Raw genomic sequence first — 144,179 nt, forward strand, 5'->3', positions numbered from 1 at the left:
TTATCATGGCATTCCCCTGAGTGCTCTAAGCTGATAAATGCTGGTTGCTATGGGCTACATCACTGCTCTTTGGTTGCTGTAGGTTACAGCATCACTGCCCTTTTGGGTTCTATGCAGGGGCGTAGCAATAGGAGTTGCAACTGCATTGGGGCCCTGAAGGGCCCTTCCTCAACTACAGTATTAGCTCTATTGGTCCTGTGCTCATAATAATCACTTCTATAGATACTTTGAATGGTGGTAATTATTAACAAACTGTTTCCCATCCCTTTCCTGCGCCTCTGACACTAGTTGCCATTGGCAAGTTTTGGTGCACCGTATCAATTGTTATGTATAGAGTGCTTGGGGGGGCCCCATTGTAAAACTTGCATCGGGGCCCACAGCTCCTTAGCTATGCCACTGCGCCCAATCTACCTCCTTCCTTTTGCCTCAAAGCTTCTTGAACACCTAGTCCACAGACGCATCACGCACAACACCAACTCCCTACTCTACACCCTACAATCTGGATTCTGCCTTCTCACTCCACAGAAACAGCTCTTGTGACGGTAGTAAATGACCTTAGCCTTACTAAAGTTGAAGGCAACTACTCCATCCTGCTACCCCTTGACCTTTCCTCAGCGTTTGATATAATTGACCATCCACTCTTCCTTCAATCCCTACAGTCCTTAGGAATCTGCGACAGTGCCCTGCCCTGGCCTGGATCTCCTCATACCTCTCTGATCGCCTCTTCATAACCTTTTTCAATGGTTCCTTTTCAACTCTCACCCCCTCTTGTTTATAGTCCCCCAGGGCTCTGTTCTGGACCCCATACTGTTCACACTTAAAAACCAAAAACTGACAGCAGTGAAGCACTGCACACATTTTCTCTATCAATTACATTAACTTCTGTGATAAAACATGCATGTTTTCACACATACAGACACACAGTGTGCAGAAAAAGCATACAGAAAACCGACAGACAAGTGTTTTCATAGCGTCAGCTTATTACACTCACTCTGTCCATCACTGATGGAGCAGAACTGGCTCTGCAGACCTCTCCAGCATGACTACAGTACAGAGAACTTACGGAGGGGCTAGAGAGGTTGGGGGCTTGGCGCTATACACAAAAACCTGCTGCACGCTGAATAGGGACTGTCTACAAATCTTTGTCTGCAAAACTTTGTATGATTCCTTATCAGTGGCTGGGCAGATGCAGTCATTAGAACACTTGTGCAGAGAGCAGGACATTTTTTTCTCTGTGTGTCCTTAGTTGCCAGTCTCTAAGGACAGGGACAGGGCCCCATGTGGCTTCTGGGCCCCCCTGCGGCTGCATCCCTTGCAGGGTCTATTGTTATGCCCCTGGTCCCTGCCCTTGCAAGATTACAATCTAGAAGTCAGAGGGGTGGAGACACTGGGGGACTAGACAAAGGGGTAAGCAGATGAGAAGGTGGGCTTGATTCATAAAGCTGCACTTTTAAACGCTCGCTGCTATGTAAGGAGTGTGCTTTCCTTGGGAGCGTGCCTACCTTAGATAGGCTCGTGCCTTCCTTAACCACTTCGCATTCAGTCGTTTTCACTTTATGCATCCGAGCAATGTTCACCTCCCATTCATTAGTCTATAACTTTATCACTACTTATCACAATGAACTGATCTATATCTTGTTTTTTCCACCACCAATTAGGCTTTCTTTTGGGGGTACATTTTGCTAAGAGCCACTTTACTGTAAATGCATTTTAACAGGAAGAATAAGAAAATAACGGAAAAAAAATATTATTTCTCAGTTTTCGGCCATTTTAGTTTTAAAATAATACATGCCTCCATAATTAAAACTGATGTATTGTATTTTCCAATTATGTCCCTATCACAATGTATGGCGACAATATTTTATTTGGAAATAAAAGTGCATTTTTTCCATTTTGCATCCATCACTATTTACAAGCTTATAATTAAAAAAAATAGAAATATTTCATCTTTACATTGATATTGAAAAAGTTTAGACCCTTAGGTAAATATTTACGTGTTTTTTTTTATTGTAACATTTTTTTGGTTTTTTTTATTAAACATTTTATGTGGGTATTTTTGGGAGGGTGGGATGTAAATTGTAATTTTTAAATGTAAATTTATGTGTATTTTTATATTTTTTTACATTTAGGTGTAGTTTTACTTTTTGGCCACAAGATGAGTTTGTTTACGTGACGTCACTCTAAGCGTAACATGTACGCTTAGAGGGACGTAGGAAGCAGAAAAAGCAAAGCATCCGAGAGAAGCTGTCGCTTTCTCTGCGGGGGAGAGGAATCAGTGATCGGGCACCATGGCCCGATTCACTGATTCCCTGGCTAACGAACCGCGGGCCGGGAGTGCACGTGCTCGCGCGCGATAGGCCGCGGGAGCGCGTGAGAGCTCACATGGCCTCCTGGATGTCCAGGAAGGTTAATTGGTTAAGAGTGTGCCTTCCTTAGATAGGAATAGCGTATAGGAAGGGACACTCCTATCTAAGGAAGGCATGCTCCTAAGACACTCTTCTAAGGAAGGCATGCTTCTGTTTATCTAAGGAAGGCACGCTCGCTCCTAAGGAAAGCACGCTCCTATTTAAGGTAGGCACGCTCCTAAGAAAGGCACGCTCCTATCTAAGGAAGGCACACTCCTTACATAGCAGCGAGCTTTGCTATGTAAGGCATGCATTAGCGGCCGCTCCTTTACATTAAGGTACGCTGCTTTAGCAGTGCAGCTTAATGAATCAAGCCCAGTGAGCTTTAAGTTATAGTTATAACAAATTATAAGCTTGTTAGAACAGTCTTGTACATTTAAACATTTCCAGACTTGGAGCAAGATGGACAGGCTGTGGGAGAGAGTCCCAAAGGAGAGGTGACACATTAGTGAGAAGTCCTGGATGCGAGAGTGAGAGGAGATGATAAGCAGTTTCATCCAGGTAGATCCAATCCGTGCTTTTCTCTCTTCAGCTTGGTAGAATGGGTCTGAAAGCTCGCTAGATAGAATATTTGAGGAACGCCTTTGTTGCTTATCCACAGTTTCATACCTGACCTAACCTTATGAGAACTTCCTGCCCTGGAACAGTTACTTCAATAACCCCATTTTGCCTACTGCTGATTTAGACTGTAGCTTAGACCAGCAGAATAATCCTTCACATGAATAATGCTGCGGAAAGAGGCTTCTCATTTAGAAAGCATCGTCCCGCTAACACAAGCTGCATCTGCCAGGTGTTTCCAGGGAGCGTCCCTAAACTGAAATAATAAACTTCACATGACAAGTCATAGCTTGTTAACTATATTTTTATGGGTTATGTTCCAGCTAAGTAGCAATATTCATTATTTACTTATGTGCTTTATATAGGTTAAACTAAGAATAGCACAAATCCTTGTCACCGTGCTGTAGCTATGGGGCTTTGGTGACATTTTGTTTCGCTTTTCTGCTAAGGCAATATCCATCTTGCAACTATTCCGATCATAAACGGCAGTAGCAGGCGAGCGCTCATCTCATATGGCATTCCATACTGTGACCTCACAACATGGGGTGAGGAACGAACTGCTGGCAGTGTTCATTACATTAGCGGTTTATTAGAACAAGGCTTGTGGAGTGCCACTAATTAGGAGTTCACTTATTGAGGGACCAGTATGTCCTCTACTCATTAGTGTGTCCTTGTAACATGCTTGGGAGACTCGGAGGTATAGCAAGTCTGCTATATATATGCCCTCAGTGACTTATGATATGGGTTATGGAGTGTAAGTGTATAACCTGTAAATTACAAACTGGTGGGAGTTCACAGTTCTGTATCCGATCTGATGCGGTTTCATTTCACCTCTTGATATCACAATAATTAATGGTATTTGTGGAATAGACTGCATTGTGAATTAGAGCCATTATTATCTAGTATCTATAAAATACTGTATTCAAAGACAGCAAAGGGGAACCATGGGAATGGTGTGAGAGTTATATTAATGCTTTAGAGCGTTTAAGAGTAACTACTTGTTTTTTATTCTATTTAATGTTGCCTTGTTTTTGTCTCAGTGTTGAAAATGTACATCCTGACAATTACTTCTGTTTTTATATTTATGTACTAAATTACAGTTCACACTATGGGCCTAGATGCAATAAACTGCATAAAGATGCTGTGGGCAGGGAGTGCATGGCAATTTTACCATTACTACTGTCAGTGGAGCAGCGCCCGTTAACATGTTAGCACTGCATACATTAGATAAGGGCACAAGGAAGCCAAAAATGTTAAATATTGTCTATATTATCATCTTTATCTGAGTTAGAATAATAAATATGTTAAAATAACTGTATCAAAAAGGGTGCAGGGTGAAGACAAAATTGCAAAACATTATCTGTAACAATGAAAACTAAGAACTATTTACAGTCATAATGAGGATAGTAAAATTTTGCTAAATATTACCGATATTTTGCTACAACTAAACTTAACCCAACTCACACACAGAAACCTCTCTCTACCGATGCCTAACCCTAAACTTCCCTTCCTGACACTTAACCCTAAAGCCCCTTCCTGACACCTAACCCTAAAACCCCCTTCCTGACACGTAACCCTAAAACCTCCCTTTATAATGCCTAACCCTAAAACCTCCCTTTCTAATGCCTAACCCTAAGACCCCCTTTCCTGAGGCCTAACCCTAAAACCCCCCTTTCTGATACCTAACCCTAAGACTCCCTTTCCTGATGTCTAACCCTAAAACCCCCTTTCTGAGGGCTAACTTTAAAATCCCCTCCCTCTACCGCAAATAACGTAAAAAATAAAAATAAAATAAAAAATAGGTGAATACATTTCTAAAACAATACAATTCAAAATTATAATTTACGAAATGATAATTCTGAAAACAAATTTAAAAAAAATGAAAACGATAATTTAAAAAATTCTCAAAGCCAATTTCAAAATGAAAATTTCCAAACTAATAATTCTCAAAATGAAAAATGACAAATAGTGCATTAGCCTCAGGCACCCAAATTCCCTGCTTTTATTAGCGCTATTCTGGATATTCTTCTTATTAGAGGTTTGCTATAAAGCTTCTCTTACAAATGTTTTGGACTGTTCATTAGCCATTGATTATTTCCAAAAATATCAACAGCGAAAAAAAATTCTACAATTTTAGGTGCTGTTCATTTTGCTGTTTACTCTGAACATTTTGTTGCTTTTAGGAGGTTTAGATGCTGTGAAAGCTTTCATTATACAAAAACCAGAAGCTAAAAATGCTGCTTATTACTTTATATTTAGTTCTGTATTTTTCTCTAGTAAAGAGCAGTCTGGCAGATCCAAACTGTGTTTTTCTTGTATCTCTCTTTTCTCTGCATGAGAAATGCATTTTCAATTACAGATTCACAACTCAGGGAAGAGTTTTCAGCATCACAAACTGCATTATAGCTTAGTAAGCTGAATGGCCAAATGTTTTTCAAACAAGTATTCTACAGCTAAACATCCTGTTTTAAAACTTTGACCATGAGAACTGAAGTAGATGAACAGTGGTCAGGGCTGGTGCTTGGCTTGGACTCCCCCTTCCCCTTATATTTAAGTTGGTTGCTGGTGATCAGCAAAGTGCTGTGTCACATGTAATCATATGGGATTACTCTCACTGCAGTGCTTGAACAGCGCTTACAACTTGCAAAAATCGCAAATGCTCTGTAGGCAGCATTTTCTCAGTGATTGGACTCACTGGAATGAAAATGGCAAAGCACAAGCATGGCACAATCACAAAAAATCTTGCAGTCAAAAAAAGGCTTTTGTGTGTATGAGGCATTACACTGTAGTCCAGGGGAATCTTCATTGCTATCTACAGTATGTGCACCTGTTGTGTTTCTTCCTAGTGTCTCTATATGGCTCTAGTTATTAACACTGCCCAGACCATCTCCCTCACTGAGCCTTTTCTATTACAAGTTTTTAAAGGACAACCAGTGGTGTCCTTAGGGGGTTTGATCCGGGGCACCGCCCCCGAACCTGTTGCCATGGTGCCCCGGATCAAGAGTGCCCCATGAGCCGCCTTCCAAGGCCCGCACTCTTATGGCTTCCGAGTCTTTAGACCTCAGATCGCAGCGACTTCACCCACCCTGCACTCCCTACCCCCCCATCCTCCGCTCATCCCCCCGCACATCTAAAAGCAGCGGATTACCTATGCCTCGATTCCAGCGTGAAGCCTTGTGCGCACAGCCGAAGACCTTTCTCATTCCTGACTGTTCCCCTAGTGACCAGCATCTGCTAATGATGCTGATGGTGTCATTAGCAGAAACCGAGCATTGGGAAAACAGCCAGGAGGGAGAGAGAGGTCTGCGGCTGTGCTCTCCAGGCTCCACGCTGGAATCAAGGCATAGGTAAGCCGCTGCTTGTAGATGTGCGGGGGGGCAAGCAGGGGACGAGCAGGGAAGGAGGAGGAGGGCTGCCCCTATACCTACCTACCTATACTGAAGGCTCCATACCTACCTACCTATACTGAGGACCCCATACCCATCTACCTATACTGAAGGCCACTATACCTGCCTACATATACTGAAGGCCCCATACCTACCTATCTATACTGAAGGAACCATACCTACCTACCTACCTATACCGAGGACACCATACCTACCTATATTGAAGGCCCCATACCTACCTATACTAAGGACCCCTACCTACCCCTACCTACTGAGGACATACCTACCTACCTACACTAAAGGCCCCATACCTACCTATCTATACTGAGGACCCCATACCTACCTACCTATACTGAAGGCCCCATACCTACCTACCTAGACTGAAAGCCCTATACCTACCAACCTATATTGAAGACCCTTATACCTTGCTATCTATACTGAAAGCATCTATACCTAGGTACCTATCCTGAAGGCATCTATACCTAGCTACCTATGCTAAAGCACAGCCCCTGGGCCCAGCAAAGTAAAGCTTCCAGCAAAGCAAAGACCCCGAGCCCCAGCCCAGCCTAGCAAAGCCCCCAGCCAAGGTAAAGCCCTGATGCCCCAGACAAGCAAAGCAAAGCCCCCAGCCCAGCCTAGCAAGGCCCCAGCAAAGCCCCTGGGCCTCAGCCCAGAAAATCAAAGCCCCAGGGCCCTAGCCCACCAAAGCAAAACCCCCAAACCAGCAAAGCAAAGCCCCAGCCCAGCAAAGCACAGCCCTCAGCAAAGCAAACCCTTCAGCCTAGCAAAGCTCCCAGCAAAGCAAAGCCTCCGAGCATCAGCCCAGCAAAGCATACAGCCAAGCAAAGCTCCCAGCTCAGCAAAGCCTAGTAAGCCCCCAGCCCAGCAAAGCGCCCAAAAATGCCCTCACCCAAGTGAAGCCCCCAGCAAATTGCCCAGCCTAGCAACCCCCCCCCCAGCAAATCACCCAGCAAAGCCTCAGGCCCAGCACCCAGTAAAGCCAGGCTGGCACAGCATCACCACCAGCCAGGCAGCCCAGCATCACCACCAGCAAGCCCAGCATAACCGCCAGCCGAGTACAGCACACAGGCCAGCCAACCGAAAACAAGGCCAGGTGAGGGGCTTATTTATGTGAAATACTACGTATTGAATATATTTAAGTTACACCACTGATATGTTCATGTACATTTGGCCCCACCTATGACCACGCCCACTTTCCAGTGGCATGACCACGCCAATTTTTTGGTGCGCCACGCTGCTCGCACTGCACAATATTTTCCTCTTTTGCCCTGGGGTGCCCCGGATCTCCTAGAAACCTAGAAACGCCCCTGAGGTCAACTATCTCAAGAAATTGTAAAGTTTTAAATACATACATATGGGTGAATGAATTTTAAAATATGTTTTGGGAAAGAAAAGTACCCCCCCCCCCCCCCCCCCCCACACACACACACACACACACACACACACACACACACACACAAAGCATTTTCTTGGGTTTACAGTTTTCTTAAGAAATCCAACCAACCGGCCTGATTTCCTATTCATAACAGCTGGGTGCAAGCTCTGGGGACACCGATTAAAGTCCTCATTTCTCTGCTCTTTCTGCAGCCTGGCCCCCAAAGTCACTGTTTTTTGTTTTTACCAGTTCGGTCGAATATTTCCACAGGAGAGAGGAGTCAGAGCTTATTTCCCCTGCTCTGTCACTCCTCCGTGATGAGTGGCCATCTCCTCCCCTTTTTCCACCCCCTGAATTGTGCTGCCACTGATGCACAGCTCCCCTGCTCTTACTCCAAGAGCACGCAGTGCTGCGGGCAGTCACCACATAATGCGTGCGCGAGCATTCTTCTATACACGTGCGCACGCACATGTGCTCACGGCCGCGCACACGAAATCTCTCTCTCTCGCGCTATTTTGTCAGTGCTTGAGAGTGAGAGAAATTAGAAAGGAAGAGGCTGCCGACCCGGAAGACAAAGCAAAGGTCGGCAGCCATCTTGGAATTATTAGCCATCGATCTGGGCCAATATTTACTGATCCAGGGGCAGGGGAGCAGCGAAATAGACACCAGGTGAAAATATTCTGCATTTGCAACACATCTACGGTATGTTATTAAAAAAAATATTTGGTCTTTCCGGGATAATGTATTCAGTTATCTCAACAAACATTTTGGTTTTAATAAAAATATCAACTTACTCACTGTGCTGTTTGATCACTGTCAGGAGACTGGCTCTGGTGTAGAGGAAACCACTATGAGGAAACTGGTGAATTTTACACTACTAATTGTGCAAAAAACGATAGTAGAGAGGTGGAAATCCCATTTTATCCCATGTATAAATGGATGGAAGGAGAAAATTATGTAAGAATTGAGGATAATATCATAACTGATACAGCTCATGAACTCGTAGAACTTCCTATGAACCTTTACAAGCTTTGGACTTTCAGTACAAGGGAATATATTGGGGCCTGTTAGCTAGATGAAGCATTCTAGGTTTACCCTGTGATGATCTGCTCGGCTGCCTGTGCAGGCAGGCAGCTTTTTGACCATTGTTTAGGTTTGCATGCTGCAGGACTCTGGAAAGGAGAGCTTCTGTCAGTTTTGCAGCTTGTGCTTGCAGAGGAATTTGCATACGTTGTCATGCAAATTGCCTGGCCACATTCATTGGAGGCGTGTACTATAAGTACTATGTGTTTCCCACAATGCTTGGCTGGTCATAAGGAGTCTTCCTGTGAAACACTCTGGAGAGCGTCAGCCATGCTCTTTGTTTGAAGATCAGCTTAGAGTAATTCCTGGAAACTGTGCTAGGCAGGTTCCCTAGTGCAGTTAGGATTGTTTATCTGTTTTGTTTGTCTGTTGCGATTGTCCTGTCCCAACAGTGGTCGAGCGTAAATCGTTCTGATCTCTGTTCTTGGAGTACAGCTGGTTCAGCGGTTGCTACCAGCTATCTCTTCTGATCTGTCTCCCTTGGATCGCACTAGCATCTTGCCACTTTCCGCTAGTGCTGTGGATCCTTCTGTTCTGCCTTCCTGGATCGCACTCGCCTTGTGCTAGTGCTGTGGATCCTTCTGGTCTGCTACTCTGTTCTGTCTTCCTGTATCGCGCTAGCCACTTTCGCTAGTGCTGTGGATCCTTCTGTTCTGCTCCCTGGATCGCACTAGCATCCTGCGCTAGTGCTGTGGATCCTTCTGTTCTGCTCCCTGGATCGCACTAGCATCCTGCGCTAGTGCTGTGGATCCTGTCTCTCGCTTGTTCCTGTTTTCGTGTGTCTGTCTTGTCTGCTACAAGCGCTTGCTGGAGGCTCGGTGAGGTAACCGTTGAGCAAGCGCTCGCGTCCTCATTTCATGTTTGTCTGTTGATGGCTAGTTAGGCGTGCTTGTCTCTATTGTGCTTATCACGTGGAGACCACGCACGAACGCGTGCACTGTTGCGAATGAGTGCGGTGTTCGCGTTCAGTTAGCGTTTGTTATTTTCCGCATTTCATCATTGTATGATTTGCTGTGCCTTTGCTATCCTCGTATTCTGTTCTGATCTGCCTTGTGTCACTTCTGGCAATCGCCTTTCTTGCGGTTGCGTTTCTGTTTCGTATCTGCTGTTGTGTGTGCGCGGTCGCGGGGTGGCGACTAGATTGGCGCACACACATACAACCTGTCCCTTTGCTCGTTCTCATTCGCAATCGCTTCTCTTGCGATTGTGTTCTGCGCTTCGTACAATTCCTGTCTGGCATTTGTGGAGGTACAGAGGATTGGTTCCTCTGCACTCCCCAGCGCCATCTGCCGACAGGAATTTCCCTCTACGGGTGCGTAGCACCTTTTGCTGGGTGCCTGCAAATATACGCTTGTGGAGGATTTCCGCCGTATCAGCACACGCGTTGTGCGCTGCACACGGACAAAGTTCCACAATCGTTACATACCCGTCTTTTTATTGGAGTGAGGTGGGATCAGAGCGAATGCAGCACTTTTTCTCAATACAATTTATCTTTCTTTCTTCTCTTTCTTCCTTTACCCTTTTCTTTCTTTTTCTATTTTGTGTCAGCTCGATGCTTTGATGCTTTGATTAAACCTATTTCTAAAACAATAAATGTATGCAGACTTTAATGCAAACTAGGCCCAGGCATTTCTCATGCCCAGGCCCTGTTCCTAGGAACTCGCTGATGTCCAAAAAATAATAATAATAATAATTAAATAAAAAATACATACAAATGCATGTAAATCTTTCCCAGAGTAATATACTGTACATGCTCTATGAATTACCTTTTTCCTATATTGCTGTCCCATGCAGTAAGTAGTGAAAATCTGACAGGGTTTGGACTAATCCATTTCCTTACAGGGGAATTCTATTTCTTTATTTACAAAAGCACTTATTGAATGTAAAGGCGCGTACACAAGCCTGATTCCTTCAAATGACAGGTCGTCAGACCCACCGGCGAGGCGGCCGTTCTTCCGACAGTTTTCCTGTGTGTACAGTCTGTCGGCAGGCTGATAAGGATGGTTTTGACTGATCCGTCAAGCGGATCAGTCAAAACCAGCCTTATCAACCTGCTGACAGACTGTACACACAGGCAAACTGTCGGCAGAACAGTCACCCCGCGGGCGGGTCTCACAACCCGTCATTTGAAGGAATCAGGCATGTGTACGCGCCTTAAGTTGCTCAGTCCACCTGCCTAATTAGTGTACAAATACGGTGGAAGGCAGGTCAGCATCCTTGCATAGATCCTTTCCAGAGAGTGCTTTTATAAACGATAAAGGAAATACTGAAAATCCTCCCCATTAGGAGATGGACTGAAAAAAGTCAGACAGAACTGTCAGCTTTCCACTACTTATTGTAAATGATAGCAACATAGGAAAAAAAAATCATTGTGCATTTTATTCTGGGAGAAACGTACATTTTATAAATATGCATTTTAAGTTTTACAATTTTTAATGATAGCGGCCCTTTAAAGCGGACCTGAACTTAAAACTTCCTCTCTGCTCTAAAAGATAAGCAAAAGCCTAATAATCTTTTAAAAAAAACCATTTGCAGTGTTCCTACTTCCTGCTTTCAGCCTCTCTACCGTGGAAGGCAGCTGACACAGCTGAGAGATAAAATTACAGCTTGTGATTAGTCACAGATGAGGGGGAATTAAGCCCCATACACACACTCAACAGCAGTCTCTCATGCAGCACAATTGCTATTGCTATTGTTCAAAGAGCTGATAAGACTGATAAAAAGTCAATCCAATCAGTCTTATCAGATTTTTGAACAATAGCATAAGACTTTTTTTAGCTGTTTCAACTTGTTTCACAACAAAAGTTGTTCAACAATTGTGCTGCATAAAGGCGCGTGCACACGCCGTATTTTTACAAACGACGGGTCCGTCAGACCCTCCCGCGGGGCAGTCGTTCTGCCGACAGTAGCACGTGAGGACAGGCTGTCGGCAGACTGATAACCGAGCGGATCAGTCAAAAACAGTCTTATCAGTCTGCCAAGAGCTTGCACACACGTGCTACTGCCAGCAGAACAACTGCCCCGCAGTAGGGTCTGACGGACCCATTGTTTGTAAAATATACGGCATGTGTACGCGCCTTAAAAGACCGCTGTTGAGTGTGTGTATAGGGCTTTAGACAGGCTAAACTCTCTAAATACATACAAGGTGCATTTCTCTCTGTTTACCTTCTGTCATGTGCCAGAGTTCAGGTCGACTTTAACTGTTTGGGATGCAAGACAGTCTTGTGAGAAGGTCTTGTGCAGCATAACTTAGCATCAAAAAGTCTGGTCTAACACAACACTGACTACCCGACAGTTTAGTTCCACTTGGTTTATTGACTATGTATTAATTAGACATGATTGTATATGTGGCATATACTATTCCAGGAACAGCATGTTTTCCCTCTCAGAGACCAAGATGACCTTGTCCATATCAAAAGTACAAGTGATAAGCTCAGCCAGCCGGGCTTACCATAAGCTACTATTTTAACAGTGTTCTATAAATCAATCATTAGGCAAGAGAACTGGTCATAAATACTGCTAAGAAAGCAGTAGTATTACAGCTAAAATGACACTTCATTAATTATAATTACTCTGGTGAAAATCATCAGCAATGTCAATGAAAAAAAAATATCCTGTAATTAAAAGCTCTGTGGGAAAAGATAGAGAGATTTCAGCATGTAGGCTTTCAAAGGGAAGAGAGTGTGATGTGGTTGCAATTTAGAAGATAAGCCACTCGCACAAATACTTCATTTGAATGTTCCCAGACAGTATCTGTACATGATTTGTTAACGGAAACACATCACAGAAAGCCAAACGTTCTGAGGAAAAATATCAGCAGATGAGCTGAGCATTAACATTCAATAAGTTATTTTTAAGATATTGTGTCAACTCCCCCCTCCCAACCTTTAATTTCTTTCCAGCTCCATTACAGAAGCAGCTAATTTGAGATTAATAACAAAAGTAGGAGAAAGAATTTAAAACAAATTAAGCATCAGGGGAAAAATATTTTTTAATTAAACCTCCCCACTAGGGGGCGGGACTAGGTAAACGGCATTACTTATCTACGGGGAGCTACTCCTGTGGTTTATTGGCAATATGAAGTGCTCCATGTTCCCCATGGAGAGCCTGTACAGTGCTGTAGTTTGTAGTTCCTAGCAGTGTAGTGTGCGTATGCACAGGGCCAGATTTCTGTTAAGGCCACAGAGGCCTGGGCCTTGGGTGGCAGCAGAAGCCCAAAGGGGCACCTGAGCATGAAAGATGTATTGCTACATATGAAAGTGAAGGCTGAAAAAAGAGAGCAGCACATGAAAAATGTAAACTGATGGCCAAGGTAGCTGTACTTGATAGAGAGGGGCTGTACATAGATGATACACATGGAAGAGGGTGCTGCACATGGAATGGGAGGGGAGCTGCTGCACATGAAAGGGGAGCCACAGCATAATTGGCCTAGGAGCATAAAAATATAAATCTGGCCTTGTGTGTGCCAGCCGCAATGCATGCTGGGAGATATAGTCCATGGATGTTATGTACATTTTCCCCCTAGTACTCAGTTGCCTTTAAAGAGAACCATTCCCAGATGAATTTCATAGAGTAAATGAAGAATCTCTAAACCTGATCCACTAAGGCTGGGTTTAAAAAAAATGGCCACAAAGAGCTGTGTATAACAAAAAAAAAATAGTGCCTCAGTAACACCATATAAAACAGCGTTTATTAAGCATAATTTCTAAAAACATACATGGATTGCATATAAAGAATGCAGACAACATTGTCAATCAAAATCATGCCCATGCAGGCATGCACAGCTCGCCACTAACACCCCAAGTGCACCTGTCTAAGCGGGGATCCCCTAGAGTCCACCACGGAGCCAGCTGGATACACTGTATGTAGAATAGCCCTCAAGCAGTATAACAAAACAGGTCGCTGTGGACAGGCATCGGCATTTGGAAAGCAACTTCACCAGGTGGGTCAGAAATAGCAGCCAACAGTCACAAGCTTGTGGACAACGGACGAAAGTAACATCCAAAGGAATTGGCGCTGTGCCCTCTTACCACTCCTGCGTGGAAAGGTGCTTGCCCTCCGAGTGCTCTCACCACTCAAGTCCTAGTAGCAGTTGTGCTCGGCCACAAGTGGGTGCAGCGTTAGAGATCAAGACCTGGTGTCGCGGAGTTCATTGAACCAGGCAGGAAGGATGCATGTCCACGCTAGCCACTCCCACCAATGTGTTTTGGTCATGTGGACCTTCATCAGGGTGTGGGCAGGGTCCGGTACTGCTCACTTATGTAGCTACCACGTATGCTGGAACTACACCGAATTGCATCAAAAGGAAAATCAAGCTTGGCATATAACACTAGCACTAGAAAGTGAATGTCCATTTTTATAGCAGAGAAGGTCACCACAGCAGAAAGCAAGAGGGTGAGTTCACCAAAAACACATGTAATTTTATTTAAGGCACAAGGGACCAATGCATCCGATTGGTAAATCAGTCTTGCCTCCTTCTGATAGAGGATCCAATCAAAGTTGCAAATCCTTAGCGAGATCTTCAGCGAGATCTTCAGCCGATAAATGCCTGCAAAGCGAAAACCTGGCAGAGAGCCTCCATGTTCAACAACAAAGTGTTCAGCAAGAGGACTGTCTATGTCCCTGTTTTTGATAGAATTTACATGCTGCTGGATCCGTGTTTTCAATTTGTTTTTTGGTCTTTCCAATATAGGCCTTTTTATATGGACAAGTGATCCTATAGAAGATGCATGTAAATAAGTAAATTATAAACTTTCGAATATGGAAAAGGGACCCCTCCCATTAATGGAAAAGGATTTCAGTGGATCTATATACTTACATACATTGCATTTTCTACATCGAAACATGCCGATGGTGGGAGCTGTGTACTTTATTTTTTTCAACAGTAGCTTAGAAAATAACTGAGATGCATTTGTTTTGATAAATGAATGCACATTAACTTGAGTACTTTTTTTTCAGTGGAAACAACAACTTGTTGAGACAAGTGAGATCAGAAAAAAAATCTTCTTATAATTGCTTCGCATGTGTGATAACAGCTGTATGCACACTAAGTTGAGGATTTACAAGTAGGACAGAAAATAACTGATACTTGTTCATTAGAGAAAATAAAATCTGTGTGGACTCATCAATATATAAATATATTCAGATTTGGCACTCCTGGCAAAACTTTAAAGATTCACCTGACTTTAACAGCATAATGACCCTATGACTATTTAAGTTTCTTAAAACATTCTAGTCTTAGGAATTTGATTTCAAGACATCCTTCATCCTTCTTACACTGTAATTATTCGGAGACTATGGGCCAGATGCACTAAAGTCCCATAAAGTTGCCATGCGCAGGGTACGCAAGCATGCTCTCCTTCCTAGGACACTTTAGCCATTGACCACCATATCTACCATCTCATACACAGCTTCCCCTTACCTACTGTCCTATACTGTAAACCCAGGGCCGGATCTTCCATAATGCACTGTAGGCACGTGCCTACAGGCGCCTGATGATGGAAAGGTGGCTCACAAGCCTCCATCCTTTCCTATGCAGAGTCCCAATCAGAGCGTAAATTAGGTTACTCACTCAGCTCTTGGCGTTTCTCATACGAGATCTCCCTTTAGTTGAGGGCACCACTAGCCACTTAATACTGAGAGTATCTCTGGCTACCTAAGACTAAGGAGCACCTGTGGCTATCTATGCTTGGCAAGGGAAGTAGGGGAGACGTGAGTGACAGCTGGGCCAACAGGCACACTTGTGGTGTGGTTCAGTGGGGGTTTGTGGGTTCATGTCAGGCAAAGTCTACGGTGCCAGAAAATCTCTGCCTATATGTTCCCCTGATGCAAATCCGGGCCTGTGTAAACCTCCAGACTGTAATGCCTTCTGGCCAGGGCTCTTTTCCCCTTTTGTCTCACAATGCTGTGTAATGTGTGTGCAAATCTCCTACCCCTGTGTAAAAATCTGTAGTTGATTTGTTCACTGCATCAGCGGCAATCCACTATTGTCTTGTATTAACTGTTCCAGCTCCATGGAAGATGCTAGCACTATATAAATCAATAATAATACCCGTAATAATAATAATACGCTAGTCAATTTATCCATTACTAGCATAGGTGAGCACCGGCTGTTACCCCATAATTGTCGCGTGCGTTACCGCAGTAACACACATGTTGCTATTAGGGATGGTTGGAAATGTTGATTTCTGATTTTGCAGAAATTCCGATTTCCGCCAATGTCGATTACAGATTCCACGGATTTCCAATTGGTGTCCGATTTCTGAGTTCGGATTTCCAATTTCCGAGTAGTGTGTATTTTGGTCATTTTTTTGCATTCTCTGACTGGCCAAATACTTCCGAGTTGACTCTGCATTCTCTGATTGGTCCAATGCTTCCGAGTTCTGTGATTGGGCTAAAATTACCGAGTTGTGGTAATGCAGTATTACTACAGAAATCTGATTTCTGAGTTTGGATTTCCGAGTAATTTTTTTTTTTTTTTTGTCATTTTTTGCATTCTCTGATTGGCCAAATACTTCCGAGTTGATTCTGCATTCTCTGATTGGTCCATTGATTTTGAGTTCTGTGACTGGGCTAAAATTACTGAATTGCAGTAATGCAGTAGTTCCGCAGAAATCCGATTTCCGAGTTCCATTTTCCGATTTCCAAGTTCCGATCGGAAATTTGGAATTCCGATCATATATGTAGGTTAAAAAAAAGCAAAAAAAACCCCAAACAAACAAAGTCTTGCAAAAGTAATACCTTTTAATGGCTAACTGATAAAGTTAAATAATGCAAGGTTTTCCGATCGGAAATTCAGAAATTTCATTTCCGCGAAATCCGAATGAGCATCCCTAGTTGCTATGGTATGGACCGTTACCCTGTGCGTTACTATAGCAATGATTTAACCCAGTAACGCACATGGTGCTAATAGGTTAATGGCCGGTGCTCCTCCTATGCTACTAATGGTAAACCCATGCGGAGTAGCTAATTAATAACGATGAGAAAATGCACACAGTGTGTGAAATTATACTGTTAGTTGTAAATTGATTATTTATTAATAATTTGTATTATAGATGCAACTCTGAATTGAATTACATTGTATGTGCAATGATTTCATTATTTCAATAATGCACATGGCATGTGATTTTCAACAAGTGTGAATCCTGTCTAGCAGAAGTTTTGAACTACAAGGGGCTTGATTCACTAACGGCGCTAAGCCGGTTAGTGTGCCCTATCACTTAGTGGGCGCAAACTACGTCACTAAGTAGTTTGCGCCCACACATCAGTCTAAGTCCCGCTCACTGCACGCGCAGTGCGGGTGCGCCTATATTAGTGCGCAGTGCGACAATAACGTCGCACCCGCTGCCTCTTAAACGTTGCATCTGATGCGACGATAACGGCGCATCGGGTGCACCGTTTCAGGGGCACTCGATGGGCCGTTGTCATCGCATCAGATGCGTCGTTTAAGAGGCAGCGGGTGCGACGTTATTGTCGCACCGCGCACTAATATAGGCCCGCCCGCGCTGCACGCGCAGTGAACGGGGCTGCTTGCAAAGTAGCTTTGCGCGCACTAGCGGCAAAAAGGGCTTTTTTCACTAACACCTAGCGCCGGTTAGTGAATCAAGCCCATAGTATATAATGGCGGTACTGCTGCTCAATATCTACTACAGTATGCTGCAATTCCAAATATATTAGATGAGACAGAAAGCTCAAAGCAATTATATTGATTATAAACAACTAAAAGGAGTTATGGCTATGCTATGCAGACAAGTGGCTGGCTGTGCTGCACAATGCCTAGTGTAATATGCTGCAATTGTAGATCTATAGTGGAAGAATAAGTTCCACAGAAAGATCAAAGCAATTAGTGATTTTCAACAAAACTATTCACTAGAGGTTTGGACCAGGCACAAACCTAGCCTATGTCAGTAGTGATGCCTGTCCTAAATTCCAAAATATGGGCACAGTGGGTGGGGAGGGATCAGGGCCGGTTTAAGCAACAATGGGGCCCCAGGGCAAAATAAACCTGCCCCCCCCCCCAACAGATAGCCCGGAGCAAAAATTGGCATTAAGGGACCTTTTTTGCAGCTGGTATAGTCAAGGTTTGAAGCCCCAATCGGCCGGAGCTCCACATTCTGGCTACCCCAGCCTGCACGGGGGACAAGGGGTTAAAAAGTTTCAGGACAGGGGACCCCACATAATTTAAAAAAAAAAATCCCACACTATAAACATAAAAATTTTGGGGGGGAAAATAGGAAAAAAATGCCAGCGATCTTCATACAGCCATATTGCGGCTGTATAGCGATCCCTGGCCAAAGCGCTGTGGCTGCGTATGGACCCCCTGGAAACCCCGTCAGGAAATTTAATGCTCTTTCTTTTGATACATGTAAAATTACACTACCGTACTTAAAAGTATACTTTTTTCCTTCGAAACTTTAAAATCGATTTTCTCAAAAACTATAAGGTCTTTTTGAAAAATTGTTTGTTCCTCTTATTCCCAATGATCTAGGCATAGGTAGGAGACCCAGTATAGATAGGTAGGCATAGGTAGGAGTCCCAGTATAGGTAGGTAGGCATAGGTAGGAGACCCAGTATAGGTAGGTAGGCATAGGTAGGAGTCCCAGTATAGGTAGGTAGGTGCCTCAGCAGTTAGCTAGGCATAGGTAGGAGACCCAGTATAGGTAGGTAGGCATAGGTAGGAGTCCCAGTATAGGTAGGTAGGCATAGGTAGGAGTCCCAGTATAGGTAGGTAGGCATAGGTAGGAGACCCAGTATAGGTAGGTAGGCATAGATAGGTGCCTCAGTAGTTAGCTAGGCATAGGTAGGAGTCCCAGTATAGGTAGGTAGGCATAGGTAGGAGTCCCAGTATAGGTAGGTAGGCATAGGTAGAAATCCCAGTATAGGTATGTAGGTGCCTCAGTAGTTAGCTAGGCATAGGTAGGAGACCCAGTATAGGTAGGCATAGGTAGGTGCCTCAGTAGTTAGCTAGGCACAGGAGGGAGACCCAGTATAGGTAGGTAGGCATAGGTAGGAGACCCAGTATAGGTAGGTAGGCATAGGTAGGTGCCTCAGTAGTTAGTTAGGCATAGGTAGGAGACCCAGTATAGGTAGGTAGGCATAGGTAGGTGTCCCAACAATCAGCCAGGAGCAAGCCAAGAGCCTAACTAATCTTTCCCTAGGAGAAAAAATCTGCAGCAGCTCTCCCTAGTCTGTCTATTTGCAGCAGGCACACGAGTGAGTGTCATGGCCAGCGAGCCTGCCTTATATAAGGGGGGGGGGGCTCCAGGGCTTAGTGTTGCCTGAATGGCTACAATGTGCCTGCTGACTGTGATGCAGAGAGTCAAAGTTGACCCTCATAGCGCATTATGGGGCGAATCGAACTTCCGCAAAAGTTCGCCTGTTGCAGGGGAACGCGAACCCCCAAAGTTCGCCTGGAACCGTTCGCAGGCGAACCGTTCGCTACATCTCTACCAGGAAGGTCTTAGGGTTAGGCAGGCACCACCAGGGGGATCATAGGGTTAGGGATAGGTAGAGGGAGGGTTCTGTGTGAGAGTAGTAATAGGTTTAGTTGTAGTAGTAATATGTTAGTAATATTTACTAATGTTTTACAACAGTTATTACGAACGTACTTATATTTTTTTTTTCATCGTTATAAACAATATATTCAGATTTTATTACAAGAAACGATAAATGAAGGTTAAGCACAATACTATACAATTATAAGGATGATACATACAGTATATTATAGTTTTTAAACAAACTTAATTATAAGTTTTACTTTTAAAACGGAAGATTATCGTTTTCACAATTTGCGATTTCATACACATAATTAAATGTTTTTTAATTTGTAAAACATAATTGTAAACAAAATACAACACAATATTTTTATAAACGCTATTACCGCTTATCGTTTACACCACGCGCCCTTTTTTCCTGGTGCCCTTTTTGCATGGACGCGCTCGTAACACTTTTCCTCACTTATGTATGTGCTTCATAACACAATGACAAGACAGCTTATTGCACACTACCTCTATGTATATCACTGGGGCACCTGCTTGGTATATGAAATGCTTCTTTGGTAACTTAAATAGCCATAAATAGATTTGGCCATCTTCACTTCATCTTTATCTTCACACATTTTGTTGAAATAAAAGTCAGGAAACCTGAGAAAACACAGATTCTCATTATTACAATTTTATTTCAGCTTCATTTATGATGTTCACAGGTTTTATACTTGCAGATGAGGTTGGCAACTGATAGTCTAGTTATAAATATTAATTTTGACTAATACATTAATGAACTAGCTGATATTAAAGCGGGTTTCACACTTTCATGTGATTTCAGATTTCATGTGTGTTTTACATTTTTTTCTGAAACCGCCATCGTCACATATATGCTGTTATTTCAATGGCATGGTATTGGTTTTGTGCATTTGTATGCGTTTTGTGATTTTTTTTTTCTTTGCCTTTTTTGAGGGTCAGATCTGTCTTTTTTTTTGTTCTGATCCATGATTTAATGCAAGTCAATGCAAATTCAGAAAAAGCACCAAAAAGTGTGCACAATTTTAAAGTTAATTAGATACACTTTCATGTAAATCAATGTTTTTTGTTTAATTTATGGAAAATTTTGCGTATGTACATAAACACAAATTTCAAAACCGCACATGAAAAAGCGACAGAAAAAAAAGACTGAAAGATCACAAAATGCAGATTCGTGCATGTGGGAAATCACATGCCTAAATTACAATGACAGTAATTCTATAAATATCCCTGCAGTCTTCATTTATTACCATAATGTTTATTTTTACATGTATATTTAACCTCCTGAGCGATAATCCCGAGCTGAGCTCGGGGTATGTCGCGCAGGAGGATTTCTCAGGCCCCGCTGGGCCGATTTGCATAATTTTTTTTTTGTTACACGCAGCTAGCACTTTGCTAGCTGCGTGTAACTTCCGATCGCCGCCGCTCGCCGCCGATCCGCCGCTACCCGCCGTTCCGCGCAGCCCCCCCCCTCCCCAACCCCTTGCGCAGCCTGGCCAATCAGTGCCAGGCAGCGCTGAGGGGTGGATCGGAACTCCCTATGACGTCACGACGTCCATGACGTCGGTGACGTCATCCCGCCCCGTCGCCATGGCGACCAGGGAAGCCCAGCAGGAAATCCCGTTCTGAACGGGATTTCCTGCTTACTCTGATCGCCGAAGGCGATCGGAGTGGGTGGGGGGATGCCGCTGCGCTGCGGCTATCATGTAGCAAGCCCTGGGCTCGCTACATGATTTAAAAAATAAAAAAAATTAAAAAATAGTGCTGCGCCACCTCTTGGGCGATATAATTGTATCGCCCAGAGGGTTAACCTGCATAAAGTGATTGGATTTAACTTTGCTAATCTGTCAGCTGATCAAACTGAACACACATGCTTCTCTATGTTTCGTAATATACATGTGTATCAATACATATTTTCCAGATAATAAACAGTGAGGGGGAGTTCTCAGGTTGGTGCCATCTTGAACTTCCCCTTATAGAATAACATAAATAAATAGCCACTACTACTGGTAAATGCCACCTTGAAATTTCCACTCACTATGAGATTACAGAATAAATTATAAATGGTCACTTGCAGCTCTTACTTTAAAATTACAGAGGCGCCAGTGAAACATAAAATGAAAATTAAGAGCAGTTTAAAAATGGGGGTACTGGTTGGCCTATTACCTCCCCACAAAAAGCTGCAACAGTATGTATCAAATGCAATATACATTTATTTCTTACTCCAATCTGCAACGCGTTTCGTGGGTCTGACACCCGTTTCCTCAGGCAAGGTACAAGAAGGAGTAGCTATACACGTATAGACACTTTTCTGGCTACACTTTGGCTCCTCTGTAATTTATTGAATATCCACCCGGGGGATGGGTGTTACTACCCCTTTCTGTCTACGGAGGGCGTAGTCCGAGTGGGGACGGGAGAAACACCTCATTTGCGCATATAGTGGTTGCCTGTGGCGGTAATCCATATTTGTGAGTATATCTTTCCTTACCTAACCAATTCACATACCAACGATAATATACTATTGGGGCTCCTGAATTTTCTTATTTTGTCTCTTACTTATACATCTACTAGCTCTTAGTTGCCATTTAGAAATTTCCCCTAAAATACTAAGACTAGATTCACACTATATCAGATGAAAAACTGATCCTGTAAAAACTGATCCATTTTCCATTTAAATGGATCAGTTTCTTACATTAGGCATCAGTTTTTCATCCAGTTTACCCATCCTTTCTATTTGCTGCCCGCTTGCCATGTTCCTCCGCTGTTGCTGCCAATGGCCATTGACGTCCTCAGCCGCAGTATGCGGCCATCCATTTGGGTCCCGGCATGGTGGAAACACTGGTATACTGATCCCAAGGTCCAAGCAGAAGCGTCACAGACTCTGATTGGTTCGCAATATACCAATGGGAATCATCCTTCCCCATGGAAGATTTTCATTGGTCCAATACTCAGTAAACTAATGAGAATCCTACCTAGGGAGTGATAATTCTCATATGGATCCTGAGATGCTTCTTCTGGAGCCTTGGGATCGGTATACCAGCATTTGTTCCCTGCAGGGACCTGAATGGACAGCGGCAGTTAATTAGTTTCTTGCAAAATGCATGTGATGAGCAACCTAGTGAGAATGGACACTGTCCATTCTCATATGCTAGGATTGATTGCATTGGCCTCCCTTGCCAACTGTTGTGTCTGGTTGATCCAGAAAATATCAGTCCTGAAAATTGTGTGGGACCCATCTGATTCCTGGAACAAACCAAATGGACCTGTTACAAATGGTCCGGCAGGAACTGTCCGCAGTGCCTGCGAGTGCAAGGGGGAGGGGCCGAGAGGGGTGGGGAGGCCCCATTTACTAACCTTCCCTCCCTCTGACATACAAATATACTTACGGTGAGCAGTGCATGGATCGGTGAGCAGTGCGCGGGTCGATGAGCAGTGTGCAGGTGCTGCCTGGCGACGTGCTTCCTTGATCACTCTGTGCATCCGCACGTCCTTAAGGGACCCCATCAAAGTTTTGCATGAGACCCCATGATTTGTGGTTATGCCCCTGCTCACCTGTATATTTTCACATCAGGAGCATTTTAATTCCACTTCAAATAAAGCCTGCAATTACACACCAATCGCACATAATAAAAATCAATCCATTCCCAGCCTTCGCTAGGTGACGGTGCCGAGCAGCCTTTTTCAAAGGTGTAACAATAAGGTGTTAAATATGCTCTCTTGGCAAAAGATCAGTAATGCGCTTTCCAGCAATAGATATTTCTGTGAAATTCTGCGATAATAATAATTGCAGGACTCTGGTGATCATCCAGTCAGCTAAGCTTTGATTAAAGTGCCCATCTTGTCTTTGGCCTGCAAAAACCTGGCAACCCAGATGCTGCTGCTGAGCCTGCAAGTTTGTTTGCAGAAGGCTTCATTGTTGGCCAGAGGAGCTAAAGCCTCCAAGGACATGATAGGAGCGGAATTATTGGAATGAATCAGATAAGATAATCCTGGTGCGGCTATGGAAATAATGGAGTTTTCATGGGCTAGTGAGGTCACTGCACAGCATTGACATATGGGCCAACGCTTCAGCCACTCTGAAAGGGCCTTGCACAGGACATTATCGTCCAATGGCTCTCAGGAGAGCGTGGCACTGATAATAGCGGGGAAGAGGAAAAAATACTGCTGAAATGTGGCCATTAACCATTTCACGCTACTCACAGAAAATCATATGTTGCAGCAATCATAGGCCTGGAGCCTTTTTCTTTTTTTTTACCTGGAAATCTGTTAAAAATAGAAAGTTCAGGGAACTAGATGAATAGAAAAAAAGAAAAAACTGAATTATTGATGTTGCTGGTTATTATTACCTGGGTACGCAGACCCGTCTCAAAGCATCTATTTCTGCAGATGTTGCTGAACAGTTTAAAGGGATGCTGTACATAAATGACATGATTTTCATAATCTGCCTTTTATGTTATTTGGTTTATTCATGAATGAATGCGTAATAGTTTCAAGAGACTATCAAGAGATAAAATATTTAGAATGTGATTTACTAAAATCAGAGGCAGACTGGCAGTGATTCCTGGTTCAAGGGCTCATTTAGCTTTGCCAGCAGTTCAGTGCTTCAATGCTACTCGGTCCGGTGTGCATGTGTATAGTGACATGGCCTATTGTGTACTTCAAAATAAAGCCAATTCGGGGGATTACTTAACCCATTCAGGTTCCGTGGTTTTCACGAGAGAAATGTTCACCTCCCATTCATTAGCCTATAACTTTATCACTACTTATCACAATGAACTGATCTATATCTTGTTTTTTCCGCCACCAATTAGGCTTTCTTTGGGGGGTACATTTTGCTAAGAGCCACTTTACTGTAAACGCATTTTAACAGGAAGAATAATAAAAAAATGGAAAAATTCATTATTTCTCAGTTTTCAGCCATTATAGTTTTAAAATAATACATGCCTCCATAATTAAAACTCACGTATTGTATATGCCCATATGTCCCGGTTATTACACCGTTAAAATTATGTCCCTATCACAATGTATGGCGACAATATTTTATTTGGAAATAAAGGTGCATTTTTTCCATTTTGCATCCATCACTATTAACAAGTTTAAAATAAAAAAAATATAGAAATATTTCATCTTTACATTGATATTTAAAAAGTTTAGACCCTTAGGTAAATATTTACATGTTTTTTTTTTTTTTATTGTAATGGTTTTTTTTATTTATAGTAAACATTTTATTTGGGTAGTTTTGGGAGGGTGGGGGGTAAACAATAGATTTATAATGTAAATGTGTGTTGATTTTAATTCATTTTTATTTTCAGGTGTAGTATTACTTTTTGGCCACAAGATGGCGGCCATGAGTTTGTTTACATGACGTCACTCTAAGCGTAACACACGCTTAGAGTGGCGCATCAGGAAGTGAATGGCCAGAAAAGGCGCAGCTTCCGAGAGAAGCTGTCGCTTTTTCAGCGGGGGAGAGGAATCAGTGATCGGACTTCATAGTCCGATACATTGATTCCCTGACTACCGAATCCGCGGCCGGGAGTGCGCGTGCACGCGCGTGATCGGCCGCGGGGGCGCGCGGCAGCGCACATGGTTTCTGGACGTAGTTTCTACGTCCAGAAACCAAAATAGGTTAAAGTGTATGGACACTTTCCCAAAGTGTTTGTATGGAAATTGACTGAATTTGAGGGGGAGGAGAAAAAAAATTAAATCAAAAATATCTGTTCCTTAAAGTCATTGTATTGTGAAATAAAAAGAATATTCTGATTAGCCGCCCTGGGCAATTGCTCCACATTTTCTGGAAAAATTATGCAGGCCAGGACTTTGCATTGGGCTTACCACGAGTGATTCATTGTGGACTGACAAGTGCTGTCCTGATCAGTGGCATAATTACAATTCATGCCCCCCCCCCTCCCCAAGCAAAACTTGGATGAGGCTCCCACAATGTTCACACCCCTTCCCTTGCCTTCCCTTCACGGCCTTGGGGACTATCTCACAAGGGTCATAGAACAAGTGTGGCCATCATGCTCTTCACACTCATAACAAGCGTAGCCACAAAACCACCAGATCTGATGTATAGTCCCCTGTATCAGAGGAAGGGAAGGTTAGTAGTTGGAGCCCTCCACACCTCTGGGCCCCAACTACTACTCTGGGCTGCCCCCCTCTAGTGACACACCCCGGTCCCGATCTATTGTGTTGTGTTTCTGCTCAACAGGACTCACAATGACCGCTATGAATGTGGCTTTAGGGTCAGGTTAAACCCAACTAAATCATAGACTGAAGCTAAATTATGAAACCACACATGTTGTTTAGTATAAATTATTATAAATCTTAATTTTCAAATGTAAAAATCTGTTTTATAACCCTTCTTGTTAGCAGCTGTTCACCTATGCATACATATGCAAGCCTCATGATTTGCCATGCTTCCTATTTAAAAAAGAAGGATCCTGGAACCACTTCCATTGATCCGTAACTCTACAGCAGGCTTTGACACTGTACTGACTGGCACAAGCTCCTGCGCATCCCATGTGCATAGAATAATACATGGATGAGATGAGCAGTGAACTGTGCAGATAAAGAAACAAATGTGCATATTACTTCAATTCTTCATCATTTTCATTGCCTCTGCAAACACCATTTGCCACCACCTCCAGCCACTTGTTTCCAACTGTAATGATGGGAAATGTGGCCAGGCCCCCATTGCTCTTCTTACTTTGGGAATCACATGGCTGCTTCTTTTTGTGGTGTTCTCCAGGCGTTAATGATGGATTTTACATTTCCCTTGTACAAACCTAAAGCGTCACACTGCGGTGTAGAGTTCCACTATCTGGAGCCTATAATAGATGATCTGAATCACTAAACTCGACCAAAATTTTGACATTTTGTAAAAAATTCTGAACATTTTCCAAACATTCCAGATTTTAAATTTGCATTGTGAAATAGTGAATTTGTACTTTATTGCAAATATATTTTCGCATTAACCAAAAGATTAATTATGGTTATTGCACATTTGTAAAAATATGTTCACATATTTTACAAATAGAATTTTCTCTCCTTTCCTTTGAGCCATTTTTAACTATTTATGCGACAAAAAATGTTTTTGCATTGCACAAATTTAATTTTGAATAATGTTCTGAATTTTACCCTTCAGAATCCTAAATTTCAACTTGAAGTAAACCTGAGATGGGAGGAGAAGAGGATTTTCACTTACCTGGGGTTCGGCGAAAGTAGAGTACGCAACCCAGGGGCCACTGCGCGCAAGTGCTTTTCTGGGCTGCACACTTCTTTATTCGGGTCCCACTTCCAGGAGCATTCTGCAGCTGCACAGGTAAGGCTTGTAATTGCGCAGGTGTAGAATGCTACTGGCAATGGGAGGAGGCACATGGCCTGGGACCACGCATGTGCAGAAGTCCGTGACTTAGACTTAGACATGGACTTTACCGGTGCTGACAGAAGCAGGGGAAGGGGGCAACATGGCCACCAAGGGAGCCGACAGGCTACAGGGCGCTGAAAGAAGCCTCATGTAAGTAAAAATCCTCTTGTTGCCCTCATGACAGGTACACTTTAAAATTGTGAAATTCCAATGCAAATGTCAGAATCCTGAGTGCCACGAAATCCTAAAGCCTAAAACTGCTGACAGAAACATCTGTACTCGGGGCTCAGGTCTATAAGAAATAAAAGACCTGATATAAAGTCTGACATTTTTTCTCAGTTTTGTAGATTCCTCTTGGCAAGCTCTACAGCATGTAACCAGAGCTGACACATCCAGAAAGGAAGGGTCTGAAGGTCTGTGTATCTAATCACCGCTACACCAAGGAAAGGTATAATTTGTACACAACCATCTGCTGTATTTTTTCAACAACAGTTTGCATGTGGTGAAAGCTTTCTCTTCCTCTTTTCTGGCTCCATTAAACATTTTCATGCGTTCTTTAAATACCATTTTAATGACAATTAATGTGTTTGTATCTAGTATGAGATGCAGCTGAAACGACGGTGGCTGTCACCATGCCAGCTCTGTGCGGACACGTCGTCACTCAGAGTGGTCATTGCAGGCGCATTACCCGCTGGAACGGGGATAATGAGGAGGAGGAGGACAGATCTGACACTTTGACACCTGCAGAAAATCATGATTGGTCTCGGCTTCCCATTGACCTTCTTATATGTGATAAAATAGATTTTCTCTTATTTTATTTGCAGGCAGATCATGGTATAGTAATTCACCGTGTAGATACCTTTGACATTCGCTTCCAGATGTCTAGCTGTCTTGGCACCTGAATGATCCGCGTGAATCTCTCCAGCAGGGCCCGAGGGAGTGAAAAGTGTTTTGCCATATATATGCCACCTCCTGCTTCTCTACCACCTGCTAAGTCTCTATGTGTGCTAAGAGTCAGCTGTCAGTCGGTAGATGCAGTGCTTGTGCGGCTGAACAGAAAAGAGGTAAATACTTATAATGAGGGAATGAAAAATACAATAATAGTCTTTGAAGGAGTTTTGTGTTTTTAAACACATTTTACAGGAACATCAATCACTATCCTTTAAAGTGAATGTGCTTGAAATTCTGTTTTTACTTTTGAGATCTTTGGGATGTCTAATTAAAGTTTTAAAGGGAACCTTAAGCCCCCCCAAAAATGCCCCTAGGGGGTACTTACCTCGGAGGAGGAAGCCTCTGGATCCTAAAGAGGGTACCCTCATCCTCCTCTGCAATCTTGTTCCAGCGGTGGGACTCCCGATAGACAGCACATTGCCGCTTGTCGGTGCCTCTGACATGTGCGCTAGCCTTGTTACTGGATTGGGTGCACTCTACTGCGCAGGTACAAGCTGTCTGCACAGTAGCGAGGACCAGAGCAGAGACAAGGTCCTCCAGCACCCAAGGCTGAGGCATCAAAGTGCGCCCCTCCATCCCTCCCACCCCAGCCGTCACACACTGATTGCTATTAGACAAAGAGGCTCCTCAGGACCCCCAACACCTTAATCTCTAGTTATCTGGCTTGCAGATACTGCCATGTATCCCCTTTTCTTATTTCTCTCTGCTTCGAACACAATAGGGGAATGATAGCTGAGTGAGATGTGCGCCCCCTCATAGACTGCGCCCTGAGGCTGGAGCCTTTCTTGCCTCTGCCTTGGCCCGACCCTGGCGAGGACCCAATCAGGCCTGGCTATTTCCCCTAGAGCGTGGTGGCGAAACAGTGCCTGAGCTGGGTGTTAGGGATGCTCATTCAGTTTCCGCGAAATTTACATTTCTGAAATCCAATATACCGCAACTCTGTAATTTTAGCCCAATCACAGAGCTCAGAAGCTTTCGACTAATCAGAGACTGCAGAATTGTTCTGCAAAAATTGTATCATTGTGGTAATTTCAGACCAATCATAAGACTGATTTTCTGTTTTTCTGATTTCTGCTTTTCCGATTGCCATGTTTTTTCACTATTTGCAATCTCTAATGCAGGCTTTCTCAACCAGGGTTCCTTGAGTACTCTGCAGGGGTTCCTTGGCATTTTCCCCCATCGTGGGGGAAGTATAATAAAGCACACCATAATAGGTGGTACTGTAACAGGAAGCACTAAATTGGGGGCTTAGGAGACAGTATAATGAGTGGCAGTGTAATGGGGGTAGTGAAATACACAGCCACACATACTTTTAAAGACCATGCCTCCTGCAAAATAAATGCAGAGGTTCCTCGAGATCAAAAAATTGTTTGCATGGGTTCCTTGAGATCCAAAAGTTATTCGCAGGGTTCCTTCAGGGTAGAAAGGTTGAAAAAGGCTGCTCTAATGCAAAAAATGACTATTAAAACACTACTCGAAAATTGGAAAAAGGTAAAATCAGAAATCGAAAAATCCCGCAAAATCAGAAATGGGTATTGCTGACCATCCCTACTGGGCGCCGCTATAGTGCTAATGCAAGGCAATCGCCAGACCCCGAAGGCCTGAGTTACTTCTCCCTCCAAGTTGCTATGACTCAAAGGGGGAATAGTATTTACAGCTGCTGGGAATTCGAGCAGCAGCAGGGTGTGCCGTCATTCGTCTCACTGAGAAATAATACGTACACTGGGAAAGTGTTAGTGTGCATGCGCATGGAGGCCACACTTCAGGGGTTTCAGCGGTGAAAGGGGTCTGTGAAGTACAACAGGTGAAGCCTCTTTAAGATTCAGAGGCTTCCCCATCCCGAGGTAAGTATCAATAAATATGCATTGCAAACCTCCAGAGTTTGTTTTAATGTGAACCCAATTTGGTTAAAAAAAAGTTAACCCAGAGGCATAATTTCTTTTCTTAATCTCCACTGTTGCCACAGATGGACCTTCTGGACATATCCAACAAGAGCTTGTTGAATATGTTCTCATACATGGTGGGGTGTGTGACCATGAGTGTGGCCGTACTGGACCTGCCTGAGAAAGGCCATGCATGCTAAGCCACTATGATATGATCAGCTTCATGCTACTCTGCAGGGTGCGGCCATACTCGCGCAGGAGAAGTATGGCCGTACTCGCACAGGAGAAGTATGGCCGTACTTGCGCAGGAGAAGTATGGCCGTACTCGCGCAGGAGAAATATGGCCGTACTTTCGCAGGAGAAGTATGGCCGTGCTTGCGCAGGAGAAGTATGGCCGTGTTTGCGCAGGAGAAGTATGGCCGTGCTTGCGCACTTAGGGTAGCACAAAGTAAAAGAGGTTCCACTTCCCACGCAGCGGCACGCTGCACCACCAGGAAACCCCAGTAATTCACTGCTGTTTCTGTGGATATATGTACATTTTCACTAGATACATGTATCTGTCATTTAACATTTTTCCTTTGCACAGTGTATCTGTCATTTAACTACATTCACTATTGTAACTTTAAAATTGATTTTCTCAAAAACTACAAGGTCTTGTTGAAATACATTTCTCCCTTGTTCTCAACATTCCCTTATCATAACTAGCAAATTTGGTGATTCTAACATTTATGGAGGTTTTGCTTTTAACTGCTAATATTGGTGATATTCTCCAATGCAACTTTGCAGAACTTTTCAGAATGTGTGCAGCCAGTCATATCACGTGTGTTTTAGATCAGCAAGGTCCAAATTCAAACAGCCATATATTTTGGTCTAATATAAGGACAAAACACCAACACTAATGCAGACTAAGGCCCCATTCACACAATGTGCTTGATTCACTAAACCGCGCTAATTCATAGCATGGCCGCGCTATCGTCTTTGCTCGTGTTTCCACGTTCAATCGCAAATTTTTGTGCGCAATCTCGAATTTGCGATTTTGTGCAAAAATTCAAGATTGAGCACAAGGATACACGATTGCGCACGAAAACGTGAAAATGCGTGCACAACACTAGTGTGGCCGTGCTATGAGTTAGCACAGTTTAGTGAATGAAGCCCTATATGCGCTGCTGTGTACATTTTGGCAGCACATATGTTGTATGATCAGAAAGAACATCAGAAGTGCATAGACAGCATTTCTGACGTTCAGACAATACGCTATCACACTGCTGCACACATTCTCAGCAAAGCGCATCACTGATTCCATTTAATGTAATGAATGGGATCATCAGCGCAATTCACGGCATTGCGGATGGCATGCAATGGCGTGTGCTTGTGTTCCAAATGCACAGCTATCTGCATTGCCTAATGTGAACTAGAGTTGGGCCGAACCTCCGATTTTAGGTTCGCGAACCGGGTTCGCGAACTTTCGCGGAAGGTTCGGTTCGCGTTAAAGTTCGCGAACCGCAATAGACTTCAATGGGGATGCGAACTTTGAAAAAAAAAAAAATTATGCTGGCCACAAAAGTGATGGAAAAGATGTTTCAAGGGGTCTAACACCTGGAGGGGGGCATGGCGGAGTGGGATACACGCCAAAAGTCACCGGGAAAAATCTGGATTTGACGCAAAGCAGCGTTTTAAGGGCAGAAATCACATTGAATGCTAAATGACAGGCCTAAAGTGCTTTAAAACATCTTGCATGTGTATACATCAATCAGGGAGTGTAATTAAGGTACTGCTTCACACTGACACACCAAACTCCACTGAACAGAACAGGTATGCAGTGGCGGGTTCACTGAACAGAACAGGTATGCAGTGGCGGGTCCACTGAACAGGTATACAGTGGCGGGTCCACTGAACAGAACAGGTATGCAGTGGCGGGTTCACTAAACAGGTATACAGTGGCGGGTCCACTGAACAGAACAGGTATGCAGTGGCGGGTTCACTAAACAGGTATACAGTGGCGGGTCCACTGAACAGAACAGGTATGCAGTGGCGGGTTCACTGAACAGAACAGGTATGCAGTGGCGGGTCCACTGAACAGGTATACAGTGGCGGGTCCACTGAACAGAACAGGTATGCAGTGGCGGGTTCACTAAACAGGTATACAGTGGCGGGTCCACTGAACAGAACAGGTATGCAGTGGTGGGTTCACAGAACAGGTATGCAGTGGCAGGATCAATGAACAGGTATGCAGTGGCAGGATCACTGAACAGGTATGCAGTGGCAGGATCAATGAACAGGTATGCAGTGGCAGGATCAATGAACAGGTATGCAGTGGCAGGATCAATGAACAGGTATGCAGTGGCAGGATCAATGAACAGGTATGCAGTGGCAGGATCACTGAACAGGTATGCAGTGGCAGGATCAATGAACAGGTATGCAGTGGCAGGATCAATGAACAGGTATGCAGTGGCAGGATCAATGAACAGGTATGCAGTGGCAGGATCACTGAACAGGTATGCAGTGGCAGGATCAATGAACAGGTATGCAGTGGCAGGATCAATGAACAGGTATGCAGTGGCAGGATCAATGAACAGGTATGCAGTGGCAGGATCAATGAACAGGTATGCAGTGGCAGGATCAATGAACAGGTATGCAGTGGCAGGATCAATGAACAGGTATGCAGTGGCAGGATCACTGAACAGGTATGCAGTGGCAGGATCAATGAACAGGTATGCAGTGGCAGGATCAATGAACAGGTATGCAGCCAGGGACAAGCTAAGGCTAACTAATCTTTCCCTATGAGAGACTGCAGTAGCTCGCCCTACTCTAACTAATGCAGGCACACGAGTGGCCACGGCCGCCGCTGCCTGCCTATATAAGGGGGGGTGGGGCTCCAGGGGCTAGTGTAGCCTAATTGGCTACACTGGGCCTGCTGACTGTGATGTAGAGGGTCAAAGTTGACCCTCAGTGCATTATGGGGCGAACCGCAATGGGGCGAACTTTTCCGCAATAAAGTTCGCGTGCGGTACCCGCACGCGAACCACCTAGGTTCGCGCGAACCAGGTTCGCCGGCGAACCGTTCGGCCCAACTCTAATGTGAACAAGGTTTATGTAGTGTAGCATAACCTGCATTACCTGGTTAACAATTCGTGTTGGTAGGATAATGCGTGTTAGCCAAGCAATGCAAGCATTACCTAGGTAACATGGTTAGTGCTAATTGCACAATGCACACAATGTAACCTGCTTATGTTAAAATCACAGTGTGCTGTCTGCGCATGGCATTCTTACCAAAGTTTGGTGAATTTGGCCCATAATGGCGGTAATTGTCATGGGCAGTGGTGCTCAGCAGAGCTCGAATATTCGAGTAGCTCGAATATTCGAGCTCTTTTTCAGCTATTCGAGCTCGGTATTCGAGCTCCGAATAGCTGCAGCTATTCGAATGGGCTATTCGAGTAAACGCGAATAGCCCATTCACTATTCGAGCTATTCGAGCAAACGGCGCTATTCGAGCTCGGGTACCGAGCTCGAATAGCGTCATAGCCCAGATTGATGTCCTTAGAGCCAATCAGAGGGCTCCCAGGCCCTCTGACGGCAGCCAATCACAGAGGGGGACCCTGGCCAGCCCCTACCCTATAAATAGCGGCCGCCATGTTAGGTTTCTCCGTCCTTGCCTGAGACTTGCATAGAGAGAGAGTTGCTCCTTTGTGCTTTGGCTTAGCAAGAGCTCTATTGTGGTCATTTACCTAGCGTTTTTGCTCACATACACCTCCTATACACACCTATATTGTTGTTAGTTAGATAGACATTGTATTTTAGTTAGTAGCTTTTGTGTTACATAGACAGAGACAGCTGCTGCAGGCAAGCTTACAGCTTTAGGCCTCAGGGCCTGCCTGTGTGGGCAGCTGTTCTCTCCTGTCCTCTGTTAGTATATTTCTCTCATCTATACCAGTATTTCTGCTGTCCTTTACTACTGATTGATTCTGTATTTAGTATTGTAGTTATACTGTACTAGGACACTCACTGTCACTGTTCATAGGCTAAGGCTAAGGCTACTAGCTCCTGCGTGTGTGCACTCACTGTCTTGTACACACACACTCTATTTCCTTCTGATTACTGATTGATTATTGTAATTAGTTGTACTTACTGTTACTACTTACTCTTACTGTACTATAGGAGTCTAGGACACTCAGTCACTGTTCATAGGCTACTAGCTCCTGCGTGTGTGCACTCACTGTCTGTGTACAACACACTCTATTTCCTTCTGAAGTTCTGATTACTGATTGATTATTGTAATTAGTTGTACTTACTGTTACTACTTACTCTTACTGTACTAGGACACTCAGTCACTGTTCATAGGCTAGCTCCTGCGTGTGTGTGTGCACTCACTGTCTGTAGTGTACACACACTAAATTTCCTTGTGATTACTACTGATTATTGTAACTTCTAGTTGTACTTCCTGACTGTTACTACTTACTTACTGTACTAGGGACACTCACTCAGTCACCTCACCCACCAACCCACTCCATTAAAGTACCCCACTTTTAACCCGCCCTTTTAAAAAACTTTTGTCTTTACGCCCAAAACATCGAAGATGTCTGGAAGTGGCAGCCAGCGCGGTTTGGGCAAGGGGAAGGGCAGCAAGGGAATCAGGAGGAGAGGGAGCAGCATTGTGGCAGGCCGCGGCCGCGCCACCATGCACAGTTCCGCAGCAGCAGCAGCAGCGTCAGTGGCTAACATTCCTCCCATAGCCACTGGCCGTGGACGCCTTGGGCGCCGCCCAGCAGGAGCATCTGCAACTCACGCTGCAGAGACACAGCAGCAGCAGCATGTAGCACCTGCTCCGATTTTCCTCCAGCCGGGTCGGAAACGTCCCATTGAGGAAAAGCATGCAGACACTGTGGTGCAACTCATGACGGAGGATGAGCAGCCCGCCATCAGCTCTGCATCCGAGGCCTCCACCCTCACCACCACCACCCCTGTTCGCAGCAGCCGCCCAGCAGGGTCTGGGGAGGAGGCCAGTTCACCGTCACAAGTTGGCGACCTGTCACTCAGCAGTATTTTTACCCCAGGCACCATCAGGGTATTGTCTGCTGTTGTTGGCGATTTGGAGGAGGAGATGCTGATGGGCACTTTGGGAGATGAGGGATTGGACAGCAAGACTGTGGCGACAGTCAAGCAGCCCATCCATGCATCAGGAGAGGAGTTTGGGGGGTCATCATCCCAGCAGGACATGTTTCAGGAGGGGGAGGATGATGATGACCCGGTGACAGACAGAGACTGGGTGCCACCACCTCCAGGGGATGTCGTCCTCAGCAGCTCTGAGGAGGAGGAGGAGGATGCGCTTGTGGCCCTTGCAAGGAGGCGCATCATTGCAAGCATTGGCAGCAGTAGGCAGGTCCCACAGCCTGCTGGTGTCTCAGGCTCAGCAGCAGCAGCAGCAGCATCTGCCAGTACCACCACCAGCCGCACCCAAGCCCCCCCCCCAACCACCACAGGGAGACAGGCGGCAGCAGCGCTTCCATGCCGTAGGGGGATGTTTCTGTCACCAATCTGGCGATTTTTCACCATGCCCACTGTGTACAGCAAGTACGCCACTTGCAACCACTGTCAGCGGAAGTTGAGCAGAGGTGCAGACCCCTTAAAGTTCAGCACCAGCTCGCTCATCAACCACCTTGCTGCGAAACATTTCCACCAGCATGAGGAGTTCCAGAGGCTGAAGGCATCTGGTGCTGGCAGTGGCACCACACCCATCACTGCACAGCCTTCAGCTGCAGCAGCAGCAGCAACAGCAGCCACCCGCTCTCCTGCTCCTCCAGCAGCACCAGCAGGAGTGCGGAAACGCACTGCTCCTCCACCCTCTGCAACTCCTGCCGCCGACACTGAGGCCTGTTCTGGCAGCCAGTCCTCAGTGGCCTCCTCCGCTGTGTCTGCTGATTCCCGTGCCAGCAAAAGGCCACGCCAGAGCCTTTTGAGCGAGTCCTTCCAGGGGGTGGTTAGGGCTCTGCCTCCCAGCAGCCGTCGCGTGCGGCAGCTGAACGGCTTGCTGGCACGGGCCATGTGCTCCCAACTCCTGCCGTACACGCTCGTGCAGGAGGGGAGCGACATTCGTGCGCTGCTTGCTTGCGCAGCCCCAGACTGGCAGCTCCCCAGCAGACACTTCTTTGCCCGCAAGGCCATTCCTGCACTGCACCGCTTTGTGATGGCCAATGTGGAGCGAGGGCTGGAGCACGCGGTTGGTGAAAGGGTCCACGTCACCATGGACTCCTGGAGCAGCCGCTTCGGGACAGGCCGCTACCTGTCCTTCACTGTCCACTGGGTCAGCTTGGTGGAAGGGGGTGAGGATGGGAGAGCAGCAGCGGGCACAGCAGCAGCAGCAACACAGTTGGTGGTGCCACCCCGCAGGGTCAGGGGAACTGCAGCAGGTTCCTCCGATCCTCTGCCATCCTCCGGCACACCTGGCCAAACCCCCCGCCTCAGCAGCAGCGTGAAGGCCCGCCACTGCCAAGCGCTGCTGCACTTGGTCAGCCTTGGGAAGACCAAGCTGACGGCAACCCATGTGTTGGCCAAACTCCAGGAGCAGGAGAGGATTTGGCTGACCCCCAGAGGCCTCAGAGTTGGAGAGGTGGTGGCCGACAATGGGGCCAATCTGGTTGCCGCAATAGACAGGGGAAACCTGACCCACATCCCCTGTCTTGCCCACGTGCTGAACCTGGTGGTGCAGAAGTTCTTGCGCACCTACCAGGGGATGGGCGAACTGCTGGAAACGGCAAGGAACGTTGTGCGTCACTTCCGGTGCTCGGCTGCAGCCTGTGCGAGCCTGGAAGACGTGCAAAAGGAGCTGGATCTGCCACGCCATCGGCTGATCCTTGACGTTCTGACTCGCTGGAACTCCACCCTGGCGATGTTGGAGCGTCTGGTTGAACAGAAGCACGCTGTCAACCAGTACCTTGCCCTGGCCACTGTTTCCGCCGCTCAGAGAAGGGACAAGACCAGCAACATCCCGTCCATCGTCCCCGATGATGACTGGAGGCACATGCAGCAGGTGTGCTTAGTGCTGGCTCCCTTTCTGCAGGCCACTAACATGGTGAGCAGGGACCATGCTATGGTCTGCGAGTGGGTGCCCCTGGTTTGTCTGCTGAACAGGGCCCTCGATGCTTTGCTGGAACAGGGAGCGGCAACCTTGGACCAGCAGGAGCGGCAAGCAGCTGCACAGTCCACCTCTGAGGGGGAGGAGGAGGAGGACTTGGTGGAGGTCCCTGACCTTGCTGCTGATGAGGGGGAGCAGCACAGTGCAGCTGAGTTGGTGTGGGGGTGGAGAGAGGATGAGGCTGACGAGGCGGAGGAGGAGGATGAGGACAGCAGCACTGCCGTCGATGTGCCAGCAGACGTGGCCCGCCTCTTCCCAATGGCAGCGCACATGCTGACGTGCCTGCGCAGGGACCCCAGGGTGATCCAGATGAAGCAGAGGGAGGACATCTGGATCAGCATGATGTTGGACCCACGCCTCAAGGGGAAGTTGAGCCAGTTCCTGATGCCTGCAGGAGGAGACCCAGCGCAACAAATAAGGAGCTTGCAGCAGGCCCTTGTTGAGCGCTTGGAGGAAGCCTTCCCCCAGCCTTCCACCCCCATTGTCCAGCAGCCAGCACAGAGGCAGCAGCAGGTGCCTGCATCCAGCAGCAAGCGCCCCACAGACCTGCTGTCTCTCAGCCACGAGCTCTACAGGACTGTAGAGGCTCCGGCAGCAGTGACTAGAGAGGAGGTGCATGCAGCAGCATCCTCCTCCGGTCACAGCCAGCGCCTGACCCGCATGGTGGCTGACTACATGGGGTCCTACAGCGGGCTTGACAGTGATGCCCCTGTTGATCCCATGGAGTATTGGGTCAAGCGCCTGGAGATCTGGAGCGAGCTGGCGCAGTACGCCCTGGAAGTGCTGTCCTGCCCCCCTTCCAGCTTGCTGTCCGAGCGCTGCTTCAGTGCAGCTGGTGGTGTGGTCACCGAGAAACGCTCACGTCTGTCTCACAAGTCTGTGGACAGACTGACGTTTCTCAAGATGAACCAGGCGTGGGTGGAAGGCGAGTTCCTGGCCCCTGTTGTCGGCGAGAGGGGGACATGAACTGGCTAAGAACCATCGTTAATGTGCCTTACCACCCTTTACCACCTCCTGGCTCCTGCTCACTAAGCCAGCCTGGTTCACTTTGACTATTACGTCGCCTGCAGCCACACATTTTACACCTACAGTGGGCTGCTGTGTACTGCCCTTCTGCTGTCTGTCTGTGTTTCCCACTGCCAGGGTACACAGATTTACCTTCTGCTGCCACTCTGCCACCAGCTATTACGTCAAACAATAGCTATATATCTGTGTAATTTGTTTTACAAACAAAACCAAAAAACCATAAAAAAAAAAGGTTTAATTTTTCTGAGGTGCCTGGGTTGAAAACTGTGTTGTCCCAGTTGTGTATTGGACACGATGTGGGCTGCACGACCGCTGTCTGGGACCTCCTGTTGTGTTCATTTACGGCCTGGTATCACCGCTAGGTACCAGGGCTATTATGTCACGCTGCCTGCCTGCTGCCACACTCACACTACTCCTCCATTCCTCCTGCTGCTGCTGTCTGTCTGTGTTTCCCACTGCCAGGGTACACAAAATTACCTTCTGCTGCCACACTGCCACCAGCTATTACGTCAAACAATAGCTGCTCACATTACTCCTCCATTCCTCCTGCTGCTGCTGCTGTCTGTCTGTGTTTCCCACTGCCAGGGTACACCGAATTACCTTCTGCTGTCACTCTGCCACCAGCTATTACGTCCAACAATAGCTACTCTCATTACTCCTCCATTCCTCCTGCTGCTGCTGCTGTCTGTCTGTGTTTCCCACTGCCAGGGTACACAGAATTACCTTCTGCTGCCACTCTGCCACCAGCTATTACGTCCAACAATAGCTACTCTCATTACTCTCAATCAATATTGTAGTATGTATATCCCATATGGAAACAAAATGTCTAGGAATAAAAAAAGGCCTCTATGGATGAATAGAAAGGTTAGGGATAAAATGAAGAGGAAAAAGAATGCCTATAAGGTCCTAAAACAGGAGGGGACTGAGGCTGCACTAAGCAATTATAAGGAGTGCAATAAAAATTGTAAAAAAGAAATTAGGCTGGCAAAGATCGAAGCTGAAAATCAAATCGCTAGGGATATCAAATCTAACCCAAAAAAGTTTTACAAGTACATCAACTCTAAAAAAAGAAAGGTTGACTGTATAGGAATCCTAAAGGATGAGGGTGGGAACTCAATGGTGGATGACCAAGGTAAGGCAGAGTTATTAAATGCTTTCTTTGCTTCTGTCTTCACAAAGGAAACAGCACTGTTGCAAATTACAGAGGCAGAAGAGTCTCAATCTTCTAACTGTAATATTAAATACTTAACGCAGGAAGAAGTAAAGGCAAGACTAAATAAATTAAAAATAGACAAGGCACCTGGCCCGGATGGCATGCATCCTCGGGTCCTAAGAGAATTAAGTTCAGTTATAGCTAAGCCCCTTTATCTTATCTTTTGTGACTCTCTTGCAACTAGCAGAGTCCCAGTGGATTGGCGTACAGCCCACGTTTTCCCATTATTTAAGAAGGGCAAAAAATCTGATCCAGGAAATTATAGACCTGTAAGCTTAACATCAGTTGTATGCAAACTATTTGAGGGGTTCCTAAGAGATACTATACATGACTTCATAGTAGAAAATAATCTTATTTCTCAGCATCAACATGGGTTTACTAAAGACAGGTCCTGTTTGACTAACATGCTCAGCTTTTATGAGGTAGTGAATGCTAATATGGATATTGGGAATGCTGTAGATGTGATATACTTGGACTTTGCAAAGGCCTTCGACACTGTTCCCCACAGAAGTCTGGTGCAAAAGTTGAGGATGCAAGGACTGGGGAAGAGTTTGTGTGCATGGATAGGGAACTGGCTAATGGACAGAAAACAAAGAGTTGTGGTCAATGGATCGTACTCAAAATGGGAGACTGTTAGCAGTGGGGTCCCACAGGGGTCTGTACTGGGTCCAGTGCTCTTCAATTTATTTATTAATGACCTAGTAGATGCAGTAGTGAGCAATGTTGCTATTTTTGCAGATGATACAAAATTGTGCAGAATCATCAACTCTCAGGAAGATAGTGTCATATTGCAACAGGATCTGGATAGGATGGCTATATGGGCACATACATGGCAGATGAAATTCAATGTTGACAAATGTAAAGTCATGCATTTTGGTCGTACCAATGGTCTAGCACCATACAAAATAAATGGGATACAGTTGGGAACATCAAACTTGGAGAAGGACTTAGGAGTACTCATCGACAACAAGTTAAATAATCGTACTCAATGCCAAGCCGCTGCAGCTAAAGCGAACAAAATTTTGGGATGCATTAAAAGGGAAATAAAAACTCGAGATGCTAGCATAATATTGCCCCTGTTTAACTCTCTAGTAAGGCCACATCTGGAATATGGAATTCAGTTCTGGGCACCACATTACAAAAAAGATATTGCAGTTTTAGAGCAGGTGCAGAGACGAGCTACAAAATTGATACGTGGGATGGAAGGTCTCGCTTACCAAGAAAGGTTAGATAAACTGGGTTTATTTAGTCTAGAGAAAAGACGCCTTAGAGGAGATCTAATTAACATGTATAAATACATTAGAGGGCAATATAATAGCTTGGCGGATGAGCTTTTTGTCCCTAGGCCTTCTCAAAGGACTAGAGGACATGAGCTGCGCATGGAGGAAAAACGTTTTAGTCATTTATTTAGGAAAGGGTTCTTTACAGTAAGAGTGGTTAAGATGTGGAATGCATTGCCACAGGAAGTCGTTATGGCAAACTCTATACCTGCATTTAAAGGGGGCTTAGATGCTTTCCTTGCGTTGAAAGACATCCATGGCTACAATTACTAGGTTATGCCTAATGATGTTGATCCAGGGATTTTATCTGATTGCCATCTGGAGTCAGGAAGGAATTTTTCCCATTTGGGGCTAATTGGACCATGCCTGGTGGGGGTTTTTTCGCCTTCCTCTGGATCAACAGGGGTATGTGGGGGACGGGCTGGAGTTGTACTTTGTACTGGTTGAACTCGATGGACGTATGTCTTTTTTCAACCAAAATAACTATGTAACTATGTAACTATGTAACTCCTCCATTCCTCCTGCTGCTGCTGCTGTCTGTCTGTGTTTCCCAACGCCAGGGTACACAGATTTACCTTCTGCTGCCACTCTGCCACCAGCTATTACGTCAAAAAATAGCTATATCTGTGTAATTGGTTGTAAAACCAAAACTACAAAACCATTACAAAAAAAAAGGTTTAATTTTTCTGAGGTGCCCGGGTTGAAAACTGTGTTGTCCCAGTTGTGTATTGGACACGATGTGGGCTGCACGACCGCTGTCTGGGACCTCCTGTTGTGTTCATTTACGGCCTGGTATCACCGCTAGGTACCAGGGCTATTATGTCACGCTGCCTGCCTGCTGCCACACTCACACTACTCCTCCATTCCTCCTGCTGCTGCTGTCTGTCTGTGTTTCCCACTGCCAGGGTACACAGAATTACCTTCTGCTGCCACACTGCCACCAGCTATTACGTCAAACAATAGCTGCTCACATTACTCCTCCATTCCTCCTGCTGCTGCTGCTGTCGGTCTGTGTTTCCCACTGCCAGGGTACACAGAATTACATTCTGCTGCCACTCTGCCACCAGCTATTACGTCAAAAAATAGCTATATCTGTGTAATTGGTTGTAAAACCAAAACTACAAAACCATTACAAAAAAAAAGGTTTAATTTTTCTGAGGTGCCCGGGTTGAAAACTGTGTTGTCCCAGTTGTGTATTGGACACGATGTGGGCTGCACGACCGCTGTCTGGGACCTCCTGTTGTGTTCATTTACGGCCTGGTATCACCGCTAGGTACCAGGGCTATTATGTCACGCTGCCTGCCTGCTGCCACACTCACACTACTCCTCCATTCCTCCTGCTGCTGCTGTCTGTCTGTGTTTCCCACTGCCAGGGTACACAGAATTACCTTCTGCTGCCACACTGCCACCAGCTATTACGTCAAACAATAGCTGCTCACATTACTCCTCCATTCCTCCTGCTGCTGCTGCTGTCGGTCTGTGTTTCCCACTGCCAGGGTACACAGAATTACATTCTGCTGCCACTCTGCCACCAGCTATTACGTCAAAAAATAGCTATATCTGTGTAATTGGTTGTAAAACCAAAACTACAAAACCATTACAAAAAAAAAGGTTTAATTTTTCTGAGGTGCCCGGGTTGAAAACTGTGTTGTCCCAGTTGTGTATTGGACACGATGTGGGCTGCACGACCGCTGTCTGGGACCTCCTGTTGTGTTTATTTACGGCCTGGTATCAGGTACCAGGGCTATTATGTCACGCTGCCTACCTGCTGCCACACTCACACTACTCCTCCATTCCTCCTGCTGATGCTGCTGTCTGTCTGTGTTTCCCACTGCCAGGGTACACAGAATTAGCTTCTGCTGCCACTCTGCCACCAGCTATTACGTCAAACAATAGCTGCTCACATAATTACTCCTCCATTCCTCCTGCTGCTGCTGTCTGTCTGTGTTTCCCAACGCCAGGGTACACAGATTTACCTTCTGCTGCCACTCTGCCACCAGCTATTACGTCAAAAAATAGCTATATCTGTGTAATTGGTTGTAAAACCAAAACTACAAAACCATTACAAAAAAAAAGGTTTAATTTTTCTGAGGTGCCCGGGTTGAAAACTGTGTTGTCCCAGTTGTGTATTGGACACAATGTGGGCTGCACGACCGCTGTCTGGGACCTTCTGTTGTGTTTATTTACGGCCTGGTATCACCGCTAGGTACCAGGGCTATTATGTCACGCTGCCTACCTGCTGCCACACTCACACTACTCCTCCATTCCTCCTGCTGATGCTGCTGTCTGTCTGTGTTTCCCACTGCCAGGGTACACAGAATTACCTTCTGCTGCCAGTCTGCCACCAGCTATTACGTCAAACAATAGCTGCTCACATTACTCCTCCATTCCTCCTGCTGCTGCTGCTGTCGGTCTGTGTTTCCCACTGCCAGGGTACACAGAATTACATTCTGCTGCCACTCTGCCACCTGCTATTACGTCAAACAATAGCTATATATCTGTGTAATTTGTTTTACAAACAAAACCAAAAAACCATAAAAAAAAAAGGTTTAATTTTTCTGAGGTGCCCGGGTTGAAAACTGTGTTGTCCCAGTTGTGTATTGGACACGATGTGGGCTGCACGACCGCTGTCTGGGACCTCCTGCCTGCTGTGTTTATTTACAGCCCTGGTATCACCGCTAGGTACCAGGGCTATTATGTCACGCTGCCTGCCTCATTGACTGCCTGCTGCCACACACTCATCCTCCTCCTCCTGCTGCTGAATTTACCTCCTGCTGTCTGTGTGTTTCCACTGCCAGGGAGCACATACAATGGCGCTTCCAACATGCGTGCGCCAACAGCTATTTGTTACGCTCAAAAATAGCTGCATTTCTGTAAAAAAAAAAAATTGAAAAGAGAAATAAGTGAAGAAGAAGACGATATAGAAGAAGATGAAGAAGATGAAGAAGAAGAAGATGAAGAAGAAGAAGAAGAAGAAGAAGAAGAAGGAGAAGAAGATGAAGATGAAGAAGAAGAAGATGAAGAAGATGAAGAAGAAGATGAAGAAGATGAAGAAGATGAAGAAGAAGATGAAGAAGAAGATGAAGAAGATGAAGAAGAAGAAGATGAAGAAGAAGAAGATGAAGAAGGAGGAGAAGAAGAAGATGAAGAAGGGGAAGAAGAAGAAGATGAAGAAGAAGAAGAAGAAGAAGAAGAAGATGAAGAAGATGAAGAAGATGAAGAAGAAGATGAAGAAGATGAAGAAGATGAAGAAGAAGATGAAGAAGATGAAGAAGAAGATGAAGAAGATGAAATAGAAGAAGATGAAGAAGAAGAAGATGAAGAAAAAGAAGATGATGAAGAAGAAGATGATGATGAAGAAGATGAAGAAGATGAAGAAGAAGAAGAAGACAATATAAAAGAAGAAGAAGAAGATATAGAAGAAGAAGATATAGAAGAAGAAGATATAGAAGAAGAAGAAGAAGATATAGAAGATAAAGAAGAAGAAGAAGAAGTATATACAGTACTGAACAAAATTCTGGACACAACTTCTCTTTTCACCTTTTTTTTTTTAAAGGAACATCCCCACATAATCACTTGCTGTTGTTACTTGGAAAAAAAGAAGTTTCTTGCATCATTCACCCTCAAAACAAGTGTAGGAAGCTATTTAAGGCCAATTCGAATAGTCAGCTCGAATAATGAGCTCGAATACCGACTCGAATAGTGAGCTCGAAGTCCGAGGTCGAATCGAATAGTAAAATTTATTCGACTCGAATATTCGACTGACCTCGAATAATTTACTATTCGAATTCGACCAAACACGAATTTTGAAAAGGGGTATTTGAGCACCACTAGTCATGGGGTGACATTGGGACAGCACAGCACATTTGAGGGACAGATATGAACTATTGCAAACAATTTTAGCTGGAGAAAATGGTGGGATTTGAAGGAGGTCCCACTGGAGCAAAGAAAACTACTGAAGGCAGTAAGCATATTCTATATTTAGCTTGTTTTGTGTATCTGTCAGGTCCAGTAATCATTTTCAGACTAAAAGCTAATATCTTCTTTTGTGCAGAGAACTCAAAGATTTTACATGAAACAGTTTTACTATGGCAAGCTGTACATTATATTAGATTTATGCGATACTAAACATTGCAGTATATGTTGCATACATAGTAGCTATTGGATTTTAACCACACCCTTTAAAGTGGTATGAAACTCAACATTTAATTTTTGCTCTAAAACATTATACACACTCACAGTTTTTTTTATAAAACACATCCGAGGTGAAAATCCTCCTTCCCCTAAAAATAACTTTTTTTTAGATAGCCCACAATTTTATTTTATATTTAAATCTACTTTTTAAGTTTTTACTGTTTCATTGTCTCTGTTTAATGACACATGCATTGAAGTATGCCAGAGTGCAAATCTGTGAACTATTGACCCTTTTTATCTGTTTCACAAGCTCATTTACTGACAGGAAAGTGTTTTATGGTTGTAATTCCTTATCAGTAAATGTTATGCTTTAGTTCAACCCAGTACCGACCCGGACAGAAACTGTCACTTGCATACCTGATGTTTAACTCTTTCGGGCAGAGAATGGAAAAAAAAGGAACACAGCTTAGTTATTTGTGTGTTCGGCACTGTACATATACATGTCTATCTCATCATGTCACCTGTCACCTAGTTTGTCCTTGAAGGCATTTTACACTTTACTGAAGCTAATAAATAGCATTGCTTCAGTTAAGCAGATTGTCTTGTTATTATGTAATCACTTGAGAAAATAAAGCAGAGAAAGTTCTCTTCTCTGCTTCCTCCCCGGATACAGCAGAAACTGTCCTGTATTAGTAGAAAAGAAACAGGGGGACACTGAGAGCCCAATATGGTGTAGTATGTATTGGAACAGTGAGGAAATTGGAATAAGTAAATGGATACTCACAAACCAGGGTTACCCCATAGGTAACCACTGTATAGGCAGGTGGGGAGAACAAGCCTGTCCCCACTCGTCCCCACTCGCCCTCTGTAGATAGGAAGAAATACGCGGATTTCCGCCCTACCACCTAGGGTTGATCAATGCAGTACGAAGTAGTCAGGCGCCAAAAGTATAAAATGGTGGGTGGTGGACCCTGAACCATTCCAATGGATACTACAAATGAATGTGTCAAGTTATAACACAATTACTTTTATTATTGATACACTCCAAGAGATATTGCAACGCGTTTCATGGGTATGACCCCGCTTCATCAGGCAGTGAGAGGAGGAATATGAAGCAAATGTCATCCAAGCCTGGAAAGAGCGCCTCCTGTATTGTTTACATGACTTAGTATAGCTCAACACAATCTGCAATGCCAGTCTTATCAATTAGCTTCTGAGTGAAGTGTATGTTTGAACTTTTAACCATTCCAGTAATTTGCAAATCAATAATATGTGTTATGCTATAAGTGTTATGTTGTGTTTATTACTTTAGACTATTGGTCCTCAAACTATGGCCCGTGGGCTGAATGTGGCCCCCTGAGGCATTTTTACCAGCCCCTCCCACACAAAATGTATTATAGATGCGGTCAGCTACATCTTTAAATATTGGTGGTTCGCATATAGAATGGAGCCAGAACGCAGTAATTCGCTGGTTTCCAATAAAATTCCACATCAGGCGACACTGCTGTCCATTTGGATATGCTTCACTTTCCGTCCCACAAATACTTCTACATCATTTTATGTATACCCTGGCCCCCCAGCAGTCTGAAGTATGGCACTTGACCCAAAACGTTTGGGGACCCCTGCTTTAGACCAAAAATAAAATTTGAATCTCATCCTACTTCAAGCTATTATCTCAAACTGGACTCATAAAAATATCCAGTTTGAGCACTGTTAATGCTGCAAGGAAGTACCGCTGCGTCCTCTTAATTATCAGTGGGTGCGCACGCGCTCTTACCACTCCTCTATGACAGGAGTTACAGGGAAGCGATTGGTAAAGAAGAACATGTGATCCCTGAGCCAATCAAAGTGCCTGGGAATTGATGAACATGACTCAAATCACAAGCCATATGAATTCATAAAAAATGGTTAATTTGCATATATTCAGCAGTGTTGCTATGGGAGACATCTCAAGCTCACTCCAACCTGAATTATCGCAAATTCTTTCTGTTTTAGGAAAGCAAACTTTTGTTTTTCTTAATTCATAAAAGTGAGAGTAAAAAGTGTAGTAAAAAAAATGATCACACACTTCCTGGTAACTTACAGGATACTGTATAGTGCCATCTTGTGGCCAAAAAGTAAAATTAATGTAAAAAAAAATAATGAAAAGATAAATGTAACAGTTAGTAAATTCTTATTAACCTCCCTCCCCCATAGTTACCAAACAGAAACACTTGTACAAAAAAAAGTGACATTTAAAAAACAAAAAATTAATAGCTACCTTAGGGGCTAAGCTTTTTTTAATATGTATGTCATGAGGGTATATTACTGTTATTTTAGCAAATAAGGGTTTGTAATTATCGATAGGATACAAGAAACACAAAACAGAAAAAACATACCTTGATTTTCAAATAATATATTGTCTCCATACATTGTACTAAGAACATCATTTAAATGTTGTGATAGTTGGGACAAATGGGCAAATAAAATGTGTCGGTTTTATCTATAGTAGCATTGTTTATCTTAAAATGCATAGAGGGCTTCAGGTGGAAATGTCTCTTTGCGGTAAGGGTAAAGTAGCCTATGGGGTTAAAGAGAATCTGTACTGTCCAATTTGTACAATAAAAAACATACCAATAGAGTCACTTTGATCCCCTGGGTCCTTCTTTGCCGTTTCCACCGCTCCCCGCCACAATCCTGGCTTTTAATCACCAGTTTTAGGCAGTGTTTACAAACAAAAAACATGGCCATAACCAGGAAGTGATGTTTGTGTATATATATATATATATATATATATATATATACATCAAAGGTCAGCGCAGGTTTAGAAAGTCATTGTATGTAGGGAATGGTAAATTCTTCACCACAATATATCAAATGCTCAGAGGTAGGTATCCGCCAAACATCAAAACTAGAAAAGGCTTACCAGCTCCCAACAACCCACATTATAAGGTTGTGAAATGGCTCATGTCATAGATAACGTCCAGGGAACATCAGACGTCGTGAAGATCCAGTGGACATCCGTGTGGAGGTAAAGTTTCAGGAATTTATATAGGAAAACAAAAACGGCAATATCTAAGCGTAACCCGTTTATTTAGATAAAATTTCTTTAAAAGGCAGTAGACATAAAAACGATAACTCACATACGGGGCCCATAAACAGGGAACCCCAGAAGATTAGCGCGCATGTAATGGTCAATCGAAGATCAATAGACAATGGTGCCGCCTGTTACCTACCTTCGGGAAGGTAACAGGCGGCACCATTGTCTATTGATCTTCGATTGACCATTACATGCGCGCTAATCTTCTGGGGTTCCCTGTTTATGGGCCCCGTATGTGAGTTATCGTTTTTATGTCTACTGCCTTTTAAAGAAATTTTATCTAAATAAACGGGTTACGCTTAGATATTGCCGTTTTTGTTTTCCTATATAAATTCCTGAAACTTTACCTCCACACGGATGTCCACTGGATCTTCACGACGTCTGATGTTCCCTGGACGTTATCTATGACATGAGCCATTTCACAACCTTATAATGTGGGTTGTTGGGAGCTGGTAAGCCTTTTCTAGTTTTGATGTTTGGCGGATACCTACCTCTGAGCATTTGATATATTGTGGTGAAGAATTTACCATTCCCTACATACAATGACTTTCTAAACCTGCGCTGACCTTTGATGTATGCCTTACTTCTGAACTTTTGGACATTGTTCTTCTCAGCGGCGGTTCCATTGTCCCTTGGCGCCGATATATTTGCTACTATATATATATATATATATATATATATATATATATATATATATATATATGGGATAAACAAAGCACAGACATGGAGCCTGCAGGGGTCTTGGAGGGGGCATGCATAACATCTCCCTATCACAGGAGAGGCAGCACATTCCTCTCTGGGCCGACAAAGCTTGACAAAGAAAAGAAGATTAGATATATTACAGTGCAACTAAAGGCTGCAGTAAGCTAGAGCACATTAGAACAGGTATAGGAACTTATAGGATAGAATAAATAAGGCTGAACATTGTGTTACAGAGTCTCTTTAAGTAGTTAATTTCTGCCCATTTGAGCTCATCCACTTTTCATTGCAGTTTTCCCCCTTTCATATTTTCAAATGTTGGAAAGCACAGTTTATACATTTTCTACTTACAAATTATGTGCATTGCCAAATTATCTTGTCTCTGATCCCAATATTGGAAAAGCTAAGACTTTTGGTAAGGCCTATCTATTTCACTGGTAGTGAAAGTTTGGGAAAAGTGAAACTGTTGTTTGACTAAATTATGGGAAATGATTTTTTTCTTACTTATTCAGATTTGATCAGCAAAGTCTTGCTGACACAGAGGAATAGCACATTTTATTAAATACAAAAGAGCTCCATATAGATGACTGTAGTATTTTTCCTGTAACTATAATGTCATTATGCTCCGTACGCATTTTAAATATACTCACGGCTTGGAGAAGTATTTCTTTGAAAACTCCTTTGCAGAATAAAAGTAGGAGACAAGAAAAGACAGTAGAAGCTTAGGTGACGTTACGCTGCACGACTTAGATGTGGCATATTATAGAATGACAGAACACTTGCCGCCCTACAGTCAGCAAAATGCTAATCTGGTCTCCGGTGGACTATAACCGTAGAAAGTAAACCATAGAGCGGAAGAAAGGAGTGTGAGGAGAAGGAAGAAGCAAGAGGGAAATAAAAGCTCTGTAGGGGATGGAATAGCTACACTGCACATCCAATGAATTATGGAGGAAATGAGGAGAGGGATTTAATTTATTTCTCAGGGAACATGAGATGGAAAAGGACACACCGCACACACGATTCAGCCTTGGAAAGAGAATGATAACCGTGGCCATTGGCAGCTATGGAAATACTGAGGGTGACTATGGGGTCACTGATGCCTTAAGGCCCAGTATATATTGAGTTGTAGCTCTATTTTTCTTACTTAAGCTCAAATCACATTCGTACTCAAGAGATAGAAAATAGGTTTGTCAACAATGTTGAACTCTTATCTATTTCTATTTAGATCATAAAGGTCACCAACAAGCAGAGGGAAAACTTCTTGGAAGGCTAAAGGTTCTCTAAACAGATAGTGCATTCATTGTTCATTGCAACAAGTAACCTATCCACACGGCAAAATAATGTTTAAATGGATGCCTATGTGAAAGAGAAAGCAACCGCAAAGAAATGCTCTATATTATCCTGTTCAAAAAGGAAGTGCAAAGTGCTGTAACGTGAAATCAGCAATGGCCATTCTCAGGATCTAAGTACAAACCTTTAAAACCCCCATAAATCCTCCAGAGATAAGAAGTTTTCTTGATGCTTTTAATTTTTTTGAAGTGTACCCTAGATGAACCTTGGCTTAGAAAGCAAACACTAAAGAGGAGGGAAGCCACTGGATCCTAGCTTCCAATGGGTCCTCCAGACCTCCATTGCAGCTCACGGACACCCCAAAGAAAGAGTTGGCGGATTGAAGATCCAGGCCGTGCTTCTATTCATACACCTGCTCGGGCTTAGTGATGCTCGGATGTGCCTCATCCACGAATTCGGAAATCCGCGTGGTTGAAAAAAAAAATCCGCATTCGGCCCCGCCGCATGCGGATTTGCGGTCGCGTCCACGCAACCACGCAGATTTTTTCCTGTGAATGGCGTAATCACGCGTGGATTCACGCCCGGAGGCGGATTTTCTTTTAATGTTAATAACAAAGCCCCCATACATGCTACAGTCCCCCAAATAGCATGGATTATCGAGGTGATAAGGGGCAACATAACTTCAACATAAAAAATTCCCCCCCAAAAATTTTTTCTAGAGAAAATGGATTTTAAAGTGATATCAACACTTTAAATGGGGCTATTAATTGGTAATAAGTGGTTTTAAAAAGGGATATACGCGTTAAGCAGTCAAAGAGGTGAAGGCGAGTTCCAATGGCACTTGGCGGCGAAGGTACCGCTGGAGGAGGATGAGTGGCTGACGGCAAAAAGGCTCCAGAGAGGTTTTTGTAATTTTTTTTTTTGTTTTTTTTTGCAGCAATTAGCAATGACATCGCAGCAGAGTTGTCAGTGGACACGGGCAGTGTGAACGCAGAGTGCAGTGGTGGTAGCGACTGAGTCAGGAGAAGGACTATGTGGGCGGTCAGTTCAGCAGCACAGAAGGACCACGGCAACATACTGGTGGTAGTAGTAGCAGCACAGCGTCATAGTGCTGGCCAAAAAATTAAATGTACCCGGTGACCCGGGCAGTGTGAACGCAGAATGTAGTAGCGACTGAGTCAGGAGGACAAAGCGGGCGGTCAGTTCAGCAGCAGCAGCACAGTAGTAGTAGCACAGCGTCATAGTGCTGGCCAAAAAATTAAATGCACCCGGCGACCCGGGCAGTGTGAACGCAGAATGTAGTAGCGACTGAGTCAGGAGGACAAAGCGGGCGGTCAGTTCAGCAGCAGCAGCACAGTAGTAGTAGCACAGCGTCATAGTGCTGGCCAAAAAATTAAATGCACCCGGTGACCCGGGCAGTGTGAGCGCAGAATGTAGTAGCGACTGAGTCAGGAGGACAAAGCGGGCGGTCAGTTCAGCAGCAGCAGCACAGTAGTAGTAGCACAGCGTCATAGTGCTGGCCAAAAAATTAAATGCACCCGGTGACCCGGGCAGTGTGAACACAGAATGTAGTAGCGACTGAGTCAGGAGGACAAAGCGGGCGGTCAGTTCAGCAGCAGCAGCACAGTAGTAGTAGCACAGCGTCATAGTGCTGGCCAAAAAATTAAATGCACCCGGTGACCCGGGCACTGTGAACGCAGAGTGTAGTAGCGACTGAGTCAGGAGGACAAAGCAGGCGGTCAGTTCAGCAGCTCAGAAGGAGGACCATGGCAACTTACTGGTAGTAGTACCATAACACCAAAAAATTAACCAAGGTAGGCACTAGGCAGGTAGTAAATGTCTTTATAAAGGCAGGCATAGTTAACAACAGCACATGCAGCAGCCACTTCATGTCCCCCTGTGTCCGACAATAGGGGCCAGGAACTCACCTTCCACCCAAGCCTGGTTGATTTTCAGGAAGGTGAGTTTGTCCACAGAGGCGTGGGAGAGCCGAGAGCGCTTCTCTGTGACCACGCCACCGGCCGCACTAAAGCATCTCTCTGAGAGGACACTGGAAGGAGGGCAGGATAGGAGTTCCAGGGCGTACTGGGAAAGCTCGCTCCAGATGTCCAGTCTCTTGACCCAGTACTCCAAGGGGTCCACGGGGCTGTCGGTGTCATTGAGCCCGCTGGATGACCCCATATAGTCAGACACCATGGTGGTCAGTCGTTGCTTGTGCTGGTTGGTGGTGGATGCTGTGGCGGGCACCTCTGTTCTGGGCTGCTGCACTGCATACAGGCTCTTGCTTAGGCTCTTCAGGTCTCCGGGGCGCCAGTTGCTGCTGCTGCTGCTGCTGGTGGTGGTTGTTGTGCTGCTAGTGGCAATGGCAGGCACCTCTTGCTGGCTCGGCAGAGCAGTTACAGTGGGGGTGGAAGGCTGGGGGAATGCTTCCAGTAGTCTGCGCACAAGGGCCTCCTTCAACTCCCTTGTGCGTTGCTCGGTGGTGGATGGCGTCATTAAGTCTCCCAGCTTCCCCTTCAGACGGGGATCAAGCATCAAGGTAATCCAGATGTCCTCCCTTGAACGCATCTGGATCACCCGGGGGTCCCTGCGAAGGCAGCGCAACATGTGCACAGCCATGGGAAACAAGTGGGCCCTGCCAGCAAGATCTTCCTCGTCCTCGCCATTGTCCCATAACGCATGCCTGTCCTCTTCCTGTGCCATGTCGTTGTCCTCCTCAAACCGCCATCCACGTACAACGCCTGCTGCACTCTGCTCCTTCTCCTCCTCCTCATTCAGGTTAGGGACCTCCAACTCTTCCACTACCTGCTGTGAGCCCTCCTCTGAGCTGGACTGTGCTGCCATCTGCTCCTGTTCTTCCAACTGCCTCAGGGCTTCATCCCCACGCTCAATTAAATTGTCCATTGCCCGCTCCAGTAGACAAACCAAGGGCACCCACTGGCACACAGAGGCCCGCTCCTCACTGACCATCTTGGTTGCCTCCAGGAAGGGACTCAGCACCAGGCATACTTGCTGCATCAGTGTCCACTGAGTGGCAGTAATCATGGGGACTTGCTGGTTGCTGGGGACACTTGGGTCTAGCATGTAGGCCCTAACAGCCAGCCTGTGCTGACACAGCCACTCCAACATGGCCAGAGTCGAATTCCAGCGAACTGGCATGTCGATGATCAGCCGGTGTTGTGGCCTTCCATACTGCTGCTGTAAGGTGGACAAGAGTGCAGAGGCAGTGGCTGACAGGCGGAAAAAGCGTACCACCGCCCGGGCATCCTGCAGCAGCTCGCTCATCCCCTGGTAGGTGCGCAAGAAGCGCTGCACCACAAGATTGAGCACGTGGGCCAAGCAGGGGATGTGCTGGAGGTTTCCCTGCTGCACTGCTGCCACCAGGTTGGCCCCGTTATCGGCTGCCACATACCCCACTTCCAGGCCTCTGGGGGTCAGCCACCTCCGCTCCTGCTTCCTGAGGGCGACCAGGACGTTGGTGGCCGTAAGCCTCTCCTTCCCCAGGGTCACCAATTTTAAAAGGGCTTGGCAGTGCCGAGGCTTGGCGCTGCTGCTGCCGAGGCGGGCTTGCTTTCCGGGTGCTGAGGGAGTGTCGTGACAGGACCCTTCTGCATCCCCCCTGATCCCGCGTGGTGGCACCACTAGCTGGGCTGATGCGCTCTTGTCCTCCCTCCCTTCCATCAGTGTCACCCAGTGGGCCGTAAAGGACAGGTAGCGACCTGTCCCAAATCTGCTACTCCACGAGTCCATGGTCACGTGGACCCGCTTGCCCACAGAGTAGTCCAGGGAACGGGCCACGTTTTCCACCGCAAACTTGTGGAGTGCTGGGATCGCGCTCCTGCTGAAATAGTGGCGACTGGGGACTTGCCACTCGGGGATGCCAAATTGGAGCAGCGTCCGCATGGCGCTCCCCTCCTGCACCAGGGAGTAGGGAAGCAGCTGTGATGCCATGGCCCGGGCCAGCAAGCCATTTAGTTTGCGGATCCGCCTGTGGCTTGGAGGCAGAGGCTTGGTCAGACCCTGAAAGGTGTCGCTCAGCAGGGTCTGACGACGCTGGGATGCAGGGGAGACAGAGGAGAGAGACAAACACTGGCTGCCAGCCTCAATGTCTGTGTCCTGAGCAGCCGAGGTGGAAGAGCGCTTGCGTGCTACTACTGCTGCTGCTGTGGGGGATTCACGACCCTGAGGGAGGGAGGATGCTGCTGCGCTGGTGGGCCTTCTGCTCTCAGGAACCCCTGCCAGCAGTGCCTGCTTCCTCTTAAAGTCCGCATACGCGCGGCAGTGGCGGCTTCTCAGGTGGCCCTGGAGGGATGAGGTACCCATCTTGCTCAGACTTTTCCCACGGCTCAATCTTTTGCTGCATAACCTGCACACCGCATACCTTTTGTCATCAGTACATTCCTCAAAGCAATCCCACACTGGTGACTTTAATTTACTGCGGCCCCCACTAGCAGAGGGTGCAGAGGAGCAATGTGTGGTAGTAGTTGCCGGGGGTTGCATGGTGGTGGTGCCGGCTGAAGCAGTGTCCTGTCTACTTCCTCCACGCCCACTGCTGCCGATGTCCCTGCCCCTGCCTGACATATGGCGATATCCTTGCCTAGGCCGAGGTGACTCGTCATCCTGCTCTGCCTCTGACCATTCTTCCACGGACTCAGCAGGCTGCACATAGTTAGGGTCCACAACGTCGTCATCATCAGCAGCATCATCATAATCCAGCTCTTCCTCTGACTCCCCCGCCACCTCTTCTGTCCCTACATCCCCAGACACAGACCCCTCTTCTTCATCACCAGAACTCAACAACGCTTGTGATTGTGGCCCGATCTCAATCTCTGCCACATCAGTCCCCAGTAAGTCCTGAGCTTCTTGCATCAGCAGGTTCCCAGATGCCGGACTGAGGGACAGAACGCTGTCATCCTGGGAGGGCTGCTGACCAGTGGGTGCTGGGGTGGATGTCACAACAAGCGTGGGATGTTGGCTGCTGCTGCTACTGCTTGGAGTGGTGCTCACAGTAGAGGTCTGGGAGGAAGTCATGATGTCCATGAGTACGTCAGGTTCCATTTGCTCAACCACCACACGGGGACCAGAAACTTTAAAATATTTGGACAATGGCGTCCGCTGACTCGGCCCAGGCTTTGCTGCCCCCCTTTCTGCTGCATCACAACCACGTACAGCTGGGCGTCCTCTCCCTGGACGTGGAGCAGTCCCAGAAGTGGCTGAGGCAATTGAACTCCCTTTCCTCTCACCCCGCGAAACCCTGCCAGACATGTTGCTAGTAATGAATCACTGGATGCAGTGGCCACAGTACAAGGTCACTGAAGGATGCAGTGGGCACAGTACAAGGTCACTGAAGGATGCAGTGGGCACAGCAGTGGGCACTGGATATACAACTAGGTCACTGAAGGATGCAGTGGCCACAGTACAAGGTCACTGAAGGATGCAGTGGGCACAGTACAAGGTCACTGAAGGATGCAGTGGGCACAGCAGTAGCCAATGGATATACAACTAGGTCACTGAAGGATGCAGTGGCCACAGTACAAGGTCACTGAAGGAAGCAGTGGACACAGCAGTGGGCACTGGATATACAACTAGGTCACTGAAGGATGCAATGGGCACACAAGGATGTCACACTGTGTAATGAGATGCTCATATGCCAGCGAGCGAGCAGTGGGCACTGGGCACGGCACAAGGTCACTGACAGAATGAATGAACAGCGCTGGCAGAGAGTGGCGGCGCTGGCGGTGTGACTGGCTGCCTGCAAATAGTACAAGTGTAAAACTGTCACTGGAATATACAAGTGAACACTGCAGCTGCACTAACCTGCCTGCCTGCACTCTACACACAGATAATCCCCACTCCCACTACACTGCAGCACTGAACCTGCCTGCACAGCACTACACACAGTTAAATAATCACTAGACTCCCACACTCCCACTACACTACACTGACTACAACTAACTACAGCAATCACTCACTGACTAGCTAACTGTGTACAGTATAAGAGCAGTGTTAGCAAAAAAAACGCTTTGTTTTTAACACAATAAATGCACTTGCTCAAACAACAATGGCCTGGAGATAATCCTCTCAGCACCACAGTCTAACAAGGACAGAGCTTTTCCATCATGGCCGCCGCTTTATATTCAGGAGGGGAGGGCATAGCTCCCCTCCTGTGATTGGTTGCTAGGGCCTGGCTGGGGCACTCTGATTGACCTGCAATGTGTCACTTCCGCATAGTTTGACGCATTTCCGCAAACCACGACTTCAGCACCGGGTTTCACGAGCGTGAATGCGGATTTCTGTCCGCATTCACGCGAAGCCGAAGTAGATTTTCGTGGTTGAAAATCTATTCACGGATTTTCGTGTCCGAGGCGGAATGCGTCAAAATGGTCGTGAATCCACGCGTAAGCGTGATCACGACCTGGCGGTGAGCACCACTGCTCGGGCTCATGAAAATCTGTGGTGTGAGTCAGTGGTGCTCAGCAGAGCTCGAATATTCGAGTAGCTCGAATATTCGAGCTCTTTTTCAGCTATTCGAGCTCGGTATTCGAGCTCCGAATAGCTGGAGCTATTCGAATGGGCTATCCGAGTACACTCGAATAGCCCATTCACTATTCGAGCTATTCGAGCAACCCGGCGCTATTCGAGCTCGGTACCGAGCTCGAATAGCGTCATAGCCCAGATTGATGTCCTTAGAGCCAATCAGAGGGCTCCCAGGCCCTCTGACGGCAGCCAATCACAGAGGGGGACCCTGGCCAGCCCCTACCCTATAAATAGCGGCCGCCATGTTCCGTTTCTCCATGCTTGCCTGAGACTTGTACAGAGAGAGAGTTGCTCCTTTGTGCTTTGGCTTAGCAAGTGCTCTATTGTGATCATTTACCTAGCGTTTTTGCTCACCTACACCTGCCATATACACCTATATTGTTGTTAGTTAGATAGACATTGTACTTTAGTTAGTAGCTTGTGTGTTACATTAGAGACAGGCAGCTGCTGCAAGCTTACAGGTTTAGGCCTCAGGGGGGCCTTGCCTCTGTGGGCAGCTGTCCTCTGTTTATTTCTCTCATCTATACCAGTATTTCTGCTGTCCTTTACTAATAGTATTGTAGTTATACTGTACTAGGAGTAGGACACTCACTGACTGTCACTGTTTATAGGCTACTAGCTAGCTCCTGCGTGTGTGCACTCACTCACTGTCTGTGTGTACACACACTCTATTTCCTTCTGATTACTGATAGATTATTGTTAGTTAGTTGTACTTACTTACTACTTACTCTTACTGTACCCGTAGGGACACTCACTGTCACTGTTCATATAGGCTACTAGCTCCTGCGTGTGCGCACTGCACTCACTGTCTGAGTGTACACACACAACACACACTCTATTTCCTTCTGATCGCTGATTGATTATCGTAATTAGTTAGTTCTACTTACTGTTACTACTTACTCTTACTGTACTAGGAGTCTAGGACACTCAGTCACTGTGTTCATAGGCTACTAGCTCCTGCGTGCGGTCACTCACTGTCTGAGTGTACACACACCACCCACACTCCATTTCCTTCTGATCGCTGATTGATTATTGTAATTAGTTAGTTCTACTTACTGTTACTACTTACTCTTACTGTACTAGGAGTCTAGGACACTCAGTCACTGTGTTCATAGGCTACTAGCTCCTGCGTGCGGTCACTCACTGTCTGAGTGTACACACACCCACACTCCATTTCCTTCTGATCGCTGATTGATTATTGTAATTAGTTAGTTCTACTTACTGTTACTACTTACTCTTACTGTACTAGGAGTCTAGGACACTCAGTCACTGTCCATAGGCTACTAGCTCCTGCGTGCGGTCACTCACTGTCTGAGTGTACACACACCACCCACACTCTATTTCCTTCTGATCGCTGATTGATTATCGTAATTAGTTAGTTGTACTTACTGTTACTACTTACTCTTACTGTACTAGGAGTCTAGGACACTCAGTCACTGTGTTCATAGGCTACTAGCTCCTGCGTGCGTGCACTCACTGTCTGAGTGTACACACACCCACACTCCATTTCCTTCTGATCGCTGATTGATTATTGTAATTAGTTAGTTCTACTTACTGTTACTACTTACTCTTACTGTACTAGGAGTCTAGGACACTCAGTCACTGTGTTCATAGGCTACTAGCTCCTGCGTGCGTGCACTCACTGTCTGAGTGTACACACACCCACACTCCATTTCCTTCTGATCGCTGATTGATTATTGTAATTAGTTAGTTCTACTTACTGTTACTACTTACTCTTACTGTACTAGGAGTCTAGGACACTCAGTCACTGTGTTCATAGGCTACTAGCTCCTGCGTGCGTGCACTCACTGTCTGAGTGTACACACACTAAATTTACTTGTGATTACTACTGATTATTGTAACTGCTAGTTGTACTTCCTGACTGTTACTACTTACTTACTGTACTAGGGGACACTCACTCAGTCACCTCACCAACCAACCCACTCCATTAAAGTACCCCACTTTTCACCCGCCCTTTTAAAAAACTTTTGTCTATACGCCCAAAACATTGAAGATGTCTGGAAGTGGCAGCCAGCGCGGTTTGGGCAAGGGGAGGGCAGCAAGGGAATCAGGAGGAGAGGGAGCAGCATTGTGGCAAGCCGCGGCCGCGGGCGCGCCACCATGCACAGTTCCGCAGCAGCAGCGTCAGTGGCTAACATTCCTCCCATAGCCACTGGCCGTGGACGCCTTGGGCGCCGCCCAGCAGGAGCATCTGCAACTCACGCTGCAGAGACACAGCAGCAGCAGCGTGTAGCACCTGCTCCCATTTTCCTCCAGCCGGGTCGGAAACGTCCCATTGAGGAAAAGGATGCAGACACTGTGGTGCAACTCATGACGGAGGATGAGCAGCCCGCCATCAGCTCTGCATCCGAGGCCTCCACCCTCACCACCACCACCACCCCTGTTCGCAGCAGCCGCCCAGCAGGGTCTGGGGAGGAGGCCAGTTTACCGTCACTCGCCGACCTGTCATTCAGCAGTCTTTTGACCCCAGGCATCATGAGTAAATTGTCTGCTGTTGTTGGCGATCTTGAGGAGGAGATGCTGATGGGCACTTTGGGGGATGAGGGATTGGACAGCAAGACTGTGGCGACAGTCAAGCAGCCCATCCATGCATCAGGAGAGGAGTTTGGGGGGTCCTCATCCCAGCAGGACATGTTTCAGGAGGGGGAGGATGATGATGACCCGGTGACAGACAGAGACTGGGTGCCACCACCTCCAGGGGATGTCGTCCTCAGCAGCTCTGAGGAGGAGGAGGAGGATGCGCTTGTGGGCCTTGCAAGGAGGCGCATCATTGCAAGCATTGGCAGCGTCCCACAGCCTGCTGGTGTCTCAGGCTCAGCAGCAGCAGCAGCAGCATCAGCCAGTACCACCCCCAGCCGCACCCAAGCCCCCCCCCCCAACCACCACAGGGAGACAGGCAGCAGCGCTTCCATGCCGTAGGGGGAAGTTTCTGTCACCAATCTGGCGGTTTTTCACCATGCCCACTGTGTACAGCAAGTACGCCACTTGCAACCACTGTCAGCGGAAGTTGAGCAGAGGTGCAGACCCCTTAAAGTTCAGCACCAGCTCGCTCATCAACCACCTTGCGGCTAAACATTTCCACCAGCATGAGGAGTTCCAGAGGCTGAAGGCATCTGCTGCTGGCAGTGGCACCACACCCATCACTGCACAGCCTTCAGCAGCAGCAGCAGCAACAGCAGCCACCCGCCCTCCTGCTCCTCCAGCAGCACCAGCAGGAGTGCGGAAACGCACTGCTCCTCCCCCCTCTGCAACTCCTGCCGCCGACACTGAGGCCTGTTCTGGCAGCCAGTCCTCAGTGGCCTCCTCTGCTGTGTCTGCTGATTCCCGTGTCAGCAAAAGGCCACGCCAGAGCCTTTTGAGCGAGTCCTTCCAGGGGGTGGTTAGGGCTCTGCCTCCCAGCAGCCGTCGCGTGCGGCAGCTGAACGGCTTGCTGGCACGGGCCATGTGCTCCCAACTCCTGCCGTACACGCTCGTGCAGGAGGGGAGCGACATTCGTGCGCTGCTTGCTTGCGCAGCCCCAGACTGGCAGCTCCCCAGCAGACACTTTTTCTCCCGCAAGGCCATTCCTGCACTGCACCGCTTTGTGATGGCCAATGTGGAGCGAGGGCTGGAGCACGCGGTTGGTGAAAGGGTCCACGTCACCATGGACTCCTGGAGCAGCCGCTTCGGGACAGGCCGCTACCTGTCCTTCACTGTCCACTGGGTCAGCTTGGTGGAAGGGGGTGAGGATGGGAGAGCAGCAGCGGGCACAGCAGCAGCAGCAACACAGTGGGTGGTGCCACCCCGCAGGGTCAGGGGAACTGCAGCAGGTTCCTCCGATCCTCTGCCATCCTCCGGCACACCTGGCCAAACCCCCCGCCTCAGCAGCAGCGTGAAGGCCCGCCACTGCCAAGCGCTGCTGCACTTGGTCAGCCTTGGGAAGACCAAGCTGACGGCAACCCATGTGTTGGCCAAACTCCAGGAGCAGGAGAGGATTTGGCTGACCCCCAGAGGCCTCAGAGTCGGAGAGGTGGTGGCCGACAATGGGGCCAATCTGGTTGCCGCAATAGACAGGGGAAACCTGACCCACATCCCCTGTCTTGCCCACGTGCTGAACCTGGTGGTGCAGAAGTTCCTGCGCACCTACCAGGGGATGGGCGAACTGCTGGAAACGGCAAGGAATGTTGTGCGTCACTTCCGGCGCTCGGCTGCAGCCTGTGCGAGCCTGGAAGACGTGCAAAAGGAGCTGGATCTGCCACGCCATCGGCTGATCCTTGACGTTCCGACTCGCTGGAACTCCACCCTGGCGATGTTGGAGCGTCTGGTTGAACAGAGGCGCGCTGTCAAACAGTACCTTGCCCTGGCCACTGTTTCCGCAGCTCTGAGAAGGGACAAGACCAGCAACTTCCCGTCCATCGTCCCCGATGATGACTGGAGGCACATGCAGCAGGTGTGCTTAGTGCTGGCTCCCTTCCTGCAGGCCACAAACATGGTGAGCAGGGACCATGCTATGGTCTGCGAGTGGGTGCCCCTGGTTTCTCTGCTGAACAGGGCCCTCGATGCTTTGCTGGAACAGGGAGCGGCAGCCTTGGACCAGCAGGAGCGGCAACCAGCTGCGCAGACCACCTCTGAGGGGGAGGAGGAGGAGGACTTGGTGGAGGTCCCTGACCTGGCTGCTGATGAGGGGGATCAGCACAGCGCAGCTGAGTTGGTGCGGGGGTGGAGAGAGGATGAGGCGGCAGAGGAGGAGGATGAGGACAGCACTGACGTCGATGTGCCAGCAGACGTGGCCCGCCTCTTCCCAATGGCAGCGCACATGCTGACGTGCCTGCGCAGGGACCCCAGGGTGATCCAGATGAAGCAGAGGGAGGACATCTGGATCAGCATGATGTTGGACCCACGCCTCAAGGGGAAGTTGAGCCAGTTCCTGCCGCCTGCAGGAGGAGACCCAGCGCAACAAATAAGGAGCTTGCAGCAGGCCCTTGTTGAGCGCTTGGAGGAAGCCTTCCCCCAGCCTTCCACCCCCACTGTCCAGCAGCCAGCACAGAGGCAGCAGCAGGTGCCTGCATCCAGCAGCAGCAAGCGCCCCACAGACCTGCTGTCTTTCAGCCACGAGCTCTACAGGACTGTAGAGGCTCCGGCAGCAGTGACTAGAGAGGAGATGCATGCAGCAGCATCCTCCTCCGGTCACAGCCAGCGCCTAACCCGCATGGTGGCTGACTACATGGGGTCGTACAGCGGGCTTGACAGCGATGCCCCTGTTGATCCCATGGAGTATTGGGTCAAGCGCATGGAGATCTGGAGCGAGCTGGCGCAGTACGCCCTGGAAGTGCTGTCCTGCCCCCCTTCCAGCGTGCTGTCCGAGCGCTGCTTCAGTGCAGCTGGTGGCGTGGTCACCGAGAAACGCTCACGTCTGTCTCACAAGTCTGTGGACAGACTGACGTTTCTCAAGATGAACCAGGCGTGGGTGGAAGGCGAGTTCCTGGCCCCTGTTGTCGGCGAGAGGGGGACATGAACTGGCTGCCGGAACCATCGTTAATGTGCCTTACCACCCTTTACCACCTCCTGGCTCCTGCTCACTAAGCCAGCCTGGTTCACTTTGACTATTACGTCGCCTGCAGCCACACATTTTACACCTACAGTGGGCTGCTGTGTACTGCCCTTCTGCTGTCTGTCTGTGTTTCCCACTGCCAGCGTACACAGAATTACCTTCTTCTGCTGCCACTCTGCCACCAGCTATTACGTCAAACAATAGCTATATTGGTTGCAAAACCAAAAACCAAACAAACCATTAAAAAAAAAAAAAGGTTTAATTTTTCTGAGGTGCCCGGGTTGAAAACTGTGTTGTCCCAGTTGTGTATTGGACACAATGTGGGCTGCACGACCGCTGTCTGGGACCTCCTGTTGTGTTTATTTACAGCCCTGGTATCACCGCTAGGTACCAGGGCTATTATGTCACGCTGCCTACCTGCTGCCACACTCACACTGCTCCTCCATACCTCCTCCTGCTGCTGCTGCTGCTGCTGTCTGTCTGTGTTTCCCACTGCCAGGGTACACAGATGATTTACCTTCTGCTGCCACTCTGCCACCAGCTATTACGTCAAACAATAGCTGCTCGCCTACTCCTCCATTCCTCCTCCTGCTGCTGCTGTCTGTCTGTGTTTCCCACTGCCAGGGTACACAGATGATTTACCTTCTGCTGCCACTCTGCCACCAGCTATTACGTCAAACAATAGCTATATTGGTTGCAAAACCAAAAACCAAACAAACCATTAAAAAAAAAAAAAAGGTTTAATTTTTCTGAGGTGCCCGGGTTGAAAACTGTGTTGTCCCAGTTGTGTATTGGACACAATGTGGGCTGCACGACCGCTGTCTGGGACCTCCTGTTGTGTTTATTTACAGCCCTGGTATCACCGCTAGGTACCAGGGCTATTATGTCACGGCGAGCTGCCTGCCTCATTGACTGCCTGCTGCCACACCCTCATCCTCCTCCTCCTGCTGCTGAATTTACCTCCTGCTGTCTTTGTGTTTCCACTGCCAGGGAGCACATACAATGGCGCTTCCAACATGCGTGCGCCCACCAGCTATTTGTTACGCTCAAAAATAGCTGCATTTCTTTAAAAAAAAAATTGAAAAGAGAAATACGTGAAGAAGAAGAAGACGATATTGAAAAGGAAGGAGAAGATGAAGAAGAAGAAGAAGATGAAGAAGAAGATGAAGAAGATGATGAAGAAGATGAAGAAGATGAAGAAGAAGAAGATGAAGAAGAAGAAGAAGAAGAAGAAGAAGAAGAAGAAGAAGAAGAAGAAGAAGAGGAAGAGGAAGAAGATGAAGATGAAGATGAAGATGAAGATGAAGATGAAGATGAAGACAATATAGAAGAAGAAGATCGAGAAGAAGAAGAAGAAAGATAAAGAAGAAGAAGAACAAGTATATACAGTAACACTACTGAACAAAATTAAGGACACAACTTCTCTTTCCACATTTTTTTTTAAAGGAACATCCCCACATAATCACTTGCTGTTGTTACTTGGAAAAAAAGAGGTTTCTTGCATCATTCACCCTCAAAACAAGTGTTGGAAGCTATTTAAGGCCAATTCGAATAGTCAGCTCGAATACCGACTCGAATAGTGAGCTCGAAGTCCGAGGTCGAATCGAATAGTAAAAATTATTCGACTCGAATATTCGACTGACCTCGAATAATTTACTATTCGAATTCGACCAAACTCGAATTTTAAAAAGGGGTATTTGAGCATCACTAGTGTGAGTTAAAGAGAGCTGTCCATGCTCGCAAGCCATCAAACCTGAATGAACTAGAGATGTTTTGTAGAGGAATGGTCCAAAATACCTTCAACCAGAATCCAGCCTCTCATTGGAACCTACAGGAAGCGTTTAGAGGCTGTCATTTCTGAAAAAGGAGGATTGACTAAATATTGATTTAATTTCTTTTTTGTGGTGCCCAAATTTATGCGCCTGCCTAATTTTATTAAACAATTATTCCACACTTTCTGTAAATCCAATAAACTTCATTTCACTTCTCAAATATCACTGTGTGTGTCTCCTATATGATATATTTAACTGACATTTTTTATCGTAACAACGATTTATACAGGAAAATCATGACGAATCTGATTAACAAGGCTGCCCAAACTTGTGCATCCCACTGTATGTCCACAGGACCACAGTGGCCCAAGTGACCTCTAGGATTGTCAAACCTCAAGTTCTGTCACCACTGTGAGCCGGAGATATCATTGTCCTACTTGCTGTGACATCCAGAGGATCAAGGTAACCGCTTGTTGCACTTGAAGGGCAGCAATATCCCATACACGAGTCCACTTTGGTTAGTGTACACTTTCAAGGGAAGCACGAGACAGGGTGCAGGAGTTCTCCTTACTGACACCCACCTAAGCCCCACCCACCTACGCGTTGCCCCCCACCTTAAAGTGGATCCGAGATGAACTTTTACTCCTTGCATAATTATGTTCCTTACATATAGTTTGTAGGGCATTCCTCAAGCCAAATACTTGTTTTGTTTTGTTTTAATACCCTAATTTCCTATAAACTAAACAAACCACACCCACAGCTTCTCCAGAGTGCCTTGGCGCTTGCAAAGGATTGTGGGATTTCAGTCTGGGCAGGTGAAAAAGGTGTTACTAGCTATAGATTTCAGAGGCAGAGTTTTCACAATCTGAGAGCTGCAGTGCAGATACAGATCAGTTGCCTATGTAATGGAGGAGATAAGAGTGGAGTTTTCACAGAATATGCAGATTAGCATGCTTAGATACAGATAAGCTTGCCTGTGTGTGTAATTGTGTAATAGTGACAAGCAGAAAACATGTCTGCTCCCATTGTATCACAGGAAAAAATATTAATATACTGTTGAAGCTGTTTGAAGATAGATTTGCTGTGTAAACTATCTAAACTTTAGATCATATATATAGACAAGTCACTTGTTATATTTAGTTTTTCATCTCGGATCCGCTTTAAGTAGGCTTTGTCAGGGGTCCTGTGGATATATATGCTAGGCCTTATGGCAAATTCCGCAACTGCACTCTGCTGTCTCCCCCACTCTGAAGAAGCCGGCTAGTGTAACTAGGTATCGGTACCTATAGGTGTGGTGTGTATGTGACTGAGAGCGGATGTGTGGTGCGGTGTGTGAAGCACTACCTGCATGGGTGGTTTTAGAGTTTTACCATTGGTATTTGCATTTTGTATTTTGAAAAAAATTGAAATTATTTTTTTCCACAACCTATTGAGTCATGATGCTATTTACATAAATTGTTCACTAATTTGTTGGTGTTATGACTCCTGCAAAAAATGTTTTTGCAGTCATTAGGAAGAATTATGCAGTGTTGAGCGGTACATGTATCTCTCATTTGCAAGAAACTGTTATTACACATACTGTAACTGTTTTCATGAGAGACTTCAATGCACAAAAGTATGTTTCTGAAAGTCCAGGTCACAGGAGACACCACTCTAGCTTTACCTGAGAGTTTATATCATTGAGTTAAAGACTGAGGAACCAGGGGAGGACTGGGACCTTTTGGCCTGTGGGGGAAACACAAACTAGAGGCCCATTTTCATGGCAGCCTCAGCCTAAATGATGTCACACATGCTCCCCACTCAGGGGCAAACGCAGGATTTTTAAGGGGGGGGTTCCTGAAAGGTCCAGAAGCACGTATGTCCCGAGTGCTTCCGAATACAGGTGGCTCCATACTGCCCATGCACAAAAGTGCGCTGGCGTATTACGGAGCTGCCTATCTTTGGAAGTACTCAAGGACACTAGTGTTTCTGAGGGCTTCTGGTAGCAGCAAATGTGAACGGGGTACAGCGCTGGAACAACTCCCCAAGAGAGGAACGGGAGATAGACTTAGTTTGGACAATTCAGTGGAATATGCTACATAGTTTCACATAGCGCAAGCGATACCCATATGATGCAGGGATATATGCATCTGCGGAAGATGTCGGCGCTACATAAATACTAAATAATAATATTTTGCCTCACCAGGATTGCACTTTTATTTAGCTTTCCTGTAAGACAAGAACACACAGTCAGCTCTAGGGGAAGAGGGAAACAAAGGTGAATGAGGGAGGGCTGGTGCACACCAAGAGTGCTTCTGAGCGTTTTTCAAATCAACAGTGATTTGAAAAGTGCTTGGCTAATGTTACCCTATGTGGGTGTTCCCACAGCAGCGTTGTGATTTTTTCAAAATCGCAGGTATACTGCATGTAGCATGTTTTTGAGCAATTCATTCAAAAATCGCTCTGAAAATCACTTCACAAAATCACACTCACAAATTGCTAGCGATTGCTATTGTCATTTTGGCGTTGCACTAGCCCAGAGAGAGGAGTGGGGAAATTGAGAATAGCCTGAGATGGAGCAGAGAACTTATCTGTATTGCTGTCCCACATCACACAGGCTACTTGCCTGTAATCTGACTCCTGTCCCTGTCAGTCTCTCACACAAGTCAGAAAGAAGCCCTCCTGGAGTCTAGGGACTGTCAAAAACTTTTCAGCTTGTTAAACACCTTACCCACACATGCAGTCATTATAACAATGGGGAGAGACCAGACAGATGTTTGCCCACAGACCCTGAGTCCAGGCAAGCTCTGCAGCATGCTGTGCATATTTACCAGCTTGCCTGCACTCTAATTTCATCATGTCTGACACTTCTGTGCTGTGGAGAGTCCAGGACTCCATAATCAACATTCTCTCACTGCAGGCTGCATCTTCTTGTGAGGGTTGTGAGGGAAGCTGGGCTGCCTCTCTCATTCTATTAGCTGGAGGGAGGCACCAGAAGTAAGAAGGGAGGGAGAATGAGGCTGTTTATATTATGCGGGCTTCCCTGGCTGAATACACAGCTCAGTGCAGGGGGGAGGTTCCAGACACCCGGAATAGCCCCCTGAGTTCGCCAGTGCCACTTGCTATATGCCGGTGGTCACATGTGGTGCCAATGCAGAAATACAGCCAGGATGCCTGTAGGACAGTGCTGCGTGAAAGTATAAATGCACAGGCATCAGGGGTCACATAATACATTTGGAAGGATGACAGCCAGGACTTTCCATTATGTCCGTCTTTTGTAATTATCGCGCACGCCGTTAGCGCTGCACACCCAATCAACCATATCAGCCTGAGATTTCCTAGCATTTCAGATTCTACCAATTTCTGCCTGAAATTAGTCAAATTGTCGATTGGGCATGCTTGTGGCGGCACTGATTTTCATCCAATTCGATAATAACTATCAAAACAGTTAGTTGACTCCCCAGTCGACAGATATATGGCCACCTTAAAGGAGAACTGTAGTAAGAGAGGTAGATGAAGGCTGCCATATTTATTTCCTTTTAAGCAATACCAGTTGCCTGGCAGCCCTGCTGATCTATTTGGCTGAAGTAGTGGCTGAATCACACCAGAAGCAAGCATGCAGCTAATCTTGTCATATCTGTCAAAATTGTCAGAAAAACCTGATCTGCTGCATGCTTGCTTGGGGTCTATGGCTGAAGGTATTAGAAAGTATTAGAGGGAGAGGATCAGCAGTATAGCCAGGTAACTGGTATAGCTTAAATGAAAATAAATATAGCAGCCTCCATACACCTCTCTCTACAGTTTTCCTTTAATTCCCCACCAAGGTTCACCCCCCCCCCCCCCCACCCACACACACACACACACAATTATGTCCAAAGAGGGACTGTCCTTACAAAAGAGGGACAGTTAGGAGCTATGATTGTGAGAGACCAGACAATTTTTTTACCCACAGACCCTGCAGGCAAACCTCTGCTCTGCATCATACTGTATATATTTACCAGCTTGCCCGCCCTCTAATTGCTCTGTAATTGTGCTTTTATTTTCCTTAGCCAGCTAGCCTAGTTGTTCACATTGCCTTATAAAAAAAACCTGCAACAACCCTAAATCATTAAATGAGAGGCAGCCTGGGGGGAAATCTCCCCCCCCCCCTCCTCGGCAAGTCCTCCCCTGTGAGGAACTATAATGACTTTTCTTGTTTCCGCATCAGAAATGCTTTTTATGTCTATATATATTGCTGTATATTGGTACATTGCTCATTAATTGAAAGGAGTACTGTAAGGGAGGTAGGGGGGATCAGAGTTGAATTTACCTGGGGCTTCTAATGGTCCCCGCAGACATCCTGTGCCCGCACAGCCACTCACTGATGCTCTGGTCTCCACCGCTGGTTCACTTCCGGAAACCACTGCACCTGCGTGGACGCATCCTCGTTCTCGATGACGATACCAAAATTGTACTGCGCAACTGGGGCCTCCACCAGCCCCTGGCAGCCTATCTGTCCCTCGCTGCAGCTCTGCTCCCAGCCAGTGTCCTGTGATCCCCTCAGTGCCCACGCTATTCCCGGTCACACTCCCCTTCCCGGGAGAGTTCTGTGCAGGTGCAGTAAAGCTGTGCCTGCGCAGAATGGTCCACGCTAAGTGAGCGTGATCACGAGTGACACGGCTGCCCACTCGCGCAGGCGCAAGTCGGCATCTGCAACGAAGGGGTCCATGGGCTGGAGGAAGCCCCAGGTCAGGGGCGTTCCTACCATTGGGCGCAAGGTGGTGTGGAGGGGGTATCACAAAGGCCTTCCACAGAGGCCATGAGCAGGAGGGGGAAGTAAGGCAAGAAGGAGGGGCAGTGGGAACATCGGTGGGGAGGGTGGACAGAACCCCCCCCCCTCCCTTAGCTGGGTCCCCTCCTTCTACACTCTACCCTTTCAGATATATGGGTGGCAAGCAGGCGCGGTGGGCGGAGAATAACTCACCTGACTTCTAAGTTCCAAGTGCTGGAGTGCAGCAGCACCATCGCCACAGGTCTCCGTCTTCAATGCCACCCACTGTGCCTTCTGATTAGTGAAAGCACAGAGTTATTCTCCGCCCGCCGTGCCTGCTTGCCACCCTGGAGGGAGGTAAGTGCAGAAGGAGGGGACTCAGGTAAGGAGGGGTTCTGGCCCCCCTCCCCGCCGCTGTCCCTGCTGCCCATCTTTCTTGTGCTGCTCCCCCTCCTGGGGCAACTATACTAGCTACACTGGGGGCAACTATACATTAGCTACACTGGGGGCAACTATACTAGCTACACTGGGGGCAACTATACTAGCTGTACTGGGGCAGCTATACTAGCTACACTGGGGACAACTATACTAGCTACACTGAGGCAACTATACTACCTACACTGGGGGCAACTATACTAGCTATACTGGGGCAACTATACTAGCTACACTGGGGCAAATATACTACCTATACTGGGGGCAACTATACTAGCTATACTGGAGCAACTATACTACCTACACTGTGGGCAACTATACTAGCTATACTGGGGCAACTATACTACCTATACTGGGGACAAATATACTAGCTATACTGGGGCAACTATACTACCTATACTGGGGACAAATATACTAGCTATACTGGGGCAACTATTCTACGGGCAACTATACTACCTATGCTAAGGGAAACTATACTAGATATACTGAGGCAACTATAATATGAGCAACTGTACTGCCTTTACTGGGGGCAACTAGAATAGCTACCTATACTGTGGCAACTATACTACCTATACTGGCGGCAACTACATTACCTATACTGGGACAACTAAACTAGCTACCTATACTGGGGCAACTTTATTACATATACTGGGGCAACTATGCTACCCATACTGGGGCAACGATATTTCCTATATCAGGGGCACCTATACCTGGCATTACCTGCCATGGCGTGCTTAGTATGCTGCACTCACTCCTTTCTTTTTTGGGGGGGGGGGGTCTTATAATACCCTGCACCATGTGTCAAATGCTCTAGGTAAGCCACGGTGGCTTTTTTTAGTTCAGAACTTCCCTTTAAATTGAGATTACACTCAGAATACAATGTTTGCTCATATGCATTAAACACAGTAACAAATGAGTATGAAACACAATAAGACTGTTCTGATGGTATTTGAATTCATATTTACACCTCACTGAAGCTAACTGATATCATTGAGGGCTGCAGGACAAATTATCAGATTGACTCCTAATTAAGTAATTAGTGAGCAAACTGAGGAGATAAATTTATCTGCAAATAATTCCTTTTTGTTCCTGAAAAATTAAACACACATCCAGGAATGCTGGTGTACAGCTTGCCTACAGCCTATTAATTTTGCAGAGGCATGCTTAGCCAACTTGCAGAGAGCATCTGCAGGCTAAACTGACCCTCATCGGTGCAAGACATCTACATTTAGCAAAGACTATAATCAATAGATATCTAACAAGGCACACATTGTTCCGAAGGGTCCTTGTTTTGTGTTTCTCAAGGAAAAATATTACAGAGAGGAGTACAGGCGTTTTTTTTTTTTTTTTTCACACGTGCATTGCGTACAGGCAGATCCATAAATGTAGAGCAAAGGTGGAGCTGTTATATTAATCAATCAGAGTTTATCCTTCAAATGAACTTAAGAATTTGTTTCACTTTTGCTTTAGCTTCATAATCACTCTCTGACTATTATAGTGAGGAAAGAGCATTTCAGTCCATTAGGGGAATGAAAAATGATAGAATTAGTCAACGGAAGTACCGTAGCAGATCGCAGGCAATAGCCAGTGCAAATTTAAACAGTTGGTAAGCAACAAAATGAGATGTGTGAGTGTTGATAAAACATGCAACTTAAGAAAAAAAATCAGAAGGAAGCTGTACTTGTGAAGAAAAGTTCCACTGCAGCTTCATCACGTTTATTAACCACTTGACGACCAGAGGTTTATACCCCTTAGTGACCAGGCCATTTTTTATAATTCAGCACTTTGCAACTTTAATGGTTTATTGCCTTGTCTTACAACTTAGCACCCAAATTAATTTGACCCCCTTTTCTTCTCACCAGTAGAGCTTTCTTTTGGTGCTATGTGATTGCTGCTGCATTTTTTTTTATTAATTAAAAAAGCCCTACATTTTAGCATTTTTTATTTCCCCCTCCCTCCTCCCTTTCCCTCCTAAAATGGCCCTACACTATGTAACAATATATGCCTATGGCAGGGATTGGATTGTGAACCCATCAGAGATGTCAGCGCTATATAAATATTTATTTATTTAATAAATACAATATACAGCCTGCCAGTGCTAATCAGCCATTTGCAGGCTGATCGCTTCAGATGTTTGCTTATAGTTATGGGAATTTGCGATCGTGTGAGCGCGAGCTCCCGTCTAATCTCGCTCCTCGCGAAATCACACCATATGGCATGGTGGAGGAACGAGAGAGCCACTCTGTGGCCGCCATCCTGTGTTAGGAGGTTGCACAGAGGTTAATTTATTTTTTATGCAATAGCCAATCCTGATCTCCAATAACGAAAAAACAAAAAACTGCTGCTGGAAGACCATGCAGTGCGAATCCAGTTAAAATGGGCACCAGGCGTGATGTTAGTTTGGGCGCCTGCTATAAACATGATAGATAAATAAATGCGACATGTGGCAAGGGTGCTGGGGCTCGACTTATATATAACGGAACTCTGGATTTCGGCACTAGGGCTCGAGAATTGCATAGCAATAGGATATAGGTTAGTGTTAACGTTAGAAGGGTTGATGTTAGGGGATAGGGTAGGAAAAGGATAGAGTTAATAGTCAGGAAGAAGAGATTAGTGTTAGGTATTTAGGAGGGGGATTACTGTGGGAGGGTTAGTGTTAGGCCTACCGGTAGGTAGGGGATTCGGCGTTAAGCAGGGTGGTAGTAGAATTTTGGTTAGTTAAAATTACCCATATTCTACCTATTCTCAACACCCACTCCCCGATTTATCATGTGGAAGGTAGGCTGAATATGAAAATAAAGCAGGTTGAATAAATAGTCTTTTGATTTCTTTAAGCTCTCATCGTACACTGGATTCACCGCTTCTATGCAAACCGGAAGTGAAAATATCACAATGTACAATAGTATCTACAGTCCTAATGCTAAAAAGGATTTACCTACAATCTCACAGTCTTACTGCACATAAAAGCTAAAAATCTAAGTTTAACAGTTTACAATATTGTCTCTGCTAAATGACAACCATTTTGTTTTACTATTTTACAGCATCAGGCTTGAACCATTAATCTTTTGTTATCTGTACCCTACACTTAGAAGAGTTTAGGTGCCATACAGGAGTTTTGTGGCCTGTAATTAGTTATAAATGAGAGTTACATTACAATCCGACTCAAGTCCCTGCTACAGGCTGACTCAAGTCTGACTGCAGAGAAAGTGTAATTTAAATTACAGCTGATGCTTTCAACAGTAACGCAGTGTGCAATACACAATGAGCATGATTCCCATTACCTAGAAAACACATATGTTGCCAGGGTAGCAAGCCCTACACCAGTAGCATAGCGCACGGTACCTGGGCAATGTGTGCATCACCTAGGTAAGGTGGGTTGAGCTAATTATGCACAGCATGTTAGCTTACAGCCAGAAGTGCTGGTAAAATTGCTGTGTGCTCCCTGCACATAACAATTTTTATTGACATTTAGTGAATACACCCCCATGTCACTTTAGCTACCCTATATATACACCTGTGGAGAACCTAGAAACCAAAAACAAAACATACATATTCAAAGCTTGCTCTTGTGGTTGAATTATCAGTATTTATAGAGATTTAACTTAGCTAAATAGCAAGCAAAATTTTACTTTTCTATAAGACACTTTTGGCCTCATCCCTTCCATCCTCCAAACTTTTCTGTTTGCCATTACGGTAGTTGGCGGTTGGCTTCTCACAGTTCACTTTTTTTTGCCAGTTTTCAGCATACTTGTCTGGGAGTCGGACTGCTGGGTTGTTTTGATGTGCAGCTTTTATATAAGAACATCTCTGGCTGGGTACATATACTTTTTTTATCATATTATCACTTTCTTTTGCTCAGGTTGGCAGGGACGGATCTAGACCAAGTTGCCCCAAGTTGCGCCTGGGGCAAGGTCAGGTTTTGGCGCCTAAACTGCCATTCCCCATCCAAATTTTGCCGCCTTTTTAAGAAATTAACAAACTGCGCCTGGGGCAAGAGACCCGCTTGCCCCCCCCTAGATCCGTCCCTGCAGGTTGGTATCAGGTTTGTTGTAATATGAAGAACATATTGTAAAGAAGCATTAGAAAGCTGCAAGCTACGAGATGAGAAAACTCGTACTTTTCCTCTCTGCATAGCTGAGGATAATGCTGAGCTTGTTTCCACAGGAACAGGGACAAGTGGATGCAAGTGTTCTGTCAAAGTACACTTAAACTTTAATTAGGTTTACAGCACGTCTGGACATCATGCCAGATAACATTCAGGACAGGCAGGTTTTTCACTGGTCCCCACCCTATTTTGCCAGGTAACTAGGGATGCCCATTCAGATTCCACAGAATTGAAATTTACGCATTTCAGCTCGGAAATCAGCATTTCCTATTGAAATTCAGAAATCGGAAAACGGAAACTGGAATTCCGCGGAAATCCAAATGACTGAAACACGGTCATTTTAACCCAATCACAGAACTCAGAAGTATTGGGCCAATCACAAAATGCTGAATTTTTCTGCAAAAATCAGATCACCGCTGTAATTTTAGTTCAATCACAAGACTGATTTTCCGTTTTTTGGGTTCGTTTTTTTTTTCATTTATTTACATTCGCTCATGCAAAAAATGACAAATACAATACTCAAAAATTAAAAATCGAAAAAAACGGAAAATCAGAAATTAGAACATTGAAAATCTGACAAATGGAAAATCAGAAAAACGGAAATTGGCATTGACGGAAATCGGAATTTCGGCGGAAACAAAACGGGCACTTCCGACCATCCCTACAGGTATCAACTGCAGAGCAAGAGCCAGCAGCTTGACATCTAATGTTTCCTCTGAGAATTCCATGGTTTCATCTGTGAGCTTCATGGATAGTAATGTGATAGTAGCTCTGGGAAGATACGTCAGTCCACTGAGGTGTATCTATAGTCTTCCACGTCCACACCTTTGTCAAAAGAAAGAGGTTGGAAATGCCATTGGTATATTTTGTACGTAAGGAAAATTGAGTCAAAACTGGTGTAGAAGTGGTGCAAATGCCATCATCAAGGATTCTGATTGGTGGCTCTGATTAACCGCTCCATTTTGTACCTATTTTCTACTTGTTAAGCTCAAATTTTCTGTGTTATTTTTTAATAAATTAACCCCATTTCCACTTCTAAATCTTGCCCCCACCTATCCCTCACATTAACCCCCAAAATCTGGATTCCCATCTGCTAGGAGTAATGTAACAAGAGCAACCACCGTATCTCCCCCAACAAGTGTGGCCACAACAACACCCACTCTTGGGAGGGGAGGGGGAATGGGAGGATTGTATCAGAGGGAGAGAAGACAGCCTTCACATCCCTGAATGCCCCATAACCACTTCCTCTGTGGTTATGCCTCTGCCCAGTTCTCTCTCCTTGAAGTCCTAGTTGTCACAGGATAGTGAATGGCAGATCTCATACCTCGCTTCTGTCCTTCCTAATTCATTGTTAACAAACAGCAGTCTCAGGAGAGCTCAACAGCTTTTCAAGCTCCTCATTCTCACAGATCAAATGTTAGAACTTTCAATAACTCAGACTATAAAAAGACCAGTGTAAAATTGCCACAGTTAATATCTAGTGTCCATACAATCCCCCCTCAACTGTCACTTTTAAAGCATTGGAATGCTGACCAATCACAGACCAGCTTTAATAGCGTTTACATCAGACATGACTTGCTGCCCAGCCTTCAGTCACTTCCTGAACTTCCTATTCCTCTTACAGCCTGCCTCTGAATATTCCCTAAAAATACTCCAAAAGTGCAGATGTAACATAAAACCCTCTATTTTAGTTTAAATAAAAATAGAAGTGCACTCACGTCATATTCGCTCCAAATTTAAAAGCATGTGTAAACGTTCTCCACTGCAGCTGCTAGTATGGACCTGGGTGTTTCTGATGAATACCTCTCCAACATTTTTGTACCACCTGCTCACAGGCTCCGCCCAGTGTTTTCCAACATTGAGTCAGGAGTGGCTTGTTCCTCTTCCTAATTCATCACTTCTGAATCTGGCCGGTAAAAATGCAACTTTGACAGAATTAGCTACCATTCCACCCTATGGCATGTGTAGTCTGACAGGTTGCATAAAATGCTACCTTTGGTGAAAATACTTGCAGCTTTGTCAGAGTTTGCAAACCTCTACCATTCCTCCACCTCACATTAATCTTTCAACCTTTCTGCCTAACACTAACTTCCCCTCTCTTCTGCCTGACCCTACTCTGATGTCTCGCTGATGTCTAAAACTACCCTCCTCCCCTCCACTGCCTAACACTTACCTTTCCTCTCCTCTGCCTAACACTAACCTCTTCATGTCCTCTGCCTAACAATAACCACCCCTTTCTTCTGCCTAACACTAACCTCCTTCTCATCTCCGCCTAACACTAACCTCTCCTCTCCTCTGCCTAACACTAACCTCAATCTTTCCTCTGCCTAACACTAACCTCCTCCTCTCATGTGCCTAACACTAACCTCCTCCTCCCCTCTCAATAACACTAACCTACCCTCTCCTCTGCCTAACAGTAACCTGCCATCTCCTCTGCCTAACACTAACCTTCCCTCTACTCTGCCTAATAGTAACCTCCACCTCTCCTCTACCTAACATTAACCATCACCTCTCCTCTACCTAACACTAACTGTCACACGCCCCCTGGTGGCCGGACGCACAATGCCTTCCAATCGGTTTCAGCACACAGACCTTGCAATCTGTGGTCGCAATCGGTGCGCAGAAACCACTGAAATTTTAGCAGCAGACAGGCTAGAAGGGAGCTTGTGAGTTACAGAAACACAAATTACACACTATTTCAGGGTATAGAACTACCACCACTCCTGCAGAAGGGCAGGAGACCTAAACTCACTGATACTAATACCTGCAAATAGAACGGTTAAAACATACTCTATTTTATCTAGCTCTCAACAGTAGTATCGACTCTTCAGAATGCTAGGATTCGTTTCGTGTTGCTGAATAGTAGGCATAGCCGAAAAATAAATGACTTTTAGAAGTCTTTTATTATAAATGCAATATAAATAATTAATATATACAGAAAATCATTAAAATCAACAATTATAGAGACAATAGTAGCGCAGTATAAAAATAAAAAGGGCAGAACATAAGGATACTTAGTTTCAGGTGAAAATATGTCCTTTCTGGGAAAAAGACATGAAGTTCTTTTGTTTCCAGAGAAAAGTTCAAACAAATATGGCCGCTGCTCGGTCCTCAGAGCAACAGCATGTTTTTATGAGATGGAATTTGGAGGACTCAGGAGAGGAGTTCCTGTCAAGTTCTTTTGAATGACCCACACTTTTGGGTGGGGTCTCAGGTTCAGCCAAGGGGCTGGACAGGGGCAGTTATCCTTTTGGGTTGGACATTTGTCATCCACCAAATATGACATATTTCATATCTCAGGTCACTCTTCCCACACACACATCACTACCACAGATTCATAATCCTCAGAATATGAACGTTCATATGACATCAAACTTGATTACCATATTATGTTTAGTTCCTGAGAAGTTTAATACTTTGTCGTGGTTTATCCCTGGCCCCCCAACACTGGTATCAAAATATCCATCAAGACCCCACAAATTTAATGATAGCACTCCCATAACTGTCCTGGGCATGGTATTCCTTAGACACGCAAAAATCCTATACTACATTTATGTTTAATGCTGAGGGGATGGCTCCGCTGTGACTGGAGCCCTGCTGTGTGGAAAGCTCGCTTTTGCTAGAATCAACAAATGGTATCCTTTCAAAGGGCATGTTCACACTTGGGTGTCACTGGCCCATGAAGGAACTTCTTGTGATCAAGTTAATTACAAAAACAGGTCTTATCAGAGAGCCAACTTGTCTCATGAAAAGAAAGCTCTGCTGCAGTGGAAATGCCAAATTCCCAGCAGAAGACCCCCCCAAGGCTCGGCAGCCTGCTAAACCCTAAACATCAGATTTTGATCTGGCCGTTGACGACAATCGGTGCAGAAGACCAATTGCGATTGCATTCTCTTTCCTCATGGCTCATCCATGGCATTAACCTTCACCTCTCCTCTCTCTAACAGTATCCTCCCCTCTCCTTTGCCTAACACTAGTCTGCCCCTCTCCTCTTGCCTAAAACTAACCTCCCAATCTCCTCTGCCTAACACTAACGTCCCCTCTCCTCTCCTCTTCCTAACACTACCCCCCTATCCTGCCTGACACTAACCTCCCCCCTCCTCTGCCTAAAACTAACCTCCCCATCTCCTTTGCCTAACACTAACCCCCCCTCTCCTCTACCTAACACTACCCATCTCCAATGGGTAGCAAATTCTGACAGGTTTCATAAAATGCTACTTTCTTACAGCAGTAAGAGCACATATTACTACTAAATGTCAAATATGTAGGAAATATTTCTGACTGCTGCAATATGACAATTTATATATTACTTCTAGTTTACAGCATTGACATGGCTTAATGAGACGAGTCATAATCACCAGCTTTGCTGCCCTTCATTCCATACCTGATATTTTATACAGCAGTTTCACATTACGGAGACTTGTCGCATTCAGAAGTCTGAAAGGATTAATGAGGCTGTAGGTAGCAGCCTTCCTGCAAAGGACACATCCATTTTTTTATTTTTACAATATTACTTTCCTTTTATGTTCATATATATGTTCCTTGTTAACAGTCTAGCATATTAAGGTCACATAGTTACGAATTGTATGCCTCATCTTTAAAGTAGTTACTTGGCTGATGTTAGGCACTCTTATACGAGAATCCTACTGTGCGAATGTACCAGAATGGGAAGAGCTGGGAACTTGCAGTCAGTGGCACTCTGACCCCCAGAATTGCTGCAGGCAGTATCCAGGACTCATTGCACACCATCCGCACTGCTCAAACTTACTACAAAGACAAGGCGATCAAACAGACTTGAGATTTCAGTGAAATAGAGGCAGGGCTGTTGGATTCTACCGGTCTGAAGGGCTGTATTTGAAGTTGTGTCTTAGAACAGATTTAAAACATGGCCCCGAATGTTATAATTGAATGCTGTGATGTCGAAAGTTCCAACGAGAAGATTTAGCAGTATGGAAATGAAGGCCGGTTACATTCAGATAGAGGTGATTCAGTCTAAACGTGCATAAAAAAACAATCTGCAAACTTTAGTATTTAGAATAAATGAGAAATCTGCAAATGATACTTTCCGATTTGGTTGGAGAAAAGTCAAATTTAACACCCCAGAAAAGGTCGAGATGTAGATTATGAATCTGCTAGTTTGGTCCTCTATTTATACACTATTTTAGACATCCCAGGATTTGATTTTATATTTAAACATTTAGAAAGTAGATTGACTGTTTTGTTGTCTCTGCTCAGTTGCAGTCTATTAAGTGTCCCTAAATGAAAATAAATGAACTACATTGACCCTTTCTTTCTCTCTCTGCTCTCAGAAATATGTAGAAAAATGTATTCTGCCAGGAAAACTTTTATGGCTGTACTCTGATTATCAGTGATGTTTACTATATTCTTGACAAGACAAAAGCTGCCACTTCCATCCTTAAAAATTAACTCTTTCTGGCAGCAAAATAAAAAAAGTAAAACAGCCTGGTTATTAACCACTTAAGCCCTTAGTAGTTTTCACTTTATGCATCCGAGCAATGTTCATCTTTCATTCATTAGCCTATAACTTTACCACTACTTATCACAATGAACTTATCTATATCTTGTTTTTTCCGCCACCAATTAGGCTTTCTTTGGGAGGTACATTTTGCTAAGAGTCACTTTACTGTAAATGCATTTTAACAAGAAGAATAAGAAAAAAATGGAAAAAAATCATTATTTCTCAGTTTTCGGCCATTATAGTTTTAAAATAATACATGCCTCCATAAATAAAACCCACGTATTGTATTTGCCCATCTGTCCTGGCTATTTCACTGTTTAAATTATGTCCTTATCACAATGTATGGCGACAATATTTTATTTGAAAATAGAAGAGCATTTTTTCCGTTTTGCATCCATTACTATTTACAAGCTTATAAAAAAAAAAATAGAAATATTTCATAGATATTTAAAAAGTTTAGACCCTTAGGTAAATATTTATGTGTTTTTTATTTTTTTATTGTAATGTTTTTTGTTTTTTTTAATTGAACATTTTATGTGTGTATTTTTGGGAGGGTGGGATGTAAATGGTGTTTGATTTGGGGAAATATATGTCTATTTTAATTTTTTTTTACTTTCAGTTGTAGTTTTACTTTTTGGCCACAAGATGGCAACCTTGAGTTTATTTACATTGCGTCACTCTAAGCGTACAATGTACGCTTAGAGGGACATAGGATTCAGAAAATGCGAAGCTTCCGAGAGAAGCTGTCGTTTTTTCTGCAAGGGAGAGGAATCAGTGATCGGGCACCATAGCCCGATTCACTGATTTCTGGGCTACCGAATCTGCGTCCGGGAACGCACGTGCACGCGCGCGATCGGCCACGGGAGCGTGCGGGAGCGCGCATGTCCTCCTTGACGTATAAATACGTTTAGTACTGTACATACACATGTTTATCTCATCATGTCACATGTCGCCTCGGGTACACTGAACGTAAAATAAAAATGTGCACAGTTTAACCACTTAATGCCAGCCCGTTGGTGGCGTTAAATGGCCGTGCATGCAGCATATTACGATCGTCTGTTAATGCAAAAAAAATAGTTTAAAAACATCCATTTTGCACTGAAAGTGGATCCAAGATGAACTTTTACTCATTGCATAATTGTGTTCCTTTCCTATTGTTTATAGGGTATTCCTCAAGCCCAAATACTTTTTTGTTTTTGTTTTAATACTCTAATTCCCTATAAACTACACAAGCCACGCCCACAGGTTTTCAGAGAGCCAAGGCACTTTCAGACAGTAGTAAGGGCTCATGGGAGCTCAGTTTGGGCAGGAGGAGGGGGAGGTATTACTAGCCAGAGATTTCAGAGGCAGAGGGGAGGAGGGAGGATTAGGTTTTTTTGCTCAAGATGCAGATAAGCCTGCCTCTGTGTAATGTTTTCAAACAACATGGCTGCTGTCATTGTATCACAGGAATAATCAATCCTATTCTGTTAAAGCTGTTTGCAGCTAGATTTGCTGTAAACTATGTAAACTTTAGGTAACATATATAGACAAGTTACTTGTTATAGTTAGTTTTTCATCTCGGATCCGCTTGAAAAGTACAAAAACATTACGTTTTAAAACAACCATTTTGCATGAACAAATTAACTCCTTCTAGCCCACTGTAGGTCATTCTCCCTCAATATTCTTTTGTGATGATCCTTTTTAACAGCTGTGCTCCTCCAAAATATGCATGCGCGGCCCTGAGCTGCGTGCCTCCTTGATCTTGCTCCTGTTGCCGGGAGTGTTCTGTACATGTGCAGTTCTTAAAAATTGCAAATGGGAATGAGTCGAGTGCTCCTAGCCATGAGCGGCGCGCATTATCAAGGGGGCTCATGACCAGTCGCACGCATGCACAGTAGCCAGCAACTGGCCAAATCAGACAGCTTTTGGAGGAGCCCAGCTGCTACACAGATGAAAGTGGAATGATGGAGAGGGACCAGAACAACGACAGAGGGCTAGAAGAAGCCCTAGGTAAACTAAACTGTAAACTGCACACCTGCCTCAGATGAAGCTCGGCATCCACCCCGTGAAACGGTCGTAAGGCTGTGAACCTACTGGTGCCCACAGCTGCCTCCCCCTCACTCAGGTATAGCATCACAAGTTTTGCACAGTTTTGTACAGCATCTGATCATCTGCAATGTCATGATCTATTTTATGCAATGTCTTCACATTGTACTGCTGCACTTTTGTATTAATTTTGCTATTATTAAACTATAGTGCCAGACTATTTCTGACTAGCTCAATACAGCCCAGCCAGAGTGCCTGCCAGCTCTCCCAACAGTTTGTAAACTAAACTGTGCAAATTTATGCTCAGTTGGGGCCTGACAGACTAGCGCGTGCATGACTTCCTGCGGCGGGTGGGGAAGCAGTGTGCACAATGGAATTGGCTGTCGCTGGGGGCCAGTTGATCCACCAGGTAGAACGCTTGCGGGTTGGGGGTCTCCTCCACCCCTGACTATAAGTCAGGCTTAGGTCATTATTGGCCACCGCAGCCAACTTTAATCAAGCATGTGTATGAGGCTTTAGAGAGATTTACTCACTTCTAGTTGGGATTTGAAGTGAGATAAATATTTACAGATGAGGAAAAACAATGACAACAATCATTTTTATACTATCCAAGGCTGAAACAAACTGGTTGGAGTAGGGCTTTAAAAACAATCCACGAGGTCCCCAGTGACATCACTAGAAAAACTGCCCTCTAACTTTCTGGATTAGAACCCCATATTATTGTGTTGAAACATACAACTGTGGTATCACAAAATCCAGAAATTCGAATTATCTGTATCTTTAAGATCTTAACGCTAAGCCCTTCTTGTTGCCTGGAAACAAAAAAAGAAAAATATCTGAATCTGTTGGCTGCTATTCACCTCAAAATCAGGATCTATAATTTGTGATAGTAGAATTCCATGCATATTATTTTACTTAAATGATTTTTTGTGCCCTACAGCTTCTAGAAAGTCAGCGTAGATGAGATTAGCAAGTGTAATATGTGTATATCACAAGGGCAATGTGTTCTGTGCAAGATACAATTTTCTATATAGATTCTAAAGGACACTGAAACGTTCCTCTGAGTACTGCATGTGGCCCCAAGAGTTAGCTCATTGGTACACTGAAGTACAGATTTGTTGGGATTCCTCAACTTTTTCAATGTACCTGTACTTTGCTAGGTTTATGGTTATTTTAAAAACAGGCTAAAGATAAAATAATGCAGGGCATCCAATAGAGTTTCTTGAAGCCTGTACCAAGAAAATGTCTGTGCTTTCCCTTTGATCCCTTCAAGCTGTGTCCCAGTTTTCCAGTTTACCCCAAAAATGTGTTCCATTTTCCAGGACCCTCAACATACCCTGCAATGTGTCCAAACAACATAATTATTCAGTGTTCACCCCCCCCCCCCTTTCCCGCGAGAGAACACAATTAGGAAGGGTGTTTGAAAAAAAATAGGCACTATATCCCACTAAACACATGAATAGGCATTGTCTGCTCAAACGTGATTAGGCAGTGTGTCCCCCAAAACATAATTAGGCAGTATGCACAAATGTTAGTACACAGTGAGTCCTTGAACAATAATAATAATAAGAAGAAGAAGGAGAATGTGGAGGAGGAGGAGAAGTAGTAGTAGTAGTATTATTAACTTTATTATCATTGATTTATAAAGCACCAACATATTCCGTGGCTCTGTACAAAATAAGACAAACAAACAAGGGGTACATAATAATACAGACATAGTATAGAGATGGCCCGAACCTCCGATTTTAGGTTCGCGAACCTCCCACAAAAGTTGTGTTCGCACAAACTTTCGCGAACTGCAATAGACTTCAATGGGGAAGCGAACTTTGAAAACTAGAAAAACGTATGCTGGCCACAAAAGTGATGGAAAATATGTTTCAAGGGGTCTAACACCTGGAGGGGGCATGGCGGAGTGGGATACATGCCAAAAGTCCCGGGGAAAAATCTGGATGTGACGCAAAGCAGCGTTTTAAGGGCAGAAATCACATTGAATGCTAAATTGCAGACCTAAAGTGCTTTAAAACATCTTGCATGTGTATACATCAATCAGGGAGTGTAATTAGAGTACTGCTTAACACTGACACACCAAACTCACTGTGTAACGCACTGCAAACAGCTGTTTGCATAGTGACGGCCATGCTGGACTGGTGCGCACCATGGCCAGAGTGCAGGCCGTGGCAGTTTTCAAGCTCATATGGTCGCCGGGCTGTGGTAGCTCAATGATAGAACAACAGTGACTGTCCAGCTGATCAAATTTGGTCTGTCCACAATGAAGCAACGACCTTATTATCTTTGGTGTGCCAAACGCAGAGACACTCATATAGCCGGAGGTCATTGCTTCATTGTGATACGCAAGCCCCTTCACGGTGGCAAGGTAATGATCACGAAGGGGAATGGGCACATGGGCACATGTACATTCCTTTTGTTTTGTTGTTGCAGCCGCAGTGCAGGCAGAAAAATTAGGCAGGCATGTACACGCACCAGAAAAATTATTATAGCGGCCGCTGCTAGCCTAAAATATTCAGGAGTCCGCCTAGAGTCCTGGACCCTGTTGGTGGTGGCAGAGAAGGCAGTCAAGCGGCCTGCGGGCAGAGCTACTGTGTGGGGAGTGACAGTCTTGGGGCATGCAGCCAGTGACACGGCGTGCAGGCAGAGATGCTGTGTGTGGGGACTGACTTAGTCTTCAGGCGGGCAGTAGACCTCCGGGATCTATGACTCATTCATTTTGATAAAGGTGAGGTACTGAACACTGTCGTGACTTAGGCGACTTCTCTTCTCAGTGACAATGCCTCCAGCTGCGCTGAAGGTCCTTTCTGACAGGGCGCTTGAGGCAGGGCAAGACAGAAGTTGGATGGCGAATTAGAACAGCTCTGGCCACAGCTCAAGCCTACGCACGCAATAGTCCAAGGGTTCATCGCTGCTCACAGTGTCTACTTCCACACTTAAGGCCAGGTAGTCGGCTACCTGCCGGTCCAGGCGTTGGTGGAGGGTGGATCTGGAAGCGCTAAGGTGAGGCGTTGGACTAAAGAATTTCCACATGTCCAACATCACCATGAGATTGCTGGAGCATCCTGTCCTTGCCTGTGTGGACATGGGCGGAGGATTACTGGCAGTGGTACCTTTATTGCGTTGTGCTGTGACATCACCATTAAAAGCTTTGTAAAGCATAGTTGCCAGCTTGTTCTACATGTGCTGCATCCTTTCTGCCTTCTGGTGAGTTGGTAACATGTCCACCACTTTGTGCCTATACCGAGGGTCTAGTAGCATGGTCACCCAGTACAGCTCATTCCCCTTGATTTTTTTGTTTATACGAGGGTCCCTCAAGCATGAAAGACGCCATCTGCACAAAGTTGGATCAAGATGTACTATCCATCTCCCCTTGCTCTTCCTCAGTGACATCAGGTAAGTCCTCCTCCTCCCCCCAGCCACGAACAATACCACGGGAACGTCGAGCAGCACAAGCCCCCTGCGATGCCTGCTGCGGTTGTTCTTCTGCCACCACCTCCTCCTCCTCCAAAGAAACACCTTCCTCATCATCCGAGTCTGACTCCTCTTCCCCACACGACTCTTCCTCCTCCTCCCCCCTCCGTGCTGCCACAGGTGTTGAGGAAACATCTGATTCTGATGAAAATTGCTCCCACGACTGTTCCTGCCATAACTGTTCCTCTTCACGCTCCTCCACAGCTTGATCCACCACTCTATGCATGGCACGCTCCAGGAAGTAAGCATACAGGATCAAGTCGCTAATGGTGCCTTCACTGCGACTCAGCAGGTTGGTCACCTCCTCAAACGGCCACATGAGCCTGCGTGCATTTCTCATCAGTGTCCAGTTCGGGGGCCAGAACATCCCCATCTCCCCAGATTGTGTCCTTCTACTGAAATTGTAGAGGTACTGGGTAATGGCTTTCTCCTGTTCTAGCAGGCGAGAGAACATGACCAGAGTCGAATTCCAGTGAGTCGGGCTATCACATATCAAGCGTCTCACCGGCAAGTTGTTTCTCCACTGAATGTTCGCAAAGCATGCCATGGCCGTGTAAGACCGCCTGAAATGCCCACACAACTTCCTGGCCTGCTTCATGACGTCCTCTAAGCCTGGATACTTTGACACAAATATTTGATTGACTAGATTTAGCACATGTGCCATGCAGGGTACATGTGTCAGCTTTCCCAAAGTCAAAGCGGAAAGGAGATTGCTGCCGTTGTCACACACCACGTTGCCGATCTCCATCTGGTGCAGGGTCAGCCACTGATCCACCTGTTTCTTAAGAGCAGCCATGAAAGCTGGTCCAGTGTGACTCTCCGAGGATGTAGCAGGAGGAGAGGAGGTGGCAGGAGGCCTGCCTGCAAGCCGTGGAGGTGTCACAAGTTGGTCCGCTGCACAGCCACGTACTTCCTGCTTGCCATCGGTCACCAGGTTGACCCAATGGGCTGTGTAAGTAATGTAGAGACCCTGACCATGCTTGGCAGACCAGGCATCCGTGGTCAGGTGGACCCTTGACCCAACGCTGTGTGCCAGAGACAACACCACTTGCCTCTCAACTTCAAGGTACAGTTTGGGTATCGCCTTTTTAGAGAAATAATTGCGGCCTGGTATCTTCCACCTTCCACTGTGGTGTCCCAATGGCCACAAATCTACAGAAAGCTTGTATGGTAACAGCTGGTGAGCTAACAGTTCCATCACACCAGCTGTTAGACACCGGGCAAGGGGTGACTGGCAAAAATTGGATTCTTCCGCTCAAAGATTTCCTTCACGGACACCTGGCTGCTCTGGGCGGAGAAACAGGAACCGCTCAAGGGCAGAGGCGGAGTGGAGGAGGGTGGCTGTGAAGGTGCAAGGGAGAAAACAGCTGAAGATGCTGCACCTGAAGGAGGAAGAGGAGAAGGAGGGTGGTTTTTCTTTTGTGTGCTGCTTTTGCTCAGGTGCTCTTCCCATTGCAGTTTATGCCTTTTCTCCATGTGCCTTTGTAAGGCACTTGTCCCTACGTGAGTGTTGGCCTTTCCACGGCTCAATTTTTGGAGACAGAGACAACAGATGGCATTGCTCTCATCTGAGGCAGACACATTAACAAATTTCTAAACCACGGAGCCCCCCTGGGGTGATGGCACTATGGTGGCATCAGCAGCTGACGTTGAAGGGCATGTTGGCTGGCTGTACATAGGTGGCGATACATGGCGCCGGACACTTCCACCAGCTGTTTCTGATGACGAGCTCCCCCTGCTTCTTTCAGTAACTCGTCTCCTCCTACTCCTCTCTGACTCCCCCTCTGAACTGCCCCCCTGTTAATCTCCTATATTGGGAACATACGTGGGATCTGTATCATCGTCATCATCATAATCATCCTGCCCAGCTTCGCTTGCCTTAGACACCTCAAAAATGCACCAACAGCCGGTACTTCATCATCTTCAAACGTTACGTCCATAGTGTGGGGACACAGAGGCATGTCATGAGGCAGAGAACATGCCTCTGTGTCCCCACATTGCTGCTCTCTGCCCCCCCCCCCCCCACCCCCCAACCGCCGTGCTAAAGCTCACCAAGATCAGCTACAATATTTGTTGCTATCTCTGAGGTAAACATGGGGGAGAGGGATTCTCTCTTTAACCACTTGAGGACCGTGGGCTTTACCCCCCTTTAAGGACCAGGCACTTTTTTTCCATTCAGACCACTGCAGCTTTCACGGTTTATTGCTTGCTCATACAATCTACCACCTAAATGAATTTTGACTCCTTTTCTTGTCACTAATACAGCTTTCTTTTAGTGCTATTTGATTGCTGCTGCGAGTTTTACTTTTTATTATATTCATCAAAAAAGACATGAATTTTGTCAAATAAATGATTTTTTTCACTTTCTGTGCTGACATTTTACAAATAAAGTAAAATTTCTGTATACATGCAGCACGAAAAATGTGGACAAACATGTTTTTGATTAACAAAACCCATTCAGCCTATATTTATTGGTTTGGGTAATTTATAGCGTTTACAAACTATGGTTCAAAAAGTGAATTTTCCCATTTTCCAGCATCTCTGACTTTTCTGACCACCTGACATGTTTCATGAGGGGCTAGAATTCCAGGATAGTATAAATACCCCCCAAATGACCCCATTTTGGAAAGAAGACATCCCAAAGTATTCACTGAGAGGCATAGTGAGTTCATAGAAGATATTATTTTTGTCACAAAGTAAGCGGAAAATGACACTTTGTGACAAAAAAAAAAAAAAAGTTTCCATTTAGGTTAGATAAACTGGGTTTATTTAGTCTAGAGAAAAGACGCCTTAGAGGGGATCTAATTAACATGTATAAATACATCAGAGGGCAATATGATAGCTTGGCGGATGAGCTTTTTGTCCCTAGGCCTTCTCAAAGGACTAGAAGACATGATCTGCGCATGGAGGAAAAACGTTTTAGCCATTTATTTAGGAAAGGGTTCTTTACAGTAAGAGTGATTAAGATGTGGAATGCATTGCCACAGGAAGTCGGTATGGCAAACTCTATACCTGCATTTAAAGGGGGCTTAGATGCTTTCCTTGTGTTGAAAGACATCAATGGCTACAATTACTAGGTAATGCCTAATGATGTTGATCCAGGGATTTTATCTGATTGCCATCTGGAGTCGGGAAGGAATTTTTCCCTTTAGGGGCTAATTGGACCATGCCTTGTAAGGGTTTTTTCGCCTTCCTCTGGATCAACAGGGATATGTGAGGGAGCAGGCTGGTGTTGTACTTTATACTGGTTGAACTCGATGGACGTGTGTCTTTTTTCAACCAAAATAACTATGTAACTATGTAACTATGTAACATCTCTTCTAACTTGCGACAAAAAAAAAATGAAATCTGCCACAGACTCACCATGCCCCTCTCTGAATACCTTGAAGTGTCTACTTTCTAAAAGGGTTTGGCTGAGTGATCAGGAGCCCACACGGGGCAAATTAGGGCCTGATCTGATGGGTAGGTGTGCTAGGGGGTGACAGGAGGTGATTGATGGGTGTCTCAAGGTGTGATTAGAGGGGGGAATAGATGCAAGCAATGCACTGGCGAGGTGATCAGGGCTGGGGTCTGAGGGCGTTCTGAGGGTGTGGGCGGGTGATTGAGTGCCCTAGGGGCAGATAGGGGTCTAATCTGATAGGTAGCAGTGACAGGGGGTGATTGATGGGTAATTAGTGGGTGTTTAGGGTAGAGAACAGATGTAAACACTGCACTTGGGAGGTGATCGGATGTCGGATCTGTGGACGATCTATTGGTGTGGGTGGGTGATCATATTGCCCGCAAGGGGCAGGTTAGGGGCTGATTGATGGGTGGCAGTGACAGGGGTGATTGATGGGTGGCAGTGACAGGGGGTGATTGATGGGTGATTGACAGGTGATTGACAGGTGATCAGTGGGTTATTACAGGGAAGAACTGATGTAAATATTGCACTGGCGAATTGATAAGGGGGGGTCTGAGGGCAATCTGAGCGTGTAGGCGGGTGATTGGGTGCCCGCAAGGGGCAGATTAGGGTCTGATCTGATGGGTAACAGTAGTGTTGGGCGAACAGTGTTCACCACTGTTCGGGTTCTGCAGAACATCACCCTGTCCGGGTGATGTTCGAGTTCGGCTGAACACCTGATGGTGTTCAGCCAAACTGTTCGGCCATATGGCCGAACTAAGAGCGCATGGCCGAACGTTACCCGAATGTTCGGCTAGCGCTGTGATTGGCCGAACGGGTCACGTGGTTCGGACCCGAACGCGCTCTGATTGGCCAAACGGGTCACGTGGTTTGGGTGAATAAATACCCGATCCACGTCATTTCTCCGCCATTTGTCTGTGGGTTTAGCTTTGGGTAGGCAGGCAGGGTAGTTCTCTCTCCAGCCAGGCTAGCCAGGGTCCCCTGGTCATTGTGTCGCTGCTGGGAATAGTAGTACACCGCTCACCCACACTATATAGCATTGTGTTTACTGCCACTCTGTGTCTCTCTGCTGGGAACAGTAGTACACCGCTCACCCTGTATAGCATTGTGCTCTGTGTCGCTGCTGGGAACAGTAGTACACCGCTCACCCACACTATATAGCATTGTGTTTACTGCCACTCTGTGTGTCTGCTGGGAACAGTAGTACACCGCTCACCCTGTATAGCATTGTGCTCTGTGACGCTGCTGGGAATAGTAGTACACCGCTCACCCACACTATATAGCATTGTGTTTACTGCCACTCTGTGTCTCTGCTGGGAACAGTAGTACACCGCTCACCCACCACTGTATAGCATTGTGCTCTGTGTCGCTGCTGGGAACAGTAGTACACCGCTCACCCACCCACCACTGTATAGCATTGTGCTCTGTGTCGCTGCTGGGAACAGTAGTACACCGCTCACCCACACTATATAGCATTGTGTTTACTGCCACTCTGTGTCTCTGCTGGGAACAGTAGTACACCGCTCACCCACCACTGTATAGCATTGTGCTCTGTATCGCTGCTGGGAACAGTAGTACACCACTCACCCACCACTGTATACCATTGTGCTCTGTGTTGCTGCTGGGAACAGTAGTACACCGCTCAGCCACCACTGTATAGCATTGTGTTTACTGCCACTCTGTGTCTCTGCTGGGAACAGTAGTACACCACTCACCCACCACTGTATAGCATTGTGCTCTGTGTCGCTGCTGGGAACAGTAGTACACCGCTCAGCCACACTATATAGCATTGTGTTTACTGCCACTCTGTGTCTCTGCTGGGAACAGTAGTACACCGCTCACCCACCACTGTATAGCATTGTGCTCTGTGTCGCTGCTGGGAACAGTAGTACACCGCTCAGCCACACTATATAGCATTGTGTTTACTGCCACTCTGTGTCTCTGCTGGGAACAGTAGTACACCGCTCACCCACCACTGTATAGCATTGTGCTCTGTATCACTGCTGGGAACAGTAGTACACCACTCACCCACCACTGTATACCATTGTGCTCTGTGTCTCTGCTGGGAACAGTAGTACACCGCTCAGCCACACTATATAGCATTGTGTTTACTGCCACTCCTCCTGCGCCTCCTCCTGTTCCATCACGTGTGCTGCTGCTGGGTTAGCGTTGCCGGTCCCTGTTTATGGAACCTCTTATCTTTATTACATTTATGACTACATGGCGGCAAAATGCATGCTACCTGTGCAAAGAAAACAGACATTTCCCGCATTTAAAAGACAGTTTTCCCTTTGAAACTTTAAAATCGATTTTCTCAAAAACTATAAGCTCTTTTTGCTAAATTTTTTTTCCTCTTGTACCCACTCCCAAGGTGCACATACCCTGTAAATTTGGGGTATGTAGCATGTAAGGAGGCTTTACAAAGCACGAAAGTTCGGGTCCCCATTGACTTCCATTATGTTCGGAGTTCGGCGCGTACACCCGAACATCGCGGCCATGTTCTGCGAACGTTCGCGAACCCGAACATCCAGGTGTTCGCCCAACACTAGGTAACAGTGACAGGTGGTGATAGGGGGTGATTGATGGGTAATTAGTGGGTGTTTAGGGTAGAGAACAGATGTAAACACTGCAGTTGGGAGGTGATCTGACGTCGGATCTGCGGGCGATCTATTGGTGTGGGTGGGTGATCAGATTGCCCGCAAGGGGCAGGTTAGGGGCTGATTGATGGGTGGCAGTGACAGGCGGTGATTGATGGGTGATTGATGGGTGATTGACAGGTGATTGACAGGTGATTGACAGGTGATTGACAGGTGATCAGGGGGATAGATGCATACAGTACACAGGGGGGGGGCTGGGGAGAATCTGAGGGGTGGGGAGGTGATCAGGAGGGAGCAGGGGGCAGTTTAGGGAATAAAAAAAAAATAGCGTTGACAGATAGTGACAGGGAGTGATGGATGGGTGATTAGGGGGGTGATTGGGTGCAAACAGTGGTCTGGGGGGTGGGCAGGGGGGGGGGGGGGCTGAGGGGTGCTGCGGGCGATCAGGGGGGCAGGGGGGGGGGAATCAGTGTGCTTGGGTGCAGACTAGGGTGGCTGCAGCCTGACCTGGTTGTCCCTCGGACACTGGGACCACCAGGGCAGGAGGCAGCCTGTATAATACACTTTGTATACATTACAAAGTGTATTATACACTTTGTATGCGGTGATCCGGGTACTAGTAACCTGCCGGCACTTCCCAACGGCCGGCGGGTTACAGCTCGAGGGGGGCGGAGCCAGTCCCCGGCAGAGGATCGCGTCACGGATGACGCGATCAGTCCGCCCATGCCCCTACAAGGACCGCCGCCTCTGGGCATGAGCTGGTCCTTGCGGGATCCACTTTTCGGCCGCCCCTGTGCAGTGGGCGGTCGGTAAGTGGTTAAGGGGTATTTCATAGGAAGAAAAGTCACTGACTCATTTGGCAATTAAATCACCCAAGCGAGTTCTTTACCACCCGGTCACGCGATAATTTAAATTGAATTCAGCAATGGTCCCAGGTGAAAAAGTGCATTACAATGCATATGGACCCCGGAGCTTTTAAGAACATAGGCCCCTTATTCAATCAACGTTTTCTCTTGAGTTTTCTCCTAGGAGATAATTTTTCATTGTCTGTTTAAATTGACTTTTAAGCACTTTGCAACTAATAAAGCTCCAAAACTCAGGGGGAAAAGTATTGTTAAATTTATGTGGAGTATTTTCTGTCTTGCTGGATGCTTAAACAGCATTTTACTGACCAGGTAAAAAAAAAATGTAACTTAGGTAAAAACTCAGGAGATACAGATAATTGAATAGAGGCCATTGTGTGAATGAAGGACACAAATATCTGGCATGACATTGTTGTTTTACACAGTTATGTGGGCAGTGTTTTGATGGGTGAAGGTGTGCCATATGCCATCTTGGGATTGACACAACAAAGTTCTACACCATGGTAGTCCCAGATATCCACATTTGGAAGGTATTATATCAGTACAAGGTGAAAGTCCTCCTGCCATCGTCTTTAAAGAGGATGGCCTGTCTGCTCATAATTATAATACCTTTTTACCCTATTTGTGTCATATATACCACGTGATGATGTGCAGGTTTTTATGAAGTGTGTCACAATGATAGTGAAAAGAAATAAAAAGAAAAAAGAACTATGTACAATATCAGTGATACTTAATGTGTATGAAATAATAATTAGAATATTAGCAGTACCAGATAAGCTTGTTAGTTAAACAGCCTTTGGTTGAGAGAAAAATAACCAATACAATAGGAAATGCAAAAAAAATACATAAATCAATAAACAAATAAAACACTGCGTTTGTGAAACCAAGTGAAAACTATACAACTACCGAATAGGGATAGTAAAAATACATAATGAAAAAACATTACACTAGAGTGATTTTAGTGAAAATATCCCACCTGAACTAACATACTACAAAATATGAAATAAAAAATAAATATAAAATACAGTATAATCATAGAAAACATCAGTATGTTCCATAGATCAATAAAAAGATGTATTAGTGCTCATAAAAAGCTCATAAAAAGAGCATGATACGCTATAAATAAAAATAAAAATGAACAAACTCCTACATCCAAAAATAATGGAACAGGATGTGTGTTATCGAGGACAGGGGTCTTGGTCTATTTATATCGATTGACACAACACTCTTTAATGGGGCACAGGAACTCTTCACCATATATAATCTTTATTGCACATCCCATAAGGACCTCCAGTGGCTACCAATGACTTTGTCATGTCATCTGGTTTATTTTAGAAGTATAGATATACCAGGTATCTAATTTATTATCTATACATATATAAAAATAAAACTGGGCTGGTTGGACAGGGATATGTGAGACGTAATAGGAGTGTGATGTGTGCAATATGACTGCATGGTAGCCTGTAATGAATTGTAAACACACTGTGCCTGATTTACTAATGCTGATTTCACACTGCATACTGGCATTAACGGAGCCATTCGGTCTGGGGATCTCACTGCACAGCCGAAATCAACCTTTGGGGATTACCGCGTTAAAGAGGAACTGTAACGTGAAAACGTCCCCTGGGGGTACTCACCTCGGGTGGGGGAAGCCTCAGGATCCTAATGAGGCTTCCCACGCCGTCCTCCGTCCCTCGGGGGTCTCGCTGCAGCCCTCCGTACAGCGGTGACGTCATTATTTACCTTCCCGGCTCCTGTGCAGGCGCTCTGACGGCTGTCGGCTCCGAAGTAGGCAGAAATACCCAATCGCCGTCAGGTCCGCTCTACTGCGCAGGCGCAAGTCTCCGGCGCCTGCGCAGTAGAGCGGACACGACGGAGATCGGGTATTTCCATCTATTTCCGTGCCAAAAGCAGCCACAGCGCCCCCGCTGGAGCCTGCAAAGGTAAATATTGAAGTCACAGTCGGGTCTGTCGCCGGCTGTTCGGAGGGCTGCAGCGAGACCCCTGAGGGATGGAGGACGGCGTGGGAAGCCTCATTAGGATCCCGAGGCTTCCCCCACCTGAGGTGAGTACCCACCAGGGGCGTTTTTTAATGTTACAGAGTCTCTTTAATAGGCGGTAATGTTCACTTCCTGTGACGTGCGCAGTAGTGTATTGCTAAAAGAGGCTTACATGACTTCCGGTCTGCCGCACGTCACTACAGGTCACCACAGAGGTCGCACTGTAACATAGGTAGACACTTGCGTTAGATTAGCTATTTCTGCTGTGCCGCACTGCATAGTGTAGTGTAGTGTGATATGCCCCATAGACTTTCATTGCCCTAGCGTTAGGCTGCAGTAAGATGCCGTACTGCACCTCGCCAGTGTGAAAGGCCCCTCAAGGTATCTCCAAGCTTCTCCTGGTTTACTTAGGCATTTCTGAGGATCTCCATTAGAAATGTCACAAGTGATTCCATCAACCTGGACATTTAATTTTATAAACTATGCAGTTAGCTGATGAAAGCTTGCTATCGTTGGTTGTCTTATTTACACAGCGGAGATAGTTGTGTGACTTCAGTCTCGCACTGGCAACCTCCTGTATTTTCTCTAACTGATTCAGGCCTGTCCTGTTTTATAAAATTATGTAAAATAAATATGATGAAGATGTTTTCTAGACCATGGTTTTGAATTTTAGGAGACTTGAATGAATTATTTGCATGTTCCCTATTGTCCTGAAGTGGTGCATTATGGGAGACATTATATATGTACAGAGCATCTCAGTTATTAATCACCTTTTTTTGATTGAAGAATTTTTATCAGGCATAGCTGTCAGAATAAGACTATTGCCCCTAATTTTGGATATATTATTTACATAGGTATAACTCCGAATCTTGGGGCCCCCCAGCAAAATTTTGATGAGACCCCCCAATGTTCCCACTGGGTACCTTGCCTACCCCCGGTGACCCTGAGATGAACCAGAGATGATATAAAATAAAAGTTTTATACATACCTGGGACTTCCTCTAGCCCCATGCACATGGATCTCTCAAATGCTGTCGTCCTCAGCCTTCTGCATTGCCAGTACCGGGTCCCATAACTTCAGCCAGTCGCGGCCAGCCGCAAGAGAAGTTTGCTCTCTATGACAGCTGCCGGAGAGATACTGTATGTAGAGAGCACACTTCTCTTGTGCAGACTGGCCGTTACTTCCCGAAGTGACAGGACCGGGTACCGGCGATACAGAAGGCTGAGGAGTGATCCATGCGCATGGGGCTGGAGGAAGCCCCAGGTTTGTATAAAACTTTTATTTAATATCATCTCTGGAACTCTTTAAAGCTGGAATAACTGTGTAGTCAGTTTGCAGGTGACATCCATAGTTCAGCATAGTCCCTGGTATCCAAAACCGGTGGGGATCACCTGATGCTGGATACATGTGTTTGCCAGTTGCTCCAGCAACCAGCCAAAAAAGCACAAATCTCCCCCCAGGTGCAGAACAGAATACTCACAAAGCCTCCAGCAATGTCCTGTAGCTCCTAGATGGCTCCTAGTGGCTTTCCGGCTTCCCCATGCACAGAAGCTGGCGTGTCACCTGACCTGCATCGGGTCAGGTGACATGCTGGGAGCCGTGCATGGACGCCAGGAAGAGGCTAGGAGCTACAGAATGTCTCTGGAGGCTCAATGGGTATTCTGAGGCCTGCAACCCCCCTCCCCCGAAAGCCCCCAAAAAGCTCCCTGTTATGCCTTATCAAAGATATCACACCTTATCAAAGTTAACATGCCTTATCAGAGTAGCATAGCGAGCTCTACAAACTTATAAGGTGTGATATCTTTTCATAAGGTGTGATATCTTTGATATGGTGTGATATTTGAGTTATCATGGTTTAGTGAATCAAGCCCCTTGTTTGTCGGTGATGCGTCGTGGTGTAAGTTCTTGCTCTTCTGACGTTAAATATTGAAAAATACATGTTTTTTTTAAGAAAGCACATTTTTCTCACATGAAAATCTCACAAACCTGCCAACATATTTTTGCACATACCTGGGTTCATGAAAAATAGCCCAAAATATCAAAAATGAAAAGTATGTCTACACCAGATAGCGTTTGTAAGAGCAACTTTACTGACTTTAACAATGTAATTTGTATTCCAATACTAGCTCTGTGTCTAACATCAAAACAGTCCAGTAATGGCAAAAATTCCCCCACCTCTTTCTCCTCCTCTGTAGCCCATGACACACCCAAGTCTGTAGTCTTTTGTCCGCACAAGAGAATCCTTTACTAGCTGCCTCACTATCTGGCCATGAAAAGACCAGGAAACCCATAACTTTTTCCACGTATTACTTCCCACAGTTGTTATGTTCACTAAGTAATCACTGATGTCGAATGAACTGGAACAATGTTTATTTACAAGTTAAGCAGACTGACAATCAGGAACAAAAATCAACAAGTCTACCAGCATTGATAGAGCACATGCAATCATGCAGTATAACAGCAGTATATCTAGAGGCCAAAAGTATGAACACCAGAAAAATCTTTCTTCAGTTTGTCTACTTATAATTGGAGAATATCCAATGCAGAGGTTTTTTTTCTGTCATTCTTGTCCCTCTAATTTCTATGATTTTTTTGTGGCTCTCAGCACATTTATTAGCAAACCCACCTAAAATACCTAAAAATGTATTTTAAGATCAACGATTTTAAGAAAGAAAGGCCCTTATTCAATTCCCTTTTTTTCCAAGTTAACTCCTAGGAGATAATGTTTCATCTGCTCTTTAACCACTTGACCACCGCAGGTGCGTATATCTCTGTCCCTTTGCACAACCTTTAACCACCAGGGACAGAGATATACGCACCTCCTGCCTCTACCGCTGATAGTGAGGAGTGCCTTAAATAGGCAAGAACAGAATGGAACATTCCCCTGCCGAGGGAAAAAGTGTGGGACCTGTAAACACATCCATTCCACTGACAGGATACTAATACCAGGTACACAACAGGAATACAAAGTACAAGGCACCTTTTCCTGCGACTCATCTAATGTGGTATACGTGATCATGTGTGCAAAATGCCCCAAAGGAATTTTATGTGGGAGAAACAAGTCAACCACTGCGTGATCACATGACACACCACAGATCCACTATTAACAGCAGGAAAAAGAATATTACAAAATATACTGATCTCCCAATACCAACACACTTTTGTTTACCTGGACACAGTTTAAGCGATTTTCGCGTCACTGTATTAATGGGTGGCTTCAAATTGGGAAACATGAGACTAACACAAGAAACTAAGTTTATACATTGGTTCAAAACTGTAGAAGATGGTTTAACCACTTAAGGACTGCAGTCATAAAACCCCTTAAGGACCAGAGCCTTTTTTTCCATTCGGACCACTGCAGCTTTCACGGTTTATTGCTCAGTCAAAAACCTACCACCTAAATGAATTTTACCTCCTTTTCTTGTCACTAATACAGCTTTCTTTCGGTGCTATTTGATTGCTGCTGCGAGTTTTACTTTTTATTATATTCATCAAAAAAGACATGGATTTTGTCAAAAAAATGACTTTTTTAACTTTCTGTGCTGACATTTTTAAAATAAAGTAAAATTTCCTATACATTTGAGCGCGAAAGTTATTCTGCTACATGTCTTTGATAAAAAAAAACCCATTCAGTGTATATTTATTGGATTGGGTAAAAGTTATAGCGTTTACAAACTATGGTGCCAAAAGTGAATTTTCCCATTTTCAAGCATCTCTGACTTTTCTGCGCACCTGTCAGGTTTCATGAGGGGCTAAAATTCCAGGATAGTACAAATCCCCCCCCAAATGACCCCATTTTGGAAAGAAGACATCCCAAAGTATTCAGTGAGAGGCATGGTGAGTTCATAGAAGATTTTATTTTTTGTCACAAGTTAGCGGAAAATGACACTTTGTAACAAAAAAAAAAAAAGTTTCCATTTCTTCTAATTTGCGACAAAAAAAAAATGAAATCTGCCACGGACTCACTATGCTACTCTCTGAATACCTTGAAGTGTCTACTTTCCAAAATGGGGTCATTTGTGGGGTGTGTTCATTGTCCTGGCATTTTTGGGGGTGCCTAATTGTAAGCACCCCTGTAAAGCCTAAAGATGCTCATTGGACTTTGGGCCCCTTAGCGCAGTTAGGCTGCAAAAAAGTGCCACACATGTGGTATTGCCGTACTCAGGTGAAGTAGTATAATGTGTTTTGGGGTGTATTTTTACACATACCCATGCTGGGTGGGAGAAATATCTCCGTAAATGACAATTGTTTTATTATTTTTACACACAATTGTCAATTTATAGAGATATTTCTCCCACTCAGCATGGGTATGTGGAAAAATACACCCCAAAACACATTATACTACTTCTCCTGAGTACAGCGATACCACATGTGTGGCACTTTTTTGCACCCTAACTGCGCTAAGGGGCCCAAAGTCCAATGAGTACCTTTAGGATTTCACAGGTCATTTTGAGAAATTTCGTTTCAAGACTGCTCCTCACGGTTTAGGGCCCCTAAAATGCCAGGAAAGTATAGGAATCCCACAAATTACCCCATTTTAGAAAGAAGACACCCCAAGGTATTCCATTAGGAGGATGGTGAGTTCATAGAAGATTTTTTTTTTTTGTCACAAGTTAGCGGAAATTGATTTTAATTGTTTTTTTTCACAAAGTGTCATTTTCCGCTAACTTGTGACAAAAATAAAATCTTCTATGAACTCACCATACTCCTAACGGAATACCTTGGGGTGTCTTCTTTCTAAAATGGGGTCATTTGTGGGGTTCCTATACTGCCCTGGCATTTTAGGGGCCCTAAACCGTGAGGAGTAGTCTTGAAACCAAATGTCACAAAATGACCTGTGAAATCCTAAAGGTACTCATTGGACTTTGGGCCCCTTAGCGCACTTAGGGTGCAAAAAAGTGCCACACATGTGGTACCGCCGTACTCAGGAGAAGTAGTATAATGTGTTTTGGGGTGTATTTTTACACATACAGATGCTAGGTGGGAGAAATATCTCTGTAAATGACAATTATTTGATTTTTTTTACACACAATTGTCCATTTACAGAGAGATTTCTCCCACCCAGCATGGGTATGTATAAAAATACACCTCAAAACACATTATACTACTTCTTCTGAGTACGGCGATACCACATGTGTGACACTTTTTTGCAACCTATGTGCGCTAAGGGGCCTAACGTCCTATTCACAGGTTATTTTGAGGCATTTGGATTCTAGACTACTCCTCACGGTTTAGGGCCCCTAAAATGCCAGGGCAGTATAGGAACCCCACAAGTGACCCCATTTTAGAAAGAAGACACCCCAAGGTATTCCGTTAGGGGTATGGTGAGTTCATAGAAGATTTTTTTTTTGTCACAAGTTAGCGGAAAATGACACTTTGTGAAAAAAAAAACAATACATATCAATTTCCGCTAACTTGTGACAAAAAATAAAATCTTCTATGAACTCACCATACTCCTAACAGAATACCTTGGGGTGTCTTCTTTCTAGAATGGGGTTATTTGTGGGGTTCCAATACTGCCCTGGCATTTTAGGGGCCCTAAACCGTGAGGAGTAGTCTTGAACCCAAATGTCTCAAAATGACCTGTGAAATCCTAAAGGTACTCATTGGACTTTGGGCCCCTTAGCACAGTTAGGCTGCAAAAAAGTGTCACACATGTGGTATCGCCGTACTCAGAAGAAGTAGTATAATGTGTTTTGTGGTGTATTTTTACATATAACCATGCTGGGTGGGAGAAATATCTCTGTAAATGACACATTTCTGATTTTTTTTACACACAATTGTCCATTTACAGAGAGATTTCTCCCACCCAGCATGGGTATGTGTAAAAATACACCACAAAACACATTATACTACTTCTCCTGAGTATGGCGATACTACATGTGTGACACTTTTTTGCAGCCTAGGTGCGCTAAGGGGCCCAAAGTCCTATTCACAGGTCATTTTGAGGCATTTGTTTTCTAGACTACTCCCCACGGTTTAGGGCCCCTAAAATGCCAGGGCAGTATAGGAACCCCACAAGTGACCCCATTTTAGAAAGACGACACCCCAAGGTATTCCGTTAGGGGTATGGTGAGTTCATAGAAGATTTTATTTTTTGTCACAAGTTAGTGAAAAATGACACTTTGTGAAAAAAACAATAAAAATCCAATTTCCGCTAACTTTTGACAAAAAATAAAATCTTCTATGAACTCATCATACACCTAACAGAATACCTTGGGGTGTCTTCTTTCTAAAATGGGGTCACTTGTGGGGTTCCTATACTGCCCTGGCATTTTACGGGCCCAAAACTGTGAGTAGTCTGGAAACCAAATTTCTCAAAATGACTGTTCAGGGGTATAAGCATCTGCAAATTTTGATGACAGGTGGTCTATGAGGGGGCAAATTTTGTGGAAACGGTCATAAGCAGGGTGGCCTCTTAGATGACAGGATGTATTGGGCCTGATCTGATGGATAGGAGTGCTAGGGGGGTGACAGGAGGTGATTGATGGGTGTCTCAGGGGGCGGTTAGAGGGGAAAATAGATGCAATCAATGCACTGGGGAGGTGATCGGAAGGGGGTCTGAGGGGGATCTGAGGGTTTGGCCGAGTGATCAGGAGCCCACACGGGGCAAATTAGGGCCTGATCTGATGGGTAGGTGTGCTAGGGGGTGACAGGAGGTGATTTATGGGTGTCTCAAGGTGTGATTAGAGGGGGGAAATAGATGCAAGCAATGCACTAGCGAGGTGATCAGGGCTGGGGTCTGAGGGCGTTCTGAGGTGTGGGCGGGTGATTGGGTGCCCGCAAGGGGCAGATTAGGGTCTAATCTGATGGGTAACAGTGACAGGTGGTGATAGGGGGTGATTGATGGGTAATTAGTGGGTGTTTAGAGGAGAGAAAAGATGTAAACACTGCACTTGGGAGGTGATCTGATGTCGGATCTGCAGGCGATCTATTGGTGTGGGTGGGTGATCAGATTGCCCGCAAGGGGCAGGTTAGGGGCTGATTGATGGGTGGCAGTGACAGGGGGTGATTGATGGGTGGCAGTGACAGGGGGTGATTGATGGGTGATTGACAGGTGATCAGTGGGTTATTACAGGGAATAACAGATGCAAATATTGCACTGGCGAATTGATAAGGGGGGGGTCTGAGGGCAATCTGAGCGTGTGGGCGGGTGATTGGGTGCCCGCAAGGGGCAGATTAGGGTCTAATCTGATGGGTAACAGTGACAGGTGGTGATAGGGGGTGATTGATGGGTAATTAGTGGGTGTTTAGAGGAGAGAATAGATGTAAACACTGCGCTTGGGAGGTGATCTGATGTCGGATCTGTGGGCGATCTATTGGTGTGGGTGGGTGATCAGATTGCCCGCAAGTGGAGGTTAGGGGCTGATTGATGGGTGGCAGTGACAGGGGGTGATTGATGGGTGGCAGTGACAGGGGGTGATTGACAGGTGATCAGTGGGTTATTACAGGGAAGAACGGATGTAAATAATGCACTGGCGAATCGATAAGGGGGGGGTTTGAGGGCAATCTGAGCGTGTGGGCGGGCGATTGGGTGCCCGCAAGGGTCTAATCTGATGGGTAACAGTGACAGGTGGTGATAGGGGGTGATTGATGGGTGATTGATGGGTAATTAGTGGGTGTTTAGAGGAGAGAATAGATGTAAACGATGGATTTGGGAGGTGATCTGATGTCGGATCTGCGGGCGATCTATTGGTGTGGGTGGGTGATCAGATTGCCCGCAAGGGGCAGGTTAGGGGCTGATTGATGGATGGCAGTGACAGGGGGTGATTGATGGGTGGCAGTGACAGGGGGTGATTGACAGGTGATCAGTGGGTTATTACAGGGAAGAACGGATGTAAATAATGCACTGGCGAATCGATAAGGGGGGGGTTGAGGGCAATCTGAGCGTGTGGGCGGGCGATTGGGTGCCCGCAAGGGTCTAATCTGATGGGTAACAGTGACAGGTGGTGATAGGGGGTGATTGATGGGTGATTGATGGGTAATTAGTGGGTGTTTAGAGGAGAGAATAGATGTAAACGATGGATTTGGGAGGTGATCTGATGTCGGATCTGCGGGCGATCTATTGGTGTGGGTGGGTGATCAGATTGCCCGCAAGGGGCAGGTTAGGGGCTGATTGATGGGTGGCAGTGACAGGGGGTGATTGATGGGTGGCAGTGACAGGGGGTGATTGACAGGTGATCAGTGGGTTATTACAGGGAAGAACGGATGTAAATAATGCACTGGCGAATCGATAAGGGGGGGGTTGAGGGCAATCTGAGCGTGTGGGCGGGCGATTGGGTGCCCACAAGGGTCTAATCTGATGGGTAACAGTGACAGGTGGTGATAGGGGGTGATTGATGGGTGATTGATGGGTAATTAGTGGGTGTTTAGAGGAGAGAATAGATGTAAACGATGGATTTGGGAGGTGATCTGATGTCGGATCTGCGGGCGATCTATTGGTGTGGGTGGGTGATCAGATTGCCCGCAAGGGGCAGGTTAGGGGCTGATTGATGGGTGGCAGTGACAGGGGGTGATTGACGGGTGATTGACGGGTGATTGGTGGGTGATTGGCGGGTGATTGACAGGTGATCAGGGGGGATAGATGCATACAGTACACAGGGGGGGGAGGGTCTGGGGGGGTCTGGGGAGAATCTGAGGGGTGGGGGGGTGATCAGAAGGGAGCAGGGGGCAGTTTAGGGACTAAAAAAAAAATAGCGTTGACAGATAGTGACAGGGAGTGATTGATGGGTGATCAGGGGGGTGATTGTGTGCAAATGGTGGTCTGGGGGGTCGGCAGGGGGGGGGGTCTGAGGGGTACTGTGGGCGATCAGGGGGCAGGGGGGGGCAGATCAGTGTGTTTGGGTGCAGACTAGGGTGGCTGCAGCCTGCCCTGGTGGTCCCTCGGACACTGGGACCACCAGGGCAGGAGGCAGCCTGTATAATACACTTTGTAAACATTACAAAGCGTATTATACGCTTTCTATCCGGGGATCGTCGGCAATGGGCGGAGCCTATTGCCGGTGAATGCGCGCGCATCAAAGCGTGCGATCCCCGGCCAGAGAGTGCCCCAGGACCTGACGCCAATCTGCGTTACGTGGTCCTGGGGCTGCCACTTTGCCGCCGCCAATATGAAGTAGGCGGTCGGCAAGTGGTTAAACAAGGACTCTAACTTCTTGTGCTGGTACGATGGGTTTTAAATTTCACAATTCTTTTAATTTTAATTTTTCTATCTTTTCATTCATTTTTGTGCCATATGCTGTGTAAGATGGAATTCACTGTCACTATTCATTTTATTTGCTTTCAGGTGCTGGCTTTAAATGCCACAATTCTCTTAAGCTTAGAATAAATGGTGCATGTAACCAGGCCAGTTACCATTTGAATTCGGAATTTACGATGTCTCCCCATCACCAGAGTCTGCTTTATGTCATGTTGAGGATTCTATTGATCTTATCAATTTAGATAGGATGCCTGGGAAAGCCTCCTCAGTTACAGTTAAGACATCTAATTACATTTATGTTGGCTAAATAATGTTTCTTCTCTGTATGTCAGTGTATATAAGCTGTGTTTTTCAGTTTTGGTCAGGAACCAATCCGACGAAGGCTTTTTATAAGTCGAAAGCTCACTGTTTATCCATCTCTAAGTTAGCCAATAAATGGTATCATCCTGATTCAAAACTTCTTGCTTTTACTCATGGCTAACACGGTACAACACTTTACTGTTTATTAACTATGGGCTTGTAATTAGGGATGAACGCAAAACTGAAAAAAATTTACCTTTATTTCCAAATAAAATATTGGCGCCAAACATTGTGATATGGATCTAATTTAAATGGTGTAATAACCGGGACAAATAGGCAAATAAATTTCATGGGTTTTAATTATAGTAGCATGCATTATTTAAAAACTATAATGGCCGAAAACTGAAAAATAATGATTTTTTTCCACATTTTTTCCTATTTTCCTATTAAAACACATTAGAATAAAATAATTCTTGGCATGATGTTCCACCTAAAGAAAGCCTAATTGGTGGTGAAAAAAAACAAGATATAGTTCATTTCATTGCGATAAGTCATAATAAAGTTATAGACGAATGAATGGAAAGAGTGCTGAAAGGTGAAAATTGCTCTGGTGCTCAGTCAAGGGGTAAAACCCCTCAGTGGTCAAGTGGTTATAATCACTATTCAGAACTTTGCAATTGAATTGAAAAAGTACCAAGAAGTAGATTAAAAAGTACTATAAAAAGTATTTTGAGTATCTTGGTTAGGGGTGGTTTGAAAGGCATTTTACTGACAAGGGGCTTGATTCACAAAACCATGATAACTGATATCACGGTCACGCTAGCATTTGCGCGTGTAACGTTTTCACTCGTAAATGGCCTCATGAAGCCCATTATGTGCGTTATAGCGTGACCGTGATATCAGTTATCATGGTTTAGTGAATCAAGCCCAAGGTGTGAAAAATAAATATCACCTAGAAAAAAAGTTAAAGGGAGTCTGAAGCGAATTTGCAAAAAAAAAAAAAAAAAGTACCTACCTAAGAAGCGGGAAGGCTCTTGGTCCTATAGAGCCGTCCCTTTCCTCTCACGGTCCCCGCATTACAGCTCTGGCTCCCCTATTAGCAGTTTCCGACTGATAGGTCGGAGACTGCTCTCTGCTTCTGCGGGAGGCTTTAGAAGTCTTCGGGAGACTGAGTGCTTCAAAAGATAGGCCACTCTGTACTGTGCATGCGCAAGCACACTCTCTTGCATGCTCATACATTCGCAGTACGGAGCGACCCGTCTGCGGGTGCACTCGGTTTCCCGAAGACTTCCGAAGCCTCCTGCAGTGGGAGATTTGAACAGGGGAGCCAGCGTGGGGACGAGGGGACCGCGAGAGGAACAGAAAGACTCTATAGGACCCAAAGCCTTTCCACTCCGTATGTAAGTATTTGTTTGGTTTTTTTGATGCTTCGCTTCAGACTTACTTTAATTGCATATGGACTAAAGAGTCTTAACTAATTTCAGTGCCATGAGATATATTGGTGCCCCATAAATCAATAATAATAATAATGATAATCATCCTCCATATTATTATTGACGATGAGAGAGACAACATTAAACCATACGATGATCTAGGGGATCTTGATGTTGAAATATATATATATCCACCAATCTAAAAAAAGAAGTCTATTATTTTGCCTGGTACTGTAAAGGGTAATTTACTTCATGCCGAGAATTTAGGCTTTACAAATCTCTAAGTGGGCATAAAGGTGATTAGCTAGGCATTTAGTGGGGTCTTTGGACATGATAATTGCTATATATATATAGATTTATCTACCATCTGCAGCTCAGATATATTCTGAAAGTCTCCTGCGTGTGATGAAAAGCCTCAAAACAGATTTCTGCCAGCTCATTTGGTACACTTTAATAAAAACTCTTTGTATATGTGCTACAAGCAACGTATGAAAGTAAGAATCAGTGTTGTTTCAATAAAGCTTATTTTCAGTGTGTGGACTGTTGGAGATGAATAGATCAAATTGTTCTGGTTTTAGAAGGTCCTTAAGCCAAACACCACTGAAGTCAATGAAGAAAAAAAAGAACAATGTGCACAACAGTTTAAAGGGGCTGTTTTTCATGTCTTGGAGGGAAACATGAGAAACATAAAAATTGGGTTCTTTCATTCTGAACACACTATTATGAAATAACTAAGGGACTAACCCTTAGTTATTCCTTAATAGTGTGTTCAGATTGAAAGAACCCAATTTTTTTATTATTATTTAGTATTTATATAGCGCCGACATCTTATGCAGCGCTGTACAGAATATACAGTGGGTTGCAAAAGTATTTGGCCCCTTGAAGTTTTCCACATTTTGTCACATTATTGCCACAAACATGCATCAATTTTATTTGAATTCCACATGAAAGACCAATACAAAGTGGTGTACATGTGAGAAGTGGATCAAAAATCATACATCATTCCGAAATTTTTTTACAAATAAATAACTGCAAAGTGGGGTGTGCGTAATTATTCGACCCCCTGAGTCAATACTTTGTAGAACCACCTTTTGCCACAATTACAGCTGCCAGTCTTTTAGGGTATGTCTCTACCAGCTTTGCACATCTAGAGACTGAAATCCTTGCCCATTCTTCTTTGCAATACAGCTCCAGCTCAGTAAGATTAGATGGACAGCGTTTGTGAACAGCAGTTTTCAGATCGTGCCACAGATTCTCAATTGGATTTAGATCTGGAATTTGACTGGGCCATTCTAACACATAGATATGTTTTGTTTTAAACCATTCCATTGTTGCCCTGGCTTTATGTTTAGGGTCATTGTCCTGCTGGAAGATGAACCTCCGCCCCAGTCTCAAGTCTTTTGCAGTCTCCAAGAGGTTTTCTTCCAAGTTTGCCCTGTATTTGTCTCTATCCATCTTTCCACCAACTCTTATTATCACAAGAGGTCAGCGCTCATAGCAAATGTTAATACAGGTCAGCCAGTTCGCCCTCTCTTCACTTTATACAAATACACAAACAAGAGAAATGGCGCTCTGGCAGCAAAATACAAAACCAAAAAAGTCCAAGTGTATGAGACCTAAAAATATAAAATGTCCATAGACATCTGAAATTTTCAATATATCTTCTTCTGTTACTGATGATATGCTGCTGCAGATCCTATTGCATGTACATGTAAGTGGACCACCACCAACACCCTTTGTGTGCCACTCACCGCTGTAACAGACCAACCAATGGTCTATATGCACCTTGGGACAGTTCCCGGGTCGTCCCCCACCTCTCGATCAATAATTCCTTGTACTCCAGATGCAGTCTATCACCAGATGCAGTTTATCAAGACCTCAATAAAAAATGCTGGACATAGCGTAATACTGCTAAAATGTGTTTAATAATAAAAAGCTATTGCACTTACAATCTCCAGAAGAGTAAAAACATATGAGTAATTTTGGCACGGGCTCTCCCCCGCATAAGTGGCCGGGCTGGCTGGCTTGGACTGTCCCTGTCGATATCTCCACTGCGCAAACGGAAGACGCCGGGATGCCTGCTCGCCTCCTCACCACGCTGCTTCGTGCTCAATCCACTTCCGCATTGGACTCCGCCCTATCGATTTCGTCACTTTGTTTGGTGTATGGTCAGAACTAATGCGGAGGGGGGAGGGGAGAGGGAACGGAATGGGGGGGTTTATAACAAATTTTTTTCTAACACGGACTCCGTATAGAGATAGGATGCTCAGTAATGTTTAACAGGAGAGGTGTTGGGGGATGGTGTTTTTCATGGAAAAGTTTTAATGTTGTTTTTCGGGGTGGAGGTATTAAGGTAACTGATTGTATGTATGGGAATGCTAATATGTGGGCATGCCTGCTGGATGGCTCAGCTGGCAGGCTTGGCAATAACGCGAAGGGTAGGAGGGATGATATGTGCACAAGTAAATACAGCAGAATGTGATGATAGGTCACGCATGGAGGGGGCGGGTCGAGGGAGTTACAATATCTGAAACCCTTGACGCATTGGACTCCGAGCCCCTGATGAGTCACGAAGTGACGAAATCGATAGGGCGGAGTCCAATGCAGAAGTGGATTGAGCACGAAGCAGCGTGGTGAGGAGGCGAGCAGGCATCCCGGCGTCTTCCGTTTGCGCAGCGGAGATATCGACAGGGACAGTCCAAGCCAGCCAGCCCGGCCACTTATGCGGGGGAGAGCCCGTGCCAAAATTACTCATATGTTTTTACTCTTCTGGAGATTGTAAGTGCAATAGCTTTTTATTATTAAACACATTTTAGCAGTATTACGCTATGTCCAGCATTTTTTATTGAGGTCTTGATAAACTGCATCTGGTGATAGACTGCATCTGGAGTTCAAGGAATTATTGATCGAGAGGTGGGGGACGACCCGGGAACGGTCCCAAGGTGCATATAGACCATTGGTTGGTCTGTTACAGCGGTGAGTGGCACACAAAGGGTGTTGGTGGTGGTCCACTCACATGTACATGCAATAGGATCTGCAGCAGCATATCATCAGTAACAGAAGAAGATATATTGAAAATTTCAGATGTCTATGGACATTTTATATTTTTAGGTCTCATACACTTGGACTTTTTTGGTTTTGTATTTTGCTGCCAGAGCGCCATTTCTCTTGTTTGTGTATTTGTATAAAGTGAAGAGAGGGCGAACTGGCTGACCTGTATTAACATTTGCTATGAGCGCTGACCTCTTGTGATAATATTTTTTATGATGTAAGAGGAGCGATCTAGCCTGATAAATTGTTGATTTTGTTTCCTAGAAATTTTATATTTGTCTTTATTCTCCAATATCCAGAAATTTTATTATTTCTTAACAGCAATAATCCACAGGTGAAATTATTAGTCCCTAATTGGATCCCTTGTGCTAAGATGGACCCATTTGAACAAAGAGCAAAGAGAATCATTAATTTAGATGAAATATTTGTAGACAGTGGAGACATAGGGGGTACCATGGAACAGGAATTTAGAAAATTACAAACAGTTATGGTAAAGGAACAGGGCACATGGTGGGACTTGGCCGCATTGGCAAAATACGATAAAGAGGGTATTATACCCAAAAGGTTAAGATGGGATCTTATGGCCAATGATGGGGAGGATGATGAAGAAAACGATAAGGAATGGGAAGAGTATTTTGATAAGTGCGGCCAGGGCCTTGTAAAATTACTGATCAAAAGAAAGAATAAAAGGTTGGAAAGGCTGGGGGGGGGGGGGGAATTGACAACATAAAAATTAAAATGACCCCTCTAAACAACTCAGAGGAATATAAAAGTAGGTCAAAAAGATTGGGGGAATTTTTGGAGAAAAATGAGAAAGATATCAGGGCTGAAAAGCAAAAGAAGTTCCAGAGGGATGCAGATGCAACTAGGAAAAAGGAAACATATAGATGGCAGATTAAGAAGAAGGAGGATCTTAAAGCAGCAGAGGCACAGGCCAAAATAGAAAAGGAACAACAGGCCCCAAAACAACCCCCAAATGAGGATCACAGAGTGGGTTCCAGGCCTTCCCTTATGTATGAGGGGACACAGGGTATGAATTATGGACCACAAGGGGAGGGGGGAAGGAGGGGTGGGTGGGGAGGGGCGAATAGAGGGTGGGGAGCTAATAGGGGGGGTATAAGGAGTCCTCACAAAATAATGGAAAGAGGGTATGGAAGAGGCCTTAGAAATGAACCCCAGAACCAATATGGCATCCCAGTGTACAACCGATACGACCCTATCAGACAGCATCAATCAATGGAGCCTTTTTTAGAGAAGGGCCCCAGATATGGGGAGAGGGAATGGAGATTGGAAGGGCCAGGACACAACATGTACCAGTATGGGAAAAGAGAACAAGACGAGGCACAAGGGGGGGGGGGAAGAGGGGTAAAAAGGATAAGAAATCTGTAGGTGAAGGGGTATATAATATAAGTGGAATTGATTTGAGTAGTAAAGAATTGGAAATTCTAGATAAAGGCCTGAAGCATGCACCAAAGCAAGGTTTGGACAAATTTGGTACATATATCGATATAAATAAATTTGCTAGAAAACTTCATTTAAAGAAATATTTTGCAGGACGACCAATAAGACCACACAGCAAGGTGACTCAGGATGATTATGCCCACACCAATCTGCGAAATAAATCTACTTTTAACCCCCAGGATAGTAATTACAATGCCATTGAAGTTTTCAAAAATATGGTCATCAAAGATATGTATCAGATACCGGAGTTCAAAGGTGGGCATATGAAGGAATTAGCAAAGGAAATGTTGGAGGGGAAGGGATTGGTGGTGCGACCAGCGGATAAGGGAGGGGGGGTAGTAGTTTTAAATAAAGGCCAGTATAAAACCGAATTGGACAGATTGGTGAATGATAGAACGGCATACACCCCACTGAGAGGGGACCCCACATGTAAGTATCTTGCAGAATTGAGGGAGATACTCAGGGAGGGCCTAGATAGGGGTTTTGTTATGGATGATGAGTTTAAATATATTATACCTGATACTCCTAGAATACCGATTATTTACCAAGTCCCAAAGACACACAAAAACAAAACGCAACCTCCGGGTCGGCCTATAGTGAGTGGAATAGGATCAGTAACCCACAGGCTCGGACAATACCTGGATGAGTTTTTGAAACCAATGGTGATGAACTTACCATATGTATTGAAAGACACCAAACACATGCTCCAGATATTGCATGATGAACCTATTGGGGGGGAAGAAGTGATGGTAACAATGGATGTTGCATCACTGTATACGAATATAAAGCATGATCAGGGATTACAAGCGGTTGATTTCTTCTTTAAGAAGGAGGGGAAGATCAAGGATGAGCAAAGAAAGTATATATTAAAACTACTGAGGTTTGCCCTGGAAAGAAACTATTTCTGGCATGATGGCACCTTCTATAGTCAGACAAAGGGTTGTGCCATGGGGGCGAGCTATGCCCCCAGTTTGGCAAACCTGTTCATGGGGAAATGGGAACAGTCAATACTGGAAAAGGGGGGGCCTTTAAGAATATGGCGACGTTTCATTGATGACCTGTAACGATCCGCTCAGCTGCCTGCGCAGGCAGGCAGCCTTTTGATCATTATTCAGGTCTGCATGCTGCAGGACTCTGGAAAGAAGTCCTTCTGTCAGTTTTGCAGCTTGTGCTTGCTGAGGAATTTGCATACGTTGTCATGCAAATTGCCTGGCCACATTCATTGGAGGCGTGTACTATAAGTACTATGTGTGTCCCACAATGCTTCGCTGCTCATAGAGGTTTGTTCCTGCTGGACTCACCTGGAGTGTCAGCCACTGCTATCTTAGTATAGTTAATTCTTGGGGAGTGCTCCTTGCATTCCTAGTTAGTGCAGTCAGTTTGTGTATAATTTGTACTGCCTATTCTGTCTTGTCTTGTCTGTCGCGATTGCGCTGTCACCAGCGGCGGTTGATAGCGAATCGCTCTGTCTTGTTTGGATCTCACTAGCCTCTAGCGGTAGCGGCTGTGGATCCTTCTGATCTGAGTTCCTGGAGTGTAAGCTGGAGCAGCGGTTGCTACCGGCTACCTCATCTGATCTGTCTTGTTTAGATCGCACTAGCCGCTAGCGTTAGCGGCTGTGGATCTTTCTGATCTGTGTTCCTGCTTGGATCACACTTACTCTGGCGGAAGAGCAGTGGATCCTTTCTGCCTAGTTCCTGTTTCTCGTTTGTCTGTCTTGTCTGATACGGGCGCTTGCTGTAGGCTCGATGAGGTAACCGTTAAGCAAGCGTTCACGTTCTTTGTTTCGTGTTTGTCTGTTGATGGTTAGTTAGGCGTGCTTGTCTCTATTGTGCTTATCACGTGGAGACCGCGCATAACCGCGTGCACTGTTGCGAATGAGTGCGGTGTTCGCGGTTAGCTAGCGTTTATTATTTTCCGTATATTCTCATTGTATTATTTGCTGTGCCTTTGCTAACCTCGTATTCTGTTCTGATCTGCCTTGTGTCACGTCTGGCGATCGCACCTCTCGCGATCGCGTTCCTATTTCATATCTGCTGTTGTGTATGCGTGGTCGCGGGGTGGCGACTAGATTGGCGCACACACATACAATCTGTCCCTTTGCTCATTCTCATTCGCAATCGCCTCTCTTGCGATTGCGTTCTGCGCTTCGTACAAATTCCTGTCTGGCATTTGTGGAGGTACAGAGGATTGGTTCCTCTGCACTCCCCAGCGCCATCTGCCGACAGGAATTTTCCCTCTACTGGTGCTTGCACCAAAAGCTGGGTTCTAGTATCTTGACACGCTTGTGGAGGACCTCCGCAGTGTCAGCGCACATCTTTGTGCGCTGAACACGGAGATATCCCACAATCGTTACATTATGAGCAGCCCAACCCAAAACCCCAGTGTAGAGGGAATTTCTGATTTGTACGATTTTGCTGAGTATGGTTCCTGTGTCTTTAAGAGTTTCAAAATATTAAATTCAGAGACGAAAGAGGATTTTCTCTCTGAATGCGTAAAATTTTGTCTGAATCCTACTTTTCAAATTACTGATCCGTCCACGTCTGCTCTCCAATTAGCTTATGTGCTTTTGAAAGATGATCTGTTTGTATGGGCTCATGAAATCTTGCAAGACAATTCTTGGAATGATAATCTATATCAGTTTCTTACATTTACATTCTCCTACTGGTTTGAGTTGCCTTGCTTGCCACCTGCCCTGTATGAGTGTGTAGTTGCTAATGAGTCAGCTGCTCTACCTACTTCATGCAAAACCATTCAGTTTGAAAATGAAGGCAGTAACTATTCCCCTGTGTCTAAACAGCAGCCACCTAAAGCAGCAAGGACTAAAAGCAGGAAAAAAAGGAAGAATTCTCAGCTGAAAAATCCGTTGCCCATAGCAACTACAAATAAAAAAATTGTTTCTGTAAAGTCTGAAATTTCTCAGTCTCAGGTTTCATTACCCCAAGAAAGGGCATTTGTGGATCCTTTGATAGGCAGAATTATTTTCTATATTAAAGGAGTGAGAAAGTCTTTGCATGTTCCTGACCCCAACCCTTATGAGGGTTTCTTGGAAACCGAGTTGTTTGAACCCCCATTTGCTCCATGGGATATTGGAGCATTAATTGAGGAGTTCGAGATTGATTGGAAGGCGTTTTGCGATTTTTACATCGCAAAAAGCGCAGAGATTCTTTATGCTTGTCTTGATTCGGTGTACGCTTTGATTGACTCTGATGAGTGTGATGAATGTTTTGTGAATCCGGTGACTTATGTGTGGCAGACGATTTTGGATGAATTGCACACACACCAATCAATTGACTTCAATAAAGAGACATCGTTATCGGATGATTGTTCCTGCCTTTCTGGGGTAAAGCATGTGAGTCTAGATATTGTGCGACCTGACATGAATGGGTGCACTACTGTGGTTGATTCTTGTGCGAATCTTGAAAGATTCTCTCCTGATTGCGTGAAGTTTGAATCTATGCGATGTAATGCCTGTTTCTCAGATGTTCCTGCAGATTGGGATCAACATGAATGTGCCAGTTTTCTCAAAGATATGTGGGATCCCTTGTCATCTAAGAACAGATCTTTAAGATCTTCCATCTATGATCCTGCTATGGGAAAAATTCCTAAACTATGCAGCATCAAAAGTGAAATTAATATGCCTAATAAAGTTTATTCTGTTGATGTCGCTATTTCTTCTGCAGATGAGTCTCTGTCTCACCCTGTTCACACCTGTAAGGGCCCGTTGCCTGGAGACAATTGCTCCAGTGTTTCGACCCTAGATGCCTTGCAGTCTGCTCCGCAGATCGCGGAGATTTGCGCTATGGAAGCGTCAGTTTCACAACCTAAAGCGATCTTGGATTCGCAGGTTTTGCGTTCTGGCTCCTCGGATTTGACATTGTTAGCCGAATCTAAGAGTGAGACAGCGCTTCGGTTTTGCGAATCTGACTCTGAAACATCTCTGCTGGGTCCAGAGAAAGTTTCTCTGAGCCTGCCCTGTACCATGAATAACAATATGATGTCCAATCACACTGACATTTGTGAGTCCCTTTCTTGTTCTGAGGGAAGTGCTGATTCTGCACCCTGTACTCTGGATGAGTTAAGATGGCCTTGTTTAGAGTCTCCTGCAGTGTCCCTAGAGGCTCGTCTAGGTATTGCCACTATACTCACCTGTTTTTCTGCAGTTTTGGAGTTACAAGCTAGTTTGACTGCCACACAGAATTCTGGGTACAGTGAGAATGAAGTTAGGGAGTCAGTGTGTGTTCCAGTAAATATACCTGTACATTCCCCTCATGATGATGAGATCCAGTCTCAGGTTATGGTGGAACCATTCCTGGGACATCTGCCCTGTCCACAAAATAAACTTCCAGTTTTGCCCTGTAACATGGATAGTTCAGAATCCTTCCGAGAAAACTTGAAAAATGATGTTCCTGAGGTCTTGTTTGATGTTCTGGAGGTCTCAGAGTTCCTCCTAAAGGGTGCAGAACTTGTAGGAGATGTCTCCTGCCCCCCAAGTCCTTCTGAGGTGTTACCCTCTTCCGTAGGCATTGCTGCCTTGCTGGCTACCTTTTCAGCTCTGATGGAGCTTCACTCATATGTAGTCAATGATGATATTATTGTCACAGAAATTTCTGAATTTGTATCCGAGTCTTCTTGTGAAAGTACAGTGCCTGTGACCTCCACTCATGATGATTCTCTGTCCGGTACTGGTTTTGGTCTTGTCGTGCCGGACTCTGAGGTTGGCAGTTCCCCGACATGTACTGAGGTTTCTCCTGTGCTGGTGTACCCCAGTGTGCTCTGTGACCCAGAAAGCCCAAGTGTGCCTCGGTTACCAGCGTACTCAGATGCTTCCTCGGTGGAGACATGCTCTGATTTAGCCTGCCTGCTTGCATGCCCAGAAGTGGTCCCTGAAAGTCTTGATCTTGATGGGTGTCCTCGTAATTCTGAATCCGGAATTGTCATTGGTTCCATGGGGGTTCTTGGTAATTCTCCATGTGAGCCTGGTGATTGTTCTGCCCTCTTGGGATCTCTGTGGAGCTTCAAAAGGTTCTGGGAGATTCCGGGAGAGATTTTGCTTGGTCCCCTGGATAAGATCAACGGTGGCTTTTGTGTTGTAAGGGACACTTCGAACAGGTATTGTGGCAGGTTTGGTATTTTCGGACGCTCGTTGGAAGGTGGTGGGTATTGTCTGGAGGGTGTCGATGGCTTTTTCTCTGGTATCCACAGTCCTGATGGGTGTTACGCTAAGACTGGTAGTACTGATGGGCATGTTTCGGTGGCTTCTGTTTCCGATGAGGTCGGTTTCGGGTGGACTGACTCTGGAATTGGACCTTGTCGGGCTGCCCCGACCTTCATGAGTCTTCAGTTAGAGTTTTTTTGGTAACGCCAGTTTTGAAAGACGTCTGGAATTCGTCCCTAGAGGGGGGGGTACTGTAACGATCCGCTCAGCTGCCTGCGCAGGCAGGCAGCCTTTTGATCATTATTCAGGTCTGCATGCTGCAGGACTCTGGAAAGAAGTCCTTCTGTCAGTTTTGCAGCTTGTGCTTGCTGAGGAATTTGCATACGTTGTCATGCAAATTGCCTGGCCACATTCATTGGAGGCGTGTACTATAAGTACTATGTGTGTCCCACAATGCTTCGCTGCTCATAGAGGTTTGTTCCTGCTGGACTCACCTGGAGTGTCAGCCACTGCTATCTTAGTATAGTTAATTCTTGGGGAGTGCTCCTTGCATTCCTAGTTAGTGCAGTCAGTTTGTGTATAATTTGTACTGCCTATTCTGTCTTGTCTTGTCTGTCGCGATTGCGCTGTCACCAGCGGCGGTTGATAGCGAATCGCTCTGTCTTGTTTGGATCTCACTAGCCTCTAGCGGTAGCGGCTGTGGATCCTTCTGATCTGAGTTCCTGGAGTGTAAGCTGGAGCAGCGGTTGCTACCGGCTACCTCATCTGATCTGTCTTGTTTAGATCGCACTAGCCGCTAGCGTTAGCGGCTGTGGATCTTTCTGATCTGTGTTCCTGCTTGGATCACACTTACTCTGGCGGAAGAGCGGTGGATCCTTTCTGCCTAGTTCCTGTTTCTCGTTTGTCTGTCTTGTCTGATACGGGCGCTTGCTGTAGGCTCGATGAGGTAACCGTTAAGCAAGCGTTCACGTTCTTTGTTTCGTGTTTGTCTGTTGATGGTTAGTTAGGCGTGCTTGTCTCTATTGTGCTTATCACGTGGAGACCGCGCATAACCGCGTGCACTGTTGCGAATGAGTGCGGTGTTCGCGGTTAGCTAGCGTTTATTATTTTCCGTATATTCTCATTGTATTATTTGCTGTGCCTTTGCTAACCTCGTATTCTGTTCTGATCTGCCTTGTGTCACGTCTGGCGATCGCACCTCTCGCGATCGCGTTCCTATTTCATATCTGCTGTTGTGTATGCGTGGTCGCGGGGTGGCGACTAGATTGGCGCACACACATACAATCTGTCCCTTTGCTCATTCTCATTCGCAATCGCCTCTCTTGCGATTGCGTTCTGCGCTTCGTACAAATTCCTGTCTGGCATTTGTGGAGGTACAGAGGATTGGTTCCTCTGCACTCCCCAGCGCCATCTGCCGACAGGAATTTTCCCTCTACTGGTGCTTGCACCAAAAGCTGGGTTCTAGTATCTTGACACGCTTGTGGAGGACCTCCGCAGTGTCAGCGCACATCTTTGTGCGCTGAACACGGAGATATCCCACAATCGTTACATGACCTTTTCTTTGTATGGGGAGGAGGGATTGAGAGTCTGCAGGTTTTTTTGGGACAGCTAAATGATAACGATCTGAGTATCTCCCTCACTATGCAGTTCAGTGAAAAGAGCATGCAGTTTCTGGATTTAGAAAGTTTGCGAGAGGGTAACATAATGGGGACAAAAAGTTACTTTAAAGAAACTGACAGAAATGGGTATATAAGCACGGATAGCTGTCATCATCCAGCATGGATTAGGGGGATCCCCAAAGGGCAATTTTTGAGAATGAAGCGAAATTGCACAAACATAGGAGATTATTATCAACAAGCGGGGATATTAAAGGAAAGGTTCATGGAGAAGGGGTACCCAGAAACAGAGCTGGAAGGTGAGATTAGAAGGATAGGAGATCTGGATAGAAATGTGCTACTAAGGGACAAAGAGGAGATTGAGAATGGAGGTGAGTATGAAATCGCATTTATTACAGGCTATAATACCCAGTATAGGCAGCTACAGAAAATTATTACTAGACATTGGGACATACTGGGAACGGACCTCACGCTGAGGGGGATATTACCCAATAGACCAAAGTTCATATACAGGAAGGCCCAAAACCTGAAACAATTCCTGGCACCGAGCTGTGTGGACCCCAAAAAAGTTCAGACTATGCAAGGGTGGCAAACGGCTGGTTTTTTTCCATGTCGAGGATGCAAACCCTGTAGGGAAGCTAAGGCTATCAAGACTAACAAAGCGGTATCCTTTAGTAAGGGAAAAAATTATAATATTAGGGAATTTATTACATGTAATGATAGATATGTGGTTTACCTTGCCTGGTGCGAATGCGGATGGCAATATATTGGGAGAACTACTAGGACCCTAAAGGAAAGAATGGGGGAGCATATCCGTAACATTCGGAAGGGGTATCCCAATCATAGCCTCTCAGCACATTTTGGCAGTCATCATGACTGTGATCCAAGAGGTTTATCCTTCTGTGCCTTACAAAAAATAATACCCCATTGGAGAGGGTGTAACAAACTAAAGAGGGTATCACAGGAGGAGACAAAATGGATTCACAATATGGGGACCCTGAGACCCGAGGGGTTAAATATAGATATAGACCTGGTGTGTTTTTTGGGTGACTAGGGGGGTATGGGGGGATGAGTTACAGGATTGGGATGGCGCACCCTCGCTGGGGTGGATTTCCTGACAGGGGGGTGGATGTGATGTGTGTGCATGCATCTGGTCCCCTGGAGGGTGAGACACGCAGTGGGTATGTGAAATTATACACGCAGTAGATATGTGACTATGAGCACCAGGTGATGTATGGGTATAAAGGTGAAGGAGGTGGCGCTTGTTACAGGAATATTGTTTGGTGTATGGTCAGAACTAATGCGGAGGGGGGAGGGGAGAGGGAACGGAATGGGGGGGGTTTATAACAATTTTTTTTCTAACACGGACTCCGTATAGAGATAGGATGCTCAGTAATGTTTAACAGGAGAGGTGTTGGGGGATGGTGTTTTTCATGGAAAAGTTTTAATGTTGTTTTTCGGGGTGGAGGTATTAAGGTAACTGATTGTATGTATGGGAATGCTAATATGTGGGCATGCCTGCTGGATGGCTCAGCTGGCAGGCTTGGCAATAACGCGAAGGGTAGGAGGGATGATATGTGCACAAGTAAATACAGCAGAATGTGATGATAGGTCACGCATGGAGGGGGCGGGTCGAGGGAGTTACAATATCTGAAACCCTTGACGCATTGGACTCCGAGCCCCTGATGAGTCACGAAGTGACGAAATCGATAGGGCGGAGTCCAATGCGGAAGTGGATTGAGCACGAAGCAGCGTGGTGAGGAGGCGAGCAGGCATCCCGGCGTCTTCCGTTTGCGCAGCGGAGATATCGACAGGGACAGTCCAAGCCAGCCAGCCCGGCCACTTATGCGGGGGAGAGCCCGTGCCAAAATTACTCATATGTTTTTACTCTTCTGGAGATTGTAAGTGCAATAGCTTTTTATTATTAAACACATTTTAGCAGTATTACGCTATGTCCAGCATTTTTTATTGAGGTCTTGATAAACTGCATCTGGTGATAGACTGCATCTGGAGTACAAGGAATTATTGATCGAGAGGTGGGGGACGACCCGGGAACGGTCCCAAGGTGCATATAGACCATTGGTTGGTCTGTTACAGCGGTGAGTGGCACACAAAGGGTGTTGGTGGTGGTCCACTCACATGTACATGCAATAGGATCTGCAGCAGCATATCATCAGTAACAGAAGAAGATATATTGAAAATTTCAGATGTCTATGGACATTTTATATTTTTAGGTCTCATACACTTGGACTTTTTTGGTTTTGTATTTTGCTGCCAGAGCGCCATTTCTCTTGTTTGTGTATTTCCACCAACTCTGGCCAGCTTCCCTGTCCCTGCTGAAGAGATGCACCCCCCGAGCATGATGCTGCCACCACCATATTTGACAGTGGGGATGGTGTGTTCAGAGTGATGTGCAGTGTTAGTTTTCTGCCACACATAGCGTTTTGCATTTTGGCCAAAAAGTTCCATTTTGGTCTCATCTGACCAGAGCACCTTCTTCCACATGGTTGCTGTGTCCCCCACATGGCTTGTGGCAAACTGCAAATGGGACTTCTTATGCTTTCTGTTAACAATGCCTTTCTTCTTGCCACTCTTCCATAAAGGCCAACTTTGTACAGTGCATGACTAATAGTTGTCCTATGGACAGAGTCTCCCACCTGAGCTGTAGATCTCTGCAGCTCGACCAGAGTCACCATGGGCCTCTTGACTGCATTTCTGATCAGCGCTCTCCTTGTTCGGTCTGTGACTTTAGGTGGATGGCCTTGTCTTGGTAGGTTTACAGTTGTGGCATACTCCTTCCATTTCTGAATGATCGCTTGAACAGTCCTCTTTGGGATGTTCAAGGCTTTGGAAATCTTTTTGTTGCTTAAGCCTGCTTCAAATTTCTCAATAACTTGATCCCTGACCTGTCTTGGACCTGTCTTGTGTGTTCTTTGGACTTCACGGTGTTGTTACTCCCAATATTCTCTTAGACAACCTCTGAGGCCCTCACAGAGCAGCTGTATTTGTACTGACATTAGATTACACACAGGTGCACTCTATTTAGTCATTAGCACTCATCAGGCAATGTCTATAGGCAACTGACTGCACTCAGATCAAAGGGGGCCAAATAATTATGCACACACCACTTTGCAGTTATTGATTTGTAAAAAATGTTTGGAATCATGTATGATTTTAGTTCCACTTCTCATGTGTACACCACTTTGTGTTGGTCTTTCATGTGGAATGCCAATAAAATTGATTCATGTTTGTGGCAGTAATATGACAAAATGTGGAAAACTTCAAGGGGGCCGAATACTTTTGCAACCCACTGTATATTGTCTTGTCACTTAACTGTCCCTCAGAGGAGCTCACAATCTAATCCCTACCAATCGTGCAGTGTGTGTATTGCAGTCCAGGGCCAATTGTAGGGGGAAGCCAATAAACGTATCTGTATGTTTTATGAGATGTGGGAGAAAACCAGAGTGCCCAGAGGAAATCCACACAGACACGGGGATAACAAACTCCTTGCAGATGTTGACCTGGCTGGGATTCGAACCGGGGCAAAAGCGCTAACCACTATGCCACTGTGCTGCTTGCTATGCCACCATGTCTTGGTCTTCTAATAGCAATACCTTCCATTGGCAGTATATTCTTTGCACTTAGGCCCCGTTCACATCATAGAACGCAGGCGGGTTCCGTTCAGAATACAACGCACAGGAACGCACGTCATGTGCGTCTCTGTGCGTTGCGTGGCTGATCCCATTCACTGAAAGTGAATAGAGCAGCCACGCGTTTTGTTAGAAAACGCGTGCAGCATGCGTTCCCGGACCGCACAGGTCCGGAACGCATGCAGTGTGAACATCAGACAGTGTAGTCTATGCACTGTCTGATGTCGTGCGTGTCGGCCTCCCGCACACGTTCCCGAAATGCGGACGGGAACGCGTGCAATGTGAACGGGGCCTATATGTCAACATGTTTAAACCCCTTTGTTTTTACCACCAGGACTAGTGCTGGATGAACATGTTTGCTGGCAGTGAGTTCTTGGTGACAACGATCATTGGGCGTTCGCACTTAAAGTGATCCCAAGCCAAAGCTTTGGTTCAAAATCAGATACTTACCCTGAAGAGAGGGATCCTGTTGAGGCTTCCCTTGGTTGTTGGAAGCCCCCTCCCTCCCGTTGCTGAGTGCAGCCCCCCTTCATATCAGGGCCGCACAGCTCCTCTTCCTGGATCATGTCCGTACAGCAACTGTGCAAGCCTGCATGCGCTGTAGCACAGAGCCCGCTGCTCCTGTTTACTGCGCATGGGCGGACCATAATCCAGGAAGAGGAGCTGCGTGGCCCTGATGTGATTAGCAACAATGCTTTGTCGCTAATCTTCTGGGGGGCCGCAGTCAGCGACCAGGGACAACAGAGTAGGGAATAGGATCCTGAGGCTTCCCTCTCTTAAGGTAAGTATCTGTTTTTGTACCTGAGCTTCGGCTTGGGTACACTTTAACGCAAACTTTACACAAAGTTCGCGTTTATCCTATACCTTAACACAGAGCCTTTTTTTGATTGTTCATACTTAAAGCAAACCTGAATTCAAGATTAAAAGTCAAAATAAACATACACACGTCATACTTACCTCCCGTGTAGTCCAGTCCTCGATCTCTTTCTTTGCTCCTGTGTTTGTCAGCTCCGTCCTCCATTTTAGAAAATGAGCATTACCCCATAACAGCTTCTTGGTCAGCACACTGTTAAACTGTAATATTGTCATAGGGAAGCATGGACATTACCTTGCTCATCAGTCGTCATTTCAGTTATACCTGACAGCAACTGATATATAACTGACAGCAACAGATATACTGTATTTCAGTTCTGACAAAATGTTGTTGAAGGGAATCATTGTAACAAGAAAATGGTGAACTTCTGAGAGGAACTGATGGTGAGGTAAGTATGCAATATTCATTCGCAGATATATCATGTGTTTATTTTAAATAATTTTACTTCGTTCAGGTTCTCTTTAAGTCAGGTGGTACAGGAGAGCCAATTAAGCATTTTTACCACACGTGCCACCCTCCCACCCCAGTAAAGAAACAAACCTGGCAGATATTTTACACTCTTTCTGGAGTCAGTGTAAGAGAGCTGTGCTGCTGATTTAGAGACAGATAGATAGCAGTTCTGTGTTATTCAGTGTTGTGTAGCTGCTTCCGTAGGTGTTCTCAGAGCCGGGACAAGGTCCTTCAGCACCATCCCTCCCACCCCAGCCATCACACACTGATTGCTATTGGGCTAAGAGGTTCCCCAGGGCCCCCAACCCCACCAACCCCTTAATCTCTAGTTATCTGGCTTACAGTCACTGCCATGTATCCCCTTTTCTTATTTCTTTCTGCTTCAAACACAATGGGGAATGACAGTTGAGTGAATTGTGTGCCCCCTCCTACACTGCGCCCTGAGGCTGGAGCCTCTCCTGCCTCTGCGTCGGCCCAGCCCTGGGTGTTCTGCTCCTTGTAGTTCACCAACTAGGGGCCCCAAAAGTCCTTTTGAGAAGTGATCCTGTTGTTTTTGTTGTCGTTGTTGCTGTTTGTAGTGTGGTGTGCCGCTAGCTTATAATACACCACCCTTGTAGTATAGTGTATTATGTGGCTAGGTCACTGTTATAGCTCATCACTGTGCTACAGTAAAGAGATTAAATTACCACATTGTACTTTAAAAATGTACTGCCACCTGACGTTGTCACACAAATCATTTACATAACATTACTGTCTTTGTAGTGCAGTATTAAATCCCAGTTGAGTTTGTAGTGCAGTTTTAGGCTCACATTGTTCAAGCAACAATTTTTCGGGTTTATATATTAAAAAAAAAAAAGCAAAAGCGTAAAATATGAATTTTGGTGGGGAAATTGGCCATTGATCTCCCTCCGCCAGGCCCAGGCCTCTGACAATGTTTTGGACAATTGTGGCACCTTTTTAAAATAAATTGTGGCTACAAATATGCCCTGAAGGTTTTCAAAGTTTGCCATTAAAGTCAATGGGCTCTGCCATGAATGTTTGGTTCACCAACAGTGATGAGTGAAAATGGATAAAAAATTTTTGTGAAAATAATGGTAAATTCAATGTTTGAGCAAAAATGCTATTGAAAATCATTCTGCAACACGTTTTTGATAAAAAAAAATTTCATGAAATTTCACAAATTTTAGTGGTAAAAATCCAGATTTTTTTTGCATTTACGCAAAGTTTTGCCATATTGTGAAAATACAATGTATTTTCACGAATATTTTCTCACAGTCGAAAATAGCATTTTTGATGCGAAAATGACTTTGGTTAAAAACTCACAAGAAACACTGTTCGCCAACTTTCATGGAATTGTTCACGAACTGGATTCGTCCATAACTATTCAGGACTACATATACAGTGGGACGCAAAAGTTTGGGCAACCTTGATAATCGTCATGATTTTCTTGTATAAATCGTTGGTTGTTACGATAAAAAATAGTCATTTTAATATATCATATAGGAGACACACACAGTAATATTTGAGAAGTGAAATGAAGTTTATTGGATTTACAGAAAGTGTGCAATAATTGTTTAAACAAAATTAAGCAGGTGCATAAATTTGAGCACCACAAAAAAGAAATTAAATCGATATTTAGTAGATTCTCCTTTTGCAGTAATTACAGCCTCTAGACGCTTCCTATAGGTTCCAATGAGAGTCTGGATTCTGCTTGAAGGTATTTTGGACCATTCCTCTTTACAAAACATCTCTAGTTCATTCAGGTTTGATGGCTTCCGAGCATGGACAGCTCTCTTTAACTCATACCACAGATTTTCAATTATATTCAGGTCTGAGATGGCCATTCCAGAACATTGTACTTGCTGCATGAGTGCCTTAGTGCAGAGTTCCCCAGCCCTGTCCTCAAGGCCCACCAACAGTGCATGTTTTGCAGAAAACCACACACAATCACAGGTGGAGTAATTAGTTGCAGCAGAGCTGATTAACTACCTCTGTGGATTTCCACAAAATATGCAGTGTTTGTGGGCCTTGAGGACAGGGTTGGGGAACACTGCCTTAGTGGATTTTGAGCAGTGTTTAGGGTCGTTGTCTTGTTGAAAGATCCAGCCCGGCGCAGCTTCAGCTTTGTCACCGATTCCTAGACATTGGTCTCCAGAATCTGCTGATACTGAGTGGAATCCATGCGTACCTCAACTTTGACAAGATTCCCAGTCCCTGCACTGGCCACACATCCCCACAGCAAGATGGAAACACCACCATATTGTACTGTAGGTAGCAGGTGTTTTTCTTGGAATGCTGTGTTTTTTTCCTCCATGTATAACACCCCTTGTTATGCCCAAATAGTTCAGTTGTAGTTTCATCAGTCCACAGCACCTTATTCCAAAATGAAGCTGGCTACCTCAAGCAGCTCTGTTTGTGCTGTGGGTGGAGAAAAGGCTTCCTCTGCATCACTCTCGCATACAGCATCTCCTTGTGTAAAGTGACTCCATCTGCAGCAAGATGACGTTGTAGGTCTTTGGTGCTGGTCTGTGTTTTGACTCTGACTGTTCTCACCATTTTTCGCTTTTGTTTATCCGAGATTTTTCTTGGTCCGCCACTTCGAGCCTTAATGTGAAATGAGCCTGTGGTCTTCCATTTCCTCAATATGTTCCTAACTGTGGTCTTCCATTTTCTCAATATGTTCCTAACTGTGGAAACAGACAGCTGAAATCTCTGAGACAGCTTTCTGTATACTTCCCCTAAACCATGATGGTGAACAATCTTTGTCTTCAGGTCATTTGAGAGGTGTTTTGAGACCCTCATATTGCTACTCTTCAGAGAGAATTAAAAGAGGAGGGAAACTTACAATTTACCCCCTTAAATACTCTTTCTCATAATTGGATTCACCTGTATAGGTAGGTCAGGGGTCACTGAGCTTAAAAAGGCAGTTTGAGTTCCAATAATTAGTTCTAAAGGTTCTGGAATCAATAACATGACAACAGTGCCCAAATGTATGCACCTGCCTAATTTTATTTAAACAATTATTGCGCACTTTCTGTAAATCCAATAAATTTCATTTCACTTCTTAAATATCATTGTGTGTGACTCCTATATGATATATTTAACTGACATTTTTTATCGTAACAACCAACGATTTATACAGGAAAATCATGATGATTAACAAGGTTGCCCAAACTTTCGCATCCCACTGTAGTTAAATCAATGCCATGCTTGTGGATGTTTGATCCTGGTATGGTGTTGATTTAACTCCACAGGCTCCATGTTCTCCCGCCATACTCACTCACACACCGCCAATGCATACACACAAAATGAGCCCTCCGGAAATTTGCGCGTTGGCAATAGACGCTTGTAGAATATCGATAAAATAAATATTATACTTTTAAACAGTAGTATTTCCATAGCAAATTGAATCGAGTTGCATATCTATGTTATAACTGAATGCAAAGCAGGTCACACTGAGTGGGTAGAGCCATAGAACACAGTGGCAATCCTAGCTCAGTTCTATCCTTGCAGGGCAGAGGCTGCTCACTGTGCAGAACTGGGACACTCAGGCTGAAGGCAAGCAGCACTAGCCATGGAATACAATTATCTCCAGCCATTTTTCAGATGTGATTCTGACATAACTCTCTGCCTGCTTGTTTTTGTACGCCTGTACATAGATGTGTGGGCGGGCGTTCCTCAGCATTCAGGAGATGCACAAGTCCCACATCGCTGTGCTTAGTAGATTATCGTAATGATGCTTTATGCCTTCCTTTTCCATTTTTGGCGTTCCGTCCCTCCTGTGCTAAGCGAAGCGCTGCATTTGTTGCTGTATTTGTCCACGTTACAAAATGTTCTTTCCTGAAGAAACAACTTGTAATTTTGCTACAGCTCGCCTATAAATTTCTCTTTTGCTGCTACCGAATCCCTTGTATACGAAGCAATGTTACAGCCCTCCCTTACAATTTGTGACATTTACAGCGGAATGCCTGACAGAGAGTAATACACAGGTGATTCCATTCCCATATGGACCTGATTGAGAGCTGGTTCTTTTAATATGCTGACATTTGAGATATACCATAAACATATAGGATACGCCATTCTGACATGATGTTACAATCACCTTTGAATATTCTTTAACATCAGCCACTATGAAAAGAAAAAGGGGTGTGCTGTCGCAGTATTAATAACAACGTTGTCTGAATTGGGCATCATTTTTTATGCCAATTGTTAAAATATTGCTAATATAGTATTACCGATACTTTATAATTCACTTACAGGTCCCCTTTTCTCACACCAATCCTCCCTCCAAATGCCTTAGGCCTCTTGCACACTACGTGCGATTGCACATTTTTATACGCCTGTTTTTGGATTCCGATTAAAAATCTTTGCAGCATGCAGTACGTGTTTTAATCCAAAATCAGATCAGATAAAACATCGGAATCACATGTAGTGTGCAAGAGGCCTTAGGCTCCCTGCACACTGCATGTGATTTCAATTCCGATTTTTTATTGTTTTTTACATCCGATTCCGATTCTGACTTTTAATTGTTACTGCATGCTGCGTTTTTTACTCCGTTTTTTTGTTGATTGCATTCAGGGAAAATTGGAATTGAAAATCGGAATCGGAAAAGGAATTGGAATCGCAAAACAGATTTGCAGTGTGCAGGGAACCTTAGGCTGGTTTTGCACTTGTTTTTTTGTATTGCGTTTCGATGCTCCTGCCTCATTGCACCGCAATGCAGAATTTACAATGTTTTCTCAGGTTTCTCTTACTTCTCAGGACTTGGGCACACATTTACTTTAAACAGTTTATGTATTTGTTTTGACCTTCTCAACAAAAGATCATGTGATATCAGTTAACTGGTGCTCATTCATTATAGATCAGTAGGGATGCTCATTTAGATTCCAGAGTGACCAAGCAGCTCAGGGTGACCCAAACTACTAGGAATGTATAGGGGGATAAAAGGAACCAGAAAGCCCTCCTACTAAAAAAGCAAAGCTTAGTGTAATTTGCCTTCTTAAAACAGAAGGAAATTTGCAATAATTCAGTTATAAATGAACATTTGTGGTTACCCACAATGCACTGACACTGAATATGCAAATTATTCCTTTTGATTTAGATTCCACGATCAGAACTCGGTATTTCCACGATCGGAACTCGAAAATAGGAAAATGGAAGTCGTAAATCGTATTTCTGTGGAAATATCGTATCACCGCAACTCAATAATTTTAGCCCAGTCACATAACTGGGAAGCATTAGATCAATCAGAGAATGCAAAAAAAGACCAAAAAGCTCCCCAGAAATCAGAATCAGAAATTGGAAATCTGCAGAATCAGTAATGCCATTGGCGGAAGTCGGAATTGGCACGGAATCGAATATCGTCATTTCTGGCCAGTAGTCCGCAGTAACAGACTGGAGGGATGCAGTAATCGCACAATCACAGGAGGAACAAGAACCCACATTCATATCTCTAAAAAAAGGAGCAGGCCCCCCTCAGAGGCCTGAGTGCTTCCCTGACATGCCATTCCCCACTTTTAGCATATTTTGCATGCCCATTCCAAAAGAGGAATATCCCTCAAATAGATTTGATGGCAGCAATAAAAGAACCAGCCTTAACCGACGTACTTCAAATGCGCGGAAACATCTTTTTTTTTCTTTTTTCAAAGACAGGAATGTGGGTTGTGATTTCTGCTGTGAATGTGCTGGAGCAATAACATTTATCTAGCTTGTAACCCTTTATATATGACTGCGTTGGCCAAGTACCTTCTACTGTGGTTAAAATCATCTCAAGTACTCCTTGACATATACAGTACATATTTGTTAAACAAAATCCCTTAACAGTCTTTAATTATTTTCAGTAACGATAAATATGTATTCAGATGTGGTTATCTATGATTTATATTTTTTATTGCAAAATGTAATATTATAGAATTATTATGATGACTTCAATCACCCCGTGGGCCCCTCTGAAGTACCCTCTGGGGTACGCGCAACATGTGTTGAGAGCCTTGGTGCTGGAGTACAATTTTGTAATAGACGGAGTAGTAGGGGCAAGCAATGGTTATGCTACTGTATTGCAGCCTATGTAAAAGTTGTCATTAGGAATGGCCGAACATCACGAATGAACGGCATTTGCAAATTTTACCATGAAAATTCATGAAACCAACGATTGCAGCGAGTCCCTTGGACTTTAATGGCAGGAAAACATCTAAAAACTAAAAAGCCCATGTAGAAACTACAATCATGTTAAAGAGACTCCGTAACAAAAATTGCATCCTGTTTTTTATCATCCTACAAGTTCCAAAAGCTATTCTAATGTGTTCTGGCTTACTGCAGCACTTTCTGCTATCACAGTCTCTGTAATAAATCAATGTATCTTTCCCCTGTCAGACTTGTCGGCCTGTGTCTGGAAGGCTGACAAGTTCTTCAGTGTTGTGGTTCTGCTATGAACTCCCCCTTTCAGGCCCCTCTATGCACACTGCCTGTGTATTATTTAGATTAGGGCAGCTTCTCTCGTGACTCTTATCTTTTACAAGCTGGATAAATCGTCCTCTGAGCTGGCTGGGCTTTCACATACTGAGGAAATTCAGACAAGGGCAAAGCAAAGCTGTTTGCAGGAAGAAAAGAGCAGCCTGAAACTTCAGTGCATGAGAGATGCAGGGGGAAAGAAACACACAAATGATCTCTTGAGATTCAAAAGGAAGGGTGTATACAGCCTGCTTGTGTATGGATGTATTTTCTATGTGTGGACATACTGTACATCAACCTACTTCCTGTTTTGGTGGCCATTTTGTTTGTTTATAAACAAACTTTTTAAAACTGTTTTTAACCACTTTTAATGCGGCGGGGAGCGGCGAAATTGTGACAGAGGGTAATAGGAGATGTCCCCTAACGCACTGGTATGTTTACTTTTGTGCGATTTTAACAATACAGATTCTCTTTAACCAGCCGGGCGGTATGGACGAGCTCAGCTCGTCCATCACCGCTGGAGGCTGCCGCTCAGGCCCTGCTGGGCCGATTTGCACCAAATAAAGAGCAGCACACGCAGCCGGCACTTTGCCAGCCACGTGTGCTGCCCGATCGCCGCCGCTCTGCGGCGATCTGCCGCGAGCAGCGGCGAAAGAGGGTCCCCCCAGCCGCCTGAGCCCAGCGTAGCCGGAACAAAAAGTTCCGGCCAGCGCTAAGGGCTGGATCGGAGGCGGCTGACGTCAGGACGTCGGCTGACGTCCATGACGTCACTCCGCTCGTCGCTATGGCGACGGTGTAAGCAAAACAAGGAAGGCCGCTCATTGCGGCCTTCCTTGTTTATTCTGGGCGCCGGAGGCGATCGGAAGGACGCCTCCGGAGCGCCCTCTAGTGGGCTTTCATGCAGCCAACTTTCAGTTGGCTGCATGAAATAGTTTTTTTTTAATTTAAAAAAAACCCTCCCGCAGCCTCCCTGGCGATCTTATCAGAATGCCAGGGTGGTTAAGTATGTTAAAGAGAAACTTTAATCAAGAATGGAACTTCATCCCAACCAATAGCTGATACCCCCTTTCCCATGCATAGTCTTTACCTTTTCTCGAATAGATCATGAGCGGGTGGGGTCTGTATGGCTGGTAGTAGTTTTAGAGAAAATCGATTTTGAATACTTCAGAGAGAAAATGTTTTTAAAGTCAGCAAAATGGCATTCTGCAGCAGAATTCAGAATGTCATTCCTCTGGGGCTTGCTATACTTAGTATAGCAAATTCAGGGCTGCGAATGGGATCTATGTATGCAGCGGTGTACTTCAATTGGTAAGGATTGATCAAATCCGGCACAGCTCCATCCTCTTCTGCTCAGTGTGTCGGACTATGAGTGATCACAGCCGGCCTCAACCATTGCCGCAGTTTGCTCCTTTGTACATGAGCCGCTACCGGATTGAGCCCGGCTTGGAATCCCTCTAAGTGGATCAAAGTGATGGATACCTCTTTGATCCCCTCCCAGAGCAACAAGCGCCGCATACAAATATTATTACCATGGTGCTTGTGCAAGTGGGCAGAGCTATAGCACAGGAGCTGGTTTTAGCCCCACCCTGCAACTGATGCCGGCCATGCCTCCCTGCTGCTGATGGAAGTACAGGGCCTCCGGAGGTCTGACCCCGATACTTTTTAAGGATTGCACACATTCCACCAGTACCCTGCAACAATACTAGTGCTGGAAGACACTGAGGTGATCCTGAAAAAAATATTAGAAAGGGATCAAATTAATTTTATTGATAAGATGGGAAAATATGAGCTAGGCAGAAACTTAGGTGAAAACATGAGATGAATAGGGGCCAAGGTGTGAGGTAATTAACCATTCCAATTAACCTTTCCAGTCTTCATCAGCTGCCACTGATGGTAGAACAAAAATCTGTCATGACAAAATTTAGATGACTTCTTTACTTAGAACCAGTTTCAGAGTTTTATTGCTGTGACTGTCTTTGTATCCATTTGGAACACTGTAGCTTGGCTTGTTGATGATACCTTGAAACCAGTGGTGTAACTACAATTCATGGGGCAAAACTTTGATGGGCCCCCAATGTTCACACCCCTTCCCTTGCCTCCCCTTTTTACCCTTCATGGCCTTGGGGCCCATCTCACAAGGATCATATAACACGTGTGGCCATCATGATCTTCACACCCATAACAAGTGTAGCCACAAAAACAGATTATCTGAAGTATAGTCCCTTGTATCAGAGGAAGGGAAGGTTAGTAGTTGGGGCCCCCCACAGCTCTAGGCCTCTGCTCCACTCTAGTCAGAGCCGGGACAATGTCCTCCAGCACCCAAGGCTGAGACACCAAAGTACGCCCCTCCATCCCTCCCACCCCAGCCGTCACACACTGATTGCTCTTAGACTAAGAGGTGTCCCAAGGCTCACAACCTCCCCAACAGCTTAATCTCTAGTTATCTAGCTTGCAGTCACTGCCATGTATCCAGAGCCAGGACAAGGTCCTCCAGCACCCAAGGCTGAGACACCAAAGAACGCCCCTCCATCCCTCCCACCCCAGCCATCACACACTGATTGCTATTAGACTAAGAGGTGCCCCAGGGCCCCCAACACCTTAATGTCTAGTTATCTGGCTTGCAGTCACTGCCGTGTATCACCTTTCCTCATTTCTCTCTGCTGCAAACACAATAGGGGAATGATAGTTGGGCGCCCCTTCCTACACATGCACCCTAAGGCTAAAACCTCTCTCGCCTCTGCCTCGGCCCGGCTCTAGTACTGAGAGTTACAATACGGCTAGCGCTATGCAAGAGGCGCGCAGGGCCCCCAACACTTTAACCTCTAGTTATCTGGCTTGCAGACGCTGCCATGTATCCCCTTTTCTTATTTCTCTCTGCTTCAAATACAATAGGGGAATGATAGCTGAGTGAGTTGTGCGCCCCTCCTACACTGCGCCCTGCAGCTGGAGTCTCTCTCTCCTCTGCCTCTGCCTCGGCCCAGCCCTGGCTCTAGTTACACCCCTGCTTGAAAACAGGATAATATGCAGTTTGGATATGCCCTGCTCATACAATATACAGCCAAGAATGTATGTATTCAGTGACATGGAGACTTTAAAAAAAAATCCCTGATTTTCTTAACAACCAGTAAAGAGATTGGAGATTGAAACTATTAGGTAATCGCTGTTATGTAGCAGCATGGAGTGAACCCATACGATGATAGTATATAAAGAATCAGCTTTCAAATACATCAAAGAAGCTTAAATATATCAAGGGAATCCTAAATATGCATCTACCAGCAGGGGGCTGCCTGGGAAGAGGTCACTCTTTTGAGTCTGGAAAAGGCTCACTTTCGAGGACACCGAGAAAGGAACAAGTGTTTGATGTTGGGATATATCCATGGGTTTAATTCCCGGGGTAGATGGCGTTAGTTATAAATTAAATAATATGAAAGGCCTGTAGGCAGCTACAACACGATCCTCCGACAAATCTGTATTAATGAATTCATTAAATGTGTTTTTGATCCATGATAGCAAAATGGCCAGTGTGAGAGGTATAAAGAGGTGTTGAATGCAAATTAATCCAGCCCCTGTTGCTTTTACTCTTGTGATGTTGTGTTTTTTATTTCTTCTCAGATGTTTCAGACAACTATTCAGACGTGCTGAACTAAAAGCAACTTGTCATTAAAGAAACACAGAGATGGCTTCTTCTGAATATGCCCAGCAGTCTGATGTAGAGATGGTCAATGAGATACTAATAATTTTGATTGTAGGCAAAGTTCATGTGAATTTTAGGCAAATTTATGCTGATGATTTTGATTGGTCCGATTTCAAGCTGCATAAATAAGATATTATTAATGTGAATTGATATAGCGCTGACATCTTCCGCAGAGCTTTATACAGTAGAGTCCATAGTCATGTCAATGAACTCACAATCTATACTATCCCTACCATAATTCGTATAATGTCTAAGGACGCTTTTTATGGGGACAAATTAAAGGGAACCTGAAGTGAGAGGAATATGGAGGCTGACATTTTCATACCTTTATACACAATGCCAATTGCCTGGCTGCCATGATTAGCATCAGGCTGTAGGTGTTTGAGTCACACCTGCAGCCAGTGAAGTCAGACCAGGGGCATTGAAATAGCCATAGCAGCTACTCTAGCGCCCTGGAGCAAAGTGGGCCCGAGTGGTAATGTATTCACTATTTATTTTCCTGTTTTTCTCCACCCTTAGACTTTATCTTAGTGCCCATAGACTGTTTGCTGTGTACATTGCCTAGGAATGTACATTGGCCAGTCAACTTACATCCCTTTGGACAGGGGCAGGTGGCATTGCTCTCAAGTGCCTAGGTCTGATGGCCTCATTAAAATTCAGCTATTAGGCCCCATAATCTCTAGCTACACCTGTGAGCAAGACCATCGGATCTGAATGCTCATTTTGGGTCAGTGACTTAGGCCTTGACTCTTAAAGCATTACCGCATTCGGTAATGCTGAAAACAGCTGACTTTACCGAGCACTTAGGAAAATGTCAATTCATAAACGCAGTTACCGCTTGAAAAATTGAAGTAACCGAGCAGTGAGGTAAATTACCGACTTGTGCGATTAATACCTCAACAAATGACAGCAAATGTCAAGTCATAAAGACTACAACATGCCGTAAAAGCCAAACATTTTACCAGTACCTCTGGTGTGGTGAAATGACAGTGGAGACTGTGCGATAGTGTGGGAAGCCAGCATGACTCAGAAAAGCAAAGAGGGATAAGCTATGACTGACAGGAGCAGAAGCCAATAGAAACAGCCCCTGTCTCCTGCAAGTCGGAATGATGCATTTTGATAGGGTGTGAAGCCTTATCCAGAGGGTCCTGCGTTTCTACTCCCAGGCAGTGAGCAGAGAGAACAGAGCAAAAGAAGTTTCTCCTGCCTCCCTTTGGCAGTTTAACCTCTTCTGTTCCTGTTTGAAGATGACAGAGTAGCTAGCAGGGAAATCATCTAAGCAGGCCATGTGTAAAGTTTCCTGGAAGTTCATCTAAGTTGTGGCAATTAAATAAAATGTAAAGAACGACTAATAGACAGATTCAGAGCGGGCAGAGGCAGTATAACAAACAGTATAGCAAAACATTTACATCTAAAGGGGTATCAGGATGCTTCTTACTTTTGTAATGCTGTCTCTGCACAGAGTTTTGTCTATTGAAGCCATTAAATTACCAAACTTCTACCGCACCTGTGAACATTTTAATGAATTAGCACATTTAAGTCTAAAATACCAAATTCTGTAATTTACTGAGCACTTTACATTTACCGCACTGTGCACTATGAGGAACCAGAGTCCCCAGAAGAAACCCATGCAAGCATAGATAGAACATACAAACTCCATACTGTCCACCTGGCTCAGAATTGAACCCAGTACTGCAAGTGTTGCACTCTTGTGCTATCCAATTCACCACCCTGCCAATCACATAAACACAAACTTTTCATGAGCCCAAAATGATAAGCATCTCACTGACCATCAGATAAATGATTCAGAAAGTATGACCATTACAGCCCTTTTTAGCTAAAGAAAAGGTTGACGGTGGCAGACTATGTGTTCCTCTAACTCGATGTTTCCAAAAGCAGATCCTTTTACTTTTCAAAGATTGCTTCACCTTCACAGAGATTCACCTTTTGGCATTTATCTTCTTAAAAGGCACCTAATAAGGATCTGCCGAATTGATCTTGTGGCTTTCATGTTTTTGTGTTAAGTCAGCACAGCCAACTCCTTTTCCATTATACAAGAGCATTTACTGGAAGTTGTACTTCCCCTGTCTTCTATTAATTCCTTGTCTGTGTTTGGTCTCTGTTCCATCCACTGCCCACCTATGCCTTATTCCCTCCGTCTGTGAGTGTGTTTAAAGTGGTATAAAACCCACTACACTACACTTTTTTTTTAAGCAGAGCAGCATTCAAAGGGTTAAAACACAGGACTTTTTCAATAGCAAGCTCCCTGCAGGGGGATCCACTTCCAAACTGGTGATAACATTATCTTGATCTTTGATGCCAAAATTCCCTGGGGCCCATTTCCACTTGGATTTCCAATTTGGAAACTCTGCGGATTCAGAGCGGTTTCCGCTCCAGCAGAAACGGGCCCAGATGGTCTTTAGGCCTAAAGCGTTCCACCACCTTCCCAAGGTACATAAGGAGGGTCCTGTATTAGGTCAGCCTATAGTTGCCAGCATCGGTTCCCTCACTGAACGCCTTGGGGAGTGGTTGGATAGACATTTTCAGCCCTTGGTTCAGAGACTTCTGGGGTTTCTTAAGGACACCAAACATGTGTTGCAGCAATTGGAGGGTGTGAAATGGGAGACTGATTATAAGTGGGCAATCCTCGATATACGGGCTCTAAATTCGAGCTTGGTACACGATGTGACCCTGGAGGCGTTACAGTATCATCTAGATTGATATAGCGTCTCTAATCGGGAACTAAAATATTTTATATTTTATTGTGGAGGCGATATCTTTTGTTTTGTCACACAACTATTTTTTGTTCAATGGGGATTTTTTCTTTGCAAAAACGGGGAGCCTCGATGGGGACCCGTTTCTCGCCTTCTTTAGCTAATTTGTACCTCGGTTTTTATGAGGAAACAAAACTTTTTTTTGGATGAAAATGTTTTTTCCAAATACATACTTTGGTATGGTCGCTACATCGACGATTTGGTACTGATTTGGACAGGACAGGCTACTGATTTTATTTGTTTGTCTCCTATTTAAACAACAATAGAATTAATCTCCACTTTACTTCCTCTATACACCCGACCCATACGGTATTTCTGGATCTTCAGTTGGAGGGCTCCAATGGTAGGGTTACTACCACTACCCATTGTAAATCGTGTAGTTGTAACTCCACTTTGCTGGCCAGTAGCTGTCACCCCAATCACACTATACGTGGTATCCCCACTGTGGAGATAACAAGAATAGTGAGGAATTTTTCTAACCCTGGTCACTTGCCTGATGAGATTAAAAGAGCTCAGGTGAGATTTTTTCAACACAGGTATTCCAAGCAATATGTTCAAAAGTCAAAAGACAAGGTTTTGGCGAAGGGGAGGTCTGCACTTCTGACCAGCAATGCGTGAACAACGGGGGATAGAGGGGCGACACTATTATATTTTCTACGACTTTCAGTATGGAATATTCATCCGTGGTTAAGATTCTTAAGACCTACTTGCCTATTTTATATGCGGATCCAGAGAGCACCGTTAGTGGAGGGTAATTGCATATATTCGTTAGTAAACGAGTGCCTACACTGGGAGACACTCTGTCGCCAAGTTTGTATGAGGATTGGAGTTCTGGCCATGGGGCTACTTGGTTGAGGTATCAGGGATCAAACAAGTGTGGGGTGAGAACGTGCAGGTATTGTAGGGTGACCCCACTGGCAATACTGCTGTTTCTTTTAGCAATGGAAAGACGTTTTGTCTCAAACAATATATTAATTGCGGTACTAAAGGTGTAGTGTACCTTATTAATTGTAATGCATGTAGGAAGCAGTACGTTGGTTGCACCACAAGACCCTTAAGGGCTAGGATTGCGGAGCATTGTTGTGGCGCGGCAAATGTGAACTGCTTGAATCCCTCCAATGTGACTAAACGTTTTCATTCCTGCCATGGTGGGGATTTAAGTCACGTTTCTTTCCAGGGTCTTGAAAGGGTGTATTTGGACAGTAGAGGTGGGGATCTAGAAAGAAATTATTCTAGCATGAAGTAAGATGGATCTTTAATTTGGGTACTAGGGAACCCAGGGGACTTAATTATAGATGGGATGTTAATCTGTTTGAATTCTGTATAGGTCCAAGGATGGGTCTCTCTGGTACTTGGTAGGATGTAGAGGGACTTTTTAGTTTCTTTGCCCTTCCACTTACCTCCTATGTTTAAAGGGACACAGAGAAGTGCCTGAATTTAAAAGAATAGACTTACCTGGGGCTTCTTCCAGCTCACTGTAGGCGGCGAGGTCCCCTGGCGTCCTCTTGGCTCCTCTCCTCCGGCTCCGCTGGCCCCCGTTACCGGGGTCACCCGGTGACACCCGGGCTGGGTGTCGGGCCGGCTCTTACTGGTTAATGATGCAATGCGTCATCACGCCGGCCGCTTTCCGTCAGCCGGCGTGATGACGCGAAGCGGGCGGCGTGATGACGCATTACGTCATTAACCAGGAAGAGCCGGCTTGACACCCGGCCCGGGTGTCGCCAGGTGACGCAGGTAACGGGGGCCGGCGGAGGCTGAAGGAGAGGAGCCAAGAGGACGCCAGGGGACCTCGCAGCCTACAGTGAGCTGGGAGAAGCCCCAGGTAAGTCTATTCTTTTAAATCCGGGCACTCCTCAGAGTCCCTTTAATAGCGGTATTTGTATACAGGATCATTCTTGTGAGGTTCTAGGTTGGGAGTCTTTAATACAATGCAATGAGTGGGGTGGTCCGTTATTTCTAATAAGTGATTAAGCCCCCCCCCTCTTTCTCTCTCTCTCCCTCTCTTTTTCCCTATCCTATCTCCTTTTTTTTCTCCCCCCCCCCCCTTTGCTTCTGAGGGGTTGCTACAGTTGTAGAATAATGATTAAAGAGGTACTCCAGCCTAAACTAACATACTGTCATTAAGTTACATTAGTTATGTTAATTAAAATAGATAGGTAATGTAATCTCTTACCCACACTGTTTTAAAAGCAAGAAGTTTTGAATCAGGATGATACCATTTATTGGCTAACTTAGAGATGGATAAACAGCGAGCTTTCGACTTATAAAAAGCCTTCGTCGGACTGGTTCCTGACCAAAACTGAAAAACACAGCTTATATACACTAACATACAGAGGAGAAACATTCTTTAGCAAACATAAATGTAATTAGATGCCTAAACTGTTACTGAGGAGGCTTTCCCAGGCATCCTGTCTAAATTGATAAGATCAACAGAATCCTCAACAGTCCGACGAAGGCTTTTTATAAGTCGAAAGCTCACTGTTTATCCATCTCTAAGTTAGCCAATAAATGGTATCATCCTGATTCAAAACTTCTTTCTTTTACTCATGGCTAACACGGTACAACACTCTACTGTTTTAAAAGAACAGGCAAATGTTTAATTTCATGATGGCAGCCATCTTTTTGGTTGAAAGTAGGTGGCAGGGAGCATGAGACACAGTTCCAACTGCCCTGTGTCCTGAGCACCTCTCCCAGTTGCTTGGCAACGTGAATAACAACATATTCATCATGTTACTTGTATCACTGTCATTACCACTTCTGTATTTTGTATTCTGTATGCTGTATCATTTTTTGTATTTTGTCACTAATTATGTATCTTGTATATTAGTGTACACCATTGTCTGTATTATGTACCCCATGTTTGTTTCTTACTTTGTACAGAGCCACGGAATATGTTGGCGCTTTATAAATCAATAATAATAATAATAGGAAATCCCATCATGCTCTGCACAGCATCAGGGAAAACAAGCCTGGGCTTTTTTTCTTTGATGGGTGGAGCTTAGGTAAAAATGCAGCTAAAATGATGCTTTGGTAAGAAAAACAAAGTTTTGATGCTGTGAAACTGTTAAAGAAACACCAAGCCTTTTCAGTTCTGCTGAGTAGATTTTTAGTCCGGAGGTTCACTTTAAGGCTGGCTCTACTGTACTGTTGTTTTTTAATGTATCTTTTGTATGTACCTGTATTTAAACAACTGTGCAATACACTGGAGTCCATCCTCCTTCCACCTGGGGCATTTTCCCTTTAAGAATCCTGAACCACCTGTGTAGGTGGGGTGGATAGGGGGTGTGGTCTCTGGGTATTTAAGTCTGCTTGAAGCATGTGACAGTAGCTATGACTAAGGACCCAGTGGGGTCAGAAATTTGTCAGCTTGCATGCTGCCATACTTTTTGCTATTTTTATGAGGACTCAATAAAAAGGATTTGTTTTTAGTCCATGGATGGTGTGCAGAGGAATCCTTGAACATTATCTTGTTTACTTAATTGCAGCAGAGAGGAATGTAAACATTCCCTGACTGTGCAGAAACTTCTTCTAATGTGTCCAGAACACAGACAGCTGCTCTGAAATCATTACTGGGTACATTACAATATAAATACACCAGTTATGAATAAAATGCAATGGCAGCTTTCGGAGCAACTGTACTTTGGAAACTTGTAATTTCTAAATGAAAAACAATACTTTTACACAAAAGCAAATATGATAACTGTATGGGATATAAAAAGTAGGAAAACACATTTTTATTGAATATTATGTCAGAATTTAATACCGCTTTAGAAGAAGTGAACGGAATAGGGAGCTTGCCATTGCTAATTTGTTACAAAAGAATGCTATTTGTCTGGTTATTATGCTGAAATTATTTTCTTTGGTTTAAAGCCCCATACACATGCTAGATACACACGCTAGATGAAACTTGGCCAAGACGGCCGATAACGACTTCCTCTGCTGAGAATCCAGTATGTGTACAGCAGCCACCAACGCTCTCTACCACTTGGTCATGCATTACCATAGCAATGTGCACATTACCACGCTATGCCATGAGTGGGTTAATGGTGCTCCAGGGACTTGTGTGGTAATGATGCGTTCTGTAGATTTTTGTTCAAAACTTTAAGCTGCGCACACTGGGTAATAGCAAGCAAATCTCAGTTATTGGGTCGAAAGCAGTAACCTTTTGTAATAGGTAATCCAAGAAATTTACACAATACTGCTGCACTCCTGGTGATATCAAAGTAGTCTCCCAATTCAGTTTGGCTCCTCAGCAATATAAGCACAACATAGAGGAACACATAGGGTGTAACATTTACACAACACACACCATCTTGTGGAAAGTCACACTCTATATAAAAGTGCCGTCACCAGACTTCAGGGATAGAAGCCCGTGCACCTCCCGTCAGAGTGCCTGCTTACTCACATGATTCTTTGATATACGGCGTATAAGGGCAGCCATTGCCTAACTAAGCCATGATTCAACATAGTATAAAACTACATGTTTAATAAGCATAGCCCCCACTAAAAAAAATGTACACAGTATAAAAAAAAAATCACATCATCATGGCGGCCACACTCCAGGAAGTATGTCCCACTTGCGTGCGTTCTAGCTTCCCCCAACGCGTTTCATCAGCTGGGTGTGATTCGTCATGTAGATTTTTGTACTAGTGAAGTAACTCTTTAAACTGCAGCTGCAAACAGGAACTCAAATCTAAGTCCACACATGGGAGCAGAGGGAAAACATGGATGTTACTGTGTATTTGGCTTGGATGTTAGTGCTGCATCAGTTTTGCATGGTAATTTCCCAATAGGGAAAGCTGCCATGTTGCTGAAGAAGAGAATGCTTCAGGAGACCAACAAGACATTGCATGTGGCGCCAGGCATCACCTCAAATTACAATCAAGAATCTGGTTTTGAATGCATGTTTTTTTTTCCCCCTTTGCTTGCGTTACTTTGACATCCCCCCCCCCCCCCCCCCAATGCTAGCGTTTGATGCTAGTGTGAACCCAGCTGAAAATCCAGTTTCCAAGGACAAATAACGGGTGGGTGCACGGAATGATTCAGCGGCTCATGGAGAAGATTGTTGAACTACTAGTTCCTGTTTCATGCAATAGCTAGTGCAAGAGCAATTACCACTCAGTGGAAAACACCTTGAAAACTGCTGTGTGCATTGTGCTACTAGCTTTCCTGGAAAACAAATGTACAGATAGTTGAATGGAATTAGGAAATGTTGGTGCCTAGGGCTAATGGACTATTTGGGTGTCCCATAGGCGCTAATGCAAAATATTGGCTATTGTGCACCAACGCGCCAAAGAAGAAATTTGGGCGCCTGCTATTTAAATAACTATTGACTAAGGGCAGATTGTAAGCCTGACATGTGTCAGTTGATACTATGGATGTATTTGTCCTTCTATGTGGAGTTTTTCAATAAAGAATACCGGCTTTTATTCATCCTACTGTGGTCTGCGGATGCCTTGTGTTTTGGATGGTGTGGCTGACAAGATCCTGCACCAGTGGGTATGTGCTTGAGGGGGTTTAGAGCATTGGGATCTCCCTTCCTTTGCTTTTTAAATAAATAGCAGGTGCGGGCTGTACAAAGGACATTTTTGGTTTTGAGAATGTGTTTTAAAAAATATTATTTTAAAATTTTTGACAATAATAATTTCCTAAAATATCATTTTGAGATGTATTATCTTAGAAATGTATTGCTTCTTGTATTAACGTTATTTTCAGCGGGGAGAGAGGGTTTTAGGGTTAGAAATCAGGATTCAGTAAGGGGGTTTAAAGGCAACCAGAGGCCCCAGAAAAAAGATTCTATACATACCTGGGGCTTCCTCCAGCCCCATACGCATGGATCGCTCCCACGCCGCCGTCCTCCGCTTCCTGGATCCGCCGGTACCGAGTCCCAACACTTCCGGACGCGTCCAATTGTCTGCATGAGCAGGGGCTCCCTCCATACACTTACGCGTGCGACTGCACAGTAGGCAGCTGCACGCGTAAGGGTATGCCGAGAGCCCCTGTGATGCGGACAATTGGCCGCGTGCTGCTGCCGACTGGCCTACTGGCCGAAACTATGGGACCCGGTACCGCCGGATACAGGAAGCGGAGGACGGCGGCGTGGAAGCGATCCATGCGTATGGGGCTAGAGGAAGCCCCAGGTATGTATTGAATCTTTTTTCTGGGGCCTCTGGTTGCCTTTAAACCTCCTTACTGAATCCTGATGTCTAACCCTAAAACCCTCTCTCCCCGCTGAAAATAACGTTTATACAAGAAGCAATATATTTCTAAGATAATACATCTCAAAATGATATTTTATGAAATTATTATTGTCAAAAATTTGCAAATTATATTTTTTTAAAACATATTCTCAAAATCAAAAATGTCTTTTGTACGGCCCGCACCTGCTATTTATTTAAATTAATTTTTTCTGGGGCCTCTGGTTCCCTTTAAGGGTTAGGCATCAGGAAGGAAGTCTTAGGGTTAGGCATCAGGAAAGGGGATTTTAGGGCTAGGCACTACCAGGGGTTTTATGGTTAGGCACCACCAAGTGGGGCTTAGGGTTAGGCACCTCCAGGGATGGTCTTAGGCTTAGGCACCACCGGGGGGGGGGGCGGGGTAGGGGGGCTTAGGGTTAGGCACCACCAGGGTTCTGTGTGAGAGTGGGATTATATATTTATTGAAAAATATTGGTAATATTTACTATATATGTTTTACTATACTCATTACAACTGTAAATATCCTGTATTTTTTCTTAGTTTATTAGTTGTTATATTTGTTGTTTGTTTTCATTACTAATATTTTGCCTTTTTTAATAACACTATTTTAACATATTTATTATTCCATTTCAGATAAAGATTGAAAAAAAAACTGTTATGGGCAATTTCTTAAAACTCAGCTATACCCTGTGCCCTTTTTTCCTGGCGCCCTTATTTGATGTATGCAGCTGAACTAGTCCATTCAATCACCCGCCAACTGTTTATGAAGGCAGAGAATAGAACATACAATTATAAAGCTTATTAGTGTCCAGCTTTTCTATTTTTAGCATTAAAGGAGTATTTTGCCTCTAAAAGAGCAGTTAGCAAAATCTGAGCAGGTGACCTACAGCATGCACATAGAGGGAGTTCACAGATGTCTCTGTGGGCAGGACTGCTGCTGCTGCCACCTGGCTCCACATCATAATGCTGCTAAGACTGCATGGGGTTCAAGCATGGATGTCTACAGATTAGAAAAAATGAGTTTCTTAAAAGTAAATGGACATTAAAATAAAGCAGTACTACCAGACTCTCCCAGTACACTATATTTTAGTATTGTCCAGGAAAAGCTATTCTCTGAATAGACTGCGTAAATCTGTGCTGCGGGTAGTTTAAAAGTATTAACAAAAGTATTTCAAAAGTGATTTATTTGAGATCAGCTAATCAAGGAGCTTTTCCCATTGATTGCCTACTGTACCCAGATTAGAAAAAAAGATGTGCTTTAAAAAAAAGAAAGCATAGATAGAATATTCCTTTTATTTTAGTCAGTCTTTAACTTTAAAGGACACACAAGGTGAAAATAAACTAATGAAATAAGCAATTGTATCTATCCTCCTCCTAAAAATTACTTTTTAAGATACTCCATGGTTTTATTTTATATGTAAATCTACTTTTCAAGTTTGTACTGTTTTACTGTTTTTGCTCAATGACATATTCATAGACGTATGCCAGAGCTAAAAGCTATGAACTATTGACCCTTTATATCCCTTTTCTGCTAGGAAAGTGTTTTATAGTTGTAATTTCTTATCAGTGTGGGTCACACTGTAGTCTAACTCAGTCCTGACCCAGACAGGAACTGCCACTTACATACTGAATGTTTAACTCTTTCAGGCAGAGAGAGACAAAAAGGAACACAGCACAGTTATTTGTGTGCCAGGCACTGTACATACACATTTCTATCTCATCAAGTCACATCTCACCTCGGGTATCCTTTAAAAACTCTGGTTTACATTTATAACATATGTATCAGCACATTGTGTATGTTCTAAGATGTCAAAGTCCAAGTTGAAGAGACGATATACAAAAACTGAACAATGGTGCATCTTTGACTTACCTTTGTAAAAATGGGTACATGATGGTACATGATGGTATAATGTTGCACTGATGGGAAAATTAGGCAGGTGTCAGTAAGTTTGTAAGAACATGATAAACTGAACTGCTTTTTGAAGACATAACCAGTGGTGCTCAAATACCCCTTTTCAAAATTCGAGTTAGGTCGAATTCGAATAGTAAATTATTCGAGGTCAGTCGAATATTCGAGTCGAATAATTTTTACTATTCGATTCGACCTCGGAATTCGAGCTCACTATTCGAGTCGGTATTCGAGCTCATTATTCGAGCTGACTATTCGAAATGGCCTTAAATAGCTTCCAACACTTGTTTTGAGGGTGAATGATGCAAGAAACCTCTTTTTTTCCAAGTAACAACAGCAAGTGATTATGTGGGATGTTCCTTTAAAAAAAAAAAGTTGAAAAGAGAAGTTGTGTCCAGAAATTTGTTCAGTACTGTATATACTTCTTCTTCTTCTTCTTTATCTTCTATATCTTCTTCTTCTTCTTCTTCTATATCTTCTTCTTCTATATCTTCTTCTTCTATATCTTCTTCTATATCTTCTTCTTCTTTTATATTGTCTTCCTCTTCTTCATCTTCTTCATCATCATCTTCTTCTTCTTCATCTTCTTCATCTTCTTCTTCATCTTCTTCATCTTCTTCATCTTCTTCTTCTTCATCTTCTTCTTCTTCTTTATCTTCTTCTTCATCTTCTTCTTCTTCTTCATCTTCTTCATCTTCTTCATCTTCTTTTTCATCTTCTTCATCTTCTTCATCTTCTTCTTCATCTTCTTCATCTTCTTCATCTTCTTCTTCTTCATCATCTTCATCTTCTTCTTCTTCATCTTCTTCTTCTTCTTCATCATCTTCTTCTTCTTCATCTTCTTCATCTTCTTCTTCTTCATCTTCTTCTTCTTCATCTTCTTCTTCTTCATCTTCTTCTTCTTCATCTTCTTCTTCTTCATCTTCTTCATCTTCATCTTCTTCATCTTCTTCTTCTTCATCTTCATCTTCTTCTTCTTCTTCTTCTTCATCTTCTTCTTCTTCATCTTCTTCATCTTCTTCATCTTCTTCTATATCGTCTTCTTCTTCACTTATTTCTCTTTTCAAATTTTTTTTTTAAAGAAATGCAGCTATTTTTGAGCGTAACAAATAGCTGGTGGCGCACGCATGTTGGAAGCGCCATTGTATGTGCTCCCTGGCAGTGGAAACACACAGACAGCAGGAGGTAAATTCAGCAGCAGGAGGAGGAGGATGAGTGTGTGGCAGCAGGCAGTCAATGAGGCAGGCAGCGTGACATAATAGCCCTGGTACCTAGCGGTGATACCAGGGCTGTAAATAAACACAGCAGGCAGGAGGTCCCAGACAGCGGTCGTGCAGCCCACATTGTGTCCAATACACAACTGGGACAACACAGTTTTCAACCTGGGCACCTCAGAAAAATTAAACCTTTTTTTTGTTTTGGTTTTTTTTGTTTTGTTTTTACAACAAATTACACAGATATAGCTATTTTTTGACGTAATAGCTGGTGGCAGAGTGGCAGCAGAAGGTAAATCTGTGTACCCTGGCAGTGGGAAACACAGACAGACAGCAGCAGCAGCAGGAGGAATGGAGGAGTAATTATGTGTGCAGCTATTGTTTGACGTAATAGCTGGTGGCAGAGTGGCAGCAGAAGGTAAATCTGTGTACCCTGGCAGTGGGAAACACAGACAGACAGCAGCAGCAGCAGGAGGAATGGAGGAGTAATGTGAGCAGCTATTGTTTGACGTAATAGCTGGTGGCAGAGTGGCAGCAGAAGCTAATTCTGTGTACCCTGGCAGTGGAAAAAAACAGACAGACAGCAGCATCAGCAGGAGGAATGGAGGAGTAGTGTGAGTGTGGCAGCAGGTAGGCAGCGTGACATAATAGCCCTGGTACCTAGCGGTGATACCAGGCCGTAAATGAACACAACAGGAGGTCCCAGACAGCGGTCGTGCAGCCCACATCGTGTCCAATACACAACTGGGACAACACAGTTTTCAACCCGGGCACCTCAGAAAAATTAAACCTTTTTTTTTTTTTTGGTTTTTTTTGTTTTGTTTTTACAACCAATTACACAGATATAGCTATTTTTTGATGTAATAGCTGGTGGCAGAGTGGCAGCAGAAGGTAAATCTGTGTACCCTGGCAGTGGGAAACACAGACAGACAGCAGCAGCAGCAGGAGGAATGGAGAAGTAATTATGTGTGCAGCTATTGTTTGACGTAATAGCTGGTGGCAGACTGGCAGCAGAAGGTAATTCTGTGTACCCTGGCAGTGGGAAACACAGACAGACAGCAGCAGCAGGAGGAATGGAGGAGTAGTGTGAGTGTGGCAGCAGGCAGGCAGCGTGACATAATAGCCCTGGTACCTAGCGGTGATACCAGGCCGTAAATGAACACAACAGGAGGTCCCAGACAGCGGTCGTGCAGCCCACATCGTGTCCAATACACAACTGGGACAACACAGTTTTCAACCCGGGCACCTCAGAAAAATTAAACCTTTTTTTTTGTAATGGTTTTGTAGTTTTGGTTTTACAACCAATTACACAGATATAGCTATTTTTTGACGTAATAGCTGGTGGCAGAGTGGCAGCAGAAGGTAAATCTGTGTACCCTGGCGGTGGGAAACACAGACAGACAGCAGCAGCAGCAGGAGGAATGGAAGAGTAATTATGTGTGCAGCTATTGTTTGACGTAATAGCTGGTGGCAGACTGGCAGCAGAAGGTAATTCTGTGTACCCTGGCAGTGGGAAACACAGACAGACAGCAGCAGCAGGAGGAATGGAGGAGTAGTGTGAGTGTGGCAGCAGGCAGGCAGCGTGACATAATAGCCCTGGTACCTAGCGGTGATACCAGGCCGTAAATGAACACAACAGGAGGTCCCAGACAGCGGTCGTGCAGCCCACATCGTGTCCAATACACAACTGGGACAACACAGTTTTCAACCCGGGCACCTCAGAAAAATTAAACCTTTTTTTTTTTTAATGGTTTTTTGGTTTTGTTTGTAAAACAAATTACACAGATATATAGCTATTGTTTGACGTAATAGCTGGTGGCAGAGTGGCAGCAGAAGGTAAATCTGTGTACCCTGGCAGTGGGAAACACAGACAGACAGCAGAAGGGCAGTACACAGCAGCCCACTGTAGGTGTAAAATGTGTGGCTGCAGGCGACGTAATAGTCAAAGTGAACCAGGCTGGCTTAGTGAGCAGGAGCCAGGAGGTGGTAAAGGGTGGTAAGGCACATTAACGATGGTTCTTAGCCAGTTCATGTCCCCCTCTCGCCGACAACAGGGGCCAGGAACTCGCCTTCCACCCACGCCTGGTTCATCTTGAGAAACGTCAGTCTGTCCACAGACTTGTGAGACAGACGTGAGCGTTTCTCGGTGACCACACCACCAGCTGCACTGAAGCAGCGCTCGGACAGCACGCTGGAAGGGGGGCAGGACAGCACTTCCAGGGCGTACTGCGCCAGCTCGCTCCAGATCTCCAGGCGCTTGACCCAATACTCCATGGGATCAACAGGGGCATCGCTGTCAAGCCCGCTGTAGGACCCCATGTAGTCAGCCACCATGCGGGTCAGGCGCTGGCTGTGACCGGTGGAGGATGCTGCTGCATGCA

The sequence above is a fragment of the Hyperolius riggenbachi genome, chromosome 6, assembly GCF_040937935.1.
Source record: "Hyperolius riggenbachi isolate aHypRig1 chromosome 6, aHypRig1.pri, whole genome shotgun sequence".
In the NCBI taxonomy this organism is placed as follows: Eukaryota; Metazoa; Chordata; class Amphibia; order Anura; family Hyperoliidae; genus Hyperolius; species Hyperolius riggenbachi.